Source organism: Medicago sativa, chromosome 7, assembly GCF_051527215.1.
Source record: "Medicago sativa cultivar Bolivia chromosome 7, Bolivia_mono, whole genome shotgun sequence".
Taxonomy (NCBI): Eukaryota; Viridiplantae; Streptophyta; class Magnoliopsida; order Fabales; family Fabaceae; genus Medicago; species Medicago sativa.
In genome coordinates, this window is record NC_140755.1 from 93,955,259 (window position 1) to 94,099,437 (window position 144,179).

General features: G+C 32.5%; 12 protein-coding genes, 4 long non-coding RNA genes and 2 pseudogenes across 20 annotated transcripts; 8 read left to right on the forward strand and 10 right to left on the reverse strand.

The window, feature by feature from the left end:
- Positions 1-3,471: 3,471 nt before the first annotated feature.
- LOC146910492 (uncharacterized) lies at positions 3,472-7,860 on the reverse strand. Its single transcript, XM_085729441.1, has 6 exons — positions 7,856-7,860; positions 7,655-7,682; positions 7,412-7,610; positions 6,519-6,577; positions 3,994-4,072; positions 3,472-3,689 (listed from the first exon to the last, which is right to left on the reverse strand). The coding sequence occupies exons 1-6, from the start codon at positions 7,858-7,860 to the stop codon at positions 3,634-3,636; spliced, it is 426 nt and encodes a 141-aa protein (XP_085585567.1). The 3' UTR covers positions 3,472-3,633.
- A 7,115-nt stretch (positions 7,861-14,975) lies between these two features.
- Positions 14,976-18,943, reverse strand: LOC146910493 (uncharacterized). The gene is made up of 5 exons (XR_015017893.1): positions 18,204-18,943; positions 18,005-18,106; positions 15,758-15,905; positions 15,567-15,654; positions 14,976-15,422 (listed from the first exon to the last, which is right to left on the reverse strand). It is a non-coding gene; the product is annotated as an uncharacterized LOC146910493 (long non-coding RNA).
- Positions 18,944-20,755: 1,812 nt separating this feature from the next.
- P58IPK (DnaJ P58IPK-like protein) lies at positions 20,756-25,974 on the forward strand. Its single transcript, XM_085730864.1, has 9 exons — positions 20,756-20,989; positions 22,476-22,629; positions 23,124-23,325; positions 23,505-23,665; positions 23,757-23,850; positions 23,959-24,171; positions 24,379-24,459; positions 24,958-25,176; positions 25,410-25,974. Exons 1-9 carry the CDS (start codon positions 20,854-20,856, stop codon positions 25,605-25,607), a joined length of 1,458 nt encoding a protein of 485 aa, XP_085586990.1. The 5' UTR covers positions 20,756-20,853; the 3' UTR covers positions 25,608-25,974.
- Positions 25,975-27,066: 1,092 nt separating this feature from the next.
- Positions 27,067-28,227, reverse strand: FLA11 (FASCICLIN-like arabinogalactan-protein 11). Its single transcript, XM_085730865.1, has one exon. The coding sequence runs from the start codon at positions 28,027-28,029 to the stop codon at positions 27,259-27,261; it is 771 nt and encodes a 256-aa protein (XP_085586991.1). The 5' UTR covers positions 28,030-28,227; the 3' UTR covers positions 27,067-27,258.
- Positions 28,228-39,798: 11,571 nt separating this feature from the next.
- Positions 39,799-40,101, forward strand: LOC146910496 (uncharacterized). The gene has a single exon (XM_085729442.1). It carries the CDS (start codon positions 39,799-39,801, stop codon positions 40,099-40,101), a length of 303 nt encoding a protein of 100 aa, XP_085585568.1.
- Positions 40,102-43,367: 3,266 nt separating this feature from the next.
- On the forward strand, positions 43,368-49,674 carry LOC146910497 (uncharacterized). Its single transcript, XM_085727816.1, has 12 exons — positions 43,368-43,476; positions 43,584-43,881; positions 44,454-44,768; positions 44,845-44,953; positions 45,050-45,143; positions 46,415-46,502; positions 46,609-46,692; positions 47,008-47,104; positions 47,216-47,303; positions 47,510-47,615; positions 47,695-47,787; positions 48,774-49,674. Exons 2-12 carry the CDS (start codon positions 43,681-43,683, stop codon positions 49,185-49,187), a joined length of 1,689 nt encoding a protein of 562 aa, XP_085583942.1. The 5' UTR covers positions 43,368-43,476; positions 43,584-43,680; the 3' UTR covers positions 49,188-49,674.
- Positions 49,675-60,751: 11,077 nt separating this feature from the next.
- Positions 60,752-62,829, forward strand: LOC146910498 (uncharacterized). The gene has a single exon (XM_085727817.1). It carries the CDS (start codon positions 61,198-61,200, stop codon positions 62,593-62,595), a length of 1,398 nt encoding a protein of 465 aa, XP_085583943.1. The 5' UTR covers positions 60,752-61,197; the 3' UTR covers positions 62,596-62,829.
- Positions 62,830-65,954: 3,125 nt separating this feature from the next.
- Positions 65,955-71,519, reverse strand: LOC146910499 (putative E3 ubiquitin-protein ligase LOG2). The gene is made up of 3 exons (XM_085727818.1): positions 70,843-71,519; positions 66,601-67,096; positions 65,955-66,334 (listed from the first exon to the last, which is right to left on the reverse strand). Exons 1-3 carry the CDS (start codon positions 71,271-71,273, stop codon positions 66,224-66,226), a joined length of 1,038 nt encoding a protein of 345 aa, XP_085583944.1. The 5' UTR covers positions 71,274-71,519; the 3' UTR covers positions 65,955-66,223.
- Positions 71,520-79,348: 7,829 nt separating this feature from the next.
- LOC146910500 (V-type proton ATPase subunit G1-like) lies at positions 79,349-92,956 on the reverse strand. The gene is made up of 5 exons (XM_085727825.1): positions 92,887-92,956; positions 81,412-81,477; positions 80,385-80,473; positions 79,916-80,016; positions 79,349-79,817 (listed from the first exon to the last, which is right to left on the reverse strand). Exons 3-5 carry the CDS (start codon positions 80,470-80,472, stop codon positions 79,674-79,676), a joined length of 333 nt encoding a protein of 110 aa, XP_085583951.1. The 5' UTR covers position 80,473; positions 81,412-81,477; positions 92,887-92,956; the 3' UTR covers positions 79,349-79,673.
- On the forward strand, positions 84,119-91,619 carry LOC146910501 (NADPH-dependent diflavin oxidoreductase 1-like). 4 transcript variants are annotated; one of them, XM_085727819.1, is made up of 12 exons: positions 84,119-84,395; positions 84,510-84,587; positions 85,131-85,235; positions 85,512-85,603; positions 85,945-86,120; positions 86,693-86,793; positions 87,124-87,198; positions 87,436-87,546; positions 88,817-88,939; positions 89,689-89,808; positions 90,132-90,348; positions 90,756-91,619. In XM_085727819.1, the coding sequence occupies exons 6-12, from the start codon at positions 86,701-86,703 to the stop codon at positions 91,283-91,285; spliced, it is 1,269 nt and encodes a 422-aa protein (XP_085583945.1). In that variant the 5' UTR covers positions 84,119-84,395; positions 84,510-84,587; positions 85,131-85,235; positions 85,512-85,603; positions 85,945-86,120; positions 86,693-86,700; the 3' UTR covers positions 91,286-91,619. The 4 variants fall into 4 exon arrangements, with proteins under 4 accessions (XP_085583945.1, XP_085583946.1, XP_085583949.1 ...); XM_085727820.1 differs by having other exon boundaries at positions 86,714-86,793; XM_085727823.1 differs by lacking the exon at positions 86,693-86,793.
- An 864-nt stretch (positions 92,957-93,820) lies between the features above and the next one.
- Positions 93,821-95,430, reverse strand: LOC146910502 (aquaporin PIP2-1-like). The gene is made up of 4 exons (XM_085727824.1): positions 95,077-95,430; positions 94,556-94,851; positions 94,245-94,385; positions 93,821-94,070 (listed from the first exon to the last, which is right to left on the reverse strand). The coding sequence occupies exons 1-4, from the start codon at positions 95,381-95,383 to the stop codon at positions 93,951-93,953; spliced, it is 864 nt and encodes a 287-aa protein (XP_085583950.1). The 5' UTR covers positions 95,384-95,430; the 3' UTR covers positions 93,821-93,950.
- A 6,041-nt stretch (positions 95,431-101,471) lies between these two features.
- Positions 101,472-104,647, reverse strand: LOC146910503 (uncharacterized). Its single transcript, XM_085727826.1, has 2 exons — positions 104,380-104,647; positions 101,472-103,974 (listed from the first exon to the last, which is right to left on the reverse strand). Exon 2 carries the CDS (start codon positions 103,963-103,965, stop codon positions 101,578-101,580), a length of 2,388 nt encoding a protein of 795 aa, XP_085583952.1. The 5' UTR covers positions 103,966-103,974; positions 104,380-104,647; the 3' UTR covers positions 101,472-101,577.
- Positions 104,648-104,966: 319 nt separating this feature from the next.
- On the forward strand, positions 104,967-110,047 carry LOC146910504 (uncharacterized). 2 transcript variants are annotated; one of them, XR_015019875.1, is made up of 3 exons: positions 104,967-105,078; positions 109,420-109,478; positions 109,704-110,047. It is a non-coding gene; the product is annotated as an uncharacterized LOC146910504 (long non-coding RNA). The 2 variants fall into 2 exon arrangements; XR_015019876.1 differs by lacking the exon at positions 104,967-105,078 and adding an exon at positions 108,852-109,098.
- Positions 105,901-108,680, reverse strand: LOC146910505 (F-box/kelch-repeat protein At3g06240-like; annotated as a pseudogene).
- A 5,988-nt stretch (positions 110,048-116,035) lies between the features above and the next one.
- LOC146910506 (uncharacterized) lies at positions 116,036-119,084 on the reverse strand. The gene is made up of 4 exons (XR_015019835.1): positions 118,707-119,084; positions 117,420-117,531; positions 116,943-117,082; positions 116,036-116,322 (listed from the first exon to the last, which is right to left on the reverse strand). It is a non-coding gene; the product is annotated as an uncharacterized LOC146910506 (long non-coding RNA).
- Positions 119,085-122,781: 3,697 nt separating this feature from the next.
- LOC146910507 (F-box/kelch-repeat protein At3g06240-like) lies at positions 122,782-124,329 on the reverse strand (annotated as a pseudogene).
- Positions 124,330-128,914: 4,585 nt separating this feature from the next.
- LOC146910508 (uncharacterized) lies at positions 128,915-133,535 on the forward strand. The gene is made up of 2 exons (XR_015019618.1): positions 128,915-129,306; positions 130,352-133,535. It is a non-coding gene; the product is annotated as an uncharacterized LOC146910508 (long non-coding RNA).
- An 8,004-nt stretch (positions 133,536-141,539) lies between these two features.
- Positions 141,540-142,435, forward strand: LOC146910509 (protein S40-4-like). Its single transcript, XM_085725168.1, has one exon. It carries the CDS (start codon positions 141,744-141,746, stop codon positions 142,242-142,244), a length of 501 nt encoding a protein of 166 aa, XP_085581294.1. The 5' UTR covers positions 141,540-141,743; the 3' UTR covers positions 142,245-142,435.
- The last annotated feature ends 1,744 nt before the right edge of the window (positions 142,436-144,179 follow it).

A 144,179-nucleotide genomic window follows, 5' to 3' on the forward strand; every position in this document is an offset into this window, starting at 1 on the left:
AATTTATTAATTTTTAGTCTCTATTTGTATTTATTTTGGAAGACTATAAGTACCCAGTTTTTGTAAACAATTTTTAAAATAAGGACTATTCTTATAAATTATGATATTATGGAGGACTAAAATTACCATTAAAATTTAACAAGGTCTAAACTTCAAAACTCATAATTTTTTAGAGACTAAAAATATATTTAATCCTTAATAATATTTGTTGATTAAAAAAAATCAAAAGAAAGCAATTAACCGTTTCCATGCATGCTTAAAACAATGTTTAATACATGTGACATTTTTTGTTCAAATATAAAACATTTTTGCTTGTAAAATTTAATGAAAATAATTTTTTATTGGTAAATTTGAAACGAAGGATTTAGTGGTTTTACTCTAGTCATTCAATTCGATGTGTATATATGAGCTTTTGCTATCATTACAAGGAGAAATACTTGGTTAGGCACAGGACCAAATATTACATGTTAGGCACACACACATAAAATTGAAAAAATTAAAAAGAAAAGGAGTGAAGTGATGTTAATTGATGTGACTGTTTTATTTATCTTTAATTTTTTTTTATGGAGAATGTTAACCAGTGCCCTAAAGGCAATGATTAATCAACCAAAATAAGTAAGTTTTTAATAAAAAAGTGGTGTAATTATTACTTGGTCAATTGTAACAACTTACATTTCCAAGACAAAATTTCTACTTATGAACTTCTTAACCATTGCCTTTAGGACACTGGTTAACAATACCCTTTTTTTATTTATGTGTGTGCGCCTAAATTTTGTGCCTAATTGCTTGTGTCTATGCAAGACTATCTCTCATTACAAGACAGTAAGTTTGACCTTCCAATAGAGTATCTAGTGAAAAAGGCTCTATAGCCTTTATGCTTTGAAAATGATATGAATAGGAGAGCTTGTGCATAACCAATGGCTAATGAGTCCTTAGCTAGGTCTCCCACTGGCAGTGTGTCCTTAAACATGTACCAAGAAAAGGCAAAGCATTTTTAATTTGCTTATCAAGATTACGAAACGAGATTGTATTCAAATTTTTCCCTTAAAATAAAATAAAACTGTATACCACTTTTTTTTGGCAGTTGTCCCAACCAACTTTTTGAGACACGAGTCCGGAGTAGTAGCAATTTCTGGGGAGTTTGAACTCCTTCTTTCAATATTGCTGTCTAATGTTATGTACTCCTCCTTGTTTTTTTTTTGGACAAGAGTTATGTTCTCTTATACAATCGTTGGCTAATCATCCACAATTATCTCTAATTATTTCTAAATAATATACGCATTAATACATATGATATTATAATATTCTATTACACCTTATAGTAGAAACTGATGGTTGACAGATTGTTTAAATATCTCAAACTCATCAAAGAGTTGTAACATAAATCCCTTTGTGGATATGTCAGCAACTTGATAAGAGAGTGAGCGTGTATCACATGTAGTTGACCAAGAGCAACTTTTTCACACATGAACATCTAGCCCGATATGTGTCTTTATAAGAGACGAGTTTGTCGAGGTAGGAGGGATACATATGGAGGCCGAACTCAATGTTACTTACCATGAATGTAACGAAATATCTGTTTCAATGCAAACATGTGTTGTGTGTTTTGGGTCATGCATAAACAAACACATTTGTTGAACTACATAAGAGATATCTGGTATCGTAAATGTCAAGAATCGTAATGCTTCGGCAAGGCTATTGTATTTGTTAGGTAATAATTTGGGTTTCCTGAAGAACCACTAATTGCCTTTGTACACGTCAACTGGTGTAGGTGATGCCTTGCAAGTGGACATACGTGCTTGTTAAATAATTATTTCTTCTACAATTTTGAGGAAGAAAAATACCTCCTAAATGTCTTGTAAATTGTAACAAATATACCCAAAAAATAACTTATAGAACTTAGATCTTTCATGAAAAATTCGAGATGAGCTTAGACATAATATTATAAGGTGAATTGAGAGAACCTAATTCTTTTGACATAATATAAGCCAGTGGTATTTTTCCTAGGTGAAACAAACACCTCTAAAATAGATCCCTTAGTGTTTACAACAAAACTGATAATGAGTTTGGTGTGAATTTGAACTAACTCAATAGAGTATGAATATGATTATGATGAATAAACATGATTAGTTGGGTTTGTTATATAGTTTAAAATTCTTAAACATCTATACTCTATTTTATTTTAATCAAAATTAAATTTTCATAAAAAATGCAATTCGTAATTACAAGCGTTAGCACAGAAAGAAAAAAAAAAGAAAAAAAAGGAATTTCGACTAGTATATTATAAGGTGAATTGGTCGTGGATTGTTTTTGTTTATTTTGGTTAACTATTATGATACAGAAGAAAACTACTTAGAAATGGTCTTCACTATATACATTTAACATGACAAAAGGGATACGATCCCTCTCTCTAAACCAGCTTAGAAATTAACAACAAGTAGGTGATTTAGTGATTAGACTTGTTTATAATAAGCCAGTGGTGTACTTCATAGACGTGGAAAATTCTCAAAATAATGCCAAAACATACACCAGACTGCTACCTATTTTGAGTTTTTAACATATAACTTTTTTAGGGTCATGCTAGTGCTCTTAAAAGTTAAGGATTCTAATATATAATTTCTACTATCTTTGGTATTTGAACATGAGAAATGATAGTTGAACATCCATTTTTTCAACAACTTTTGTGACAATTCTCTCTCATACTCTCATTGTACTTTTATTCTCTCTCTTCCTTTTTCTCTCACTATTGTTATTGTCCAATAGAAAGAGAGGAAAAATATTGTCACCAAAAGTTGTTGGAAATTGGTTGTCAAAATATCATTCCTCTTTCTTTTAAAAAAAAAAAATATCATTCCTCTTTGAACATATGCTCTAAGAACACATGCTAGTATTTACCTTTTTTTTTTTAGGAAAATGTTAACTAGTGCCCCGGGGCACTGGTTAAGGAAACCAAATATAGTATAAGGACATTGGAACTTGTGTAGTCAAAGTTAAAAAAGTGTAAAGAATTATGTTTTCAATGCAAATATTTCCTTTTTTATTTCCTTAACTAGTGCCCCCGGGGCACTAGTTAACAAGACCCTTTTTTTAGGCAAATGTTAACTTGTGCCCTCACGGGCACATGTTAAGAAACTCCTTATAGAAATATACTTGTCAAAAGTCGTGCATTTGACTTCTTAAAAGTTAAAATATTATGATTACCAATGCAAAGTTGCTTTTTTTGGGTTCCTTAACATGTGCCCTTAGGACACAAGTTAACATGACCCTTTTTTTTATAGTGCGAAATTACAATCAAATTTTAATACAAAATGACCTATCATGTTGTCTCATCTTTTAGGCACGCCACCATATGAAAGATCAGCCACCATCATGAATACAAAATGAATCATAGAGACATCAGACATGAGATGAATGATCAAACCACTGACTTTTCAAGTTCTTAGCTTTACTTTTGTGTTTTCATTTTACCACTTTTATCAGTAAGCATTGTGATATTATTGATACTGAAAGAATTATGCTGATGTTATTTATACTAATGTATAGACATGTCCACAAGGAATCTATTTTCAATAGATTTAACATTAAAATATTACAATGTAAAATCCAGTCAAATTTTGTACAAGACCGCAGTAACTATAGCAGAAAAAGTGCAGCAACAGCCCCAAGCACAAGATTGCAGCAGCCAAATTCTACACCAGAAGCAAAAGCAGCCGCCGATTAAGATGCCGAAGCTTCTGTTAACATTATGATAAGAAAGTAACGCAGTAACCCGATGAAAAAAGCCGAAACAGACAGCAAAAGAGACAGGATCACAGCTGATCTGAACAGAGGCTAAAACATCCAAAAGCACAACAAAGCGAGGCACATCAAAGCAAGCAACCAAAATAAACTCCTTATTCAAACAGAAGCATACTCCAATGAACAGATGTTTTTTTAGTTCTCAGATCAGATGTAAAATAAATAACATATAAGGAACTAAAACCAACTACAAACCTGCTACATCTTTTTCTTCAATCAGCTGTTGAATTTCATTTATAAGTGAACAATACTGGTAATAGTGGAGAATCTGAAACTGAAAAGGCAACAAAATATAGACATAATGATGACTTTATATTTTTTTTAACACATTAAGAAAACTTGGGTAATTATAATTCTTAACCTGTAGTCTTAGATGAATAATTCTACTCTGTTTATAGCTTCTAGTTCTGTTTCAGCATTTTTTTTTTTTTTGAATCGGCAAATATTATTACGCTAGATTAGCACAAGATGCACCAAATCCGCAAAAGGAGGAAAAAGAGTACACAAAGGCCCTATAACAAGCAGCCCCCCAACACCAATAAACTCAACAAAAAACCTCCTAAAAATCCTACTGCCAAACCCAAAGAAGGCAAGCAAAAACAACAACAAAATAGCAGAGGAACAGCTGCACCAAAAAAATGGCACAGAAAACTGGCTCCCAACCAACGCGCCTACCTCCTAAAACCAGCAGCTCACCCCCAAACCAGCAGGTACCTACTGTTTCAGCATGTCTACTATGGTATAACATAAGCATGGGTATTGATAAATTAAGTGTCTGATATCATGTAATTAAAATGATCAATAGAAAATAAGCTGCAATAACAGTGAAATATAGAAGACACAAGATTTAATGTTGTGGTTGAAGGAGATGAAATTTATAGAAATGGTTTATTCTTTCAAAAGTTCATAAGTTTGTTAACTTATTTTATTTCTTCTCTTCTTGCGTAAGGAATTCAAATGACATAGTAAGGGTTCAATTCAGTCAAATAAATGATACATTTGCATGAGGTTATCACATAGTAACTTAAGTTCATTACACTGCACAATGATTTAGTGTTCATGCATTCTAATTGATAATTGAAACACATGCCAACTATACAAGCCACAAATTGACACACACACACAAGATCCTCTGGACTCAAATGCCCTTCAATCTTCATAAACCAAAGCAATTAAAATTTCAAACCAGTAACAGAACAAGTACCCAACAGATAGATTAGAGAATAACAAAAGAGAGGTATTTTGAAATACCTCATATATGTTTGAAGTTGGTGCCTAAAGAGCAGTTTCCTTCATGTTTCTTTTCTTTCACTTTCTTCTCTTCACCCATGCCCAAGTCTCGAACCGAGTTCCTCAAGGCTGAAGAGTTACCCTTACAACCAAGTGACCTCTCGGGAGACAGGCAACATGAAGCCTAAGACAATTGTATTTAACCACTGCAGCCTTGGACTTTTTCCTACTCTTGTACTGTCTGTCTTATATTGGACTGTTATGTTACTTAATATGTTATGGGCTGGGATTAAAAAATCCATACTGCTTTTTCTTTCTAGCTCTAGATGGAAACTAATCTCAACTCCTATACTTTTTGTGAATTTTTTCCCACGTGTCAAGGAAAACCAATTTGCATCAATGAAAGAAAAAAAAAAAAAGGAAGAAAGAGTAACAAAATAGTTTGAAGAAAAAAAAGTTGTTTAAAATTGTCTATATATGAGAAAAATAGGGGTGGGAATTGGTTAGATTAGACTTTGATAGGTCTGAGCCTGATGTACGAATTTTTTTGCAAGCTTGAGTCTGACTTATGACCTTTCATAGGTCTACTTTTTTGGCCTGGTCTGACCTATTTAAAAGTTAGTCTGGCCTGAAAGCTTATTCACAGGTCTACTTCAAATTAAAGTCATTTAATAGTGTATTTTATCTAATTTTAGATATGCCAAATTGGCCTTGAAGCCTATTTCCCTGTAAGGCTTTAAAACCTATTTCACTATAAAGCCTTAAAGCCTATTTAAAAAGTCCATTATTTGAGTTTTTTTTCTTGATTTTTATGTTTAATATAAATAAAAAAATAAGTTTTAATAATAATATGCATAAATAGGCCGCCTATCAGGCTTATTCACAGGTCTACTTCTTGATTTTTATGTTTAATATGCATAAATGGAATGGTCTGATGGGTTTCTCAATGTTTTCCCAAATCTTCTTGTTCCATCTCTTCCATATCATCCACACAAGCATAGCAAAGTACCAACACTTTTGTTCACTCAAAGAAATCAACAGCTTACAAAAGATAGATCTGAACAAGGCACCAGGCCGCGGCATTCTTGTTATTGCATTCCACAAACCAACTTCACGCCAAGCTTTCACCGCGTGTGTGCACTCCAAAAACCAAGTGTCTTTCATCCTCATCTCCTACACAATATGGGGCATACACTTGGGTAATCCACATTCTTTTGAAAAGATACATTCACGTAGAAATATTTGCGTTTTTCACCCATCTCTACTTAACAGTCGTCTATTGGATGAATGCAGAACATTCTTCTCATAATCTTTTCAAAAAGCCTAATTATTGTTCCATTCTAACATAATCTTTGTAACCTAACACATCAAAGCAAGCAACAAAAATAAACTCCTTATCAAAACAGAAACATACTCCGATGAGCAGATCTTTTTTTTAAGTTCTCAGGTGTAAAATAAATAACATATAGGGACTTAAACCAACTACAGACCTCAGAACATGACATCTCATCAAGGGATGCTGCATCTTTTTCTTCAACCAGCTGCTGGACTTTGTTTATAAGTGAACAATAGACCATAATTAGTGCTTTACACAATAGACCATAATTTATATTAAGATCAACTTATAATGATTGATTGTCGTCAATCCACAATTCATTAATTCAATAATTAATCCAACATCCTACACTCAGCCAACTCAACAACAAGCTTGGACTCTGTCTCCTATGTGTTGTAAAAACATGTGGGTGAACCTGAGAAATGTCCAAGGAGCACGCTAAGTCACCCATAATTCACTCGCAAATAAACAAAGTATCATTAATAAAACCTAGAACTCAATCCAATATAGATAGTAGTCATCAAGGAACTGATTTCAATATTCAGAATCCTCATCATGAAATATTTTCCTGTTAACACATTGTTTAGTAAATTATTTGTGTCAATCAATTTAGGGGTATCATTAGAGAGGTAATATACATCTAGTGTTGTCAAATGAAAACAAACTTGAACTAGCAAATTTGTTTGCTGTGCCAGAATTGCTAACCGCTCTAACTTATGGTTGAAATAAAAACCTGGCAGCGGCGCACTCTTGCTTAGTCCCATGCATAATCAAAACTTACAACTTCGTCTATCAAACATCGTTAAATATTTAAATCGCATTTGCTGTTATTCAAAAACCAATGCAGTGTTCACATTAAAATCGCTAAAACGTTTTGAATTACAGTCATGAACATTGAGTATATCCTTAAAAATCGTTGTTCTACTATTTATGAAAAACAATTGTAACTTCCTAAAGCGAAAATATAGAGGAATCAATTTCCATTGACAATTCAATAACTATAAACACTAGTCAGATGGATTAAAACAATTCCAAGTGAGGACTTACCAGGGTCTAGTATATGCAAAACCTTGAGCATATTTTTCCCATCTGCACCTCCAAGCACAAACAGTTTATCACCAACAGTCCCTTGGAGTAGGAGGGTTGGCCCCAAGTTTGATTCACTGCAGTAAACAAGAATGAGCAATTGGGCCCAATAGCCAGAGGCAACAACAGATTCATATGAAAAAACAACATAAAATACAGTCTATAAAGTTAAAACACCATTCAATAATCACATAATTAAGTTACCAAAATTCCCATTCCAACATTCCTAATCCTGACAAAACAGGAAAAGAAAGGCAAGCTCATATAAAGGGTATAAACAAGAATCTCATAACCCCATTGAAAAAATGAAATTGTAAACAGAAGAAGAAAGCAAAACGAGAGGGAGAAGAGTAGCAGGAACAAAAAAGATCAGAGAGTTAACAAAAGAGAGGTATTTTGAAATACCTCATGTTTTTCTTCTTTCCCTCTTCTTCTCTTCTCCGGTGCCGGGTCTCGAACCGAGTTCCTCGAGGTTGATGAGAATAATTTCTCTCAACCAAGTGACTTCTCGGGAGACAGGCGATATGTAACGCAAGACAATTGTACTTAACTGCTACAGCCTTGTTGTGTTGGTTGTTATGGACTGGGATTAAAAGGTCCACATTGATTTTTTCTTTACAAAATAAAATATTGATGTTAATAATACTAGTAATATTTTTTTCCTTCAAAAAAAATACTGGTAATGTTTTAATAATTTTATTTATAAATGTATTGTTATATTTTGTTTAGTTTTAAAATAAAAGAAGTGTTATGCACACTCTCTCTAACATTCACTATTTTATTAGATGAAACTTGTATGTGTTCCATACTTTAAAAATTTCACATAAAGCGTGAAACACACATAATGTTTCATCCAATAAGAGGGTAAATGTAACAGTTAGCGTTAGAAATAGAGTGTTCTTAGCATCATTCTTAATATAATATTTATTAACTCAAGAATTTGGTTTAGTGGAAAAAAAGACAGACATTGAATTTAGAGGTCCTAAGTTTGAGCTCCTCTATTGTTTGAGGTAAATGTAAATATTTTTGTAAGTATTCTTTTAATCTAGGCTTAATTCGATATTTGGTCCCCTAACTAAATTGTTGTTTTCATTTTGGCCCCATAAGTTCTAAAATCAACGTTTTGGTCCCTTTGCTTTTGCTCCGTTAGTCAAAAAGGTCCTGACGGTTAACTTTAACCTCAAATGCATATAGTGGATCACATTGTATGTCGTCCATTGTAGACCTTATTAATTAATTGTTTGATATTTTATTTTAAAAGGAAGCCGTGGAATAATGCAGGTTTATTATATCTTATTGTGCATCACCAACATCTCAATGTTTTCCCAAATCTTCTTGTTCCATCTCTTCCATATCATCCACACAAGCATAGCAAAGTACTAACACTTTTGTTCACTCAAAGAAATCAACAGCTTACAAAAGATAGATCTGAACAAGGCACCGGGCCGCGGCATTCTTGTTATTGCATTCCACAAACCAACTTCACGCCAAGCTTTCACCGCGTGTGTGCACTCCAAAAACCAAGTGTCTTTCATCCTCATCTCCTACACAATATGGGGCATACACTTGGGTAATCCACATTCTTTTTGAAAAGATACATTCACGTAGAAATATTTGCGTTTTTCACCCATCTCTACTTAACAGTCGTCTCTTGGATGAATGCAGAACATTCTTCTCATAATCTTTTTAAAATGCCTTATTATTGTTCCATTCTAACCTAATCTCCCATAAGTTCTCATCTTTATCTTTATCATTAGGCGTTTTATTTATCTCAAGATGCAGATTACTACCGCTACGTCTTTTTATTCCCCTTCCTATTAAAGAACCGCTCCACTGCAGAACACCAACACAATGAATTGGGGAATGCTGATTTATGGTAACAACAGACTGCCGTATTAATAAAAAAACCAAGCAAGTGTACCATATGAACAGGTCAAATAGTTACTGTATGTCGTGTGTCCAATTTAATCATGAAAATAGCAGGCAAAGAAATACAAGACATGAACAACTGACCTTCAACTCCATCAATCATATCCGGAAATTTATCATCGATTACAGGCCTATCAATATTGAAAGTACATTTGAAAAAGAAATCTGCTCTCTTTAACTCTGTTGCAGATGGTTTGGCAATTCTCTTATCGTCTGATGTGCAAACAATACTACATTTTCCAATAATTGATTCCTGAAAACAAAATTTGAATGAATGAAAATAGTACTTTCGTGCGCAATGACAAATTCACTTCTCAACTATATTAAATTTACACACTACGAAACTACCATTCAGAAGAAGAAGAAGCATTAGCTATTCTGTAGATGAAATTAGAAATTATTTGTTCATTCAAAAGTTTCATAAGCTTGTTAACTTATTTTATTTCTCTTGCTGCGTAAGTAATTCAAATGAAATAGTAAGGGTTCAATCAAATAAACGACACATTTCCGTGAGGTTATCACATAGTAACTCAAAATTAATACACTGCACAAATCTATAGCTAACAATAGTTTTAGACTCCATTATAAAGCTAAAACAGGAGGTTATCAATATTAAATATGTTGTTATATCCCCCCCCCCCACACACACACACACGCACACAAAGTGCTTTAGTATTCACGCCTTCGAATTGAAACACATCGCAACTATACCAGCAAAAATTGACACACCGATCCTCTAAGTTCAAACACACTTCAAGTTTGAGGCTAGATTATCCACACTTACATATATGTTCCAACAATAAATAATCTCGAAATAAAACATAAATTTTATAGTGTTGTCAAATCGCGGTTATAGCTGTGCAATAGCATAGCAGAATTTGACCTAACCATTATCGTTCTACAATACACTATCTAGTACAAATTTTTTGTTTAACAGCAACACTATAGCACTATACCACAGCGAAATTGGAATAAACAGCTATTTGTTGTGATCCACAATAGACAACACTATACACCATTGGTTACATCACAGCACTAATTTTCAGAACAAACGATAAATTTCAATTTTACTCGCCCAATAGCCTAGGCTATAACACAACCATTAATCAGTGAACCAAACCCAGCAGGATTGCCTTTTCATAAAGTATAAGGGACAGAACAAGTACAATATAAACAGAGGAGAACTAGTAATGCAGCAAACTACAGGTGTCTACTGTTAAAGAACTTAAGAAATTAAAATAATGTCTTCATGGCCCAAAACCTGCTACTCCCTCCGTCCCAGTTTAAGTGACCTACTTTGGTTTTTCACACAGATTAAGAAAAGTGTATAAATGAAAGAGAGAGAAAATATTTGTACCAAATTACCCTTATAAAAGCAATGATTTGTTTCTCTTGTTTCAATAACCTCAACGAGACAAAACCTGCTGTTGCATTTAATTGAAGTCCAATTGCCTAGATAAATATACCATCATTAATGCTATGCATGTGTACAATACGTATTGTCTTGGGCCATTTTTCCCTTAGCCAAATTTGTTATTGCGCCATTTAGCCAAATTTTCATTTTCAAAATAATTTTCCCACCAATTTAATTCTATAAAACCATGAGTTGTAATGGTAACAATACATATCCTATATGCAAAACAAATTCAAAAAAATGTCTCCAAGAGAAATAGATTTAAATGAAAATATTGGCTCTAGTGAAAGCAACCAAGAAAGACAACAATATTACATACCAGATCTGAATGTTAGTATTGAAGAATTAGGTGTTGGTTTTAATCAAAGTCCATCAAAAAATTCTTTACCTTTTGACTTAAACGATGAGCCATTCATTGAAGATGATACACAGATAGAAGAAATATTGCAACAATCAAATTCAAACACCAGTAAGTATATATATATATAGATGAATTCTTGTATTTATGTATGTGTTTGTTATATATAGACACACTTACCGTTTATTTATTATACTCCAGTTGCACCATATTGTAACATATTTTTATTTTTTTAATGTGTAAAATTCAGCTGATTCATTTCCACAAAATTCATCACATTCAATTCCTTGTGACTTCAACAATGAGGTAGATGAGATATCGTCTGCATCAAATTCACGTTTGGGTATGTACAAATAAAATTCCTGTAAATGTACACTCAACATTTTTATTTTTATTTTTAATAGCTGCACCGTAACAAATTTTTTATTATATATTTTATCACTACTAGTAATGTTTATATATAATTCAGATAATTCATTTACACAAAATTCCTCATCACATTCAATTACTTGTGATTTCTACGATGAGCAAGAAGAGATATTGCCTGCATCAGATTCACATTTGGGTATGTATAAATATATAATTAATTACTAGTAGCATGATTAATTATATAATTTATATGATTAATTAATTTATATGGTATTCATAATTTATATGGTATTCAAAATCATCTTCAACACTATCAATGACTAGTTTAGTAGACATGGTTCTGTAATTAGTTTTTCCTTTTTTTTACAAGTACTCCATAAGCAGGAAATGAGTTACCTTTATTTATTCTATTTTAAACGTCTCTTCATATTTTACAGGTGAAACTTACTCATGTACAGTACTAGTACCTTGTTGTAGTTTCATGTGCCTTTACATTAAATGCTTTACGGCTCCTGTTGGGTGCCCCTAGGAAAAGTTTGCATGGGGAGCAACAAATCTAAATTTTTCTTTCCATGTAATGATTGAGTTAAAAGCATTTATAAGGGTTAAAATTGGAAAAATAGTGTTGAAAAGTAAAATGGGTCAGTTATTTTGGGACACTTTTTTTTAGGAAATGGGTCACTTAAACCGGGACGGAGGGAGTATGTGATATGGATTAATTTTGTTTACAGCTTCTATTTTGGTGTGTACCATTTTACCAGTGATGTCAATTGCCAAACAAATATCTGTTGCAATTATTTCATTGTTTCAAATTATTACCAACATTAAAAGCAAATAAAAATAAATCTGTATTTTGGAAACATAACAAGAAACCCAATCTAATGAAGAAGAGAATTAGTGGTAGGAATCAAAAAGGAATAAAAAGAGAGGTATTTTGAAATACCTCATATTATTATATCTTCTTTCTCTCTCTCTCGCCAAGTCTCGAACCGAGTTCCTCCAGATTGCAGGGGAAACCTTGCAACCAAGTGACTTCTCAGGAGACAGGCGATAACAAATCCTACACAATTGTATTTAACTATTTGGACTGTAATTGTGATGGTGATGGGATATGCTCTGGCTCACACAGTACTCGACTTGCATTTTATTTATGGCTAAAATATGACATTGGTCCATGCAAATATGCCCTGTTTTGGTTTTAGTCCCTGCAAATTTTTTTTATAGTTTTTGGTCCCTGCAAATATGCTCAGTTTTGGTTTTAGTCCCTGCAATTTTTTTTTATAGTTTTTGGTCCCTGCAGATATGCCCAGTTTTGGTTTTAGTCCCTGCAAAATTGTTTTTTTTTTTGAAATGGTCCCTGTCCCCACGTGGATGCCAGGGACCATTTCCAAAAAAAAAAAAATTTGCAGGGACCATTTCCAAAAAAAAAACAATTTTGCAAGGACCAAAAACTATAAAAAAAATTGCAGGGACTAAAACCAAAACTGGGCATATTTGCAGGGACCAAAACCTATAAAAAAAATTTGCAGGGACTAAAACCAAAACTAGGCATATTTGCAGGGACCAATGCCATATTTTAGCCTTTATTTATTTACAGAATAAATTGACTTGAATGGTATTTACTCCATCCATTTTAAAATGAGTGTCGTTTTAGGTATTTACATACTGTACATTTAAGAAATGCAATGATTAAAAGAAAGAGAATGGTTATTTTACCAAATTATCCTTATTAACTATTGATTAGTTTTAAAAGTAATACTTTGGAAGTAGCATGCAAAGTATTAATTAGATGGTACAAATGAAAAGGAAAAGTTATTATTGCATTGAAAACTGAAAGTGACATTCATTTTGAAACAAATTTTTCTGGCTAAAGCGACACTCATTTTGAAACGGAATGAGTAATTGTTAGCTTATATTATAATACTACTACTGATTAGAGGATATTTTGATTTTTTTTTTTTTTAAAAAGTGTTTCATTTTTTAATAAATTTTTTTAAACAAAAATTCAAATAAAAAATTGGTTCAAACTTCAAACAACTTCTCATAAAAAGTTATTTTTAAGTATTTCATCATTTTCCCCTAAAAAAAAAGTATTCCATCATTTTACTATGATTATTTTGGATAAAATTTTAAAAAAATGCTTAAAATGATAAGCTATATTGAATAATTTGTCATAAAAACCATTTTTAAAAAATATCTTTTGAACCTGGACCTTTGCATATATTATACACTGTCCCTATAAACTGAGTTAAGATTACGAGGACATTATGCTAAATCTCTAACGATGAATATCCAAATCTTTTTTTTTTTTGAAGAATGAATATCCAAATTTATGAATATCAAAATTACTCTTTTGATTTATGAAAATTGAGTTCGAAATAGCTCATTCTGTTTTTTAAGTTATCATAAAAATCACTTCTAAAAATAAAAAGGAATTTTTTTTTAATTTGTAGCTAACTTACTCTTTATTGAAGTTGAGACAACGATAGGAGTTTAATGTAGGCTTAATAGCAGTTTTAACCCCCTAATTTTCCCAAAGTTGCGATTTTGGCCCTTCTAAGAAGAAAAAAAAACTACAAAACCGCCCCCTAAGTTTTGCACCTGTGGCAGTTTTGGCCCCCAAGGCCAATTTTGACTCGGTCTACGCTGACGTGGCACCCTAAGTGAGGTGGTACGTGTTATTTTTTTATTTTATTTTTGCCTTGGGGGGCCAAAACTGCTACAGTTGCAAAATTTAGGGGGCGGTTTTGTAATTTTCTCTTAGGGGACCAAAATCGCAACTTCGTGAAAGTTAGGGGGCGAAAACTCCTATTAAGCCTTTAATCTATCAATGAAAAGATGGATCATATATCCAAAAGTTTAAAGTTCAAGCTCTACTAAATATTATTGGAGGGATTTGAATATAAATTTTTTATAAGTGTTATCAGAGTTCCAAAATCTTTTATATTTTAGATCGAGACCCTATCAAACCACCCTAAGACTTTTCCCCAAAAAAGAAATAGAAACTAGGACAAAAGGAAAAAAAAAATAGTGATAATACTTTAAAACATACTTTAAAATCCCCTTCAAAAAAATACTTTAAAACATCAATAACACCTTTATGCTATGGTGTAAATAAGTGGCTGATATCGTGTAATTAAAAACCTAAAGAAAATAAGTTGTTATAATAGTGAAATATAAAAGAGGCTGCTTGTTGGTGTTCTCGGTCGTGGTTGCTGGAGATGAAATGAATAGAAATTATTTATTCATTCAAAAGTTCATAAGCTTGTGAAATATAGTACCTTTTCTAAGTAATTCAAAGGAAATATAGTAGTACGAATAGAGGAATTCTATGGAATCCCCTTCCATTTTCAAAATTTATTGTTTGGACAAGAAATTCAATTCATTTATTAAATTTTCTTTCTCATTATTTATTTTATTTTTAAAATTAATTCATTTGAATAAAATATAAATAATGTCGATAAATGTTACACTACTCAACCTTAAATGGTCATACAAAATATAAACTATATACATAAATCGATGAAGTGAAATAATACTCGTGATATAGAAGACTCAAGAAAATCTTTCTTCTCACTCAATGGAAGAGCTTTATCAATATCAATAGTCATCTTCATTTCATTTAACACTTATTGCACCACTTCTTGAGCATTTTGTTCCATTATTTGTTTAGTAACATGTACAAAGTTTTTCAATCACTCACCCTCTTCCCTCATAGAGTTTGATTATCGTTCTTTGTCTCTACTCTACCCATAATAGCACGAGTAATTGTACTTTTTTCTTTGTTGCAAAACATGGTTCCTCTAAATCAATATGCACACTGAAACCTTCTTCCTTTACATTTACTTCTTTGCTCGTGACATTGTCCGCACTCATTGCATGTTCTGCTCCAATTTCATTGACTTCAAAACAAAAGAAAACAGCAATAATGAACAGAATGTCATTAGAATCAACAAAGTTAAAGAAAATTAGAAGACTGGAAGCTAGTACAAAAGACAACACAATGCCTAAAAAGTAAACAAGCAGCAAGGACACATGAGCAAAACCCGCATTTCTAACTTAATGGTACTTGGCAGCCTTGCTCTGCAAATACTTGGACAAAGCATCAATAACAGACCCAAAATCAGCCTTGACCTGCAGTAGAGGATAGGCAAATTGGGCAAGTCAAGTACTTGATAACCTTTGAATGGTAATTCATTTTGGACAGAGTAAACTTCAAGGCATGAGCAGTGCTCACCATCACTGTCCTATCAGTATGATTTAAGTTAATAACCATGGTATTTCTCAGCAAGTTAGCACACGCCACTTTAAGTCCAACTCAGTAAGATAGCATACATCATTCTAAAACCATCGACCCTTTTTAGAAACATCACCAGTAGTTGTGCCTGCCAAAACACAGCATCAATCAAAATAGCCAAGAGCCTAATTGTGTTGGTTAATCCGAAGAGAGCCTATTCATATCTTCTATTACAATCTAACTACCCATGAGAAAAGAAATTATGTCACATGAAAATTAAATCAGTCAAATTGCAAAAAGTTGCTTTTGAAGTATGAAGAACAAGACAATTGAGACTCCATAGAAGAGAGCCTACAAGTGAGGTTCCTCTTCTACATATGCAGCTCCTTATTCAACCTTCTCAACTCAACAACTTCAAGCACAAGATTCTGCATCAAACAATCCTTATTTTCCCCCTTCACCGCTTCCTCTTATCTTTCCAATCCACAGCTCCTACTCAATGCAGCCAATTGCTAAGAGAGGCTGGTTTTCTCTTCTAACAAAGCAACTTTCTTCACAAGCTCATCAACCTCATTCTTCCTATGTTGGATTAATTATTGAATTATGGATTGACGATAATCAATTATTATAAGTTAATCTTAATATAAATTATGGTCTATTGTGTTAAGCACATTATAGGTTAATCTTAATATAAATTATGGTCTATTGTGTTAAGCACTAATTAGTTGATGAATATGTGTGATTGGGCTATTGTTTCTAAATGGGCCGTGATAGGTTGGGCCGTTTAGCTAAGCCCAATGAGAGGTGTAATGTCCAATTTTTAAAGTTTTAATTATCGAACGTTAGCGGAAAATATCAAAAATGATTTTGGAAAAAAAATAGGCAAAAATTAAATATAAAAAAAATAAAATTCCACCCCATTAGCATAGTAACTATATCTTGGTATAAAGGTTATCTTAGAAGTATCCTCACTCTCTACCTCAATATTATACTTTCATCTAATCAATTATAAATAAGAATAGATAAATTAATCTAAACTTCTTATACCATTCACTTAACACAATTCACTTCTAGTTCAATGACATAACGTGTCAATCCTTCAATTCCATATGCAACTAAGACAATAACTATATCATAGGTGTGATTTACCTTGTCAATTTCATCAAATCATTTCAGCAATGTTATTTATATATATAACTCAAGTCATGATTTTGTAGACTCAACAATGTTACGGTAAAATTCTTCAACAAAGCTGGTGTGTTAGCATAGCTATCAAGACATAGTACATGCTAAAATTGTGCAATTCAATATGAAGAAATTAATGGATGTCAACTTTCAAACGCAATTAGTTTCAACTTTCAATCAAAAAGGAGTTTCCTAACTCAAGATATAGAGGTTCTATCGTGACTGATTCAGAGTAACTTGCAAAACATAACAATCCATTTCATAATGTCACGAAATAATGTACAAGTATAATAAAATTTCACAACTTTACAGAATCATAAAACTATAAGTTAGCTTTCAATTCCAATAGGTTTCACTCCAAAAATGAGTTTTATAGCTCAAGTTATAAAATCTTAATTCAACTAGGTCATAGTCATTTTGAAAGTAAATTGAAAGTCAGATTTAATTTTGGCTTAGTTCCACTACTTCAATTTACAGTATAAGACTTGTTAACATCAATTAAGCTTAAATAAAATGACATACAAAATCAACCATCATCTTACTAATCATCACTAAACATAACTAAAAATCAAATCGATACAATCAAACTTAAGCACTCATACATGCAACATGAATAATGTTGAAAGGTGATGATGAGGGGGTAGAGTACAATCTAGAGTTGAGAGAGATGAGGGGAAAATGTAAAAAAAAAATCTGATTTTTCTGTATGTCATACAGCTATATATAGGTGAGTGGGAAAATTCACTTCTTTTCCCTCATAAATTTTGGTGATTTCTCTTGTCTTTTTTTTTTTCTCTCTCTAAGTTTTAGCCTAATGTGCTTGGGCTAAATTTACTCTCTTGGTCCACTGTCTAATTTATCCTCTAATTACTTAGTAGGATTGACAATGATATTGGTACAAATTATTTAACTAAGGAATTTTGTGGGATGTTACAATTACAAGAGGTTCCTGCCCTCAGCCATTTAGTTATTTAAACATCATCCCATTAGACGGTTAAACATTCTGAACGGTATGGTGAAAGGCTAGAAAACCTAAATGGCGATGAGGGTAGTCATACATACCTCTGATACTTGTTGGCGGTTGTCCTCCATGAACCTAAACCTATAGGTACACAAATTTGTTTGCTACATGCCAGAATTGCTAACCACTCTAATTGTAACTTCCTAATGCGAGAATAAAGAGGAATCAATTTCCATTATCAGATGGATTAAAACAACGTGTTAGTCAGATAGACCAACACAATTCCAAGAGAAGACTTGCCTCTGTTGAGTGTATACAAAACCTTGAGCAGATTTTTCCCATCTGCACCTCCGAACACAAACAGTTTATCACCAACAGTCCCTTGGAATAGGAGGGTAGCCTTTAATTGCTGGTTGGCCCCAAGTTTGATTCACTACAAATGAGTCAGCAGCAAACAGGAATGAGTGATTGGGCCCAACAGCCAGAGGCAACAACAGAATATATGCATGCTTAAAATGAAAAAACAACATAAAATACAGTCTATAAAGTTAAAACACCGTTCAATAATCACATGATTAATTTACTAAAATTCCCATTCCAATATTCCTAATCCTAACAAAACAAGAAAAGAAAGGCAAGCTCTTGGGTACTAAAGAAATCGAGGCCCCCAATTGCATCTGTAGCTGCATTTTATGTCCATAAATTTCAATTGTGGTATTGGCACACACCACAAAAGTAGCTAGCAGGAAAGGTAATTTGGTACTAATACCATTGTACAGTAAACAAGAATCCCATAACCCCCGTTAAAAATATTAAATTGTAAACAGAAGAAGAAGCAAACCTAACAACGACAAGGAGAAGAGTAGCAGGAACAAAAAAAAAAAAAAAAAAGACTAGAGAATAAACAAAAGAGAGGTATTTTGAAATACCTCATGTTTTTCTTCTTTCCCTCTTCTTCTCTTCTCTCAGTGCCGGGTCTCGAACCGAGTTCCTCGAGGTTGAAAGAGAATCTCTCAGAACCAAGTGACTTCTCGGGAGACAGGCGATATGTAACGCAAGACAACTGTACTTAACTACTACAGCCTTGTTGTGTTGGTCTGTGTTATGGGCTGGGATTAAAAGGTCCACATTGATAATTATCTCAAAGATAATATTTGCATTATGAAAAATGTTTCTATGATAATGATTGAAATAAGAAAAAATATTGATGTTTTTTTGACAAAACAAAATATTAATGTTAATAATAATAATAATAGTAATAGTTTAATAATTATTTATAAATGTGTTATTGTATTTTGTTTAGTTTTAAAATAAGAGGAGTGTTATGCACGCTCTCTTTTTAACACTCTCTAATATTTACTATTTTATTGAATGAAATTCATGCGTGTTACATTTTGAAAATTTCATATAAAGCGTGAGACACACATAATGTTTCGTCCAATGAGAGGATAAGTGTTACGGTTAGCGTTGAAAAGAGAGTATTCTTAGCATTATTCTTAAAGAAATGTTAAAGAGTGTCATTGATACATTGGTTAAGAAGATACAAATAGAAATATTGCATTGAAAAATGATGAAAATTGATGAATTTGATTTTTTAAAAGTTAAAATATTGTTGAGTTCTATGAAAACCTACCACTTTTGACTTAAGGACACTTGTTAGCATAACCCTTATTCTTAATATAATATTTGTTAACTTCAAGAGTTTGGTTAATGAAAAAAAGCCAACATTGAATCAGGAAGTCCTGAATTCGAGCTCCTCTATTGTTCGAGGTAAATGTAAATATTTTTGTAAGTATTATTTGAGCCTAATGTTCTTCATTGTCTTGAATTGTGACACCGTTCACTCACCCTAAATTTAAAGTTCATCAAAAAGATATTGATTGACAAAAACTTAATACAAATATCAATTTTCTTAATTTTCATGACTTGCTTCGTCTATCCAACAATATAACTCGTTTGATTGAAAAAAATTACGCATCATAAAAAAATAATCTCATTTAATATGTCTTTTTACAATAGTAATGAAGTATTAATTTTAATTTTTCTATTACAATCTAAATATCTATTACTATTTTTTTTTCTAACATTTGTAATTTATTTTTCTCATACTATTGATGAATCATAATTCATAATTATTCCTTTTTGTATAAAATTTGTGTTTATTAACTAGTATTTTGTGTGACAATGCCACTTATATTTGAAATCGATGGAGTAGTCAATATTATTTTACCTCTCAGGTTCAATGTAATAAAATAGAAATTAACAAGTTCACCTAAAAATATATCATTGTTTCGTCGGTACAACTTAAATGGTAGGCACGTGAAATTGATACATTAAGACACGAGTTCGAACATGTGATTTTCCGCTTTTCAACATTTAGTGTTTGTGAGTTTGACGAATAATCTATTTAAATGAACAAAACTAAAAAGAATAAATTATAACTAAAATTAAAAATAAATAAATGTCTACTATAAAGACAGATTAATTTACTAAACATAAACAAAATTAAAATTATCTAAAAGAAGATGTACCTCATTTAGGATGATTCTAATTGAAAATGGGATACCCAAGTTTCGAACTGTGGACCTCACGGTGGAAGATGAAACTTCCTATTCTTGTAGTAAGACTATGTAGAGGTGGCAGATTGTGATTAGTGCATGATTTGCATCAAGCAAGACGTGGCTAATTCTGATTAGTGGGTATTATTCACACGTGGCAACAATCGAGAAAGAATGATCGTAAAATAAATTCCACGTGTGATATAATCATTGGTAGAAACTACGTGTGATGACATGTCAACGTGGAAAGCTACAACGTTTTTGTTTTCCCCTTTCCAAATGTTTCAATTTCTCAATTTTTTAAGAATCAAATAACAGTGTCTTCTTCTTCTTCTTATGCGAATGTGTTAACATCAAAATATAGAATTTTGAAATCATTGAGGAAAATCTCAATGCTTAATCTTATTGGTTTCTCGTTGTTAACTATGGATTCGGTGCCTTACAGGGGATTGTTTCAGACATTCTTCATACTCAATTATGTTTTGCTTTGCCAACTTGCCATTATTCAACCCTTTGTTTCTGCTTCAGGTATACCTTCATTTCTTTCCAACCATTTATTTTTTTTTTGTATTTTCTCTCAACCCCATTTTGATTTAATGTTTATTTTCGCCTTTCCCCTATTAAATTTCATATCTTTAATGCTTTGATCCAACTTTGTTTTGTGGGTCGATTTTATATTTTATTTTCATCACTCTCAGCCTTAGGTTTTTATTTGTGTTGTAAAATTATGTGTTTATTTTAAAGGAAATAAGTGCATTTGATATAGTAGAATGTTATTAACAAAAATTACACAATTTTACTTTGATATATTTGTGTAATGTCTATAGATTTTAAACTGTGCAGCATGTTGCATGAATTGGTTGGATTTATTGAGGATTTTATAGCTTTTATTTTTTGGGACTTATAGTTCTAGTGTAGTTTGAATTTGAACATTGGAAACTAGAGAGAGAGGGTTTAGTATGACCTGTTTGAATGGTATATAGAAAGAGTTAGGAACCCAAAAATAAACTCTGAATTTGTGAGTGAAAGAATGCTGTTAGACTGAATGACAATCAAAGAATAATGACAGAACTCTAGTTTCAAGGTTTTTCTCCCCTTTACAAATGAGCTAGTGCTTGTTTCTTCAATATTAACAGTTTACAACGAATCATCTTCTACTCCCTCCTACTATCTTAGCTAACAAACTAATCTATTATGCGATACTCCTGGGTCGTGACTCGTGACCACTTTACTAATTCTATAACTACTTTCATTCATGTGTCCTGCATGATTTCCTTGTGTGTCCTCCACAATGACATCATATGAGATTTTTTCCGATCTCCTGGAATGCATTAATGTTTTCCGTTGTTTTATGCTATGGTTTATTCTTTCTCTTTCTCCATTAGTCGATCTTGCATACGTCTTTTCCATTTATCATAAAATGAAAAGGGCAAGTGGCATCACATAATAGTGGGCTAATCCAAATACTGTATTTCGTTGATAGGCATTATGGTTTGAGTTCATCAGAGAGAGGATGGAGGGGTGAGTTAAATCTCTTTCCATATATCTTTTATTAGAAGTGAGAAATTAGAAACTAAGATTGTAATAGTATCGCTACAAAGTGAAATTTTGGTCTGTCATACGTCATCAAGTCACATGTCCAAGTTTGTTAATTGCACTATATTGTGGTATATAGTATAGTATATAAGGTCTTGTATTGGCGTTGAAGCTGGTCAAAATTCAGTTTGATCAGAGCTTCCCCTTAAAAACTTTTGGCAAAATTGCCTCTTAACAGCAAGTTTATTCAGTTCGTGGTAAATATAATCTAATTCAAACAGGTTGACAGTAGTTTGCGTCTTCATTTGTAACTTTTCATTTGAATTAAAGTTTCTGCACATAATCCCACTAAAAAATAATACTCCCAAGTCCTAACTTTATTACTTCTCTAGAAGTCCTGTGAATGTGATGATTCAGTGTTAAAGTGGAATTTGTTGCCTGACCAGTCTTTTTTGGTTCTGATCTGGTGGAAAACCAGGAAATGCAGCTGAGTTGTTTGAGAAAGCATCTCGAAGTATAAAAGGGAAACATTATACTGAGGCACTTAATGATCTAAATGCTGCAATAGAAGAAGATCCAAACCTTTCAGAAGCATACCTTTCCCAGGCTTCAGTTCTTCGCAAGTTATGCAGGTGTGGTTCATTTCCAAGTATTACCCCATCCCCGTGCTTTTTGAAAGTTTGGTAAATAATATAAAAATGCACGTATAATTTTTGTTTCCAATTTCTGTTTCATAAGGATAGAAGATATGTAAAAGATAATCTAAGATGTGAGACCAGAAGCAACATTTTGCCCCTTATCGTTATTGAAGTTAGCAAATAATGTGAACACTATACTTTTTTTCTGTCGAATGTCAAATGTTAGTAGTTAGTTGTTAGATTAGTTTTCCTCCTTCGTCCGGGTTTTGAACCCAGGACCTCCAACTCCTTATCCCTTAGTTCAAACCAGTTCAGCTACCCAACCCCCCATAAATCCTATACTTTAAGATATTAGTTTCAGAAAATGACCATTGCGCCACTCATCCCCCTCCTTCCCTCACACTTCTCATCTCCTCCCCCATCACCCCAAATCACTCAAACTCCTAATTGGATAGTGATATCATTCAGGTGCTTTTTGGCTAATGTAGATATGAGCAATCTGAGAGGAGCTACAAAAAGTTTCTGGAGTTAAAACCCGGACATTCAATTGCAGAAAAGGAGCTCTCTCAGCTATTGCAGGCTCAAAGTGCGCTCCAAACAGCTCAGTCCCTCTATGAGTCAGCCAACTTCACAAAATCTTTGGAATACATTGATAAAGTTGTTCTTGTTTTCTCTCCAGCATGCACTAAGGTAACAACTTTATGCTCTTCCACATCCATAAATTTACTTTCTATTCCTGTATTAGCAATTACACAAGTCTGAAAGTTAATGCCTAAGTATTGGGTTTGGGCTGTGTGAAGTCATGGGCTGTGTGAAGTCATTTTAGCAACTAGAATGACAACCAACTTTATATGCATTATTTTCTTCAGGCTAAGCTTCTTAAAGTGAGGTTGTTGATATCTGATAAAGAGTATGAGGGTGCCATTGCTGAGTCTGGTTTTCTTCTCAAGGAAGATGAAAACAATTTAGAGGCATTGTTGTTACGTGGTCGTGCATATTACTATTTAGCTGATCATGATGTTGCTACAAGGTTTGTCTTGTGGAAATGATGTTGGACTCTTTTAGCATTCTTCCAATTTTTTCTAATATTATCCTGCTTATATGTGGGCATATATATTCAGGCATTACCAGAAAGGTCTTCGCCTAGATCCTGAGCATAGTGAACTGAAAAAAGCATACTTTGGACTGAAAAATCTACTCAAAAAGAGTAAAAGTGTAAGCCCTGATATATTGTTCAAATTTCTTTTTGCATTCCTTCTCAAGTTTTTCATCATTCTTTCTTTTGGGTGTTGATGATTCGGTATTTCTTTGTTTTCCATAAAGGCTGAAGATAATGCGAGTAAGGGCAAGCTACGGGTGGCAGTGGAGGAATTCAAGGCTGCACTTGCTGTCGACCCTGACCATCTTGCACATAATGTACATCTTCATCTTGGCCTGTGTAAAGTGCTAGTCAGGCTTGGCAGAGGAAAAGACGCCTTGAACAGTTGTAGTGAAGCTCTTAAGATCGATGAGGAACTTATTGATGCTCTTGTTCAGGTTCACTATAATTTTGAACATCCTTGTGTCTTGTGTTTCATTTGTCTTTTACAAAATCACAAGTTTTTTTCTGGGCCCTCCTAGCAAAAAATTTCTTTTTTGATCCAAGTCTTGTTTGAGTAGGATGGAAAAATGTTATTGCACATAAAAAAAAAATTGAAGAAAGTTATTGCACATAATTACTTATCTTGGTGTTCCTTGTTGTAGAGGGGAGAAGCTAAACTCTTGACGGAAGACTGGGAGGGAGCTGTTGAAGATCTGAAATCAGCTGCTCAAAAATCTCCTCAGGTAATATATATTGAATTCATATAGCATGTTTCACACGGTATGATTAAATTTTAGAATATTGGAGTAATTGATTAATATGATGCAGTGATTTAACTTTTTTAATCGAGATGATTATACTCTTGACTCAAACCTTGTTATTTATTTCTTGCATTTGTGTGTTTATTAGAGGTTTGGATAATTCAGAATTGTCTGTTGTGGAGTTAGTTTAAAGAAGTGAAAAATACTTTGCCCCTTGAAGCTTTTCGAATTTGCGTTTTCTCCATGTTTCATTTCATGCTCCTGGTAGTTTTCTTTTTCTTTTCATAGTTTAAATCTGATCATTATATTAGAAAATACCTGCACGGTTAACATTGTCATTGACGAAGTTTTTGATTTGCAATATTTGCAATAAAACTTTAGGTTTTAACAGATTTTTTAACACATGTCATCATATGATTCACTAATATGATAATGTTAATATTTTGGCTCTGTTTGATTAGTAGTTGTCTATAACTGCAGGATATGAATATTCGTGAAGCATTAATGAGGGCTGAAAAAGCTTTAAAGATCAGCAAACGCAAGGATTATTACAAGATTTTGGAAATTTCAAAACATGCTTCCGCTGCTGAGATAAAACGCGCATACAAGAAACTTGCCTTACAATGGCACCCGGATAAGAATGTTGACAAAAGGGAAGAAGCAGAGGCTAAATTCCGAGAAATCGCTGCTGCATACGAGGTTTTAGTCTCAAATAAAATACCTTATTTCTTTTCCTTGTTCAGACTTTAATCAGAAAACATGCTTGTGTGATTTTTGCATATATTATATACCATGCTTTTTTGGCTAGTTTTGGATGCAAATAATTTGTTTTTTTTAATGGACGCTTAACTGCGGAGTTATAATAGGATTCATTTGGTCGCACCTAGATATGAATATTTTGTTGAATAACGGGTCGTTGCATTGTGTTTTAGGTTCTAAGTGATGAAGACAAACGCACAAGATACGACCAAGGGGAGGACCTTGAAGAATCAGGATTGGGTGGCGGCGGCGGTGGAGGTTTCAATCCATTCGGTGGTGGTGGACAGCAATTTCACTTTACTTTTGATGGTGGCTTCCCTGGTGGAGGCTTTCCCGGTGGCGGCGGCGGTGGTTACGAATTTCATTTTTGATTGGAAAAGTCTTAATCCTTAAATTTTTCTTAGGGAGAGCTATAGCCTTGATTTCCTCAAGGGACCACATCTATAATGTTGACTAATCACTTGCTAACGGTTGTTGAGGTAAATACTTAGGCCATCCCCAAGTTGCTTGCAAGACAAGACTTTGTACTTTACAGAAAATTTTGCTTTGTGATAAAAGTGATGGGGATAGGTGTTAGTTAAGGAGGCACATTTTGATGTAGCCCCATAAAGTTTTATGCGGTGGTTGATACTTTGTAAGGATGATTTTAAATTCCAGCAACCATTACACTATTTGTTTACATACTTTTAAGTTAATTGAATTGCTTCACACTTAATACCATGAAAATTTGAGTTACTACATTTTAGGTGCATCTGTCGCATGAATTTTTACTCTAGAAAATATAGGCAGTGGCTGGATCTGCCATTCTGCATGTGTATCTCTACTGTTATACTGAAAATTTGGTATTATTCACTCTCGATATTAATTAATTTTGCCCCTCGTAAATTTTTAGCTGCCATGCTTATAATAATAAGGATGCAGTAAAAAAAGATTTGAGTAGTTGGTGAAGTAAAAAAAATTAAATATTGATCACTCGTTATTTATTATGCATACGTGTGTATAATATCAACCGTTAAGTTTGATAAAAAAATATCAACATAAACTTGTCTGTCAATATATCTTACCCGCTTTACTTCTGAACTTTTTTTCTGTTCACTTTAAAGAAGCTGAATTTTGTATACAATAGTTAGATATGATTTGAAAATGAGTTGTATATTTTCAAGAGTCGTGTTCATATACTTTACCGGTTTATTTACAAATTTGAACATGTTAGTTTACATGTCATATCTAAAGCTAGTCATTAGTCTTTTCATTTGCATCCTTGCATTGCAATTTCTTTTCTAGTTATATGAGAAGGTTGCTTTTGTATATTAAAAAAAATGTTAGTTTATGCATAAAATTGAGTCTACACTTTTTTTTATTGAAGTCTGCACTTGTTTAACAATTTGCCTTATGATTTTTTGTTTTATTAATAAAGTACGCTTTCAGATCATGCTAAATTATTAAAAATATCTTATCGGGTCTTAAAAAAGTATACTCCTACTAATTAAACAAATGAAGTCCAAGTCTTCAAGTTTAAAACCCAAGTTAGAGTTGAAGTTCAGAACATAAAAAACTAACAGCTTACAATTACAGACATATTATCGCACTAAGCTCCAATGACAGCATCCTTTCTAATCCAATTCCAAAGTTGGAATTTTTTTTTTTTAACATGATTAGTTTTGATCTATAAAGTACACAAGTATTGTTGACAAGGATAATAATTTAAGAAAATAAAAGTGATTTAATGTAGTTGTATGTATCTTGTTGCACGAGTGTCGAACACCGACATGGATGCTTTGAGCATGAAAATTGAACATAATAGTTATATGAAAAACAATAAACAAATGGTTTCACTTCTAATTACAAATTCCAATTATAAAAAAATCATTTATATTACACTCAAAATTTTCTTCACATTGTAACAACAAGAGTACAAGAGATCACCATCATCATCATCAATCAACTCAAACTGGCTCAAGGAAGGAAAATAAAAAATAGGAAAAAATAAAAGAAAACAGGAAAATGCACATCCTATATGACTTACATCCACAAACAAGACACAACAACATTGGCAAAAACAGCAACAAACAATGTAGCACCATTAACTATGTAGCCATTCAAACCAACAGCACTCGAATCATCAGCCGGACTATCCGAAGACCCTTTCGGAGCATCAGAAGCCCGGACACTTTTCTCTGGCTTAGTCGGTGCAGGAGCCTCCGCAGGCGCAGCGGTCGGACCTTGTCCAAAAAGTGCCATAGGAAGAAGCACTTGATCAACCTGATACACTGCAAGCTGATTGTCACTATAAATAGTATTAGAAACTGTTGTATCAATCACACCAGTTGTTACATTAACTTGATTTCCAGAAGTAGTAACATTAAGAGGATACTCTCCATCATCACTGTTTCCAGCTTGTGTGTGTAGAGGGTTACTTGCAGTTTGAAACTGTGACATTGTGTAAAGTGTTGGTAGAATATGAAACTGTAGAAGTTGAAGTTGGTTTTGTGTGCTGATTGAGTTAAGTGTTCCTGATTTTAGACTTGAGAATGCATTATCTGTTGGTGCAAAGATTGTTAGGCCTTGATTTGAGTTGTTGAGTTGTGAATTGATTCGATCGGATACTTGTGTTGCTTTTAGTAGCTTGATGAATGTTGTGAATTGTCCTGCCTTTTCTAGGACTTTGGTTATGTTTAATGGTCCTGATGGTGCTGGTGATATAGCTGGTTGAGCTGAAATTCTTTGAAACAATGTCACAATGATGAATACGTTGAGAAAAAAGAGAGGAAAGAAATTGAATAGCTTAGCCATTGGTATGAAAAAACTAGAAGATTAGAAGAATGTGTTTTGTTTGAAGTGGAATGAAGGGTATGTGGTACACATATTATATAGCATCTTGTTATGAAAAACTTGGATTGATAATTAAATGTTTGGTGAAAGGTTGCAATTAGTATAAGGTGGAAAGAGGCTCTCAAACTATTGATTTTTCTTTCTAAAGGCAAGACATTACAGGGTGGGAGGTAGACTTTGTTTGAAATTCATTTTCTTTCTTTCTTTGAATTCTTGTAGGGACCATGGTAATAATTTTGACTTGATATTTGCCAAAGATTGTTGAGGTAAGGCATCTTGATCATATGCTTGTAATGTAAGAAACGTGCGTTACAGAAATTTTTGCTTTGTGTAGAAGTGATTGGGTGGGTGTTTAACTTAAGGAGGCTCGTTTTGATGTAGCCCAGCCATATTTATTTTTTGTTAACTACACAAGGTAACATTTTTTATCACTAAATATGAGTGTGAATTACATGCTTAAACAGGCACTCCAACAAATTAAATATGGAAAATGTTAACAAGTGCTCACGGGGCACTCTTTAAGCACTTTATATAGTAAGTTTTTAATGAAAAGTTGTGTATTGAATGCATTGGAAATTGTAATAGTTGACTTTTTAAAGAATAATTTCTAAATATGGGATGCTTAAAGAGTGCCCCGGGAGCACTCGTTAACAAGACCCATTAAATATTTATGCAATATTTAATTATTTGAGATGTAGTAATGAGATTATATATGTAACATTTTTTTTCGTAATCACTGATCTCTACACGTCAAACACGTGGATGTAATAACTAAAATCAAAGATTTTATAAGTTTGAAAATTCAAACTAATTTTTTTTTTTTTTATGTTTGGAGTCAAACCAAAACAAATAAATTTGATTTCGATTGGTTCAGGTATATGGTTACATACGTCATCTAAAGTCGATCATTCGAAACTCAAAATAAATCCTATATTTAGTGATTTTTTGTTGGAAAATTACAGTCAACTCTCCTAAGGTTTTGTTAAATGCCGCACACGCCGTCTCTAGTTTTTAAAAACCGTTTAACTCTCCTGAAATTCACAAACGGCTGAACTTCTTCCTCTTCCTATGAGTTTTTTTTTTCGTAGTTTCAATTTTTGTTAGACTTGGTCCTTATTTTAAAAAGACCGATCTTTACAATTTCTTATTTTAACAATTTATACGTGTAAAATATCGTCAAAAACATTTATACGTGTAAAATGGTTGGTGAAATATGGAAAGTGTTTAAATGAGGAGCAGTAGAGTATAATGGACCGAGAAAATCTTCCTTGCACACAACCCCAACACGTCATCCTTGGACACAACAAGTGAAAATTTGACACATGTCAAAAACTTCTAAAACCAGTTCTTGCAAAAACCGGCTTAAAAAGTCCCAAAGAAAATATTATAAAAATCCAAAAGGAAAAATAGTTTTGTTGCCATTTATTTTGAATCCTAATTACCAAGAAATATGTCTGGTTAAAGCACAAATTAAATGGTGTGATGAAACAGCTACTTATTATCTAAAAGAGAGTTTTGACTATCATCTCTTTTCAAGATACGTAGTTAAAGCTGAACAACTCAGAAACAGTCTTAAAAAACTAGCAAGATAATCCATGGACGGATTAATAAACCCATTTGGAAGAATAATACCACAACCATTCATATTAAAACCTAATTATAACAATATAATTAAAGTGAAGAATCAAATTAGATGGTTAAGAGAAACAGCATTCTGGTTTCTTATAGTAGAAAATAATTATTCTTTATACTGGGAATATGAAATTTTTGCAAATCTTTTAAGCATAGAGATACAGAAATTCCTACATGGCTAATAAAGGACTTGGAGAAAAAATACAAGATATTTATGAAAAAATAGTTGTTTTACAAGAACGACTAGAAAAAATAGTTTCTTTTATAGAAACTTCAACAGAGTACTGGATAGATAAAGAGTTTAAAGAAAAACTCGAAGAAAAATTATTTAATTTAGAAAATATCCAAAAAGGGTTAGATGAAAAACTCTGCTTAAAAATAGACGATCTAATTGATCTAATAAGCCTTTTATCTAAAAAAGATAAAAGTTTAACTTTAGAAGATCTTCAACTTCTTTTCAAGGAGGGGGAAGATGAGGTAAAAGAAGTAGGAAAACCCTCGCAAGAAATACAATTTTTCGCTCCTAATTATTAAAATGGACGAAACAGAGGAAGAGATAGCTAACCAGCTACAAGAATTACAAACCTTAATGGCTACACTAGACATTAATGAAAAAAATAAAAATATTGAAAATCCTGAAGATGGATATAAATTTGTCTATGATTTTAATTCAGAAAGTGCAGATTCAGAGAGTTCAGTAGAAAGTTTTGATGAAAATCCACAAGTAGAATTTGTTAAAACTGATAATGCAGAAACATCAGAACAAGGACGTAAAAGAGGACGCCGTGATGGTAAAGAAGAATTTATTGAACAACAGATAATACAAGAAAAAATAAATGAAAGAAAATACAAAAGTATACCACCAAAATATATTCCAATTGTAAACTCACAAAATGAAAATGATGTCCTTAATCTTGATTGTATCACAGATAGAGGGAAGGAATTAAGAGAATGGTATCGAAAACATAAAATAAATGTTCAAATAGATGTCCAACTAAAGGCCTTTGGCCCAAAAGATATTTTTAATTATCTTAAGACAAAGACATATGGAAATGCTATGAATTTCATACATGAATATCCAGATTCAGAATTACCATCCACGGGAAATGAAACTGTAGACTATATGTATGAGATCCTGAAGAAGGAATTCATAGGATATGAAAGTATCGATGCTAAGAAAGAATTACAAAACACATTGATTCACAAGATTTTTAATTTAAGAATTTGTGATATGTGTCAAATAGATCCATTTATATGTGAATTTGAAGAATATTACTATGGTATTAATCCAACAAAAAGGACAGAATATAATTTATTAAATTTATTTTATAATAAACTCCCAAGTGGACTAGGGATAAAAATGCAAGAAATGTTTGATGAAAAAACAAATAATGAAATGGGATTAGAAAATACCCTAGGAGCTAGGATAACTACACTAAAACAATGGATATCTGAACAATGCATGAATAAAATTGCTAAAAGAGACGCAAAAATAAACTATTGTTGTGATAAACTACAAGGAAAAGTAGGAAATTATGGTTGTAAAAAACCTAGAAAAAGGAAAAGAAAGTTCTTTAGAAAAATTGACCGATCAGAATATAGGAGAAAAAAGAAATTTCCTAAGAAATTTAATAAACAAAAATATTTTAGGAGAAAGAAAAAATATCCTAAGAAGACTTCATGCCCCAAAGGCAAAAAGACATGTACATGTTGGCTATGCCATGAAGAAGGACATTATGCAAATGAATGTCCCAAGAAGAAAGAATCTAAAAAAGAAACCTTAAAACTAATCTGGCATGTAGGCTTCGAACCAATAGAATCATATATAGATTCTGATGAGAGTAGTATTTTCGAATATACTACTGAAGAAGAATTTGAAGAATGAGTAGGAAAATCCTAAAAGAAGGAAATCCTAATTCAACATTTATTCAAGTTATCTTGAATAAAAAGAAAATCATGGGTTACATTGATACTGGTGCAACCCTATGTTTTGGAAGGAAATCCATATCCAAAGATTGGATTGGATTAAAAAAGCCAAAAGAAATAATTATTGCTGATAAAACAAAACATAAGATATGGTTTGTTTTAAAAAATGTTTTCATTAAAATTGAAGATAAATATTTTTATGTAAGATCAATTTATGAACATGATTCTGGAATAGATTTGATAATAGGAAACAACTTTTTGAAGTTATATAGTCCTTTTATTCAAAAGCTTGATACTATAACATTAAAATGGTTTAATGTAAACAACCCAGAAGAAAGTGAATTTGTTACAACAAACATTATAACAAAAAATGAAATTTTAAGGGCAATAAAAGAAAATCTCAATGTACTTAGATGTATGTGGGATAAAAGAAAATTTTACTTAACCACTGAACAAAATCTAGGATACCATTTAGATCAAGTTTGTTCTGAAAATCCATTAGATTCTATAGTAAATAAAATACAGGATTTAGTTGTTATAAAACTTAAAGATCCTAAAAAGGAAGTTAAAGTATTATACAAAATTCCTTACTCAGGAGAAGATAAGGAAGAATTTAAAAAAGAAATAGCAGAATTATTAGAAAAAGGTCTAATAAGTGCTTCTATTAGTCCACATTCAGCACCAGCTTTTTATGTTAGAAAACACAATGAGATAAAAAGAGGAAAAGCTCGAATGGTGATTAATTATAAAAAACTTAATGAGATGACTATAAGTGATTCTTATAAGTTACCAAGAAAAGATTACATTTTTGAAAAAATAAGAGGATGTAATTGGTTTTCATCTTTAGATGCAAAATCCGGATATTGGCAGTTAAGGTTATCAGAAGAAACAAAACCATTAACAGCTTTTAGTTGTCCAGAAGGACATTTTGAATGGAAAGTTTTACCATTTGGTTTAAAACAAGCACCATCAATATATCAAAGATTTATGGACAATACTCTTAAAGGTCTTGATCATATTTGCTTTGTATATATCGATGATATATTAATTTTTACTAAAGGAAGTAAAGAACAACATGTTAAAGATGTTATGACTGTTTTAAATAGAATAAAAGATAGAGGAATTGTTCTATCCAGAAAAAAGTCAATACTTTTGAAACAAGAAATCGAATTCCTTGGTCTCATCATAAGAGAAGGAGGAAAACTCGATTTATCACCACATGTTCAAGAAAAGATTTTACTTTTTCCTGATCAATTAGTGGATAGAAAACAAATCCAAAGATTTTTGGGATGTTTAAATTATATTGCTAATGAAGGATTTCTTCAAGACTTAGCAAATGATAGAAAATTTTTACAGAAGAAGATATCTGAAAAAGTGCCCTGGTCATGGACGCAAAAAGATACTGAGGCTGTAAAATCTTTAAAAGAAAAATTAAAAGTTTTACCTCAACTATACAACCCAACAGAAAATGATTTTTTGGTTGTAAATGTTGATGCAAATCAGTTTACTTGGGCTGGAGTTATGAGGGCTCTTCCTAATGGTAAACAAAAATTGGGATTAAATCTCAATGGATATGTTGAGGATGAAACCCCACAACAATCCTATACCACTGTGGACGCAACCCCACAGTTAAAATCAGATATCCCTAATGGGCGATCAGATAAAACATCAGTTTCAACTGATTCAAAACTTGATTATTCAAGTAATAACATCCGAATTAAGGATAAAGATCTTGTTTTATGCAAGTATGTTTCAGGTTCTTTTAAAGATGCTGAAACAAGATATCATATCAATGAAAAAGAAACTCTTTCTTGTTTAAACGTTTTAGAAAAATGGAGAATGGATTTAATTCCATCAAGATTTTTATTACGAACTGATTCAACTTATGCTAGCGGATTTTGGCGCTACAATTTAAAAGTTGATCATAAACAAGGAAGGCTTGTTAGGTGGCAAATGCGCATCCAACAATTCTATCCTTATATTCAACTAATAAAATCAGAAAACAATTGTTTTGCAGATACACTGACAAGAGAATGGAGCAAGCTCTAAAAGTTCTCTACAATAGCTTAAAGCAAAAGGATGAACAGATTGAAATCCATAGCCAAAAGCTAAAACAGCTCTCTTCAGAGAGGGGGGAGATGATTAAAATGATCGAAAGTCTAACCAAGATCATAAATGTTGAAACTCCAACAACAGTAGAAGAACCAACAAAAAAGACTTTGAATGAACAACAAAGTTTTTCATCAACATCTTCAACAGGTTCTATGCCAGAGGAAGATATAAAAAAGTCATGGGCTGACAAAGTCGAACAAGAAAATGAAGAGTCAAAAAATGGTTCAGACCAACCAAGCGATGTTGTCGATCCACAACCAGATAAGAATGTGTATGTCATCTTTGATGGTCCGATGAAAGGCATCTACAACAATTGGGCAATTGCAAGCCTTCACATTAATGGCAAAAATGTCAGACACAAAGCTTATCCAACAATGGAAAAAGCAAAAGAAGCTTACAAAGCCTCATATAAAGAAATGACCATTGCCAAAGAAATTGGCCAACCATCAAAAATGGAGTCAAAGAAAAAGATCTCAGTAGGATCCATAATAAACCTCCAGAAGGAAAAAAATAAGCCAAAAACCCTTGATGATTTCATGGGAAAATGGAGATGGCTAGCCAACTTCAAAGAAGAGTTAGCTCTTGAATGTTTTTACCCAGTCAATACTACACATGGGGTAAAAGCTAATACAGTTCCTGGAATATCCAAGGAATTACTTAAAGAATTCTATGATTATGGAATGCTTAAAACCGTATATCTTGAAGAAGGAGAAGGTCGCAGGTTCCAAGAATTGGCTGATCTTCCAAAAGAAATTGGTGATACAGCAAAAAGGTTTAATGACTTCCTTGCTAAGGGAAGAGAAATATATCTCCAGTTCGAACAAACCTATCCATGGTTTTTTGAAGAAAATAATTTTATGGCTGTAAAACCAAGAACAGTTGTCAAAATAGGAATTTCAAATAAAACTTATTTACCTCCAAATTCAGAAAATATTGGATGGACAGTAGATTCGTTCATTTACCAAATGAAACGTTTTTACGATAATCTTATTAGATATGGTTCTACCATTATTAATTATAAGGTTCTCTACACCACAAAAACCTGTCTTATGGTCTGCGATTCGAAGAAGAAGGTTTCAGAGGAACACCTTAAACAGACACTTCATTATGAAGAACTATTCTCAAGGTTTGAGAATTCTCTTTACCAAATTCCAGATGAAGTGCAACAGGAGTGTTGCCAATATTTTTCAAAATACAAAGGGCACTCATGTAAATGGTGTGCAAAAAAGGGAGTGTCGGCAGAAGAAAACAAGATACCGACAACCACAGATAAAGCAAAAGAAAAAGCCTAGACACGCGTCATGTAGATGACCGTAGGAAAAAAGATGTAATAATGGAACCTTATCATCTGAGTCAGATGGGGTCCATTTTAGTTGAAAATCTTATCACCTTATGTGATAATGCTTTTACTTTTTCTTTGCGTGTTTTGTTTGTTTTTCTTTTGAGCTGAAAGGAAAGTGACATGTGACCTACTCTGTAAGTCCTTTCCTCCTATAAATAAGAGCCTCGATGCTCACTTGTAAATCACAACTAAAATCAATGAAGTAAGTACCTTTAGTTTGTGGGAAAGAACTTTGCAGGATTTGAGGTTGTCATAAATAAATTTTAAGTTTTTAATATCAAAAATCGAAAGATTATTTCAAGTTCCATCAATAATCGAAAGATTATTTCAAATTCCAAAGGATCGAAAGATCAGAATCATCAAAAATCCAAGACGAAGTCAGGTATGATTTTAAATAATTTAAATATTTTATAATTCTTATATTTCATAATGGAATTTAGCATGAAAAAAGAAGGTTCATCTGGTTTTATAGCAGATGTATTAATAGATCACATAGAAAAGGTAGATTTTACCTTAAAGCCTGAAGAAAATTTCAAACAAAAAAGTATTTTTTCCCTGATAAAAGAAAAATTATCCAGAGAAAACATACTAAAATATGGAATGATGGTAGGAGAAGTTGCCATACCAATGGAATCAACAGACGGATCTGTTGTAATATCCTTAATTGATAATGAACAAATTAATAATAGATTAAAACATCTATCGTTAGAAAAAAGACAGAAGATAGGATATATTCATATATCAACTATCCAAATAATCATAAAAAGTACTTTTATGAAAGGAATAGATGCAGAACTAGAACTTCTTATCGAAGATGCTAGGATGAATGAAAAACATTCACTAATAACCCAAGGTGAGGGAAATTTAAAGTGTGGAAAATTAAAATTTGACATAAATCTACAGATAGGTTTAAGTTTAAATGATATAGATCTAGACAGATCTCTAGTAATTCATTATAAACTTAAAGACCAAACCCTCATGAAACCAGGAAATCATCCTTTTAGTGTAAGTTATAAAATGAATTATGCATTAAGTAATTCCCATTACAGTATAGAATTTAGTGGAAAAGAGAAAATACAAATAGATGAACTATTTGCCCCACTAATAAAATTAGAATCACCAATTCTAAAACCATTAAAAAGGTCAAAATCTATTATGACTATAGAAAGAACTCCTCTTCTAAAGCAAGATGAAAGTACTAGTGAACCAAAGTTCCTACCAGCAAGAACTTCATTAGATAGTAATGAAAAAAGAAAGCTTAATAAAACTTTATCAGAAATAAAGACTGAATTGTTAGGCATCAATAGAAAATTATAATGCCAGGAATAACAATAAAAAATGAGTTAAGTTTATTCAGAAAAAAACTAGATAACCTAGTTAATAAAATAGAAGAAAATTTTTTAAGAATAGAAATGAAAAATGCAATTTGGGGAATTCATGATCTAATGATTTTACAAATCTCATATATAGATGAAATGATAAAAGAATTAGAAGAAACAGAAAATATTTCTGTTACACAAAAAGAAAGGGCCACAACCCTGTTATGGCCATCTCAAAAACTAACTGAATTTGAACAATCTTTAGAAAAAATTATATAATGCCTGGTTTAGGCCTTATAACAGAAGTAAAACTCTTTAAAGAAAGATTAGAGAACATAGTCTATGATATAGAATTCTATCATAGAAGAATTGTCTTAAGGCAAATACTTTTTCATTCCAAAGAACTCGTACAATATCATATAGAATATATTGAAGACTTTCTAAGAGAAATAGAAGATTTAGAAAATCTTACAAACACACAAAAAGAAAGAGCTAAAACACTCTTAAAACCATTTCAAGGTTTAATTAAAATCGAACAAATGTTAAATCAAGTTCGAGAAAATTCCGCTGGCAACCCTGCGCGCGACAACCTGGTATCAGAGCCAGTATTACAATCCTAAGGGATGAAGATAAAAATGAAAATAAAAATATTGTATTTTCAAAAAAGACAAAAACTTATCAAAGTTGCTTTTTTGCTTAACCAACTTAGTAGAATCTTATATGAAATCAGTTAATCTTTTAACCGATTTAAAAACTCATAGACATGAGTTGTCAAAATTCTATTGGCTGTGCCCAAGAGACAGGTGTTAGGCCTGTGCCTATGCAAGTGTTTCTCTAATGGACCTAGAAGTGCCATTTTCCATTTTCTCAACACAAGACCAACTTGGCGTTTCCTTTATTGCGTTGTGCGGTACAACAAGCGAGCATATTACTCTTGTCATCAAGTGAACAAGACTAATGATTATTTTCCTTAAACAAAAAAGACTAATGATTTTTTTTTTAGAGAAAAAAAGACTAATGATTATTTATCTAATACTCCGAGAAAAAATTATTTATTCTTTTTTTTTTGAAAGAAAGATTTATTATTTTTATTGCCACCGAGGGAAAGACGGTCACTCACGTTTCCGTTTTTTCCGCTCTTTTTATTGCACAAAAATGTGTAGATTATCAACGATATTTTATATAAATTTTGCGTAGAAATTAAAAAAGATATTTTATATAAATTTTTTGATATAGATTAAATAAATTACATATCAGTAAACACAATTAAAACTCGCTCGTTCTTGAATTTTTTTAGTACCTTCATTACACACAATAACTACTATATCAAATCATAATTTATTTATTACATACATAAAATTAAATCCTATGCTAAAAGTTCACAAATTCTTCTATTTCAGCTTTAGAATTGTTGAATTTATTTTATTTTTAACATATTCTTCCAATTTGAATGATTGGATATTTTTTTTATAAAAAAAAAGAAGATAAAAATTACATTTGAACTTAACTATTAAAATAATTCTTATAGATTGTGAGGTTGGAAAAAATGTGTAATATGCATGGATTTCATGCCATGTTAATAGCTAAAAGTATACAAGATAAGGAGACACTATAAATAAAACTATTTGCTTCTCTATTTCATTTGATTGCCATCATTTTAGAATACACAATTATAACTTCAAGGTCGATGTAATTAAAGAAAAAAATACAATTTATTCAATGCATGCACAAAAACTTATTGATGACTTGTGGAATATTACAAAATAAGGAATATTATACAATTATTTTGTTAGCACAATAACCCATTAGTATTAACCAATAATATTTACACAATAGCCTTTACGACACTTAATATTACTTCTGCTGGATTGTGGAGGTGGACAATCTTTATCTCTAACACAAGGAGGATCTATATGGTAATAAACATTATCATATATTGTCAGGACAATAAGTATAGAAAGAAATAGAATCTGAACATAAACAAACTTTGGTATTTTAGCCATGTTTTTCCCCCTCTTCATATAAATGATAGGATATGATTTGATCTATTTATAATGTATAAATTTCATGTTAATATCATTATTAAATCTCTATATTAATTTAAGAATTTATGAAGTTTTAAAAACCGTTCATAAAATTAGAATCAATATTAAATATCTATATTAGTGTGTTGTATTTGTCCCTTTGCACTTAGATAGGGGTTAATATCATTGATTAGTTAACTAACTAATCAATGCTTTTTTAACCTTTCATGATAGTACAGGGTAAAAAAAAAACTTTTTTTTTATCAATTGTAAGGTTTGTTTTTTTTTGTTGAAGGAATTGTAAGGTTTGTTATAACCACATACATTCAAAGAACAATATCCATGTATTATATTTTGAAGATAATGATAACAAATTTGGAAAGTGGACCAAACCTAACAAATATAAAGTATTAAGTTATCATCTCCACAAGAATGTCGACAACAAAGAATCTCACTATAAAAGAGATTAAAGGGGTTGTATTTTTTAATTGTGTGCTCAATGCAAGCAGTGGTTTGAAGAAAAGTAAAATAGTTCAATTCATAGGTTAGATGACGATTAAGATTCTTTTAATCCCCCTGTCTTCTTTGTCGGATTAATGCAACAGTTAATACCAACTATGATTAAAGCGCTTTATAAACGATTACAACAAACATAAAGAGACAAATTTATATCAATTACAATTACAATTACAATTATGATTAAGATGCTTATCATAATTACAATTACAATTACAATTTTCACTCAACACCTCTTTAGATAACCTCTTTAGATAACCTGTCTTCACTACATAGATGAGTCTACATATCAATTACAATTTTAGATAACCTGTCTACATATCAATTATGATTAAGGCGCTTTATAAACGATGTGTCGATTAAAAAATTGTAATTGTAATTGTGATTAAACCAATTATGATTAAGATGCTTATCTAAAGATGTGCTGAGTGAATTTTGTTGTGATGAATCATGAATCTATAATCATACTTATAAAACCATAATTTGTCATATTAAAATAAATGATCAATTCTCAATTTTAGTTCTTGTTCGGAACAAAGCAAGGTAAGTCGGTAAAACCTATATATCAATACTAGAGGTCCAAAAGAATTACAACAGTCGTAACAATCAGAATAAATAAGAACTTAAATCATAACAAAATAAAAAAAATATCATTAATAAATGCCAACAAATTAACAAAAGGTTCATCTTAAAACCCTTGTCAAATTGAGAAACTTATTTGATGCACAGGAGAGATACAAGCTTTCTACTCAAGCGATGTTCGGCACACAAATTTTCTGAGATGGAAATCACCTTGATTTTCACCAATGGTCTGAAGCAACAAAATTGAATGTTCATAAACACATTTGCATGAGGTACCATGAAGAACAAAACAGCCGTAAAAATCCAAGAGCTTATTGATTACATGTCCTTAAATGAGTATCGCTCTCAAAGCACGAATAAGGTTGTTCATAAGAAACAAAGAGTTCTAAGTTTAGAAACGAATGACATCTTACTAGCAAGCAACAAACTTCTCAACGTCCATTTGGAAGCAATAACTAAGAAGTTGGAAGCACATGAGGTGGCCAAGTTACTATCTAATGGTGTGATTTGTGACTATTGTGAGCAAGCTCATGAATGTGGTGCATGCCTTCAAACAAGTCCGAAGTTTTTCAAGGAGTAAGTGAAGTACACAGGTATTTTTTAACATGCAACAAAGGAATCCCTAATCCAACAATTTCAATTCTGATTGTTCAAATTGTCAAAACTTTTCACGAGGAAGAAGTAATAAACTTCCAACCACCACAAGCAACCAACCAAAAACAACCCAAGAAAAATATTGAGGAAGTCTTAACCGACTACATGAAGACTACTCAAAATCACATTGAAGCCATCTCAAAGAATCGTGAGGAATCTCGAAGAAACACCAAAGCTTCAATCAAGACCTAGTCATACTGCCTCAGAACCCGCTCCGAAAAGTGACGGCAGATCCTGTCTTTGCCGACCATGATCTATCCGGAGTACCAGCATATGTCTCGAAAAGGCGTCAGGTCTCGTCGAGTTTTGTACAACCGCCATATGACATTAACAATTTCCATCAAATTAATGAGGCCTTTGTAGTGTCCATCATCAGCATTAGCTCCTAAGATGTTCCCATTTACCCACAAGCGGGTCAACACACTTGTACTCTAGCTCAGGATTCCTTTGAATGATCTTCTTGAAGTGCGCCAAAACTCATCCCAACAAACATAAAGAGACAAATTTATATCAGCACAAGTATCATACAAACAAATATACATTTCTGATCCACTAAAAAAATAAGGAAAAAATATATTACCACAAACAAGGTCATGTAACCACCAATGGCTTTAATAGTTGAGTCGGAGGTAAGAGAAAGTTGCTAATACAGGAAAGCAAGTGTCATCCCGCCCCATGACTAGTCGCCCAACCTGTCCAAGTCCTGAAGCGCAAGCAGTCATATCAGATTAATGCTTCTACTGTTCTTGCCGACAAAAATGGTGTAGCCAAGAAAGAGCTACAAGAACGCCTTAATGCAGGCGGTCTTAACAACACTCTGCTCCTATGCCTCCTCCTCATATGCAGGGTCCTCCAACTGATTACACTTGTTCACCAGTCTTTCATAACACCTATTCATGTTAGTGTAACTAACATACGGACCCCCACTTATTTTTCACCTCTTTTATCACATCGTCCTCCATAAAACCCAGCTCATCTTCCAGCAGCTTTAAGCCCCGCTCATAAGATAACTCCTTATCCTCAATGAGCCTCTCAGTGATGGGGATGTCTAGAAGACACGCCACATCATCTAGTATGACGGTCATCTCCCTAACGGGCAGATGGAATCTGCTAGTCTCCTTGTGTCATCTCTCTGACAAGGCACAAATAAGCCCGTGACAGATGTTGTCGTACCCAGTCTTAAGGAGGGGGGCAAGACCGAATGCAGTCACCGGCATCCAAAACCATTCCTTATCTTCTCCCCGCGCTATTAAGATATTATGACTAAGCTTCTTGCCGTGCGATACACCGGCCACCTTATACAACTTTTGAAACTGAAATACAAAAAAAAAAAAACCGTTAAAAAAATAATAATTAAAATAAGCATTAAATATTCTAACATAAATTTAAATTCATAAATGAGGCGCGTAATTTAAATTCTTACACGTCAATTTAAATGAGCGCGCTTAATTTAAATTCTTACGTGTCAATTTAAATTAGTGCGCTTAAATTAAAAGAGCGCGGGTAATTTAAATGAGCGCTCAAAATTTTAATTCTCGCGCGTAATATTAATTGATGCGTAATTTAAGTCAATTTAAATTGTTTTAACATAAATTGTTGAATCATAAAAAGTAACATATCATTAAAATAAAATTAAACAATTATACTTACTTCAACATCGACCCATAGCCTGCATGTCACGTGTTTACCGAATTTTGGTAGAAGCGACAAATCATAAGGCCCCCTCAGGAAAACCTTGTGGTCCGGGCTGAAACTCCATCCCCTGCTCCTACTGAGCCTCACCCTCCTGCTGGTGAGTCTGCTCATACTGAGAATGCTCATACTGAGGCTGATACTCCTTATGTTGATGCTGCGTCGGGTCCACTATCTGGGACGCACCCGCCTGTGACGATGATCCCTCTGTATCATCGCCCTTACCAATCCTCGTGCCCCCTGTCTCCGTCTACCATCCTGAGGAGGGCGTTGTGCGACATTTTCTCTCTGTGCACTACCGGTAGCAGACTCCCTCCCTCCCCTAACTCTGTCAAGCCTATGAGACATATCTACACAACATTTCAAAAAGCAACAAATCAATGAATTTTTTCATAGGGACATTGTGTCATTTCTAACTATTCAACAACAACACTTAAATTTCGGCAGTGTCATTTCAATCCGTAAACTACCATATTGCAGTAAAACTAACTATAATCAACATTAACACACCAATTTCTAACTAATTTCATCATTAACAATCCAAAAAACAAAAATTTTCATTGAGACATTTTATCAAACACCTAGAGTTCAACACAATTTCTAACAATTCATAACTCTAACCTAACTCTAACCCCCCACATTTCAATCAAACCTACTCTAATCAACTTCTAAACAACAATTTATAACTTAATTCATAAAAAAAATAACATGCAAACGAAATTTATATAAACCTAAAATTGAAAATTTCTCCAAAAATACCAAAATTTAAACCCAAAAGGGGCATTGCAAATACTTACTTGATTTTGTGGGAGAAATTGAGTTTGAATGACGCAAGAATGACGAAAATCACACTCGAAGGGGAAAAAATCGCACTTGGTGATATTTTGAGAAGTTTGGAAAGTGAATGGTTGTGTTTCTAAGTTGTTGTTCTATTACAACATGCAACACGAGTTAAATCACGTTGAATTTATAACCTGCGTGAGTTAGCTCACGCTGAAGTCCCTCAGCGCGACTTAAGTCACGTAGACGTAGTTTCGTCTATTCAGTTGGGAATGAGTGTTTTTTGATGAGAATATAACAATTTTCACAATTAATGCTTGTCTTAGACCATTTTTTCCCCTAGTTAGGGGTACACTCCTAAATGTAGGCTGACCAGAGTCCACCTACTGTTTATGTGGGCCTTTGACGTCCAACTCTATGGGCTTAAATATTTAACTGCACAAAAATGGTTTTTTGACATCAATTGTTTTCTAGAAATACATGAAAATGATCAAAAATACCCAAATAATAGTTAATTACTGTTGACTTATAACTAGGAATCCTACAACAATTAACTACCCTTGAATTTTTGGTTATTTCCATACGTTTCTAGGAAACAATATACGTCAAAAACAACTCTCTCACACCTCCACAGGCACACACAACAAAGCACACTGAAAGCGAAATCTTAGAACAACACTTTACACAACATTTAATCATTTTCTGTTCCTACTTTTTCTTGTTTCTCATCTTCTTAAGTTGAGTTTTACACGACCAAAAAAAACCCGATAATGATGAGATAGAAACTAATTTTCAATTTCAATCTGGACCGTCTATTTCGTTGACTTAGGTAATTAGAATTTATTGTCACACCAAAACCATATAACTATATATTTACATCTGAATTTAATTATAATTTTGTTGTTTTTTCCTATTTGATTTTGATTTGATCTACAGTGTGGAAAAGAAAAAGAAACGAAAGCGAAAGCGAAGCCATTGTTTCAGGTTTTGAAACCCTAACGAAGTTGATAACTGTGATGATCGTTAATCAACGATGATAAATACAACAACAAACGGTAACATGACGGCGGCGTCATCTTCATCGGGTTCTACAACAACTACACAGTCACAACAACAACAACAACAAGGTCTCAAAACCTATTTCAAAACCCCTGAAGGAAGATATAAACTTCAATTCGATAAAACTCATCCTTCTGGTCTTCTTCAATTCAATCATGGCAAAACCGTTTCTATGGTTTGTTTCTTTCAATTCAATTCTATTTCATTCATTTTTAGGGTTTTCATTTTTTTTATTATTGTTTACTTCAATTGTTTCTGATTTTCACTCTAATTGCACTTTCCGCATTAACTTCTGTGTGTAATTTTATTGTGCTATATGTTTGGTTTTGCGTTGACAAAAAATGATTTTGAGTGAATTGGTTTTGTAAAATTGATGTTTGGTAAAAATGAATTGAAGGTAAAGTGGTTTATGTTTGGATACATTCATGTAAAAGTGATTTGAATAGTAAATTTGAGTGTTAAAATCATTTCTACTATCAAAAGCTTCAAATTTTAGCTTCAAGTAGAATGGCAAAATCAATTCTGCTCGAGAGCAACCAAACATGTTAGAATCAACCTTGGCCCCTCTATAAGTGAAACCAAACATACACTTTGTAATAAATTTATAACTTTTTTGCAGGATTGGTTTTGGCATAATTTGTATTACTTTCCATGACAAATTCTAGAGTTTTATTTTATTTTAAAATATATTAGGAATCGTGGAGTTAATGGAATTAAATTAATATAGAAGTTTCGTTGGGTGAGCAGGTAACCCTAGCACATCTTAAGGAGAAGCCGGCGCCTTCAACTCCGACTGCATCGTCTTCGAGTTTTAGTGCGAGCAGTGGAGTACGGTCAGCCGCAGCTAGATTGTTAGGAGGAAGTAATGGAAACCGGGCGCTTAGTTTTGTTGGTGGAAATGGTAGTAGCAAAAGCAATGGTGGAGCCAGTAGGATTGGTTCGATTGGTTCCTCGAGTTTGAGTAGTTCCGTGGCTAATCCAAATTTTGATGGGAAAGGATCTTACTTGGTGTTCAATGCTGGGGATGCGATTTTGATAAGTGATTTGAATTCTCAAGATAAGGTATTCTTGTTAGGTTTTGATGTGTTCTGAGTATTTTGGGTTCGCCGCTTCATCCAAGGTTTCTTGTTGTTTGCAGGACCCCATAAAGTCTATCCACTTCAGTAATTCGAATCCCGTGTGCCACGCATTTGATCAGGATGCTAAGGACGGGCATGATTTACTCATAGGGTTGTTCTCTGGCGATGGTAAACGAACGTTGACTGACATTTAAATTTGAATTATCATTTCAGTAGGGGAATTTAAGATTTACGAATTTATTGTTCCTGTGTGTATTATTGCAGTTTACTCAGTGTCACTGAGACAGCAATTACAGGATGTTGGTAAAAAGATTGTTGGGGCCCACCATTACAACAAAGATGGAATTCTCAATAACAGGCAAGATTTTATGATCTCATCTCATGTGATGTTTCAACTATGAGTGACTTGTGTTAGGTTTCTCAAAATTGCTGCATGACCTAAATGTGTATAAATAAATTGACATGTACACGTACTGCTGCCAAAAGGGGATTCATTCTCTAATGTGGATTGAATGACTATTGCATACTAGCCTTTTTCTTCTTTAGATTCCTGTTTATTAATTGAGTTTATCGTGTCAATCTATGATAGTAGGTTATAAGGAAAACATATGCTGTTATGGATATGCTGAGATGGTTGGACTTTAATAACTTTTATAACCTGAATGTCACTCCATAATCAAAATCAATTGGTTATTCATTTTTTTTTTTCATAGTAGCTGTTAAGAATTAATTGCGTATATGCTGATTATAAGTTATCTATGATAGTTTTCAACAAATGAGCCCGTTTCAAGAGTAAAACAGTTGCTTGTGATGGTAGTGGACACTTTTCTATTATTAACTTTTTCTTCCAAAACTTCTACGTTTCCTAAGAGTTCTAGTATCCTGAAGGCTACAATGGATGTTATATCACTTTGTCTAAACCTGTTGAGATCCGTACCTTGTCGGTAATCTCTCTGTTATATGAATGAAGGTTTGAATATACCCATGATTTGGCTATCCGTGTCATTTAATGTAGAGGGAACTATGTTGGCCTTGTAGATATATACATACAACTTCTTGATGTTTAAACTGAAACCTGTAGTGCTTGATTAACCTTCAAAATCTTGTATTAATGGTTTTGGTATTCAATATTTTTTCATAGTCAGCCCTGCTCTTTTAGATTTTATTTAAGAAGAACTTTCAATATGAATGCTGATTGTCATTAACATTTTTGTTAAAATGGTTATGCTTGCCGAGAATTTATTATTCTTAAATCTCGTGATTTATTATGGATAGGGGTGTCGATCAAATCCAGAAGCTTGTTAGTTGTTAGATTAGATAAAAGCTAGGAATCAAGCCAAACATTAGCAGTTGATGTTTCTAGTCAATGAAAAATTTAATTAAATTGTTATACAAAAATACATCTGGTTTTATCTGGGTAAAGTATGTGAATGTTGATGTCATTGACTTCTATGGTTATAATTCATGGGATTAATTAGTGGAGAAGTTAGACGCCGTTTCTCTAAATTGTTACGTTTTATTAATTTCTCTAGGTTCCCTGTAGAACTTTAATGTATTGCAATGTTATTATGTCAAAAACACTAATTGTAATCTATCTTGATCGATGCATTTTGATTTTGATTTAAACAGTCGTTGTACATGTATTTCTTGGGTGCCTGGAGGTGATGGTGCTTTTGTTGTTGCTCATGCTGATGGGAATTTGTACGTATATGAAAAGGCAAGACTCAGTTATCAAGAGAGAAGCTAGCTTTATGGTTAACTTATTTTGATCTTTTTTATGGTATTTAGCAGCTAAACTATTTACCTTTTCTTTCCTATTTCAGAATAAAGATGGTGCCGGCGAGTCTTCATTCCCAATCCTTAAAGATCAAACTCAGTTTTCTGTTGCTCATGCACGGTACAGTAAGGTAATGAGTTTGATGCTCATTTGGTTTCTTGACAAAATGATGATATGCTACTTCTATCTATGTTTTGTGGTCCTATCTTTTATAATCTTGTTGTAGTTAAATTCATACTTATTAGTAATGATTGTCTAGTTCTTGAATTTTGCACCTTTCTCGCTGGTCATTTGATTGTTTGCTCCAATAACACATTTAAGTCGTATATATATTTTTGGATTAAAATAAATAACCTGTAGTGTTTGTACTTCTGGAGAGTTATTTCGTATTATATTATATATACTCTATCATATTGTTTTTTTCTAAAAAAATTGACTTTTGCAGAGTAATCCAATAGCCAGATGGCATATATGCCAGGGTTCGATTAACAGTATTTCTTTCTCAGCAGATGGTGCATACTTAGCAACTGTTGGACGAGATGGTACGTCTTTTACATATTGCCATTCTCATTGTATGTTATTTCTACCTATTTCTTTTTCTTTGCAAAAATGTTAAAACAGAATCTTGGATTTATTTTACTTAATGCATCCAGGTTACTTGCGAGTGTTCGATTATACAAAAGAACACCTTGTATGCGGTGGGAAAAGTTATTATGGTGGTTTATTATGTTGTGCTTGGAGGTGAGATATGTTTGGTTTTAGTCAATTTATTAGAGATTGGCATATTTGGATTTGCTTCCCACTTTCTCACTCTAGAACTTGTAAAACAATGATGCTTAGCTAAGTTATTGTACACTAGCTTGTTATTATCTTCTTTTTTACCTTTTAAAATATTTCATTTAAACTTTTGAGAAAACAACACCATCACAAAAACTCTGCTTTGGCAGCATGGACGGAAAGTATATTTTGACGGGAGGAGAAGATGATTTAGTTCAAGTTTGGAGCATGGAAGATCGCAAAGTAGTTGCATGGGGTGAGGGACATAACTCATGGGTAAGTTGCTTGGTAATTTTGAGTTGGCAAATTATCCTACCATAGTGTTGATTTAGTTTATGTCAAATGCTGTGATCAGGTCAGTGGAGTGGCTTTTGATTCATATTGGTCATCACCAAATTCAAATGACAATGGAGAGACAATTACGTATCGATTTGGTTCAGTTGGTCAGGTACTCGGACAAATGTTTTCACTATATTTTTCATGTGTCTGTGTAGATCCGGCTCTCTGCTTAAAACCTTATAAATGATTTACATCCTATTGGCCTTTGTTATGGTTGACAGATGGAAATAAAACTGCTGTATCTGCTTGCTTAGAATTTGACTGATTAGTTGATAGTTTTAATTTTGAATGTGTTGATAGAGTGGTACAGTGGGAAATATTCAGATTCAGTCATGTTTTTCAAATGTTGGGTCTTTGACTGGTTTTTTATGAAACAGACATATCAATAACATGCCTAGTAAGGCACCATGGAAACTGAAATAAAAATTATTTGATTAGGAAGACTTGAATAGATGTTTTACCAGACACAGTATCTTAGTTTGATGGTTTAGCAGCTTTCATATGATGATGTTAGGAAATTTTAATTCCTTATGGTACGTTGGAATTGAGGACTTGGAAGACTTTGGGCAGGGGAGGGGGTAATGTTCGTTTTCGGTTTAGAGAGTTTTATATACAATACTGTTTTCAAAATTATAAGTTATTTAATTAGAAGGTTTATGCTTGAAGTAAAAATGTATTCCTCTTTCTTTTCCCCAAAACCCTTTGTTCAAACACACTCTTAGAGTATGTACTCCACCAAATTTATAAAAAAATAGTGTTTTACCAAAATAAGAGAATGCTTTCATGCATGGTAGTATTATTTATGAAACTTGATGTAGGTAAGACAGTTGAATCCCTTTCGTTCCCAACCAATTTGGAGAGGGAAAAGGCTTTACTGTCTGTAGCTTCATTTATAATATTGTTTGCTGTGATGTTGAAAGGAAGTATGATTATAATCAGTTGCCAGTGACTGTTATTGTTTGGGGATCTGGCGAATCGTCAGATTTTTTTTAAACAGCATTGTTCTACAGAATATCCCAACTTTTTTTGTAGTATAGTATATAGATATGTGCCAAACTTACTTTATGAATGGAACTAAGATGTTTTGTTGGTCAGGATACACAATTGCTTCTATGGGAACTGGAAATGGACGAGATTGTAGTGCCCTTGAGGCGAGGTCCCCCTGGTGGATCCCCAACTTTTGGATCCCCAACTTTTAGTGCTGGAAGCCAGTCATCGCATTGGGACAATGCAGTCCCATTGGGTACCTTACAGCCTGCTCCAAGTATGCGGGATGTTCCGAAAATCTCTCCGCTGGTAGCTCACCGTGTGCATACCGAGCCACTTTCTAGCTTGATATTTACCCAAGAATCTGTACTCACAGCCTGCCGGGAGGGGCACATCAAAATCTGGACGAGACCTGGCGTGGCTGAGAGCCAGCCAAGCAACTCCGAAACCTTGTTAGCAACTAGTCTCAAGGATAAGCCTTCACTTTCTAGCAAGATCAGCAATTCTATCTACAAACAATAACCAAATCTTAATCTAAAGGGAGTTTTAAGCATTTTTTTTTTATTTTATTTATGGTTTGTTGATCTTTTACCCGGCTGGTTTAGTTTTAACATCTTGATTTAAGTAAAGATGAACCAGCTGGTTTATTGTATATTCAGTTATTAACGGATGAGCATGCCATTGATAGAACTGTATGAGGATGGAGGGAGAGTTCGCTCCAACTGCCTCCTGTAATTACAGAACGGCTGTTACTAGGATATCTGATTAGTGATTACAGGAATAATGTGAAATTGGTCCTTGGAGATCGGTACTTTTGAAGTGCATACATACAAGCCATTATTTATTGTTCTTGTATACTAAGCAACTTGTATTGCATAAATCTGGGGAGGGAGCTGTGTCCTTGTATACTGTTAATGCATGTCCTAAAATGTGATAATATCTTGTGGTATCAGAATTGCAACAACAAAGAAAATGTAAAATATAATTTTTATCACCAATGTTGGACAAATTCGATCTCTCTATACAATCATTATTTGTTTTTAGTGCTTGCATTTATAATGTGTTTATAGTTATTAGCAGTCTTTTATCACGGGTGAAGTACACACGGTTTGATATTTTGGAGACTGAAAGTTAGAATTTTTTTAAGGAGATTAGAAACTATTTTTGCCAGTATTATAGAAATCCAAGGTGCTGTTACTGTCATTGGTGATGTTAGCAGGACTTTGGAAAGGGTGGGCAATATTCAAGAACACTACTTCCACTATCAAAATAGTCTGTTGCTGTCGTTGGTTAGTGGCCACATGTAATTATCCAACTCTTTCAAAAGTGAAAAAAGTCCAGGGGATATAGGCATCTTTATTTGCCCAAATTTGACTAGTATCTAAATACTAGTTGGTTTGCTCTCACTATCAAGTTAGCTTATTTGGTATGAATGTATATATCACTTTCATTTTCCAGAAAACCATTATGTATCTGATTCAAATTAGAAAATATAAGACAAGGGGACTCGTAGTTTTTTCATTTTAAGTAATATGTTACGACTATATAGAAATTCACTGATTTAAGCATCAACTCACGATATCATTATCTTATGAATGCTAGCTATATAATACGATGAAACGACATATCTATGTTAAGTGATAGGTCCGTTATTTCACTTCAGTTGCTTAGCTAGTGTCAACAACGGATATGGTTTGAGATTGGTAAGAGCTCATGTAACACCATGCATATCAAGTGTTGAGAGAACACGTTCATGTGATCATGTCGTCTTAAAAAACTCAAGTCTCTCAAAGAGTTGGATCTTTGAGATGTCTGGGGTAGGTGAACCATTGTTCTCGTAAGCAATAGCGTTGTTGGCCAGAATTTAATTTTTGAGACTGTTTGTTTGCACTTTGCATTATGGCGACAATCAAACAACGAACACCAAAGCAATCACATACAATTAATTACCGGGAAAGTCTATTATGGCCACAAACATAAATAAGTAGTGTCTGGGCGCACACACATCAAAAGATTTTTTCTAATAGTAAAAAGGAAATTGTTAATAAAATAATTTAGTATTTTGAAAAAAAAGGTATTTTATATGTGTGCGACCAAACACTATTTATTTATTTATGTTTGTGCTCATGTAAGAATACCTCTAGACTTTTCTTGGATGGACACAAAGATTTAGACTTTTAATTTAACCACACATACATAAAAAGAAAAAAATAGAAAAAATAATAATCATTAATTTTCAAATGATTATAACATGTGTACTTTTTTTGTGTATGTGACTAAATGGAGTGTCTAAATTCTTGTGTCCATCTAAGAATTATTCGTGATATATGTACTTGTGGTATTAATTACATATTTTGATTAGAAAAAATAAGTAATATTACACTCAAAATTAAAATTATCATTTATTTTGAAGAAAAATATCTTTATTCGAATGTGTAATTTATTTAGTTTGTAGCATGTGAACCACTCTCTAGTCTCATAATACCGGTTGGAAAACAATTGTCTTAAAAAATGTAAATTTCTAAAAATTCATCTCTTAAGATTAAGGTGAATAAATCGGAAATCAGAAATTCAAATATTGTCTCTCCATATAAAATACAATGTCTCTATCAGAGTTAAGTTCACGTGAATATTTCATTTTTTAATGTAATTGTACTTATTTTTTGTTCAATTGTATTATTTAATTAATATTACTTGTCAACTCTTTTCTATTTTGTATTTATGATGATAAAAATACATCAACGATAATTGTAAATCAATAATTAATAAAGATAATTTAATAAAATAACAATTCAGTCTTTTCATTTATGATTTCTAATATTGTACTATGTAAATGTAATGGTCAGTGCGAGGGAGGGTGATCATTGAACGGAATAACTAAACTACACTACATGCAAAGGTGCTGTTCCTGAAAATCTCAACCATTGTTTCAATTTGAGAATCTAAACAATTTAAACTCCAACGTTTATATAACAATTCATTGAAGAGATTAATTTTTATGCAACCACACTTTCAGTGAAAACCTCTTAATTAAGGAAACCTTTTAATTAAAGAATCATGAAGTAGAGAGTCCTTAGATACAACTTATTTGAGTTGGTCTGATAATGTTGGTTTGATATCTTGAGGTGTACCTCTCATGTTTCAAGTTCCATTCATTATAGTGACAATTTGAATGAGCTAATTTAACTTTAAAAAAAATTGTAAAAAATTGTATTTACGGTTACTATATCTTAAAAATCAATTTTATTTTCATCTATAATTGGGCTGGTAAATCAATTTGTTTTTAAATATACAGTTTTTTTGTTTCATTCACGATTTTGACTTTTTTAATTCCATAATTTAGTTCCTCAAAGTTGTAAAGTGACCGACTTTTTTCACATATACATTTTGATGCTAAAATTTGATGATAAAAACAAGTGAGATTCATGTGAAAGTTTAGTTTATGACACGACACATATATATTATATAGATAGATTCTCACAAGTGAGATTATCAAAAAGAACTTAAATTTGATGTAAAACATTTTCTTAATAAACAAGAGATCAAATAATAAATTATTCGAGATAACTCAAACATGATTTCTAAATATAATAAATTTTGGTCAAATTTTTCTTAATTTGTAGCCGAATTCTAAACTATCAGGCTCCTTTCTCATATGATCATTCATTTTCATGGCATCAAACTTAAGGGGTGTTTGTTTCATAGAGTACTTTTTATTCTTAAGCATATATTTTATTTCTGGGACTAAGGGTGGAAATCTTGTACTTTCATGAGAATAAGAGATAACCAACCTCTTTCAAAAAAAAAAAAAAAAAGAGATAACCAACCATTTTTTCTACCGCCACATCATTTTTAACACATTTTTTTTATATTTTTAAATTAATCTATTTAGAATTATTACTGGAAACTAAAACACTTACCATTACCAAACACATTGATGGGAATAAAATTCCTTGTAAATAATGCTCCAAGAAATATTCCCAAAAGTGTGTTATTAAAGCTTGAAACAATGGTCGTAAATCAACTCTAATGGGAGTAGAAAAATGGTCGTAAATTTTGGAATTGAGAGATCAAATTTGTAGATTTAAAAATAGAGGAAGAAAATCATAAATGAGAAAAAAATATAAGATGTATTTAAGCCTTAATTTTTTTTAACAGTGTATGATACAAAATGTGTGTCTTATTTATAGGCTAATGGAGTCCAAAAAGAAGACTTCCAAATTGTAGTTGAAGTCAACTATGAAAAATTATTGTACTGTCGTTATATCATGGGTGGGGGCAATCTTCATATGACAATTCAATGAAAGCATGAAAGCATTTCTTATGACTGTTAAATGACAAAGTGCAAATATTGTGTTTATGTAAACTAAAATCTTTATCACCCTACCTTTGCCGATGCCATATTGAATAATTGAACATAATGTAGTACTAGTAGATCAATGAACCCGTACAAATGCAACGCACCGACGGACTGAACCAATGGAAGAGTCGCAGGTACAGACATATGTTATCTTGAATTTTATGATAAACATAGTGCATTTATTTTTTATTTTTTTATGAAAAAAATACATTTATGTTTCTCAAGGAAAATGAGAAAAAAAATACTTCATCTATTCAATTATGAATGATATATATTTGTGAATAAAAATTATCTCAAAATACCAACGATAGATTCATTTAAGCAGTAAGAGATTTAGATCTCCTAATCAAATAGTAAAAGGTTTAGTTTTCGATTCATACGTATGAAGAAGAAAAATCGATTTAGAATGAAGAACTGATCTTGTATATCGCATATGTTTACCGACGAACTTTAGTCATTGTTAAACGGTGGTGGAAATTTCGTATCAATAATATAATAGTCATAACAAAAATCATCTCAAAATAAATGTTATTTTTAATTATTAACATATTATTAATTTTTAATCGCATACTCAGCATGCATGCATATTCTTTAAATTAGCATAATAGCATCTCATTTACATTTAAGATAATAATGTTGAATGAATATTTTTTTTTTTTTGGTTACAATGAATGAATGAATTTGTAATAAGGTTAATTTTATTAATAATTGTACGATGTTAATTTTTCTATTTTTTCATAATAATCAGAAATTCATCTTTAAAATGAATAAGTGATAAGCTCTAGTTCTTAGAAGAAAGAAACTACGGTAATCCATAATTCAGCTGTGAATGAAGTAACGTGTAGCAAAAATTTGTTCTACCTATAAATCGAGATCATAGTATCTAACACTTGTGTCACATTAAAGTAACACTATTTTTTTGAGAAAATAGTATAATGACTATAAATTCGTTCTTTAAGATGGATAAGTGAAAAACTCGTATTTCAAACCTTAACATTTGCATATTGCAATGTCCTCTATCAAATATCAATACTATTTTATCACTTTTTATTACAGCCGTATCTTTGTAAAGTTTCATGCATTTTCAGTCTAAGAAAATTATGCACTAAATAAATATACCATGGACAATAATATATCAGAAAACTTTGTAAAATATATTCCCACTACTGGTATATAGTCCTTAACTTATTTATTAATTGTATAATACTTCATCCATCTAAAATTTTTTCTTTAAGCTAATACACAATTTTTTTTTGTAAATTTAAAACATACACCTTATTAAAATAAGCAGTGATATTTGTACAACCATTCGTGACAATTTTTATGATAACCTTATTTTTCTTTTTTCTCATTAGTAAAAAATAATAAACAGAGAAAAAGGAAGAGAAAAATTAAGGTCATAATGTGAGTATGAGAGAGTTATAAAAGAATTGTCACAAAATGATGATATAAATATCGTTTATCTATCAAAAAGTAGTGATATTTTTACAACCATTTATGACAACTATTAATTATACTTCATCCGTATCTAATTATAAAACATTTACAAACAATTTTTTTTGTCCTTAGTAGAAGATCATATATAATTTCTTTAGCAAATCAATACTGTAACACCTAAGGCTGACGAGGGGAGTGGTCGCCGGTGCACAAGGCACGACAATGAGCGGCTCCCGACAGCTTCTAGAAGAACCGAATCACATCGGAATGAGAGGGATCCTGAGGCCGTGTAAGTATGAGACTACACGGTTGAAGAAAGACTTATAAGAATTGTTTGGTACTACCTATATCAACAAGATACATCTTTTTTTTGGCAGCTCATTCCATAAGAACTCCACAGTTAAGCGTGCTTGACTTGGAGTAGTCTTTGGGATACATCTTTTTTTTGGCAGCCCATTCCATAAGAACTCCACAGTTAAGCGTGCTTGACTTGGAGTAGTCTTTGGATGGGTGACCTACCGGGAAGTTTCCCGGTAAGTGTGCAAGTGAGGACAAAACACGCTGAAAAGACTCGTGTTGGTTTGTAGGTTTAGTCGGCAATGCTTAAAGTCGTCTGGGATGTTACAGACGTACATCACATATGAATTTAAGACCCGTTTGGTGCGCAGGATAACTAGACTAGATATGATACAATTATCATATCCTGATGAAATCTATTGTTTGGTGCACCAATAGGAAAGAATAAATTAAACTTATTTCTTATCCTATCCTACCCAACCTTTGTTATTCTTATCCTTGGTTTTTGGTGGGTTAGCAACCTGATAGCACAAAACTATCATACACGCTCTACATTTCTTCCAACATCCTTGTTCGACTCCCGCAGCTTGCTATCTACAATTGTTTCCAACTATTTTTTTCTAATATTTTTTCCTGCATTTTGTGATTCGATTTTTTTCCAAAGCCCAATCATTTGTCTTGCATCAGCTACTTGCTATTTATTTATTTATTCTTTTATGTAATTACATATGTTTTTTTTAAGAAACATATGTTTATTATAATGTGATAGAATATTTTAATTTTTAGTAGTACAGGTTTTTTTTGCAACTATATGAAATTATTTAATTACTCATTATTTTTTATTGTCAATGAAAAATATGAAAAAAAATCTTCTTCGTATAAGAATATGATTTTGTTTTACAAAGATAACTTTGTAATTTAAATAGAATATATCTTTTATCATGTCAATAGCAAGTGTGCACCAACGCAGGATAGGATAAAATAATGCTATCATCTTTTTATCAAGTGTGTACCAAACGCATGACAGGATAAATGTTTATCATGTCACTATCATATCTTATCCTTATCCAGCTTCTTATCATATCATGTCTCTATCATATCATGCGCACCAAACGGACTCTTAATGTTTATGTTTTACCTTTAATGGAACAATAATGCTAGTTATCCCGAATTTAAATTTCACGAGTTATCCCGACTGTGTTATCCACAGAGCCATTTTTGTTGACTTTCATTTTTGTTACCCCACTACCCCGTTTTTGGTGGGCCAGCATGAATTGTGATTGGTTCGGGACAAATTCTGGACAAAAAGTTTCGGGACAAATAGCATTGCTGTTAATGGAATAGCATAAATTTAATTTTTTTTTGTTAGATATTGTTTTGTTAAAAGATAAATACTTGACAGAACATCATAAGACAAAATATTACATGATAAATTTTTAAGGTATTGAACAAATTTTTGTCTTTAACAATGTATGATAAAAAAATGTTATTTTGATATTTTAAACAAGTTCATATTAGAGACCAAAAAGGTTGTGTTGCAATTCAACGAAGGATAAATTTTTTATTGTTTGTCTAGTTCATTGCCCCTCAATTTGTCCATTTTCATGAATATTTTTAAAATCAAACACAATATAATTAGATTTATCTTGTTCAATCCCTTATATTTTTAACAAATCAAATACATCCTTAAATTTGATCTTTATATTAAGTAATGGGAAATGTTAACGAGTGTCCCCGGGGCACTCTTTAAGCATCTTTAAAAGTACTCCCTCCGTCCCATATTACTTGACCTATTTAGAATATTTGCATTATTTATGTATCATGCTTTGACTCTATTTTTCAACTAATATATAAAAACAAAATATAGCATATAAGATGTTGTTATATTCGTCTCGATTAATATTTTCAAAATATCAAATTTTTGTAATTTTTTCTACTAGATTATTAAAGAAATTTAAGTTTAAAATTGTCCATTGGCATACGTGATAGAGTCAACCAGGTCAAGTAATATGGGACGGAGGGAGTAAGTTTTTATGAAATTCAGTGTAATCAATGCATTGGAATTTGTGACATTTGACTTTTTTAAAAAATAATTTCTAAATTTGGGATGCTTAAAGAGTACCCGAGGACACTCGTTAACAAGATCATTGAGTTATTATGTTGAAACTTAGAAGTAAGACAGTAACTTTCTTAAGTTTACTTTGTATATTTTACATGCATTACACGACATATTTTTGTCAAAAAATTACATGACATATTGTCGCATCAATGAATAAAGTATGATTTTTTTTTCAATGAATAAAGTATGATATATCATATATTTTTAACCCATTAAATAATACAATAACTTAGGGTAGCACTTAAATAACATAGTACTCCCCCGTCCCGGAATATCTGACCCATTTATTAAAAAAGAGTGTCTCAAAATAACTGAGTTATTTCAATTTTCAATACAACTTTCATCATTCCTGTTGCGAATTCGATGAAAAACTCACACCAATAACAACTTGATGTGTGGAGCAAGGGATAATTAAGCAACCAAAATCAAAGTGTATGGAACAATTATAAACACAAGCCAAAAGTAGAAAACAACAGCGAGAGAAAAGAAAGAGAGAACACAAAGAATTTGTTGACCCAGTTCGGTCCAAATTGACCTAGTCTGGGGGAGAGAGCAGCCCTCCGTTCCACTATATGATGAGTAACGTTACAAAAGAGATTTCAATGGGTTACAAGAATAAGTCTCCCGCCTAATTCTACCCAAATCCCAGCCTCTTCCCGTAACCAAGAGACTCAATCCTAATAGTGTTTCCCAAGGTGAATCAACCTTCAAACCCTAGTTTGTTGCCAAGAGACAAACTCTATACAAACCCTAGTTTGATTTCTAAACCCTTGTTTCAGCCCCCTCTATCTCTCAAAATAGTCTGATACAAGGCCTATATTTATAGTAAAAGAAACTCCCATAAAATTGTAACAAATCTGGCCCAAAAATACGTTTCTGAAAAATAACAGCACGCGAAATCGGCCACCGATTTTCCAAATCGGCCACCGATTTTTCCCGAACAGAAAGCCTCCCAAAAGGCAGCCAAAATCGGCCACCGATTTTCCAAATCGGCCACCGATTTGTACTTTCAGCAAACATCAATTTTGGCCTCCAAACTCCAATTTTGAGTCACTTTCACAACAATCTCCACCTTGACTCCAAATTAGTGATGATGCCCATTTAACATCAACACCTTGCTGCTCTTTCCCTTGCTTCCCACTACACCAAGTAGCTCCACAAGTTTGCACCCTAATCTCTTCAATCATCGGAATGCCTTCCGCCCCTTTGAAGATCCTTGTGTCCAAACTACTCAAGGAATTTTAGGTAGTTCCACAAGTACACACCTTAACCTCTTCAGCCATCGGAATGTCTTCCGCCTTCTCGAAGATCCTTGTATCCAAACTACACTAGGAATTTCAGGTAGTTCTACAAGACTACACCATACCTCTTCAATACGAGACATCTCCCGCTTCCTTGAAGATCACCTTGCATCCAATCACCCTTGGACTTTTAGGGTAATTCCACAAGCCGTGCTATACATTCTTCAACCTCCGGAATGCCTTCCGTCTTCATGAAGAAAACCCTTGCTCACCACTAGAGCATAGCACCCAAGGTCCTCCATAGTCGTACCACTCCCGGTGTGTTCAACTCCACCTAAAGCTGAGCTTCCAACCTCTCAACTAGCAAATGAGTACATCCCACTATGTCTTCCTTGAACCTCCACCTCAACCGGTAGATCATGAGTATTCTTACCACCGCCTCTCCAGGCTGATGTTGAGTGTTTAACGTCTCTCCAGACGATCACCGCTCTACCAGGCATCACCCCCAAGGTGAGAAACATCACCTTCATCCTCTAAACAGCACACCATCAAAGCACCTGCATCCTCATAACCCTCAGAGACAATTTGTACGGAATTACCAATCTCCGGACAATCCTTCTTGAAGTGACCCATCTTGTTACACTTAAAGCATTTAAACTTTGTCTTGTTACTACTCTTTCCCCGGTTACCTCTACCTCCACCATTCCCTCTTGAAACACTTAGGCCTTCCCCGTTTTCATCAACTCTCAAGTCCTTCGACTTAGTCAACTCCTTGGTTCTCAAAGCCGCTTGAACTTCTTCCAAGGTAACAGTGCCTTCTTTTCCATAGAGCATGGTATCTTTAAACGATTCAAAAGATCTAGGTAGAGCACACAACAAGAGTATAGCTTTATCTTCATCCTCAAGATTCACCTCAATATTCTCCAAGTCATCAAGGATTTTGTTGAACTCTGTAAGTTGCTCCATGATGGCCTTTGACTCCACCATCTTGAATGAGTAGAGTTGTTGCTTTAGGAATTGCCGATGAGCCAAAGACTTTGTCATATACAAAGATTCCAACTTTGCCCACATCGATGCCGTGGTTGGTTCCTTTGCTACTTCTCTCAAAACTTTATCTCCGAGGCACAAGACAATGGCACTCCTGGCCTTGTCCACCATCTCGGTCTTCTCCGCTCGTGTCATGGTGACCGGTAACGAACCTTCACCCTTCAAAGCTTTCTCACACTTTTGTTGTATCAACACCGCTTCCATCTTTACCTTCCATAACCCAAAATCGTTATCTCCGGTAAACTTCTCAATATCCCACTTCGAACCCATGGTACTAGATTATCCTTTGACCTTGCCCCACGGTGGGCGCCAATTGTTGCGAATTCGATGAAAAACTCACACCAATAACAACTTGATGTGTGGAGCAAGGGATAATTAAGCAACCAAAATCAAAGTGTATGGAACAATTATAAACACAAGCCAAAAGTAGAAAACAACAGCGAGAGAAAAGGAAGAGAGAACACAAAGAATTTGTTGACCCAGTTCGGTCCAAATTGACCTAGTCTGGGGGAGAGAGCAGCCCTCCGTTCCACTATATGATGAGTAACGTTACAAAAGAGATTTCAATGGGTTACAAGAATAAGTCTCCCGCCTAATTCTACCCAAATCCCAGCCTCTTCCCGTAACCAAGAGACTCAATCCTAATAGTGTTTCCCAAGGTGAATCAACCTTCAAACCCTAGTTTGTTGCCAAGAGACAAACTCTATACAAACCCTAGTTTGATTTCTAAACCCTTGTTTCAGCCCCCTCTATCTCTCAAAATAGTCTGATACAAGGCCTATATTTATAGTAAAAGAAACTCCCATAAAATTGTAACAAATCTGGCCCAAAAATACGTTTCTGAAAAATAACAGCACGCGAAATCGGCCACCGATTTTCCAAATCGGCCACCGATTTTTCCCGAACAGAAAGCCTCCCAAAAGGCAGCCAAAATCGGCCACCGATTTTCCAAATCGGCCACCGATTTGTACTTTCAGCAAACATCAATTTTGGCCTCCAAACTCCAATTTTGAGTCACTTTCACAACAATTCCCAATACAATATAACTCTAATTAATACTACTTTCATCATTTCCAATTCAATATATTTCACTTTCCCCTTTATTTATACATTTTTCTTAATCTGTGTGAAAAACCAAACTGACTCAGATATACCAGGACAGAGGGAGTATAAGATAACATTGATCAATCACAATATTATGAATGACTTTTTTTTATCTCTCTATTACAATATCACCAAATATTATATCACATAAGTGCTACCAGCAACTTATGTGTAAAATTAGCCATAAAAAACACATGCATATTGTTTTTTTTTACAAGACATGTGTAAAATTATTCACGGTAATTTTATTTTATCTATTCGTAAACGTGGAATCAAAATAAAAAATCTGTAATTACTCGAATCTATTTTCTATGACACGACATAATCTCAAAGTGAATCTTATCGTTGGTAATTTTATAAAGTGGAAAAGTGGCAGAAGGTTCAATTCAATGCCACGCAACTTTGAGATCCCACCTTAGCTGGCTACTATCCCTCCCTCCCAACACCATCAATATATCTCTCTTTCTTCAACACTCGCTTCACATGCTTCACTTGCTTCTCCTTCAACCTTTTTCCTTTCAGATCTAAACACTTTTTCAAACCAATAACCTCTTCATTTTCGCAACAAATCAAACCTAGAATTTGAAGTTTGAAGCATGAAATGAAGTAGTTCCTATCTTGCAAAGTGTTCACAATGATGGGTTTCAACCCATCATCATCCAAAATGGGTACCAAAAACTTGCATGAAACATCACAGAAGAAAAGAGTTCCAACAAGAGTCTGGTTAAGCTTCCAAATATCAATGGCTGTCCTCGTGGGTGGAAATCATACTTCATCAAGGTTTTGTACTCGCTAAATTCTTCTCTCATTCTCTCTCTGGATTTTCAATCTCTATCTCTCTCTCCCTCTCTCTAAATTTCTCAAAAATCTTGTCTTTTTGACTAATTCAAACAACCCTTCTGTTCTAAGCTCTTGAAAAAAAAATTCATGGATACGAAGATCCTGAATTTCCAGATCCTTAATGGGTCAACGATTCGACGTTTGTTCTTTCGATCAATCGTGCTTACAGCTACCATTTCAATGATTGCGCTTCTTCGCGCTTTATCAAACTATGATTTGGAAACTTTTGCATCAAATTTGAACTGTTTTGCAGATTTCGAAAACAACGTCACTTCAAACCCCACTTCCTATTTCTTTCAGAATCGAATCTGGGGTTCGATCAATTGCGAAAAAGACGTTAACTTGACAGTGAATGTGGTCACTGAGTTAATGGGTAAGCAGTTTTTGAACTGTGAAGCGAATACCCTCTGTGTTGGTGAAGGTTCTTCAATGGCTGTTAAAGCAATGAAACAGTTGGGTTTTTCAACTGTTATTGGTGTTTATACCAACCGTTTTTTCTCCCTCAAGATGAAGAATATCGTTTATGAGCTAGATTATCAAGATTCTTCATTTGATTTCGTATTGTCTAGGGATCTTGATAAGGTTTCTGTCCCTGCTTTGCTTGTTCTTGAGGTTGAGCGTGTTCTTAAGCCTAATGGAATTGGTGCACTTCTTGTTGGTGCTAAAAGTTCACATCACAATGATTTGATTAGATCAGCTACACCAGTTTCATCATTGTTGAGATCTTCTAGTGTCGTTCATGTTGATTCTGTTGATGATGAACTTAACCTTGTTGTTTTCAAGAAAAGATCTGAAAATGCAACAACTTTTTTCAATCATAATCAGTATAGTTTGCCTGCTGATTGTCCTAGTTTGACATTAACCAAACCTCTCGTAGATCTGATGGAACCACTTGTGAGTGAAAAACCGATGCCGATGCCGGTTTCATATTTGCCTAAGTTTGTAGATGTTTCTACTAGGAAGAGGTTGGTTTATATTGATATTGGGGTAGGAGAGCTTTTGAATGCAAATGTTAGTGATTGGTTCATACCTTCATATCCTATTGATCAGAAAGCTTTCAATGTGTATTTTGTTCACTACAACACTTCTATAATGTTGTCTTATGTGAAGAGACCTGGTATCACGTTTGTTTATCATCCTGGATTAGCCGGTAAAGTCGCTGCTGAGGCTGATAATGTCGGAGACGGAGAGCTGGATCCTTTTGTTGGGGAGGAAGAGTTTGATTTCCTTGCCTGGTTCAAAGAAACTGTGCAATATGCTGATTTTGTTGTACTCAAGATGAATGCAGGAGAAGTTGAACTCAAGTTCTTATCTGATGTATTTGACAGTGGAGCTATATGCTTTGTTGATGAATTGTTTCTAAGATGTCCTGAGAAAGAAGATGGTGATAAAACCAATGCCTTGACAAACAAGGAAAATTGCATGGAGATTTACACAAGTCTCAGAAACAGTGGTGTGTATGTGCATCAATTGTGGGGAGACTAAATTGCATACAAGACCAAACCTTAGGTGTTTAGCCTTTGGTGATTATGGTGTGAAAATAAATTATGTGTGCTTATTAGAACTTTTATGTGTTTGATGTATTTGGATTATAGTCCAATTATCTTGTGTGTTGTTGTATGTTAAGGTTATGTAGGATGCTATGAACATCCCAGTGCTTTATGGTTGGGTGCTTAAGACTAAATAAACAACCATTGTTATTGTGGTTTGCTAGTAAAATATGTGTGGATTGTTTGTGATGCTTTTTTTCCTATATTTGAGGAAGTTTAGCTTTTTTTAATTGGTGATTTGTTTGAGTTGATGACATTTTAAAATTGGCTTGACCATGACAGACAAATAGAAACCCATAAAAAAAAGAATTATCCAATTTTTGATTGGATCTATAATCATTGCCGTACTTGAATCATCAAATTGTTGCCACGCCACTAAAATTAACAAAAGTAATAGTAGTAGTTCATTGTATCCTGAACAGACAAATCTTTATGTGCATCCCCACAGTTGATTTTTATAATATTAAAAGATCTTAATGTTCATAAATGGAGTGTTGACAGTAAAACAATGTTTGAAAGCCTATTTATTAGTATAAGGAAATACAACTAGCTAGCAAAGGGGTAGCACTTCGGTGCCATTAATGGCACCGTGCCATTAAATCTGGGCCATTAATGGCACCAAGATAGATGTGTTGTGTGGCCCAGATGCAATGACAATGTGTTTGTGTGGCCCAGATTTAATGGCACGGTGCCATTAATGGCACCAAAGTGCTACCCCTAGCAAAGGCACGAAATGTGTTTTTTATACTATAAGGCAAATGTTAACATGTGCCCTTGAGGGCACATGTTAAGGAACTTATTAAAGAAATATAAGTATAAAAAGCCGTGCATTCAACTTCTTAAAAGTCAAAATGTTATATTTTCCAATGCAAAGTTACTTCTTTTAGGTTTCTTAACATGTGCTCTAAGGGCACAAGTTAACACGACCCTTTATATAAATAAAAGAGAAATGTTAACTAGTGTCTCCGGGGCACTAATTAAGGACTTTAAATGACAACTTTTTATGAAAGTTTGTGTAATAAAGTGTATTGAAAATTGAAAACTTCACATTTTTAAAGAGTAATTATTAAATGTAGAATGTTTAAAAAGTACCTCGGAGACACTTGTTAACAAGACCTTACATAAAAACCGAACCTTAATTATAAACATGATTGATTTCAATGATAATTTTTTTTTTTTTAAAGATGATTTCAATGATAATTATAAATCTAGATTTATGGCATTCATTCAATTCATCTTTTCACATCACGGACTTAGTAGTTAAGAGTCATAATCAACAATTCAACATCAAAGAGATCTGTCGTTTTATGGCAACGTGCACATCCGTTCAATTAATCTTTTCACGTGCTGTTAATACTAATAATAGTTGAGAAATGCCAACTATCCTCTAAAAACACTCTTTACAAATTTTAAATAATACTCCACCTGGTTTCCATTATAAGTGACTTTCTATTTTTTGGATTCATTTTGTTGTAATTGACTCAAAATTGATGTTAAAGTTCGTTGTCAAAAATCGTCCCGCGATTTGGAGAAATAGTGACGTGATTTTATTTTAGAAATTTGGATGTTTTGTTTCGCAAAAATTTGTGGCACGAAGGAGAGGCATCGTTGCACGATTTGAAGATAATGTTAGTATTGCACTGTGTTCTAAAGTAAAATCATGGCACGATGAGTGCGAATTGCGACACGATTCCTCGGGACATATGCTTTATATAAAACTTCATTCTTCGTGTTTTGAGTAGGGCTTAAAGAGAATGAAACTTAGGGAATCACATGAGGTAACTTGATGATCGAATGTCTTTGGCGAGAGGCTCTCTTGAGAGGTCATCTTAAATTGGAAAACATTTGTAAACACGGGTGAGTGAAATCATTGAGTCTCTTGTTTATGGGAGGAGATTGGGAAATAAGTATAAATTAAGTTTGTTCTTGGAGAGCTTGTTGAAGCTAATTTTTTGTAACCATTTAGTATCTCTTTGTAAAGAACTCATTGATAGTGAAGCGGAGAGATCTCTTTCCCCCAGAGTAGATCATTGTTGGATCGAATTGGGTAAACATTTTTTTGTGTGCTTGTTGCTCTCCTCTCTTTATCTTTTACTTGTGGTTTTGTGTTTTACTCTTAGTTCTTAGATTAGATCTAGGTATGATATTGGTATTGTTGCTTGAGGCTATTTGATATTGGTTACTATTTCCCTTTTGCTCACACATCTAAGTTTCGTTGGTGTGATTATTTGTTTGAATTCACATCACATTCAATAAATGATGTATGTAATCTACATTATAGACCACATACATCATTTATCGAATGAACCTGAAAATAAAAATTTGCTTATAAAAAAATTAAATCTTTTTTTCTTTGAAAAAAAAATCACATTCTTGTAAAATACCTGTAAAGAAAGAAACATTGATAATTCTTCTTAATATTCCTAATTATAATATCATTTTTCACTTTTCCTATATTCGTTATAAGATCATTATCAAAATTCCACATGCATTGATGATTTCTTTATAAAAACGACTATTTAATATACAATTGAAAAATGTAAATTATTTTTGCCTCTCTTATGATATCAAGATGATTCTCTGAAGAAGAGGTTGAAAATTGACAGAACTCGGGGAAAGAAAGATGACTAAAGCTCTTGCTAGGTATATCACATATTTTGGTAAGTTGACTACTGTCCCTCATGTATCTTTATCACCAATACATTACACAATTAACAAATCATTCATTTCATCACTTATCTTGATTATTGTTGCACTTGCCACGACGAATAACACAGGATGTTTTTAACCCAAGTTGGGTTAACCATAATGGTGTCTGTGGTTTCATTATGGTAACTGGTGAGGACAGCCACATGATAGCTGTAGCACTTGAAGTTTCGGTCAAACATAGATTTAAAAGGTATTTCACAGATGGTTGTACACATTTGCAAACGAAAACAATTTTGAAGAAGGGTGAAAAACTTATACTCCATGTTTTACAAAAGTTAAAATTATGCATCGCGGTAGCAGTATGTAGGACTACAATGTTGCATATTATATGTGGTGTGTATTAAGCAGTTCCATGTTCGATGTATTTGTTCAAAAGTTAACTAGCGACACATTTTGAGGTATCAAACCCTTGATAGGGTGTAACCATCTGAACTATCATAGACAATTTACTTTACACACCCGGTCTTACCCTGGAGATAGGGTGTAGTGTAGAGATTTGGAATTTTCCCCCGTCCAAACTATATGACTCTCGCATAATTGTTGAATATATTGGATATCATTTTATTTTTGGTCAAAAAGTTCATTAAAAAAAGTGATCCCAAGAGAAATTTGAAATAATCTTAAAAGTAACGATAAACAAGCTTGTTTGAGCGTGTACAATAAGCCTATAGCTGATTTTAGACCAAGTGTCATATAAATTCCACCCCCTTCTCTATTTTTTCCCCTCATTGAAAATACCAGAATAAATGAGGGAGAAACCATAAAAAATGAAAAGAAAGCAGGGGTGAGTATCAAAGTATAATTATTACAGTTGGACTGTACAGGAAGTTTATGGAATTAACAGTATACTTTGTTCACTCCTCAGTCCCTACCTTTATCTCCAAAAGCCTTTCAACTGGTTGTCTGCAAATCGGGCATCTATTTGTCTGGAATCTTAATACCTTTGCACATCCACTACACATGCACTGCAAAAAGAGTAGAAATTCAGCCAAAGTATGTCACGGACTCGGACCAAATAAGTAATTTTCAGCAGTTAAATTTGGCAAAACTATCATGAGTTTGTTTAGAACCTAAAACTGAAATTGTTTCAAAAGAAGGTAAATGTTATTTTTATAAATAAGATATTTGCCAAGATTGGTCATAATATTGATTGATATTGATGACTACCATCAGTATCATTCAATCAACTAATCAACGAAAAATTTCATTCAAAAAAGGATGCTGAATATACCATATGTCGGCAGGGGTGAACAATTGTGTCGCGAGGTTCTGACAAGCAGATCACACACTCTTTTCCTTGTTCATTGTCATCCACATCACTCTCCACTGAATTTCCAATACCATATATCTCCTGCAGCTCATACCGCATTCCATTCACCGACAAGATCTGCTTAACAACTTTTACCCGGAATTCTCCTTTTTCCTTCTCAAACACCGCTTGAGTTATCTGAGAGTTTGGTTTACTAGATGTCTCAGTTTCATCTGATCCATCATGATTACCGGATGATGCATCTGCCTTCACTGCTAGAGGGTAAACATCCATGTCACCCACCTTTACTAAATCTGACTCCTCAAACATTGAAAAGTTAATACCAGTTCCAGCTTGCTGTCTAAACTTCTGTCCAAGACCTTGCTGGAATTGTACAGTCACAGGTGCAAGATGGGTTACCTTGGTCGGTGTGAGGATGCAGCCTTCATCTTCTTTTGCAAAGAAAAATATGGTGATGCTGTCAAAAAGATACAAGTAAATAGAACCTTCAGAACAACTAAAGTAAAGATATCCACATCCATAATCATCATTATGATTTTATGACAATCACTCACACATGGCAATTAGCATTAAAAAAATCATAAGCACTAAAATATCAAACATGTGACTAAACTGACATGCATTTATCTGCTTCCAGCTTACATAATACTCCTTGATATGGGAGAGCAAAGAGCAATAAGTCCTTGTAACTAAAGCTGTCACTTTATCCCCAAGTAAACACTCACTTGTGTATTATAAACTTATAATTTTGCTCTTAAGTTTACTTAATCGGTAATGTATATTAGGATAAGATCCGACTCACGGTTTAGAAATTAGGTCTTTCAGTTCCTGATTTGAACATCGATTTGATAACCACAAGACTCAATACAACATCATTATCCTCCTTCGCATATAGGTTCATGCCGGGACTTTAGAAGCATTTGTGGATTCAAGTGCTACAACTGCGAGGCTAATGTTTTGTGCCCTACACAGACTTATCATTCCATTGTTGAATCTTGGGATTTTTTGAAGCACTTATATTTGGCATGTATGGAGACGATAACTATCATCTTGTAGACTTATTCTACCAGGATTGTAAAACTTGAGAGTCTACATAATTGCACGGAGAGTCTGTACGTGTAGACTAGACTTGTAGACTCAACTCAATATTAAAAAAAAAAGTAATATAGTAACAGCATGTTTTGAACAAAATTGTCAAGATTATAGACAAAATATGACGAGGTATTCCCACATTTGACAGAAAACATGTTTTTTAATATAATTCAGCCAACCAGAACTTGTGGATGACTTTCATGATGTTACTTCTCGTAACATCAAGCATGCTGCTGTACATAATTCTATGTTGTTAATCTCATATAGCGGCGTGGATTGCTGAACCCCAAAACTGCTATAGAGTATAGCAGATAGCTGCTTTTGCAAGACTAAGAAACAAAGTACAAACTAAAATAAATCTCAACAAGATACATCAATACACAAAAATAGCAAAATACGGAAAATTAAAGGAGCATTCATACTTAATAATTACTCCCTCCGTCCCTATATCTAAACACCCATTTGATTTTATTTTTGTCCCTAAATGTAAACTCCTTTTCAAATTACTAGATGCATTTATTACTTTTTTCCTAAACATACCCCTAATTAATACTACTAATTTGTCTTGAAATATGAATAGTCAAATTTATTACACATACAAACAAAGGACAATTTGGTAATATTAATACACAAAACAGACACGTTAATTACACTGACAACTTTTCTTAAGAAATGTGAAAAAAGCAAAGGGGGGTTACATTAAGGGACGGAGGGAGTATAATGAACTTTTTGGTGGGCTAGTTTGACTTCATAAAAAAAAAAAAATATAATGAACTTCGGTCAATGTTTAAAAAAAGAATAACAATAAAGAGAACAAGAATAACAGAGTAAAGAAAACCAACAAAACAGAGCAGCATCCTTCGTGCATAGAAAGAAAGGAAAGCAACAGAACAGAGAAGGACACTTCACGCCAAAGGAAAAAAATGAACGTCGTAGCAACAAACAGCAGAAGGAAGCGTCTCACAGGACCAAGAAGGATGTGTCGCGGTCAAGGAGAAGAAAGTTTTTTTTTTCCTCCTAAAACGTGTTTGCAAAGAATTAATAATAAATTGGCCAATTAATTTTTTTATAAGACCAATATACCCCAGACAGCATTTAAAATAGGGTTAATTCAGGGATTTCAGTTGGAAACCCTAATAGCGCCTGCGAAACTATCGAACAGGGCATGATTTCGCTGCTATGTGCGGCCATGATAGCCACAACTCTTTAATGTGCATCGCTGGACGAACGCGTCACCCGCGATTGTCCGCCATAGCAGCGCGATTGACAACATAGACATTGTTACACTAAAAAGATCTATAGCTGGTATATATACATAATATAATAGGATTAAACAAACATTCCAACTACCTTGATAAAGTAAGCAGCAAAATATTTCAAAGTTCTAAACAAGTATGTTAACCGTTTTCTATGTTAGAGAGCTTCAAAGTGGAAATTGTACTTTTATAATGAAGGAGGATATTGGCATATGAAAAAAAATCAAGATCTAACCAATTATAAATGCTCACAATGTTCGGCAATTAAGATACATATATATATGAAAGGAAACAAAACAAGGTAGAACCTTTTCGGCCCAACTCACACGCAATCTCACTAGTCACTCCCCCTTTAATCAAGAAAAATAAACTATCCCCTTCTTTCTCCAATCAGCCGCCATCTCCCCCATCCCTTCCTAATTCGCCTTTCACTGCAACTCACCAACCAACTTAATACAAACGCTACTTTCTATAAGCACACAAACTTGCCTTTTTCTCTCCCTTTAGCTACCCTCTCCACTTCTTACTCTCCACCTCTTCCTCTTTAGTAGTCACCTTTCACTTAGACTTTTTAGTGTGCTTTTACGTCTAATTACACCTTTCCATTCAATTAGCTTACTTGGCCATATGCACGTCAGTATGAGCGATTCAATTTTGAATTAGTCCGTATTATAAGTTCAACAGAGTTTACAATACGACTCTAATAGTGATTCAACTCAATTTCCTTACTTTGAAACATAAACACGAACAAAGTTTATCTTATGACTCTACAACTGAGTTTAACAACCATGCATTCAAATCATCCTCAACCATGTGATTCTGTGCAAATCTATGAGGCGATGTGAATTCAGAGTTTACATAGACATGGTTTGGAAGTCAGTTAACTTGATTTTGATACCTAAAGTCGTAAACTCTAGCTATTCAATGAGTTGAAATGATGAAATATAAAAGTTACTATTTTTTTTCCTACTACTTAGCCATATTTTTAGTAATCAGGATGAATAAAATTAGCACGATAGTCTTTCCAATGGTTCTATTTGCCAAAATAGAGACTACAATTAAGGAGGATTTTCCAACAATATCTTTTGTCATTCAAATTGTCGTAATTGGGCCACTTCGTCTAGAGATACGGCATTTGTAGTGCTTATAAAGCTATATGACTACGTGTATGTTTGCTTCCGCGCCAAGTAGCTAGCTCAGTGTGCGATAAACATAAAACTACAAGATGTAGCTTCATCCTTGACATGTGTCAACGCCGGTGCAGTTCCAAAAACTTGCTTAGACAGTCCTCACATTACGAACTGATTTTATAGGGTTTAGTGGGCCCTAACCCTAATTTCTATGAGATATTAAGGGTAGAAAAGGAAGTTAATTCAAAATCAAAGATTGTGCTAGTTATGGTAAACCACCTCCGAATACCGCGAACAACATAAAACCCTAAAACAGACTGCCAAACTATTTTGGAGGTAACCACTTTCTCCTTTTAACATGCCTCCCCATCCATTCTTAAACAAAACATACAATTGAAGACAAATAACGATATCTTCAACTCTTATTTTGACACCATTAATAAATTCTTCAAGAAACATTTGGCATGCGAACAAAACGAAACTAAACATAACCGATTATTCTGTCCTACCATACCAAGTTCATCAAGTTCAACCTGTAAACTTTATTATAAAACAACACAGTTTTTAAGCGAATGTCCATACAAGAAAAACTGTGTCTTTCGAACACATAGCTAAACACAACAATATACAAAGAGGGTATCATAAAAAACTCAAAACACTAAATACCCAAAACATTAAAATAACACATTCATCATATTGATTCATGAAACAAGAAGAAAACTAACCTCCCAGATACGGCAGCATCAAAGGTAAACGAAACAAGGAAAAAACCAGGATTTTCCTCATCAGGTGAAATTACAATGGTCTCCTTCTTAATATTAACATCATTTCTAATAGTAACAGCTTTCTGATGCTCAACAAAAGGTGCAGGTTGATTCACCACGGGTCCACAAGGGTAGTACCGAGAAACCCAAGCAGGATCCATATGAGGATGATGATGAGGCATAGGTATTGGTGGTGGATAATAACCAGGGTAATGATATTGAGGATAATGCATGGGTGGGTTAGGGTACGGTGCGGCACCAGGGTAAACGAATTGATGAGGTGCGATTTCGGGTTGTGGTGTTACCGGAGGTGGTGGTGGTGGGTGAGTCCGTCGGGAAGCGGTGGCGTGTCGACGACGGTTGTGTCCGCCGGTGCTTGAGATATTACCCATTGATAGATAGATGGAAAACCCTAATTTTGAAATGATGATCGTTGCTGCATAGGTTATGGTTTTGTGGAAAGAGCAGAAAAGGAATAATAATAATAATAATGAAATTGAATCGGGTAATTTGAATTAATTAATGTAAAGAGAGAATAATTTATTAAAATAGAAAGGAAGAAAGGAATAATAATGGAATATAGAAATAGGGTTTTTTCTGTTGGGATGATGATGGTGGGTATAATGGAGGTTGCGTATATTTCAACTGAGGAGAAACGCCATTGATGAATTAAGCACTTTTTCCTTTATTTTTTAATTAATTAATTAATTAATTAATTGAATATTATTATGTTGTTGAGTGTTTTACAGTTATGATTTCCAACAAGGCACTACTTTACGCGCCACTTATATGTATAAATATAATGTTGCAATAAAAAGAGATGCTTATACTATCAGTCATATCAATTTGCGTCCGTCCGATCTAGGACTGCCCAACTAAATTAGGTATTAGAATAATGTTTCAGATTTTTGTATTTTTTTAATAATAAGATTTTAAATTATTCCCTCAAAAAAAAAAAAGATTTTAAATTATTATAAACAACATTTGGTAATCTATGTAGCAAGGGAATTGAGCCTTTGTGTATGGAGAAATTTCAATTGAGATGAAAGAATCTACTTTATATGTCTCAAATTTTTCGATGAAGATTAATTATGGTTAAATGCGGTGGAAATTTCATACATATAATATGGTAACAAAATACAATAGATTTTAATATTATTAAGAGCCTTTCTTTGTTAAAAAAAAAAAAGAAAAGAAAAGAAAATATTATTGAAAATTTCACATTAGATATGACATAAATAAATGTTTATAAGTGAGAGTTGTCTTCACCTTATAATACATTTTGGAAGGTTAAGTCAAATCCTACCAAAATTCTAAGATGGTATTCAGAGCTTATTGATGGATCCACTATCCTTCGATGTGATATTTTTCCAGCAAAGTGTATTTCAACTCCAATTTGTCCCCTTCTCTGCTACCTCCACCTATTCCAACACTTGTTTCGACTTTTTCCAACCACATACGCCATTGTTGTCACCACAATCACCATCTCTGGCGACCTTTTCAACGAGTGACCGCCACCATCAACTTCGCATCTCCATAACGTGCCATCGCTCGCGGGGATCTCATGTTTTATAAATTAGGACAATCATCACCTTTATAAGCTGATTTTGTAACTTTGAATTAAATCCAACCCAAATTTTACGAAATATTATAATTACTCTAAGGCTTTGTTTGCGAGTTTTGAGGGGAAGGAAAGGAAAGACTTAGGAGGGGAAGGGAAGGAAAGGGAGGGAAGGGAAGGAAGGAGGGAACACCTTCCCCTTGTTTGGGAGTTAAAAAACCAACAAGGAAAGGAAATGGAGGGCTTATGTTATAATTTTACTATTTTACCCTTTTTTCTCTTAAAAACAATACATTGTGTTATACTTTGTAATTTATCTTGAAATTTATTCAAAGCAACTTATCTCATAAAAAGTAAATTATTACGATCTATTTTTTAAAAAACAGCTTATTTATAAAAAAAAAAAGCTTATTACGATCTCTTTTTTAAAAAACAGCTTATTCAAAACAACTTATTTATACAATACAACTTATTATGATATCTTTTTCAAAAAACAACTTATTCAAAACAACTTATTTGTCCAAAACAACTTATTACGATCTCTTTTCAAAAAAACAACTTATTCAAAACAACTTATTACGACCTCTTTTTCAAAATCAGCTTATTCAAAACAGCTTATTCATCCAAAACAGCTTATTACAACCACTTTTTCAAAAACAGCTTATTGAAAACAGATTATTTATCCAAAACACCTTATTACAATCTCTTTTTAAAAAAAACTTATTCAAAACAGCTTATTTATACAAAACAGCTTAATACGATCTCTTTTTCAAAAACAACTTATTCAAAATAGCTTATTTATACAAAACAGCTTAATACGACCTCTTTTTCAAAAACAGCTTATTGAAAACAACTTATTCATCCAATAAGCTGCTTTGCATAAATAAGTTGTTTTTGAAAAAGAGAATGTAATAAGCTGTTTTGGATGAATAAGTTGTTTTTATAAGCTGTTTTTGAAAAAGAGGTCGTCATAAGCTGTTTTGGATGAATAAGCTGTTTTGAACAAGCTGATTTTGAAAAAGAGATCGTTAAAAGTTGATTTGCATAAATAAGCGGTTTTGAATAAGCTGTTTTTTGAAAAGAGATCGTATTAAGCTAATTTGCATAAATAAGTTGTTTTGAATAAATTGTTTTTGAAAAAGAGATTGTAATAAGCTGTTTTGGATGAATAAGCTGTTTTCAATAAGTTGATTTTGAAAAAGAGGTCGTTAAAAGCTGATTTGCATAAATAAGTTGTTTTGAATAAACTGTTTTTGAAAAAGACGTGGTAATAAGCTGTTTTGAATAAGCTGTTTTTTGAAAAGAGATCGTAATAAGTTGTTTTGGATAAATAAGCTGTTTTGAATAAGTTGTTTTTGAAAAAGAGATGTAATAAGCTGTTTTGGATGAATAATTTGTTTTCAATAAGTTGTTTTTGCAAAAGAGGTCGTAATAAGTTGTTTTTGATGAATAAGCTGTTCTGAATAAGCTGATTTTAAAAAAGAGGTCGTTAAAAGCTGATTTGCATAAATAAGTTGTTTTGAATAAGTTGTTTTTTGAAAAGAGGTTGTAATTAGCTGTTTTTGATGAATAAGCTGTTTTTTTTAAAAGAGGTCGTAATAAGTTGTTTTGGATAAATAAGGTGTTTTGAATAAGTTGTTTTTGAAAAAGAGATTGTAATAAGCTGTTTTGGATGAATAAGCTGTTTTGAATAAGTTGTTTTTGAAAAAGAGGTCGTAATAAACTGTTTTTGATGAATAAGCTGATTTTGAAAAAGAGGTCGTTAAAAGCTGATTTGCATAAATAAGCTGTTTTTTGAAAAGAGTTTGTAATAAGCTGTTTTGGATAAATAAATTGTTTTGAATAAGCTGTTTTTGAAAAAGACGTGGTAATAAGCTGTTTTGCATAAATAAGCTGTTTTGAATAAGCTGTTTTTAGAAAAGTGGTCGTAATAAGCTATTTTGGATAAATAAGTTGTTTTGAATAAGTTGTTTGTGAAAAAGAGATTGTAATAAGCTGTTTTGGATGAATAAGCTGTTTTCAATAAGTTGTTTTTGAAAAAGAGGTCGTAATAAGCTGTTTTTGATGAATAAGATGTTTTGAATAAGCTTATTTTGAAAAAGAGGTCGTTAAAAGCTGATTTGCATAAATAAGCTGTTTTGAATAAGCTGTTTTTTGAAAAGAGGTCGTAATAAGCTATTTTGGATAAATAAGCTGTTTTGAATAAGTTGTTTTTGAAAAAGAGATTGTAATAAGCTGTTTTGGATGAATAAGCTGTTTTCAATAAGTTGTTTTTGAAAAAGAGGTCGTAATAAGCTGTTTTTTGATGAATAAGCTGATTTTGAAAAAGAGGTCGTTAAAAGCTGATTTGCATAAATTAGCTGTTTTGAATAAGCTGATTTTGAAAAAGAGGTCGTTAAAAGCTGATTTGCATAAATAAGCTGTTTTGAATAAGTTGTTTTTTGAAAAGAGGTTGTAATAAGCTGTTTTTGATGAATAAGCTATTTTGAATAAGCTGTTTTTTTGAAAAGAGGTCGTAATAAGTTGTTTTGGATAAATAAGTTGTTTTGAATAAGTTGTTTTTGAAAAAGAGATTGTAATAAGCTGTTTTGGATAAATAAGCTGTTTTCAATAAGTTGTTTTTGAAAAAGAGGTTGTATAAAGCTGTTTTTGATGAATAAGCTGATTTTGAAAAAGAGGTCGTTAAAAGCTGATTTGCATAAATAAGCTGTTTTGAATAAGCTGTTTTTTGAAAAGAGTTTGTAATAAGCTGTTTTGGATAAATAAATTGTTTTGAATAAGCTGTTTTTGAAAAAGACGTGGTAATTAGCTGTTTTGCATAAATAAGTTGTTTTGAATAAGCTGTCTTTTGAAAAGAGGTCGTAATAAGCTATTTTGGATAAATAAGCTGTTTTGAATAAGTTGTTTGTGAAAAAGAGATTGTAAAAAGCTGTTTTGGATGAATAAGCTGTTTTCAATAAGTTGTTTTTGAAAAAGAGGTCGTAATAAGCTGTTTTTGATGAATAAGCTGTTTTGAATAAGCTGATTTTGAAAGGGGTCGTTAAAAGCTGATTTGCGTAAATAAGCTGTTTTGAATAAGCTGTTTTTTGAAAAGAGGTCTTAATAAGCTATTTTGGATAAATAAGCTGTTTTGAATAAGTTGTTTTTGAAAAAGAGATTGTAATAAGCTGTTTTGGATGAATAAGCTGTTTTCAATAAGTTGTTTTTGAAAAAGAGGTCGTAATAAGCTGTTTTTGATGAATAAGCTGGTTTTGAAAAAGAGGTCGTTAAAAGCTGATTTGCATAAATAAGCTGTTTTGAATAAGCTGTTTTTTGAAAAGAGGTCGTAATAAGCTATTTTGGATAAATAAGCTGTTTTGGATGAATAAGCTGTTTTCAATAAGTTGTTTTTGAAAAAGAGGTCGTAATAAGCTGTTTTTGATGAATAAGCTGTTTTGAATAAGATGATTTTGAAAACGAGGTCGTTAAAAGCTAATTTGCATAAATAAGTTGTTTTTTGAAAAGATGTTGTAATAAGCTGTTTTTGATAAATAAACTGTTTAGAAAAAGTTGTTTTGAAAAGAGATCGTAATAATTAGGTTATATCTAAAATTGTCAATTTGAATTATTATGAGGGCAAAATTGTCAATTTGTATGCCTAACCCCCCCAAAACCCCCAATTTGGGGGAACTTTAAAATTGAACAATTGAAGCCCTTCTAAACCCCCCAAAACATTTCCCTTGTTTTTTAAAACTCACAAACAAGGGTTTACCTCTCCATAAGCCTTTCCTTCCCCTCCCTTCCCCTCTAAAACCCAACTCGCAAACAAAGTCTAAGGGGTTGGTCTAGCGATTGAGGTTCCAGGTTCGAGTGAGCTTCTCCCTTAAAGAGAGCAAACATAAATCGCCTTAATTTTAATATTTTAGCTCATATTTTTAAATATGTTAGTTTATTGCATTATTGCATCTAATATCTTCCAAGCACACCTTTGTATTTATCGAATATATATACAAATTTAACTTCACAATTTGTTTTGGAATAGAAGGAGAAGAAAATGAGGGGAATCTCTCACCTTTCTTCTTTTCTTATAATTATAATGTTGTTCCTCTTGATCTCCTGCATTTGTCGGACATTACTTTTTGAGGGTGTAGAAGTGCAGTGCAGAATCGATGGTCCCATTACATTGAACATAGATCAATCAACCAACATGGATATTTTTATAAGATGAATATGCTTTGATAATCATGTACCTTATTCGGAGTGTTCCAAATGTTTAAAAGATGAGAATAGAGATGTCATGTAAGAATTTTGTGTCAAACAACAATCTCGTATAAATCTCTATTGTTTGATAATCGAATATAAGAATCTTGTACCTGCAAAGACAATATTTTAAGTTCAAAATAACATGTAGCATTAATTAGAGAATGATCGCAATGAAATGTATTTCCATGTATATCATTCCATTTCTTCAACTTCCATGCATACATGCATATTAATCCATCGAATTGAAACATAAACCTTTCAAACCTGTACTAATCCAACTCCAAAACATGGTATGTAAACAAACAATAGGAAATTAAAACTGGATTTAGTAGACATAATAATAAACTCTATTTAGTAGAAGATATAAACCAAACCACTTCAGCTTTTTCTATTTCACAGCATGCATGACTCCGAGTACGCCATTCACTAAGTTCATCACTGTCGTGATGGACTCTACAAATGGCATACAGGGAGCCAGGCATACCAAGCATGATAGCAGACAAAAACCAAATTAAATGTAAACTTTACTTCACCCTATTTCACTCCATGCATGTAAGATGATGGTATAAGATGTAAATTGAGCTGACCAAATTAAGTTTGTGCTCTTCGACAATCAGTATATAAAGGGTTATAAACACTTTAAAGAAGGCAGGATGATAGTAGGGTTACATGGTTGAGAGGGTTAGAAGGATGAAAGGGGACAGAAAATGAAAGGCTTGTCCTCTATTCTGCTGGATGAGATGGCTCTAGGGATGTCTTAGTGTTCAAACTTCTTTCTCATTATAATAACATAAAGAGTGTGAGTCAGTCAGTTTTGTCATGAGAAACTGATTTGTCTACAAGTGTTTGGATTGGATCCCTTTAGATTCCTATTCCCACACCACTGAGTACACTTTGTGTCCCTTTTATTTTTTACACTTTGTGTTGTTTCCTTTTCGGAGTAAACAACCATTTTGTTCTTTGAATTCATTAAATGATGTCTCAATAGTCCAAGAATCTATTGAAATTATAAAAACCTACCTAACTAAATGTGCATTTCGTTAGTAAATTCGATCTTTAAATGAGCCTTTGTTAGTTAGTTTGGTCTTTGAATGTGTCTTTCGTTGATCAAATTGGTCCATAAAATTACAAAGACACATTCAAAGATGTTTTTGTGATTTCGATATGTTCATGTACTATTGTGAAAACGCCTCTTACCCATGATGATGATGTAAGAATGTATACATAACACAGTATTAGGTATGAACAAGGCATGTCCTTACAAGAAGCACTTAGCTAGGTGCTGTTTGTCTTTTGTATTATTCAATTTTATTCCCCCTCTTTTTAGTTTGAATAGCTTCTGCAGGCACTTTTTACAATTGTTACAAAGATTAAAAACAGTTTAAGCAAGGAAGCAGCGAGCATAAATATCTCTCATTTTCTTTACCCCGAGAGAACCGGAAAACAATTAGCAATGTCATCTTATTAACTAGTTTGTTATTCTGGCTAATTAATCTCCAAAGACTCGTTATTTGGTAAGAGGTTATTTGCTGTGTGGGCATGAACTGACACATTCATTTTACTAAAATAAAAATAAAGGCACGTGCATAAGCAATGTAGCAAAAGCAGAGATGGAGTTCCCTTGCTGTAAGACAGGAATCTCTCAAGTAGAACCAGAAAGTTGCAATTAAAGCTGCAGATTCTTCAAAATAAGAATCTTGTGGAGAATGGTCGTTTAGCTTTCAAATATCTAAGTGTATGTTCGGATATGCGTCTAAAGGCTTCAAATGCGCGGAAACATGAAGCTATAATTTGGAGAGTCTAGCTTTTGCGTTGAAAAATGCATTGGGAAACGTGAGAAAACGCGAGTCTCTTGGTGGAAACGGTAAACCAAACACATAAGCCTAAAAAATAAAGATTTCAAATATTTAAAAAACATAATGCTTATGAATTAATATGATTGGAGCTAGTACTATACTATGCTACTTGTTTTGCATGATTGGAGGGGACTTCAAATATTCCTTTATTTACTTTACTCCGAGTCTCTGACATATTTGGCAACGTCTGTGTGTTTGGAATAGCCTTGTTATCCTTCCTTTTGTAGATTCTATTCTCCTGCTCTTCTTGTTGCTTTCTTCTTATATAGCAGGTTTAGTTTAGTGCACATGCATTCTGCTCCTCGGGTAACTCAATATGTAACACCACCGTCTAAAAAGAATTTTAAACACTTTTTTGTTTCCTTTTATCAAAGAATCCTTACATGAATAGCTGTGAAATTGACTATTGTGACTAAAGCTGATGTACATAGAGTTCTTACATGAATATGGCATGTTATTAATGGAAACGGACAACTTCCCATCTCAGTAAACTCCCACGAACTAGAAAAACAATACTAGAATAGTATGTAAAATTTTGATCCTCCCATTTCATTTACTTGGCAGTTGGGTGCCAATATTTGAGATGTAAGTTGTTACTGTGATGTCTCTATATGCCAATCTTTGCATTATAAAGTTTGAAGAAACTAACAAATTCACATTTAGCATAAAATGATATCGAATTTTTACGAAATAAACAATCAATTTCATTCCTTCACATTTTCTGTTGTATCTAAACATTTTCCAAACAAAGCTTCTACCTCTTGCCCACGTTTACATCTAGAAACAGAATACCTTCGAAAAACCAAGATTTGGTAGGATAATATGACGGTGTTTATAAAAGAATAAACCATTCATTCCGGCATTATTCAATACAACTGAAATAATGATCTATGAATGGGCATAATTATTCAATACACTCCTCTTTTGAAACGGCGATACATATGAGCATGTCTGTGAATGATAAACAACTTATTTTAATGAATTTTGAATAATGTTGGATATATGGCAGCAAAATACCAAGCATCATAACCTAAACAAGAATCTTATCTGCACCAGAATCTAGAGTGATCAATAAACACAGCAATATTCAGCATAGCTTGAGAGCTCGCAACACCAATATATCACCAAGAAGTCTAGTTCTTCACGGTTGTTACATACTTGAGAAGTGTGCTGACAACATCCCCCGAAATTCTACTAGCCTCGGTCTTCAGCTGATGGATCTTTGTATCAGTCTCTTGCTCAAGTCGCTTGACATTAGCACCAGAATCTCCACTGCTCTGTATTCATTGAAGAATGCACACAAGCTTATAATGAGATAGAACGGTAGTCTAACAGCAACATTGCCATTTATTACTGCAGTCGATAATTAACATACCGCTGATACTTTGTTTTGAAAATGATTTTCCAAATGAGCTCGATGTTTAGTGATCTCCTTTTCAGCCTCTTCTTTGGCTTGTTTCAACCTAGCATATTTTTCTAACAGTAGAGATGCAGAATACTGATTAGTGAACAGATATAGCGATTCAGCATAATTACATAACTGGTTGGAGTTACAATAAAAAAAAAAAAAACAGTATAATTAAAAAGTGGGAGGGATGGGGAAGGAAGACAGGTTTATCATGGTAATGAAATTTGTTCTATGATATATACGAGGAGCGAGGACACAAGAAAACCCATTCCCATCATAAGACCAATAGCCCAGTTTCATGTGAAAGTTAAAAGATAAACACAAGAAGGATAAAGAAAAGATAAACAATCTGCTAACATAAAATGGCATTATAAGAAGTTTTAATGAAAACATATAACAACACAGAGAAATAAAAAATGAAGATTGGCTAGAATACCATTTTTTGCAGCATTCACAATCCGCTGTGCTTCTTGTTCAGCAGCCAATAATTGTTGAATTCCACCTTGACTGTTGTTGGATGCCATTCTGTGATAAAAATAAGTTTGTAACTATTAACAGTCAATGAAACTACCAGAAAGTAATCATAATCAAAGTCCTTCAACAACAGAGATGAATTCTTTTGCAAACAAGTCGCAATGGTTCTCAATTGGAAATAACAAGATAGTAACACCAAGACATTAGAGTCAGCAAATTAGACAAATAATCCATTGGGAAATAATCCTCTTCTATCACCAAAACAAGGAAGAGAAAAATCTTAACAATTTTTTTGCAGGATAGCACACAGCTTGGAATGGACAAGAACGCAAATTGCAATAACACATTTCTAACAGTATGTTTGTTAATTGTCACACCACAATTTCATACACCAGTGTATTGTATTTTCCCACAGTTCTCCTTTGGTGGAATGCGGAGTGATCAAATTTTTATTTTTTATTTTTTGAAAAGGCTAAAGATATCAAATTTTTATATAATTCCACACCAAATCACCAAATTAATCATCAAACTGTAGGGGTAGACTAATCTGGTCTTGAATTTAACAAAATTCCAAACCTATCTATAAAATTGATAATTCTCAGTAACATTTGTCCGTTGTATTGGTTGATTTAGTTCCTAAATTGTTCCAGATCAACTAAGGTGATTGAATAATTTCAATTTCACCATCATGCTGTAATAGTTTAATCACGTGATCCTTCCATCAATTCCATCAAATTTAATACAAGTAGTGAAAAATTTTGTTAGCAATACCAACAATGTTAATATTATGCATACAAGAATTTCAAACAGATCAGCAGCAGAATATTCAATGGCTACTCCAGTGCCACTACCACACAAATACAATCGCAAAAGGTAAATTCATAAGAACAATGATCAAAAGCTAAATGCAAATTGAGGTAAGCGCTTAAAATTCGAAGAAAATGGTTGCATTGCTATTGAAATCGCAGATCGGAAGAAATAAACGATACCTTTCGAGTTTTAAATTCGGAGGAAACCAGAGAATGACTGTGTGTGTCTGAGAGAGAGAGAAAGCCCTGAAGAAAAAGAAAAAAATGAGTATCGCTTTAGGCTTTGGCACACAGATTAAGAAATGGAATGAAATAATCATTGGATATAATACTTTTACTAAATTGCCCTTACTTTATAAGAAAATGACAAAATTAAAATTGCATTGAAAATTGTGTGAGAGAAAAGTTAGAAGAAAAAAAATTAAAATTGTATTGTAAATGTAAAGCGATATTCATTTTGAAACAATTTTTTTTGCTAAAGTGACACTCATTTTGAAACGGAGGGAGAATTGTTTTTGTAAACCATTATTGACAAAAAATAAAAATGATCTATGCCTTTTTTTTTGTTAGAAAAAAAATAATCTATATTGTTTTATTTAATTGAATAAGTACACAACTCGCAATTTTATATGAGGAGACCCAGATAATAAAGGCATTTATTTTGCAGGATGGAAAAAGATTGACACTCTTAGACATTTTGGTGGCCTGAGTATTAGATCCGCCGGAGAGTCTAACATTTTTCTCTTGGGAAAGCTTGTTTGGGACATGGTTCAATCTCCCAACAAATTATGCGTTCATCTTCTATCTCACAAGTATCCAGCGGATCAACATTTTCTTCATGCCAGTGTCCACAACATTGGTCATCAACCATTCCTGCAAAAAAATGTCCTACAAGAGGGGTATTCTTAGCATGCTGGCAACGATTCTTCATCTTTTTGGTTTAGCCATTTGAGCAAGTTAGGCTTTCTTGGGACCTAGGTACCTTTCATTGATATTCATGATCCCCACCTCACCGTTAAAGATGTTCTGAACAACAACGAGTCTCACACACAAACCCTATATACTCATCTTTCCCTAGAAGCTTATGATATCATCAACAAAAACTCATATATGTTTCAATGACTCTATAGAAGATGTGTTTATCTGGTCCCATAATAAGAATGGGGTTTACCCAAGCAAGATTGGGTATAATTGGCTTATCTCCATCAAAGATCTGGTTGCCCACACCAACTCTCCATACCTTTGGTCTTGGATTTAGAACCTGAACCTCCTGGAGAAATACAAGTTCCTCGTTTGAATAGCTTGCCATAATGTTGTTCCTACCTTGCCTATACTTAATCACATGAAAATCACTCATTCTGCTATTTGTATGTGGTGTGGCCTCCATGAAGAAACATTTTCTCCACTGTGTTTGTGATTGCAAGCACTCCTTCGATATTTGGCGTCACCTTGGGGTTCCCAATCCGGATTTATTCTCTGTAATATGTGCGTATGACTGGTTAAAGCAAGGTACCATGAGTTCTCAATCTAATATATTTTGAGTCGGTGTTTGGTGGGCTTGGAGACACCGTAATTTGATGTGTCTGAACAATGAAACTTGGTCCCTAAATCATCTTTCTTTCAACATTCAAAACTCCGTAAAAGTCATCAAGGTTAGCCTCTCCTCCAACGCTTCTGTTGCTACACTAGATCGTTTTATGAGGTGGAATTGTTTGAACCATCCTTGTCATGTTCTCAATGTTTACGGGAGCTGTCTTGGTACACCTCAATGAACTATGTTTGGTGGTCTATTGAGAAATAGTGCATGCTTATATGTTTTCAGTTTCTCTGGTTTTCAAATGATATTTTGCTAGCCGAGCTAACTACAATCTATCACGCTTTAATCATGGTCCGAGATATGGGCATTGAAGAATTTGTATGCTATTCTGACCCTCTTCACATCATAAACCTTATTAACAACACCCTCATGGATTTCCACGTTTATGCTGCTCTCATTCAAGACATAAAAGACCTGATAAACCACAATAATGTTTCCATTCATCACACGCTTTGCGAGGGCAACCAGTGTGCTGATTTTCTGGCTAAGCTTGAAGCTTATTAAAACTATTGCCTTGACAATTCATGCGTCCCCGCCACATGGCATTCACATCCTGCCCATGAATGATGCGTCATGAACTCTCTTCTTTAGGGAGTAATTGCCAGGCTGTTGTTCCTTTCTTTGTTTTTTTCGTTGTGTTTTTGTTTTTGCTTGAATTAGCTTTTGTTACAAAAAAAGACATGGACTTTCAACGCAATTCTTTTATTAGTTAAATTTATGAATCCGGTTAAATTTATGAGACTCATAATTTGAGCGAATCCGTGAAAATTTAATAAATACAACAAAAAAATATGTGTTAAAAAATGTATATAAATGTATCATGTTAATCATCGTGAACTTAGTTCAGCTAATAGATAGAGACAAATATACCAAGATATTCGGAGTAACACTCACTTAAACATCTTAAACAATGTTCTAACCGGTTAGTGTAAAAAGAGAAAAGATATTTGAACAACCACTTTTAAACAACTTTTGTTACAACTTTCTCTCTCATACACTCATTATACTTTTATTCTCTCTTTCTCTCTCTCTTTCTCTTTTTCTCTCTATTGTTATTGTCCAATAAGAAGAGAGGAAAAAAAAAGTTTTTACTAAAGTTGTTTGATTTTGGTTGTTCAAATATCACTCATCGTGTAAAAAAGACCCGATCATCTAACCCTTCCTTTTTTTTAAAAAAAAATCTAACCTTGTTCCTTGGTTAGATTCACCACACGATCAAGATTACGCCACGTGGCTCTCCCTCAAGTAAAATAAGCAACATAAAAACGCAAAACTCAGTAGGACAGACTCACGCCCATCACCTTCCTCACGGGCTCCGGCGCGGCGGTTCGGCCACCTATGCCACGGCGTAGGACAGATTCTGTTCTGGTACTCCATTACTGTGATAAGCTCTTGTATGAAGAGAATGAACGAGATACAACAACAACAACAACAACACCATCATAAGCTTCTGATACTATACGCAACTCAAACCGGCAATGCATTGGATGCTGCTGAACGTCTTGCTCGTGAAGCCGAACGAAGAGCTTGCCCGATCAATCTTCTTTCTATTCATCAATATAATCCTGTATGTTTCCTTCACTTTATAGCATTTTTCAATCTTGGGTTTTCTTCAAAATCCTTTTTTGATATTAAAGTTTTAATTTTTGTTGCCATAATGAGTTGCTTTGTTTGTTTACAGAGCTTGTTACCACAGGAAGAATATGTGGTTTTTGTGGTTTCTACTACAGGTCAGGGTGATACCCCTGATTCCATGAAGGTAGCTACCATCTTCCTTAAAAGCCTCTTATATATTTTATTTAGGGGAAGTGTGTTAGTATGCAACATTGAGACATATACGAACAACAGATACAGGACTGGTGATAATTTGCGAAAAGGAACTAATTGAATATAATCACAGGCCGCCGGACACGCTTTCAGTTAGAAGTGTCCTTGCTACAAAGTTTGTTATAGCTTATTGTAAAAATTCACTGTTTTTGTTCTCTTTGAAATAATCACTTTTACAGTCTTTTAGAGTTTTTCAACCATTTATTACAGAAATGAGAATATGAAAATAATATAAAGACTGCTTAAAAAAGGAAGTTGTCTTGAATATGTTTTTTCTTAAAAGCGATTTTTATTACGGTAAACATATACATGATAGTTTAGACTTTTCTTCAAAATCTGAAGAAAAAAATCTCTAAATTAAATGTGAAAATCTTCTTTTTTTAATCTGTAATAAACGGATCCTTGTTTACTTCTTTGGTTGTTTTTCCTTGCAATATTTGAGGTTGGTTTTAATCTATAGTTTTGCTGTTTCCAGGTCTTTTGGAGGTTTCTTCTGCAGAGAAGCCTAAGCAGACATTGGCTGAAAGGGGTACATTACGCCGTTTTCGGTTTGGGCGATTCCAGTTATCAGAAGTACAATGTAATGTTTATTGAATTGTGACTTGTGTTTGAAAAGTCGTGTATGTGTTTCATTTTGTCTGATTAAGTATTGCAACACTTTTCAGTTTTACATAGTTTACTGATTTTGTACCTCCTGATGCTGAATCACCGTGAGCAAAATAGGCACTGAATGATATTTTGGTGATGACTAAGCAACTAAAAAAATTAGATGGATACAAATTTTATTGTATTGAACATATGCTTATTTTCTTTAATTTCATATTTTGAATTAAATCTTACTTGTGAACTGTTGCAGTTTGTTGCAAAGAAGCTGGACAAAAGATTAATGGACCTTGGAGGAAAAGCTATTCTAGAAAGAGGCTTGGGAGATGATCAGCACCCTTCAGGGTATGATTAGACTATTCGGCTTGATTTAGTAGAAACATGTAACTTTTGTGCTTGCGGAATATGACAAGGTTTGATGTGTGTGAATACGTCTATTCTGTTCTTTGATAAATCGTACATCCTTGGATAATATGAATCTACCCTACCCATATTTATACCTGGTTACTACTTGCTATGGAGAACTAGGTTATACACAATAAGCACCTTACTCTTTGCAGTTAATAATTTTCAAATATTGCTATTCATTAATTTATTTTTAATCAAACTTTATTACTTTCTTCTTCTTTGATATTGGATTATAGAGAATTTATTTAAGGGAGATGGTATGGTATAATTATTTGCAGCTATGAAGGTACTCTTGATCCTTGGCTGTCTTCTCTATGGAGAATGTTAAACATGATCAAGCCAGAACTCTTACCTAGTGGTCCAGATGTTTTGATTCAAGATACAGTGTTGATTGACCAACCTAAAGTCCAAATCACATATCAAAATATTGAAAATATGGCGCCTCATTCCTCAGGTATCCCAAACTCAGTAATTTCTTGGTTGGCTTGCAATGTTCCATTAGTAATTATTGTGACCTCAAACATTCTATTTATGTATGTTTCTTTTGTTATCTACAATCTACCACTTGTATGAATATAATAATATGATGCATATTATTTGCAACTTTGTATACCAAGTATTAGCTTGTAGAATTTGCAACTTTGTATACCAAGTATTAGCTTGTAGAAAATTGGTTGAACCTTTGTTTTCATTACTTCACCACCACAGACATTTTCTAAAGTCTATGGCAAGTTAATGGCCGTGCGATGTTTGTTTGGATTACTTATTGTACATTCTTGTAAGTTATTGATGATTAAACTCCAAAGCTTGATTCTTGTCATATTTGGTCAAAAACACCTTACACTACGGTGACATAGTCTCTAATTGTTTTCTTTTTTAGCGTGTAAATTTTTTGCTAGTGTTTTCAATGCATGACAGACCGCAGTTGAATTTTGCTTGTAAATTGTCATGGTTTTATTTTGAGTTGCACATGTTTACCCTCATTGTTGATTATAAAAGTTTAGTTGCTCTTTTATGTTTGACTAGATTAACACATGATTCCCACAGACACTGACAGTGTTCGTTCAATGCATCCTGGAAAATCATCTTCCGATAGAAGTGGACATCCTGACTGCTTTCTTAAGATGGTACTAAATAATACACTTCATCTTGGGGAGTTTGTAAACTATATTTAGAATATGCTCATTCTATTTGTATGCGTTGCGCATGCACTGGCCAACCTGTGTAGCAATAAATCAAATTCACCGGGTCTTTCAAAGTAAAGAATAAGACATTTGATGTGTAGTTTTGTATTGTTTTCGGTCCATTAAGAGTAACATATGAAATATTATTATTATTATTTATTTATGTATCAATAATATAGGAAAGTATGTAGGGATGTGGATGATTGTGCTTGCCATAATTTGGTTCTATGTTTTTTGTTGCATGCCTTAATTTATTTGATTCTGAACATGCAGGTGAAGAATCTTCCTTTGACGAAACCAAACTTTGGAAAAGATGTTCGTCATTTTGAATTTGAATTTGTTTCACATGTAAGTGGTCCTATGTCTTTAACCTTGTTATACCTGTACATATGTTTAAAGATTTTTGAAAGATACGAAAGGCCTATGTTGAAATTCATATGTATTATTCGATAGAGCTCTTTTATATATATAGAATGTCAATTTACTGTGATTTGATTTCTATTTTATATACATCACGTGTCAAAATAGCAATGAAGTTATTCATCTTCCTTCTTTGAATTGATGTATGAATTTTGGGTTCCTCAGGCAATTGAGTATGACACCGGTGATGTTCTTGAAATTCTCCCTGGTCAAGATTCAGCTGCAGTTGATGCTTTCATACGACGATGTAATTTGGATCCTGATTCACTCATCACTGTAAGTCTTTTAAGATTAGTTAATGTTAGATTATATATTAAAAATATCTTGATCTTAACATATATTGAAAAGAGGAGACTAGTTTTGGGGAAAGAATTTAACTGGGAGAGAACATAGCGGTTATCATGTGAGAGTTAACGGGTCTAATATGTCAAATTTAATCTAGGTATTGTATTTTGATAGGAGAACAGTCATAACAGTGTGTGGAAATGTGTATAAGTTTTGTCCAAAATTTTATCGTACAACTGTAAGACCGGAAATGTTGTATAGGATCAAGTGGTGGATGGTAAAGAACCAACATGAGAGTAAAATAAGCGTAGCGGAGATAAGGATGTTGTGTTGATTGTGTGGTAAAAGTAGACATGGTAGAATTAGAAATGACAATATTAGAGAGTTAGGGTAGCACCTAACGAAGAAAAAAATGGTAGAAATTCTACTTAGTTGGTTTGAGCATGTAGAGAGAAGACCTGCAAATTCTACAGTAAGTAGAGTAGATTAGATGGAGAGTAGTCATATATCACTGGAGACAGAGGAAGACCTGGAAAAGCTATATGAAAAACTGTTAAGAAGAATCTAGAGATTAATGAGTTGGATAGAGAGATGATATATGATAGAACATTACGGAAGCGTTTGATCCATGTAGCCAACCCCACCTAGTGGGATAAGGCTTGATTGTTGCTGTCGTTCTTTAACGTAGCACATCTTAGATTATCCTAGTTTTCATGTTTGTTTATGTTTCATGATTTGTTCCCTTATTTCATTATGATTAGGAGTCTAGTGATTAAGTGATTATCATGATTAGTTTCGGTATTTGGTTAGTATTACAAGTCTAATATTAGAATAAATAAGGGGCAGTTCACATCAAATCAATATAATTCTATTATCTCGAGTATTCCTTTTCCTCTTTCTACCTTAAGGACCAAACCCTATAACTTCAACAGTTAATATTATTGTGGTTCTTTGACCCTTTTCGGCATTGAGTTAACACCATACTGCCTTATTCCACAGATAAATGCATTCTTGAAACCTTGTTTGAACAATTTACTTTCCAAAAAAACTTGTCGCAAAGTGATTGTGAAATAGAAGAAACAAGGGAACCCCTTGTGTAATTCTGATTTATTCTTGAACATTTAGTTGCCATAATTTTGTGTTTGAACTTGAGTTTAAGAGGACATGCCTTCAACACCATTACCATTTTTTACCAGTTTCATATTTTTGTTTGATGGAAGCAATTGTAATCTTTTGTAATAAGAAACCCCCTATATTTCAGGTTTGTCCTAAAGGAATGGATGATTGCAATGGACATGGCTCTAGAATGCCTGTAAAATTAAGAACTTTTGTGGAATTGACTATGGATGTAGCTTCAGCTTCCCCTCGGCGGTATTTCTTTGAGGCAAGATGCTGTATGTTTAACTTTCCTTTTATTCTGTCATTTTAGATATACTTACATACCGAGTAAATTATCATTTCGGTCCTTGAATGTGAGTCGCTGTCACTATAGTCACTGAACTAAATGTATCAAAATTACAAAAATACCTTAATGCCTCTTTTGTTAGTCAGTTTGGTCGTCATATGTGTCTTCTGTTGTTTAGTTTAGTCCTCGGATATGTTTTTCATTTGTCAGTTTGGTTCATGAAATTACTAACAGAATATACACTCATGAATGTTTTTGTAATTTCGATATATTTAGGGACTATATTGACACTGTCTTACACTTATAGAGACCAAAATGACTGTTTCCTCTTACATAATTGAATTCAATATTCTCTATTTCTTGTATTTTGTGTTCTACCCTTTTTTCATTTGAAGATTTCACTTTGGATTTCATGAGTTAATAAATAAAATGCTTGAGCTGGTAGTATTTGTGATAATGCTGGCAAACATCTTTCTAGAACAACTACGATGATAATGGACCTATTAGGTTTGGAGTGGCTTTTATTTATTGCTCACTTTTACATAGAAATTGGATGTACTGTTCACTTATACAGATGTTGGTGTTAATTTATGAAAAACCCATTATACCTCATTCGAGAAAACTGGACTCCTTTTTGTGGTTTTGCATGAATAAAAAGTTCTTAAACATCCGTTTAGTTTTCCTTTAACTTCCTCATTAAAAGCTAACTTAGCAACGATGTGTCTCAGGTTATGAGCTTTTTTGCAACAGCTGAACATGAGAGGGAAAGACTTGAGTATTTTGCTTCACCTGAAGGAAGAGATGATCTGTACCAATACAACCAGAAAGAGAGGAGAACTGTTCTTGAGGTGAGGTTAATAAATTATTCATTATTTTGTTGAGTCAATTCATTGTTACTGTTATGCATTGAAGCCTTTATCTCACTGGGTTTGGACTCTTTCCTTACTAATATGTTAAGCAACTTCATACTTTGTAGAAAATATTTATGATATATTTCGAAGTTGTAATTAGGCTACACACACTAATCTGTTTAAATAGATTATTCTATGTTTTTTTTCTTTCTCTTTCTTGTTTGTTTAGATAGTCATTAATTACATGCTTTCATTTTCTTCTTTGTATCATTAAATCAATTTTATGCATATATGTGTTCTGTTTTTTTGGGGTAAAAAAGGTACTAGAGGATTTTCCTTCTGTACAAATGCCACTTGAGTGGCTAATCCAATTGGTTCCTATGCTGAAAACAAGAGCATTCTCCATATCTTCTTCTCAATCAGCTCACCAAAATCAAGTACACTTGACTGTGAATGTGGTGTCCTGGACAACACCTTACAAGAGGAAAAAGAAAGGACTATGCTCCTCATGGCTAGCTGCATTAGATCCCCGCGATGGTATGTACAAAAAGTTAGCCACTTATTGCAGTTTATTTTAGGGTCTGTTCATCACATATTATTATTAAAAAAAAGTCATTTTGACATTCAATTAATTTAGAGAATTTTAAGAAAAGAAGATCCTATTTTGTTTGTCTACTGTAATGGAAATCACACTTTTTTTTTTTTTTTTTTTTATAAAAATCATCTATAAAAAAATTATTCAAGAGAAGCTACTAAAAAACAATTATTTCTCAAGAGAAGATTTTTTTCTTTTTCAGATTCTCATTTTTCTATCAAGTTGTAACAAATAGATGAAAACTTTCAAAAGTGATTATTTTTTTTTATAAAGCGCTTTTAAGAACAGAGCCGTAACTGGCAGACCCTTATATTTTAAGTAACTTGTTTATGTGTTTTGTTTTGCACAGCCGTCGATATTCCTGTCTGGTTACAAAAAGGCTCCCTTCCTACACCATCACCTTCACTTCCCGTCATACTTATTGGACCGGGAACAGGATGTGCACCTTTTCGCGGATTTATAGAGGAAAGGGCATTGCAAAGTAAAACTATTTCTATTGCTCCAATTATGTTCTTCTTTGGCTGTTGGAATGAAGATGAGGACTTTTTATACAAAGACTTCTGGTTGAATCATTCACAGAACAATGGCGTGCTTTCAGAATCTAAAGGTGGAGGTTTCTATGTTGCTTTCTCTAGAGACCAGCCAGAAAAGGTTTATGTTCAGCATAAGATGAGGGAACACAGTGGAAGGGTTTGGAACTTATTAGCTGAGGGAGCTTCTGTTTATATAGCAGGTTCATCAACCAAAATGCCTACAGATGTAACATCAGCTTTTGAGGAAATTGTATCTAAAGAAAATGATGTTTCAAAGGAAGATGCCGTTAGGTGGATTATGGCATTAGAAAAGTGTGGTAAATATCATATTGAAGCATGGTCTTGAGAGATTTACTTGGGGGTCAAGTAAGCCGGTTTTACGATGCAGCTGGCTATAGACTGTTAAATTAAAAATATAGAAATTTTCTCACTTAATCTAACTGTCTAGGAGTTCCAGTAATACAGTTTTTATTAAAGTCTAGTATGATGGAATGTATCAAATTGGTACAAATTTTGTGGTTCCAAAATTGGACATTTGATAGGGAAATGTTAGCCAGTACTTATTGGAAATTATTTAGATTATTATTACCTGTGGTTTAAGAAAGTGAGCTTTATTATTCTATTTATTCATTGTAAATACTTGGTTCCTTGGTTTATGAAGAATGTTGGAATCTGTGTGATTTTTTTTTCTAGAAGAATCCATGGGATTCTTTTATTCAATACAAATTTTCTATTTATATAGATTGAAGCATGGTCTTAAGAGTTTTACTTAGTCAGGGAGCTCCAATAATAGACTTTTTTTAACTGAAACAAAAAAAGAAAAACTACCATCTTTTCAACATTATTATGTACATGTTCCTGTTTGAACAAATGAGGTTTGTCTCCTGAGCAAAAAATGTTTACTTCAATTTGGGGGTTTGATATGTGCCGGAAAGTTTGTCTCTTTTAATTTGCATGAATTCGCTGTAACTTGATAAGTTTCAAAACTCTGGTGTCTCATCTCTTCTATTTTCCAGACTAAAGGAGGAAACGATTGATTTGTTGAAATGTTAGGGTACAAAAATTGGTTTGATACCCCTAAACTCTATAATCATTCTTTAGTTTCTAGTGTAATTTTTTTATTTAGCTTTTAATTTCAAATCTTTCTCGGTAATGGGGAATGCCCTTGCATTATTTAATATATTTGCTGGTAATAATCCTTATTTTATCATATCATATGAATGAAATTTTTCTTACCCTAAAAAATAAAGTTTAAAAAACATTTTTTCTGTCTAAAAATTTATTTATATTTGATCCTCTCCTAAAAACTACTCTAGCTCCGTCTTTGAAGTGAAAGAGTACTAATGAGGAGATTCATAACTCAAATCAACCCGCTTAAATTTGCATGAAATAAAAAAACAAAAGCACTAGTCACTCATTCATCTCAAGAGGTGAATTTTCAATCACTAGGTAAAAAAAGTTGCACGAAATAAAAAAACATAGCCATTTATTCACCTCACGAGGTTAATTTCTATCCATTAGGTCAACGGCGAAGCTAGCAAAATTTTCTTGAGGTGGCCACATATAAAGCGAAATAAATATTTTTTAAAATTAATAGTAAATTTTACCAATAAGCAAAAAATTAAATCACAGCAACTATTACTTATATAAAATGTACTTCATAAAATACACTTAAAGCAACAAGAATGGAATACAAAAGGTTATAATTTACTAATTACTTACACCCTCCGGTCACGATTATAAGCAAAAAAAAAACAATATTGTAGGTTCATTCATTTAATGATGTATGTGGTCTTTATTATAGACCACATACATCATTAAATGAATGAATCCAAAATGTTGATTTTTGCTTATAATAGTGACCGAAGGGTGTATGTTTTTTAGCTATAATAAAACTTGGGGTAGCTAACTATGTATTATTAGGCGTAGCTAAGTATGCAAATATACCTGCTTATTCAATGATTTTTTTCTCTTTGGGGTAGCTATAGCCACCCCTTGAGTATGAAAGCATCCGCCCCTGCACTAGGTAAAAACAATTACATGAATTAAGAAAACAAATGCACCATGATATCCTGCCAAAGAAGCAGAGTACAGCCAGAGAGGAGCAGATAGGAAATTAAAGACCCGGTTCATACATATTTGCTCTGTTCCTTCATTCCTCCATAAATGTCCATTTTTAACAAAAAAATGTGTTTCTGTTTATCTGTCATGTTAAAATTTTAAAATTATAATAACTAAATGAACTTGTCAAAAAAAAAAAACACTAAATGAATTTTTTGTCAATACATTCTTACCTTTTTCATTTTTTAATGTACAACGGAGACAATGAAGTTTTGAACCTAACATTCTCTTACCTACATATTCTTACCTTAGCTAGTAAACCAATAAAACATAAAGATATATTCAAAATTACCTTATAAACTAAAGCTGTCACACAAAAAATAGAGTAATTTGCAAGGAAGTAGTATGCAATTTTGTTGGCTGTCATGACATTTAATCTCATTAGTGCATAAAAGAGAATATGCGTGATTATTTCAAATTCAAATTCTTATATACGGACTCTGGTCCCCTATGATACTCGTTCATATTAAATGCGTGCATAATAGTAACAAAGATAGACATCATCCTCAAGAGGATACCCTAAACTCCATAAGGATCACAATGGGACCACCTTCAATTCCAACAGAAAAATTAATCAAAGCATGCATGGACCACCTAGTTGTACAGTGACAACATTAGATAAATCCATTAAATGCAACATAACTAAAACCAGACACAACACAACGGTCTTGCTATTAAAGACTACACGTCAATTCAATTCTCAACAACATCCATCCTTATTCAAATTTACCAAGAAATGAAATCAAATTTAACACAAAAATTAAAGTACATAAATCAATTAATTAAACCATAATTAAACAATGTCGATACATAATAATGATGATGATATGTCTAACCATACAATTAATTATTCAAGCCTATGCAACTTGGCCGCTTTGCAGGAAATTCCGTTACAGGTTTGAAGAGCTCCTGAAAGAACCCAAAGCCTTCGCAGCTTGTGCTCTCAACACAAACTGGTGGTAGATTGCAGCAATGGCAGCACCAATAAAGGGTCCAACCCAGAAGATCCACTACAACATTCAATATTACTCATAAGAGTCATATAAAATATGTCTAATTAAAAAAAATTGTAACAAATATACAGCTAGTGATGATTTTGTATGTCGAAATTTGGTCTTTAATATTAGTATTATGTTTTAATAATGTAAAGATCGTATAGATAGAAAATAGAAAGAGATGCATACTTGGTCATCCCATGCTTTCTCATTGTTGTAAATCACAGCAGCTCCAAAGCTTCTAGCAGGGTTAATACCAGTTCCAGTGATAGGAATAGTAGCAAGGTGAACCATAAACACTGCAAACCCAATTGGAAGTGGTGCCAAAACCTATACACAAATGTAAATTATTTCACACAAAAAAAAAAAAAAAAAAAACAAACCAAACAATAAAAATATACAACATTAAACTTTAAAGTACCCTTTGCTTTTCTTATACTAAAAAAGAATTAGAAAAGAAGGAAAGTACAAAAATAAGAATTAAGGAGTACATAACGTACTGGAACATGAGAGTCTCTAGCACTTCTTTTTGGATCTGTGGCAGAGAAAACGGTGTAAACAAGAACAAAGGTTCCAATAATTTCAGCACCTAACCCAGTGCCTTTACTATAACCAGCACTTAACATGTTAGCACCACCTTTGTACCTATTGTAGTAACCTTTCTGAAAAGCCTTAACCAGTCCAACACCACATATTGCTCCTAAACACTGAGCTACCATGTATAATACAGCTCTAATCAATGATACCTTCCTTGCCAGAAATAGCCCAAACGTCACCGCCGGATTTATGTGTCCTCCTGCCACCCATCACATAATTAATTAATTAACTTTTTATTTAAAAATAAAAATAAAATTGTAACACAATCAAAGTTTCATCTCAAATATTAGATATAAATGTTAGTTACGCTAGTTGTTAGTTGTTTTTCTCGTTAGTAGAAGAAGAAATGAGTGTAACTAACGAACTAGTATAACTAACATCTATATCTAGTTTATAAAATAATTTTTGACGAGACTTTACTTACCAGATATGCCGGCAGTGCAGTAAACGAGGACGAAGATCATGCCACCGAAGGCCCAAGCGATGCCGAGGATACCGACACCGTCACAGTTGGTGCCATTATGAGCTGGATCAGTTTGAGCGTTGTAGCCAATGACGGTTAAAACGGTGACATAGAGGAAGAGGAGAGTGGCGACGAACTCGGCGATGAGGGCTCTGTAGAAGGACCACAGGCCAAGTTCGGCAGTGTCAAAGAGTGGAGCTGGTGGTGGGTCATGGTAGTCCTTGGTTGGTACACCACCTTGAGGTTCGGCTTCAATGTCTTTTGCCATGTTGACACAGAGAGTGGAGTTTGAGAGTGTTGTTATGTTCAAAGGATAATAACGTTGAGAGAATGAAGCATGTGTTTTTTTATACAACAATACATGTGAGCTGTTGCGTTGCGTATAAAACAGGGAATTAAACTGTTAAGTTAAAGTTAAATTTCTCTGTGTGAACTAAAGTTAACTTAATAGCTCAATCGACAAAAATATCGAAATTGTTAGGTCAGATGTTATGATCTGGTTTCGAATCTTGGTACCCTTATTTTGTGCATGCGAGTTTATTATGGCTTTGACATCTCATCTATTTACAAAAAAAAGTTAACTTAATTAGTAAGAAGTTGAATCATCCGCATTAGTTCAATTTTCGCTACAATGTAATGATCTTTTTAGTACATGCTATGGAAGTATCTCTATTAATTTAATAATCTTAAGGAAAAATACACTTTGCGATTCTAAACTAATACCATCAAACCAATCAAGTGGATTCACACAAATTAATGTTAGTTTTATATGATATCTATTTTTTTTAATTTTTTTTGTTTTTAGTAAATTAGTGAACTAAAACTATGTTACGTAAGAATTTGAAAATTGATGCCTTTTTGCCCCTTTTTGGAGTGCTTTTAGGCTTACCCTAAGGTTATGGCTTTGTTTTACTCTTGAGTCTTGATTCTTTCTCTACTCTAGCCACCGCTTTGTCTCTTGTTTTGGTCCCACTCACGTGCTAATCCTTCTCATTTCCATCGTGTCATGCGTCTACAGAAGATTCCCAAAATACATTCTTTGTATATTTTGCCACATACTTCTAAACTGACAGCTTTTAGAAACAAAATTGATTGAATATTCGAGAAGCTAATTGCATGAAATGGGTAATGGGATATAGACACTACTATACAATTGGGAAAATATAGCGCCTCATAAATAATGTTTTTAACACTAAAGCGCTATAAATTAAAACACGGATATATTATTTTTACCAGCGCCTTTTACAGTAGCGCTTCAAAAGTACTATCTAAAGCAAAAAAAAAAAAAAGCGTTATATAAGCCCAATTTTGTAGTAAAAAGAATACAAACTTAAATGCTGAAGAATTACGGTCGAGTACAGTTTTAACCAATTGCAATAATTGTTTGAACTATAATCCTTTTGTAAAAATGATACTCTTATTATGTCTTAATATATGAATAGAAGGGGATACATACATAAATCAGTTAATTAGATTATGCAACTTCATATTACTTGATAAATTTTTCAATGCTAAACTCAAGTTGTCATTTTTCGATAACTAATTGCAGTGACAAATTTAAGGGACAAATTTTTGCCTTAGGTTTAACTAATTGCAGTATTATCTCAACTTTGAACTATAGTTCCTTTTTAAAAAGAAAAAAAATGATATTGTTCCAATGAAGGAACGAAACAATTCAAAGTCATTGACGTTCCTTTCTAAAAAGAAAGAAAAAAAAAAATGATATTGTTCCAACAAATAAAGGAACGAAACAATTCAAAGTCATTGACCCATTATGGACAATATTTAGGGTGGCAAAACGATCTAATCCGTTAGACCGATCCGTTTAAACCGTTTAACCGAACTGTGCTAAGGTTTTGAGTCTATTCTTTGTAGTTGGTCCATTTCATTTAACTCGTTGAAAAAGCGGGTCGTGACGGAGCACGACAGGCTGTCCCGCAAGCTTATTAAGCTTTTATCCTTCAATAATATTAGAAAATATTTATTTAATTTTTATTGTTCTAATAAATAATAACTGACCAAATTTTTTACTTAAAAAAATGACCAAGTTTTTAAGTTTTATCCTAAAAACAATTAGGCAATTCTTTAAGGCACAAAATAATTGGACAATTCTTTATTAGACGATTGTTTTTCTCTGGGATTATGATGAAAATAAAAAGTTTATGAGAAAATAAAAATGACTTTTTTTATTTTATTTTTAATAATGGTAGCATATATTTTATATAACATTTTGTGACAAAAAAGGATTTTGAAGAAAAAAAGTTGTTAGACAAGCCAATCTGCTAGTCCTCCTTTTGGTGGGGCGGGGGTGTGTGTTTGTACCCACCACCTCAAATTGGTCTGCCTCGTCCCACCCTGTTTTCGGTAGGCTTATGGCGGGCCAGACCTAAATGGAGTGGGCTAACTCGCATTGCCATTCCTAACCATATGGACACATCCTATATGCAAGTCAAGTTAGATCTAGAGATTAAATCATGCCCGCATGGCGGAGATCACAACTCCTGATATGTTTGCATCTCTCATCCAAGACAGTTGTCCAATAAGAATTTTCACTCCATAAATCTTGATCCTCCTCGTATAATTGTTAAAATATGACTCAAATCCATGTACATTATTTCTAACCCTAAAAATCTCACACTCATGACAATTTGTTGATTTGATTGATAGAGTGCTTGCAGTACCACATTATTCGTGGAGCAGTCGTCGTCCTAAGCCATTCAATTGTCTCTCAAACCATCAATCTAGGTTTGGTTCAAATAATTATGTCTTGATATATAATTATGTATTGAAAACGTAAAAAAAGTATAAATATTTGTTCATATTTATAAGTCTCGATATAACCTCCTTCTCTCTCTCTCTCTCTCTCTCTCTCTCTCTCTCCCCTTTCCTTTTATCTATCATATATAACCTTCCTTTATGAGGGAGATAAGAAAGAGATATTTGCTCATATCGTCTGCCTCTTTGTTATAGAGTTCTCTCAACCATCTCTTGTCTCTCTCCTTTCTTTCTTTGTTATTAGCAAAAGATGAGAGAAATGAGATAGATTGAAAAGGTAGGATGTGGCAGAGAAAGAGAAAGAGAGAGAGAGAGAGAGAGAGAGAGAGAGAGAGAGAGAGAATATGAGAGAGGGAGAGAGAATATTATGTATCTTTCTTGTCTATTTTCCTCTCAGAGGGGGATGAGACATGATAGAGAGGAGAGAATTATGGGTAGAGAGAAGAGAGAAGATATGTATGAGAGAGAGCTATAAGCAATATACTCTCTCTACTCTCAAAAATATCTTCTCTATATTCTCTCATTTATCTGTAGCATCTCTTATTCCTATCTCCTTCCCCTCTATCTCCTATCATATCATCTCCCCCTCTCCCTCTCTCCTTCATTCATATATTGATTCTTAAACATTAATATATAGACAGTTAGACACACACACTATATTGTACGTCCTTGAACTACCTGAGGATTTTCAAATAGTCCTTAAATTATAAAAGTTTTAATCAAGTCTCCAAAATAACATATTTTATGATTAGGTCCTTCCATTACTTGTGACTAACGAATGTGTAATAAAATGACCTAATTACAAAAAATATATTAGTTCAAGGATTTTATTAATATTTTTTTTAGTTTAACGACCTATTTAATTTTTTTGAAGACTTACAAAATAATTAAACGCATATTCAATCAAGTCTTAATTTTAAGTATCCACTCCCTTTCCAAATCTCTCAACTTTTGAACGGATGCTAAAATGTTAGAGTATAAGCGATTTGTTTCCCTCTCCTCTAAAAAAATTAAATAAACCACTGCAATTTAAAATATAAATTCTCCCTTCCCCTCCTTCTATTTTTGTCCAACCAAACAAATTATAATATAACAATACTATTTTCGAATAGAATATAGTTAGCAACACACTGTTTTATTCATATTTTTCAATTATACCCTTATCTTCATTGAGTTATGCAGCTACTCCGAAAAAAATATTGTATTCCTTAAGTAAAATTAATTGTAAATATACCTTTTTTTTTAGTAGATTAGTGGCCGAAATCACACATTTTAAATTTAGAGAAGTGAAGAGTTTGAAGTTTGAACTCCAATCCCTACATATTATTATCCTTACAACTATTAACTGAACTATGTTTACATAAATATAAACATTCTTTTTTCTTTGAATGAATTGGAGGAAGTGAAAGATAAGGATATAACACGGATTAAATTAAAAAATTAGTTTTTTTATAAACAAAATGATTTTATTACTTTTAGTGTAAGAGATAATCAATCCCATTACAAAGAGTCAATCAATTATATTGAAAATAAAAGTTCTTCCCTAAACCAAGACTATATATACAATTTAAATAATCCTATATATTTAGTATCATTCTATTGATATAAAAGTCATTCCACTCCAATTGTATTTTTAGTATAAATCGGGTATCCTCTATGCATATAATTTGCGAAAAATACTCTCCCTAAAAATTTAAGACTATTGCATGGCCAAGACCGCACTCCAATTATATGCATCATGCATTTATGCTAACTAACAAATTAGTAACTCATATTTGATAACCACAAAAATTCTAAAAGCCACCGAATGGAACTGGGAAGTAGCAAAGATGGACTCCAAGGATATATGTGAATCTTTTGGAGGAGTCCCGAAGAAAATGGCTCTATATACCGTTATGATCCTACGGCTCAGACAAGAATGACAAAATGTGCGTATGGTCACGATCTTCTATGTTAATAACTGTAGAGGAACAATATCTGCATGGGAAAATGAAGGATATGGTGCCGGGAGGGAATACCAATGCGCGGCTGAGACGACACGTGTCAATGTTTCTAGAGTAAAATATGGAGAAGCAAAGCAGCTGGTGGATGGAGAAAGTGTAGTATATGTCACATGAAAACGTGGTCCTGGTTATGGTGGCTCTCATGGACATGCCCCATATTGAGGATGACGTGAAGGAAGAAAAAAGGGACCAAAGATATGCATGGATAATGAATGAACATGAGTATGGATGATGATGATAGAAAAACGCACAAAGTAAACAACAAATCTCCAGTCCTGCACAGCCTGCACTATCCAGCTCACTTACATCTCATTTGCGCCCCCACCATCTAACATAAATATGCATGGATATCTAACAAAAATACACACGATCCATGATCTTGAGTCTTGATATGTTTGTGTTTTTTTTTTCTTTCAGATTTGTGAAGTGTCATTTCTTATAGGCAAAGTAAAATGTTTTATTTTATTTTATTTTGAATTTGAATGAAAAATGTTAATATGTTAAGGAAAATACCAGCATAAGACCTTAATACGGTTTTTAAAAAGCTTAAAATATAATTTTTATTTTAGATTTTGTGTATTCAACACATTGAATCTTTAAAAAGAAAACTTTTTTATAAATTAAACCTGTAAGTTATTTCCTTTATATCCTTAATATATGTTAACTGTTATGTTAGTTTTTCTTTTTGTCTTGACTTACTCTAGACCTTCACCTCTTTAACCTTTATCTCAAACCACTTGAGCTATCCATGACCATGAAAAGTAAAATGTTAAAAGAAGGGGGAATGGATTGAATCCGCAATTATGTGTTTTGTGTCAAGTGCTAGCTATTCGTACTTTGACTATTGTAATCACATATTCATATCAATTTTTAGTGTAATTCATTATAAGTTAATTAGTTGTTATACAAATTGATAATGTGATAAGAAATTGGGGGCATCTGTTTTTTCTTTTAAATCTTTTAATTTGTTAGAATAAAGGGTGTTTCTGAAAAAGTGTGAATAAACTACTTCATCGTTAAATTTACGACCATCAATCAACTTCGTCCCTACACTTTTCAAAATATCAAATGAATTTCTCCATCAAGTCCAAATGTTAGATACGTTAGCAAAGTAACAGTAAACACAATAAACACTGATATGACCCGTCCACGTCATCTCCCATGTATGCACACCATTTTGATAGTTTCTCTACCCTCTCACACAACACCTTCTTCCACAAACTAATTCATGTTTATTCTTCCCCAATTTTAATACCCAAATAAACGTCACCTACTGGCATTCTTCCCTCAAACAAACACCCTGTTTGAGTAAGAGGAAACTCTACCTTACCCTTCTCTTTACACCCTTTCTCTGGGGTGTGTGTAATGATAAGAATTTAGCACAGGTAAAAGAATGAATCTCAAACACTTTTCACTAGTATAAATGACTAGTACAAAGGAACAAATGATTCGAGGAATGTCAAAGGGAGGAAGTAGAGGCTTTCATCAAATTCTGCACGCCGTGTCAATGATTTGCTCTGCCTCTTATAGCAAGCATGTTCAGGGACGGACCCAGGAATTTTTAGGAGTGTAGGCCAATAGAGAGACATCACCAAAATATATTCAACAAAAAACAAGTACAAAAAAGGAGGGGGACTAGGCCAAGACCTCGCCAAGAAGAAACAAACCAAAGCTTACATATAGATCATAATTTTCCTCTACGGTTGTTCATATTTTGGAAACGTTGAATAATTTTCTCATTTTCAATGCCAACTAAAATATCACCCTCAATATAAGTAACCAAACAATTATTTAACCATTCGTCTCCCATGCGATTTCGCATCCGATTCTTGATAATACTCATAGCAGAGAAAGCTCTTTCAGCACTGGCGGTTGCAACAGGTAATATCAAAGACAACTTTAAAAGCAAATATACCAATGGATACACAATATGTTTTCCGGTCTCCACCAGCTTTAAAGAAAGATCACCAATCCCCTCTAATTCTAAAAAATCACTATCAGAGCATACATCTACAAAATAGGTATCAAGCTCATCATCTAGTGCCAATAATTCCACTGGAGAAAATTCTAACGGGTAAAATTGAGCTAAACGATTCAACCTCTCCTTATCAAATGCTGAAAAGGAATCTCTCGGGCTTAAACAAGCTATACAAAGTAGCAATTCTGTACTCACTTCCGTAAAACGATTATTCAACTCTTGAAGTTGGCGATCAATCACTTCATAGAACACTTGAACTTGAAAGCGATGTAAATTAGAGACTTTTGGCAAGTTGCGCTTTGACTTTTTGTATGTTATATAGGCATCATCCATATTTAGAATGACAACATCATGTTGTTCACAAAATAATGAAACCTCATTGAGCAAAGAATCCCAACCATCATCCCTTATAGCTTGTAACCTCTGTTTGGACATTTTGACTAATTTCATTGCATTTACAATATCTTGATCACTTCTTTGTAATGCTTGAGATAAGTGATGAGTAATCCCTAAAACTTTTTTCATCAAGTGCAAGATGAAAATAAATTCAAAAGATTGCATATACTTCATTAAAAGCACTGCATCTCCTTGTTGCTCTAAACTTGGTCCATCATCCTCAATCATGTCGAGCACATCAATTATGGAAGGGAATAGAGAAACTATACTAAGTAAGGTACCATAATGTGAGCTCCATCTAGTATCTCCCGCCTTCTTAATTGTAGATTCTTGATTCTTGCCACGTCCATTAGAGATGTCTCCTTGTTGCAATGCTTTTTCCACCCTTGCAATTTGACTTTTACGAAGAAAATCTTGACGCTTAGATGATCCTCCAACAACATTAGACAAACTAGCAACGAAATTAAAAAATGATGCAATTTCAGTATGCTTTTTCCATAATGTCACAAGAGCTAATTGAAGTTGATGGGCGAAACAATGAATGTAGAATGCAGAACAATTCTCTTTCAATATCAAGCTTTTGAGGCCATTATATTTACCTTTCATGTTGCTTGCTCCATCATAGCCTTGTCCACGAACTCTGGACAAACTTAGCCCATGTTTTCCTAATAATGATTCCAAAGAAGATTTCAATAATAGAGTACTTGTATTGGTAACACGAACAATACCAAGAAAACGCTCAATAACTTGCCCTTTCTTATTGACATAACGTAAAACCACAACCATTTGCTCCTTAACTGAGACATCCCGAGATTCATCAATCAAAATAGCAAACAAATCATCTCCGAGATCATCAAGTATAGCTTTAGTGGTTTCCTTAGCAGCAGCTTCAACAATATCTTTTTGAATTTTAGGAGCTGTTAACTTTAAATTTCCACGAGCTTTCTTCCAAACTTTATAAATAATTTCATTGTGGTTAACAAGAAAATCCAAAAGTTCAAGAAAATTACCCTTGTTGCTTGATGACAACGCCTCATCATTACCACGGAAAGCTAAACCTTGGCGTAATAAAAACCGAATGCAATCAAGTACGGCAGTCAAATGAATTCGGTATTCCTCTCTAACTTGATGGGACTGTTTGCACAAGACACCTTCAATATGTTGCTTTTCTTTCATTAGAGCTTGACAATTTAACCATGCTTGATTATGAAAGCTATTTGAACTTCCCACATGAACTCTAAACCTGTCACTATTTTTCCAGTTTGTAAAACCTTGTGTTATAAAGGCATCACCACTTCCTTTATGTTCTTCAACATCTGATCTCATAAGATAACAATATAAGCAATATGTTGCATCCTCCATTTGACTATATTCCAACCAATTGCCAAATTTTGAATACCAATCCGGATTAAACTTACGAAAGTGCTCCCCACATTTTCTTAGTGGAAAATTCATCTCTTTTGGTTGACAAGGACCCTTTTGCAAATAATATCTCCTAATTTCTTCTCTATCACTTGGATGATAATCTGCCATTTTTGGCCTTAAACCAGGATCACTAGGAAGCATTTCCAAATCAAATTCCAAAAACTTTTTTTCCAAGGATGGACCCAATTTTATACTTCTACATTCATCAAGTGCTCGATGAGTGGACGATTCCTCCGAAGGGGAAGGTGGCTTCCTTTTGTAAAACGTTTCCATTGCTAACTACTGCAAATAGAAACAAGAAACTCAAATAAGCAAAAGCACTACCAAAACTTTTGTATATAAAATATTTATCCTTATATTAACTAATAATCCATTGTTTTAAAGCAATAAAGTTTGCTCCTGTAACTAAAATTACACGCACAGCACATGACATGAACTAATACAAAAACCCCTATTTAACAACCAATACATTACATTTAACATAAACATTATAACCTAAAATTTCACAATAACTTACTTTAGTGATTAATAGAGGTTATAAAGATTCTATTCAACAACCCAGAAAGACCAATCAAAAGAGGGATTAACAAAACCTAGAAACAAAGGTTGAGCAAAAGGGATTTCCAATTTCAATTTCAAAATTCAATTCAATAATCTAAAAAGAGATAAAATGAGAAGAGTTTGTACCTATGTCTTTGAAACCATGTGGATTATGTTGTGTTCAAGGAGATCGATGCAGTAGCTAGCAAGAGATGCAGTAGCAAGCAAGAGATAAAATGAGGGTTTTTTCTTCTCTCTGTCGTGTGCTTTTGTTTCAATTTGGGATTTGGAAATTGTAAGTGTGGGCCACTATTCTTGTTGACTACACTTCCATTGAATTATTAGGAGAATATGGGGTATTTTAAAAAAAAAAAAAATTAAGTAGTGAGGGCCCAGGCCCACAGTATCATACATGTGGGTCCGTCCCTGCATGTTGAAGAATATTTTTAGCATTTGCAATCCTCGACTCCTTCATTTGTGGATCACATGTCATGTGTCCCTTGAATTCCTCAACTCGTTTATTGCCAATTGTGTGTGTATTCTTGTGTTATTTGAGATCATAACAGTATGGAGTAGCACTTTGGTGACATTAATGTCACCGTGACATTAAATCTGGGCCACACAACACACATTGTCATTGTATCTGGGCCACACAACACATCTATCTTGGCCTTTCTGTGGCCCAGATTTAATGTCACGGTGACATTAATGTCACCCAAGTATTTCCCAACAGTATGTTACCTAATGCACTCTTGTTGGCTCAAGACTTGGTAATTGACCTTCAAAGATACATACACATATTTCAAGGAAGGATTCACTCTTCTTACACCTCCTTCCCGGACAAAGGTAAACTACTATTCGCTTTTCACCTAGAACTTCCCTTATGATGTTTCATAACTAATGTGATTATACGTAATAGGTTTATAAAACTGGGCTACATTATTATTTTAAGAGCCAAATATGGGAAGTAACAATATTGGTGTTGTGGTAAATTCAGTTCGTCTTGCAACTCAAGAAAAATTGAAAATAAGCAAAAAAATGCTTGTTTACAAATAAATAGAACTACATGATTGCTTAGTCATTTAATTTTTTGATTTCTTTTACTGCAATTATTCAAATGGTCTCCGTGAAATATATGGATGAACACATCAATGTTTAACGTTAGTAGCCTATTCACCCTTTTGAAAAGTGTATAATTTTCGGGGAAGTATATATATAATTCGAGGGTATGGGCCATAGGGTAAAATGAACCATGCATGTCTCATCCCGTTCTCTTTGGATGTAAGTTTCCTCATAAATTGTCCTTTTTAGCTTTTGTATTGCCTTCTCACTTTAAAATAGCAAGAAATTTTATTGCACGTTCTACTTACTTCTCATGCGCCCTCTAAAAAATTCACCACTGTTTTGATTTTATAATCCAAAGCAATGATGGTTTTTAGTCTAAACTGTGTTAAACCGGTTTTGTATAGGTTGAACTCAATCTATTAAAATTTAAATGACATAATTTAAAAGGTTTAATAACAGTTTTAGCCCCCTAACTTTTTCAAAGTTGCAATTTTGGCCTCCTAAGAAGAAAAAAAACTACAAAACTCACATGGTGGTCTTATCCTCTCTCTTCCTTTTTCTCTCTTCATTGTTTTTGACCAATAAAAAGAGAGAAAAATAAGGTTATCACTAAAGTTGTCATGAAATGGATGTACAAATATCATTGCTCTTTAACAAAATATGACATGGAAAGTTTACAATCCATTTATTATAAAAATAAATAAATCATAACACGCATTTATTTAGTACTAGTTCCTAACGACCATAATCTTCAACCTCTTGGATAAAGCTTTACGCATAGGAAAACAGTTAACCATGCATTCCTCCAATTGGAAGAAGGCTTTCATTATAGATAACCATTTGACAACATTCATGCCTTCCTTTAACACCAACCTTTTCAATCATCTCGGTATTCAAATTAAACCTTTCCACTTCTTCGATTCCATTTAAGTAAAATATATCCCCATTCTTCCCAAATCCAATAGGTTCCACCACTTCTGGTAGGGGTCCAATGCTAAAAAGTCTCGTCCATGATTCTACCACACCAAATTCACCCAAAATTGATATGAAGAAACAAAGAGGATCTCCATACTCGATCATAGCAATGGTTTCTTTCAACACCACCAAGTGTTTATAAAATTAATCATAATTTTGGCTCAAGGGGAAGGGTGTTTTAACGAAGTCCTCGGCACTCAAGTTAAATGATACCAACACATGTACCCCAAAATAATCTTCGAAGCCCCACCAATGACACATTCCATGAAAGACACTGCATAACCGGTGTCTTGCCACCCTTGACGTCGTACATGATTTGGCATTTCAACTTGAAGATCCCTCCAATAATTACTTTTTAGGCTATAAACTTGCCATAAAGTCTGATCATTTGGACCGTGCTTCATAACATCGTTACATATGCAAAAATATCAAATCAACTTGTAGTCATCTGTCACATGGTAATAACCAAAACCATGAATGTTAACAAAAGTAGGTATAAGAGGGAGATCTTCAAAAACTAAGCCAGGAGGAAAGGCTTTGAGAACTGTATGTTCAAAAGAGCCACTAGGAAGGACTTTGAAATCCCCGGTATATGGATTCCACAATACTATTTTTTGCACAATCCAACTGGTGTGCCATTTCCATTGCCTTGATAGAGACAAAGTATGCCATTAACAACAGAATCAGCGATAAAAAAATCTTTGCGGATCTCTTCAAATGGTGGTGGCCAGTCTAACTTGACGCTATTCTCAAACGTCTCACCAGAAAGCAAAAATATATAATTATCATCATCATGGTCCTCGGAAAAAGCAGGAGTCTTCTTTAGGAGGAGATGTGAATTATGATATTCATCATATTTAGGTAATAATAAATTGTTCCTGAACATGCTCATAAATTGAGGTTTTTCAAATAAATTATCCCAAAATTTACATACACATGTAAATCTCTTGAGAGATTTCATAGGCAATTTGGATAGAATGTCAAAAGAAATATCATGATGTATATAATTGCTAAACTTTTTTTTAGTGAGTGCCATTGATATCGATAATTGCATACAAACAGATGCAGTGAAAACCAATGTTATGCTACAATAGAAGAGAAGGGAAATGCAAATCAAATTTTGAGAGCACAATTGTTGAGAAAAATGGACAGCGTCTTTTTTACGGTGTTTGTGATTTTTTTGGTGGTGAATTGAGAGGGAGTAACAAAGATATAAATGTGCAAAACTTTCTAGTGAGAGAAACTCCAACTTCTCTCTAAACTTTCTCTCCCCTTCGTTCATCGATGAGGGGTGGTTTTAGGTCATTTTTTGACCTAGAATCACCCCCTCTACATCTTTTTTCTCTTTTCTTTCGGGGTTTTCACATATAGCAAGTTTCTTCTTTTGTGTTTTTTGTGATTTCGTTGTCTAAGTGCGGCGTTGTGTTGTTCGTCGTCTTGTGCGGCGTTTGATTTTGCGTCTTGTCGCGGTGTTCGTTTAGTTCCTATTGAAAGATCGGCATCAGTCAATTATAAAATTCAACAAATAATTTGGGCGTCAACGTTGCAGATCCAGAAGCGTGTGAATTTCGGTGACTTAGGTTTTATCATATTTTTTGTAGGCATTTTGCCGTTTTATGCTATTAACTTGGGTGTTGTGAGTTTGTTCGCAGATTCACCCTTTACGTTTTTAGCGATGTTTGTATCTGATGACTCTATCAATTTGAATGAATGAATATCGTTTTGTTTTTGTAAAAAAAAAAAGATATAAATGTGCATTGATGTAAAAAAAACTGCCAGCTAAAATTGTTGAATATGGACAGCGTATCTATCTATATATCTTTGAATTTGAAACTTGAACTATTCTTATGCAAGAGTTTTGATGATGTGCCATGTCTAAATGAGCTCTAATTTTTCATTCTCTATTGATGCTTTACCACTCTCTTTTAACTATTATTACTCTAATAATTCATTCATTATTTAACCCCCACTAAATCAATTTAATGGTTAGTGAAATATGAATGGATAAATAAGAATAGATATCTTTCTTGATTCTTCACTAAAGTTGAACATAAATTAGCATTTGCAACTCAAAAAAGTTACAATATAGCGGTTTTTTACTCAAAATATTTGCACAATTTTTCTAATAAAATTTATTGCCATTGTCGTATCTTTATTCTTGAATGGATGATATCTTAGCTTCATGTTTACGCCTAAGCTCAAGAACCATAATTCAGTATACCTGCGATTAAACCTACAAAATGGCATTAATATGGTATAAACAATATGAAGGAAAAAATGTTTTGAAAAATAAATTTATTGTTAGAGAATACTCTATATAAGTTTGCAAAATCTCATGCACTTCTATACTTTTTAAAAAGCAACCCATGGGTAATAAAATAATATACACTGCAATTTTAACCACATAATTAATCCATTAATTACTTACAATTTTAAGTAATGTCTATTGTCATATTTTTTTTAAAGATATTGTCATATTATTTTAAAAAAATAACGTTAGCACATCAATCAACCTTTAAACTACAATTTGATTGATATTCTTTAACTTACATTCCTTAAATATGACTATTCAGTCACTCATTGTATTAATACAAAATTTTAATAATAAGTTAGTTATAATTTCATATTCATAGTCATGATCATTGTGTGTATAAATATGTGATAAGACTTTGAGATCTTTTCATCTTACCCTCCATCCAACAAAATGAGTGTCCACAGAAAGAAAATTATAAGAAAAAGGTGGAGTAGGAAGAAAGGGCTCAATGGTGAAGTTTTGGATCATCATCACTTTTTCCAATGGATTTTTGGAGGATACTCTTAAATTTTGTATGATAGCCTTTGTTTCTCTTTCTTACTCTTCTTATATTTCTTGACTATTTATTAGTTTTTGTGGTAGACAATAGTGACTCAAGTAACTCTATTATATAGATATAGATTTACCAAATGTTTCACTTTCTTTTTATCTTATTGATGATATAACATTTATTAGTATACATTTCTATCTTTTTCCTTATTTTATTTTATCTTTTAATATGAATAATTGTTTCGTGTAGATGAAGAAAAGAGGATAAAAGAGACTTTTATTTATGTTTTTGGTGCATCAATAGTATTCACATCAATTTAATATGAATAATGTTTTTCGTGTAGATGAGGAGAAAAGGATAAAAGAGATTTATATTCGAGAAACCTATAAAATTACAACTCATGTAAGTATATATCTTTAAATCTAATATTAGCACCAATTAAAGATCAACTTTAATTTCTATTATTTTAAAGTTTGTTTATATTAGTGCAGTGTTAATTGTTATAAATTGTTATACATTTATTTTCACATTTACATTTTCAATATTTTCTATCTATTTATCCATTTTATATTTATTTGATTTAAATTAATTTATTCAATTATTGAGTTTACTCATTTTAAATTATAGGCACTACCTTGAAGTTTCACTATGAATCAAAAGAAAATCAATGTCGGAGACATTCAATCAAAACAGAACAACCTGACGAGTTTATGAATATAGATATGTGTCTTATTTTTACTGTTATGTTATTTAAAAGATGTTAATGATCTACTTAGGTTTCATGAAAATGATAGAAACAAAATCAAAGTCGGACGTAAAGATTTTGAAGTTATCCTATAAAAAGAATATTGATGCAACTAAACTCAGAAGTTGTCCAAATAGATTATATTTGTACATGTATTATGGGCCTGAACACGGTTGGTTTAGTAGAGTTTATATACCGGCATCGAATGACTGTAGAACAATTTCATCTAATATAAAATACTACTTACACATGACAAAGTTGATTCGAAAAGCTCTTTGAACATTTAATCTAACTTACTTATTGTAAAAGTTTGAATGTTGATGTCATATATTTACTTTTACATTTTACTTATTCGGCCTAGATATATAGAAATATTTTTATTTTTTAAAAGAAGTTAAGATTCAACATGTCATCTTATTCTTACAATTATCCCACTCTTGCATTTTAAATTGTCTATCAAACACGGTGTCTTCTATATACATAAGAACGACGCATAATTTATGTCAAAAGAAGCTTTTAACTAACTCTCTTACTTGACAATGACTAAAGTTTAAAAATGTTTCAAAGGCCATTTTTATAAAATAATAAAAGATTCATTACACTTACCGAAATTGTTATTTCCAATAAATTTATATCCTATGAAATCCGTGCAACGCACGGGTTATATACCTAGTAAAAAACTAAAAGGAAATAAAAATCAATTTTTTTACAAAAACAAGTCTTGCACATTAAACGTGTGTATTTACTTTAACTACATGCTAACTTAATTCTTTTTGCAATACCAAAAGTAAAGAGGAATTTGTTTTTCCTGATTTAATGGAGATGATTGAGCTTATGATTAGTCTCACTCTCATATGTTTGTAATTTTGTCATTTTTTTTCTATCGGATCCTTTCACTTTGATGTGTTTAACTTGAAAGATTATGTTAACTTGTGTCATAAGGCACAAGTTAAGGAATTATAAAAAGAAATAATAAATAAATCTTGTATTAACAATATAAATTAGAGCAAATTACACTAACTTCCCTTGAGGTTTTCTTAAATAACACTAACATCCCCTCTAGTTTTCAATTAAACATTAACCTCCCTTATTTTGTTGTTAAATTGACAAGCACCTCCCTTTCACACTAACGGTGTTTAATCTCTCTGTTAAGTCCTTCTCTTCCGCTGACTTGAGTGGAGCAGGAAACTCTTGCACATCATCCTTACGACCAAACAACTAATTAATAGGAGTGCAGAAACCAAACAATCATCATACAATTCAATAATATTACTAATTATTTGACCTGGCCACCCATTGAAGCATATTTTGTTGATTTCCAATTATCTAGATAAACCCAATTGACCCCAAAAAGAATTACACTTCCGGAAAATAAAATTCATCCTAAACCCCCGTTTTAGAGCAACAAGTTCTGAAACAATTTGAAAGAACTAGCACAACCCCCCTTTTTATTAGTTGAAAAACTAAATATTTTTTTGCTGATGCACAAACAACCCATTTAAACTTAAAAGACAACACATCAAACAAATACTCCCTCCGTTTCAAAATGAGTGTCGTTTTAGGTGTTTACACACATATTAAGAAATGCAATGATTAAAAGAAAGAGAATAGTTATTTTACCAAATTATCCTTATTAACTATTGGTTAGTTTTAAAAGTAATACTTTGGAAGTAGTGTGCAGAGTTTAATTGGAGGGTACAATTGAAAAGAAAAAGTTATTATTGCATTGGAAACTGAAAGTGACATTCATTTTGAAACAATTTTTTTTTGCTAAAGTGACACTCATTTTGAAACGGATGAAGTATTAAAGATTGAATTTTTACCAATCGTGCATGCAAAATATAGCAGGAAAATTGTTTTAAAAAAAGGTTAAAAGAAGGTGTAGGAGAAGAATCACATAAAGAGAAACCAAGAACGAAACTAACAAAACTAGGACATTTTGAGTGAGAGGACGTATCTCTCACTCTGTTTTTTTTTTTTAATCTAACAGAAGTTTGATGGTGTTAGAATGAGGGGAGGTTGATGTATTTTGAAAACTAGAGGGGATGTTTGAGTTGTTTAAGAAAACCTCAGGGGAGGTCAATGTAATTTACTCTATAAATTATGAAACTTTTACAACGTTGGATACACAGGTTCTTAGAAAATACTTTTATTTTTACCTTTTTAACTTTTACTTCCTCCGCGGTCACATTTATAAGCAATTTTTGCTTTTTCAGATTCATTAAATAAGTGACGTATCTAGACTATATTATGTTTCAGATACATCACTTATTTAATGAATCTAAAAAAGTAAAATTTACTTATAAACGTAACCGGTGGGAGTATGTCTTAAGTAAGTAGGTTAACATTTCTCAAATGGGATTATATATTTCTGCCGTAGTTTCAAACGTGGAAGTTTAATCATTCTCACTAAACTTCATTCTCCCTAGTTAATTTTGGCTCTCTTTACTCAATCAAATGACCGAACTTTTTCTTCATAATTCGATTTTAGTCTTTGAATGTAGTAGGAATTGTTACTATAATTCCTATAAACATTGAACTTGTTAGTAATTTCATAGATTAAATTAAATAACGTAAAACATATTCGAAGATTATAATTTGACTATCTAAAAACATATTTGATGATCAAAATGACTAATAAAAAAACATTCATTAAATTTTTTTTAATTTCGATACATTCCTAGACCAACAACTTTTTACATACTCATGGACCAAGTAAGTGTTTATTCGTTACTAAAATCTTAGCTCAGAACAATAATATATGCAAGGTCTGGGGTTCGAACCCCGGACACCAAAAAAAAATCTTAAAATAACATTAACATAATAATTTAATCTTCTATTTGAAAAAATATTAAATAATTTTATTAGAAAGTGTATAATATTTTAAGCTCTTGAAATGTCACATTATAAAATAGAAAATCACTTGGCAAGTGGACTTCCGTTAGAATATACTTCCTCCGGTCCTTTTTACAAGAGACAAATGGGTCAACTAAAGTTGATGTATTTGGTCTACATTTTGAACCAAATACATCAACTTTAGTTGACTCATTTGTCTCTTGTAAAAAGGACCAGAGGAAGTATATGTTTGTCCCGTGAGATTAGCTCGATTGGTAAGGACATTGCATAATTTATGCAGGGGCCGGGGTTCGAACCCCAGACACCCCACTTCTCCACATTTAAATGTCTGAGCTCTAGCCACTAGGCTATTAGACAAAAAAAAAATGTTTTTTTAAGGGAACTTCGGTTAGAAATTTGTTGCTATTTTATTAGTTACTATAATTAACGATAACAATGAGAACTACTAAATATTTTGGTAAGTTTAATTATGTTGATATGAATGTTACATAATATAAGTATGAGTTGTCGTTTGAATCTCAAACATCACGTTTATTTATGTGAATTTCTAATCACGTTCCGAGATTTATTTTCAATGAATAAAGGTTTTAACACAGCTCTCTCCGTCGAGACAAGCTTTTCAAAAAGAATTAGGAGACAAGTCGACAACACAAGTTAATAGCTTTCTTAAAAAAAAAAAACACACAAGTTAATACTTAAATAGCTTTTATGGAACAGTTAAGAGCGTGTTTCTTATAGTTTTTTTTAAGGGAAAAAAAACACTTTTTAAAATAATAACTTTTAAGAATATTGCATCCGTTTGTTACAGTTTTTAAAAAAATCATAATCTAAAAAAAATTACTAATTTTTTTAGAGGATAAAGAAAATAAGGGTCTAAAGATTGAACTAATCTTCTTACAAAGAACCTCTTTTATATAGTTGTATCCAAACAAACTAAATTATTATTTATTTTTTAAAAAGTGATTTTTATTACGATAAACAAACAGAAAATAGATTCTGATTTTTCATAAAATCTCTAAAAAATAATCTTTAAGTTATTTTATGTCAAAATCACTTTTATTTTACTCCGTAACAAACGGGTCCTAAATCATTCGCTTTTGTAGTCCATAAACGGTGATTTTGCGCTGTCCTGCTCAACTGAAGACGGTGTACAATATGTCTCGAAGAAGCTCTGCTTAAAATAGCATTAAGGTTTATTAATTCTATAAGCATATATAAAATCAATTAATTAATTAAGACATACATATATGAAAGGAATTAATGATATTTGAACAACTATTTTGGTACAACTTTTGGAACAAACTTTATTGTTCTCTCTTCTTATTGGTCAAAGACAATAAAGAGAGAAAAAAAAAAAGAGAGAATAAGAATGTAATATGAGTATGAGAGAGAAAGTTGTTCAAAAATTATACCAAAATGATTGTACAAATATCATTTCTCTAATTTTTTATCTCAATTTTAGAGGACATTTGTACTAGTACTAGTTTTACATTCGTTTAACGCTGGGGAAGAAAATGAATAACAAATATACATATCATAATAACTAAATAACAATGGGGTTTTGCGAACAAATGCCCCTTAGACCATCCTCAATGGTGATGTTTTCACCAATTAAGACCCGGTACTTAATACGTACCTCCATTGGGGAAAAATCTTTTGGGATTCTTTTTTTTGTGGTGGCCGGGGTTCGAACCCCATATACCTTACATATATTATGCATTGTCCATACTAACTGAATTAAGTTCACGATGACTATTTTTTGGGAGTCTTCTAAGACTCATGGTCTCACTTAACACTCTCATTCTTAAGTGAACCTCATACTACTTTTTATTAAAATAATCATTGTATTGTTGGAATGTAAATGATGAAGAGTTAGTCGTGGAACCGATTTAGACCTTTTTTCACACTGAAGTGACTGAGTGCTTATTAGATATTGTTAATAAAAAATTATAAAAGAGTGATGCGTACACATGAGACCAGTTTAAGAAATAGAATAATTTATAAATTCTATGTAAAAAAATTACTTCTTAAATTTTCAATGTGTTGATTGCACCATTTTCAAGACAAAACTTAGGCATGACAACGGGGCGGGTCGGGGCGGGTTTAAGCATCACCGTCCCTGACCCCGCTTCCATGCACCCGCCTCCACCTCCTTCCCCAAACCATATTGGGGGTAAAAATTGAACACCCAACCCCACCCCCAATAGGGACGGGTCTCCCGGCTCTACTCCCACCCCCAACCGCGAAAACTATATTTTTTATAAAATATTTAAAAAATGCATATTATTTCATTTTTTCATAGCAAGAAAAAACAATAATTATATTAATAATTAAAGATTTAATAATTTCTTTTAAAAAGAGCAAAATAAATATAATAAACATGTTTCTAAAGAGTAATAATATATTAAAATAGGTTGATGCTTATGGAAATAAGATTATAAAATTTAATAAAGTAAATTTCAAAAAACGGGTGCGAAGTGGGGGTGGGCCCGTGGCGGGTATAAGCATCCACAACCCCCGTACTAAAAACCCAAATTTCCCCCACACCCGCACACAGTTAAATCGGCCTTTTCCCGTTAAATTTGAGACGGGGCAGTCTGGTCTGGGCGGGGTGGGTTTTGTTGCCATGTGTAGACAAAACTTCCTCTTTAAACATCTTAGCAAGTGCCCTAAGCATCCACAATGGAGACACTCATTTTTAGGTACTTAAATGGGTCCCACATATACACATCACTCATTTATAATTTTTTAATAGTAATACCTAATAAGAACTGAATTCCTCCAACCCTGTATCTCACATAAATTTCTTAAATGGGACACACTAATCAATTGTCAATAACTTTATATCATTACTTATCAATTTTTTAATATTAAAAAAGGTGTGGGTCCCACTTAAGAATGAAGTCTTAAGTGAGAACCCAAATCTTATAAGACCCTGAAAATTTTTCTCTCCAATAAGGATACCTAATAGGTACCAAGTCTTAAAAGGTTAAGAACTTCCCATTGAATATGCACTAGAAGAAAATTTGTATTTTGCGACTTTTAAAATGACAGATTGCGACTGTTAGAAGGGTCGCAAATGTACATTTACGACTGTTCCCCAATAGGCGCTGATGTTCGGGTCGCAACCATCTTTTGCGACAGTTAAGAGAACAGTCGCACCAGCTGTCGCAAAGGCTATTGTGACAGTTCCCAACAGTCGCAAAGTAGGCATTTTAATTTAATTTAAACCGGCTTGCGACCCCTCATAACAGACGCAAATGTAAAGTTTTTTTTAAAAAAATAAATAAATTGAATGGGGCAGTTTTTGTTGCCAATTTAAATATATATTAATAAATACTTAAAATACAGAAACATATAACTAAAAATATCAAAATCTCATTCATATTATTCTTTCAATAGTAACAATCAAAACAATAGATAAAGTACATAGTTTAAACATTGAAAAACCAATACACTAGTGGGTGGACATTCAAAACAATATTCCCAAATATTGTTGGCTGGAAAAGTTGAAGAGCCTCACTGCAATGGATATATCTGACTGCACAAAGGATCCCTGCACTGCTATCAATACCGCATCTACTGCTATCCTCAATAACAGACTGTGAAACTTTGGTGCAAGCAGAGGCATCACCAGATTGTGACCTGAAGAAAAATGAATGTCAAAAACTCTAGCGCATGGGGTGTTTCTATAAAATAAAAAGCTAACTAGACAGAAAAAATTGAAAATTCAACTAACTATGTAAGAAAGCTTAAAATACAAACGTTTCAATTACTTAAGCTAATAACAGAATAACCTATGCCAGAATACCGTTCAAAACTCGCCTAAGTATAATCACTATAATGGAAAAATATGAATGTGAAAAAAAAAGAATGAGACATAATGGCATATGTATATGCTTTCACTTTTCCAGCTACTAAATCAACCAATTCAGTACCATTAACAATTAGCATGAAAAAACTTTAATTACTAGATCAGGGTCGTGCTCCTTAGATCAAGACTTTTCCAGATATTGTAAAGTCTTCATGATGAAAAACTCTACAATTGTTCATACAAGTTCATTAATTAAATTTTTAAAGTTGCACACAAGATATATTAAATTTTTAAATTTGCACACAGGATAAAACGAACCTAGATTCTAAAACCTAAATTCATTACACATTGAGAATTCAAGAACAGAGAAGTAAGACCGTAAGATTCATGAACAGTCTAATTAAGCCAGTCTAATTAAGATTCATGAACAGTTTAATTAAGCCAATCTTACCTTGTGACAGATGCACTTAGCTCTTTCTTTGACAAGGTAATTGTTATCATTGAAAAGGTGGCCCTTTTCATATATATTTCTAACACCTAAATGTGTATACCCTTGTGATCTTCAACTTCTTGACAATAGATCAGAACATCCTACAACAGTTCAGCAAATACAAGTGGAATGTTTTCAATTGAGTATATACGCAGTTCAGCAAATTACAGTAGTTAATAATTCTTATGTGTTAGTAATTCTACTATATTAGCTCAAAAGTTTATAGTAAAGCCTTCACTTTAGGGAAAGTTTTAAAGGCAACATAATAACCACGACAATAAAAGTGAAGACTAAGAAGTAAGAATTTCTCAATTAATAGTTTTAGTCCTTTTACTAAGAAGAAAAATCAAAGTTTTAAGGTGTTATTGTTACATGTGTTTGGTTGGAAACAAAAGAAGAAAGCTATCAACTACATTAGATTTATTGTGTTCAACATACCTTCTTTTTTGGAATGTGGCAAACTCTCTCATAGTCATTGGTATTTAATTTCAAAGGCCTATGATCAGCAGAATAATTCACCATCTCTGGAGTAGAAAACATAAGATTCAACCTGGAAGGTTACATCACTTAGATAATGAGAAGACGAAGACGATAAAGAAGTAGAAGAATAGCAGCAGCATAGTTAGTAGTAATGACAATGGGGATCAAGGCATAATGGATGGAAAAGTTGTGACTGATATTCAGAGTAGCATATCTAGCAGTGAAAATTCGTTATCAGGCATATCGATATCGAAAATTCTAAAGAGTAATTTCCTTATTCTTTCTATACCAATAACAAAGATTCAAATGAATAAATTTTACCTTGAGAGAGTTGAATAGGAAAATTGAAGTGCTAACGATGGCGAAACCCAATAGCGAAACGAATTGCACAAAACTTAGAACTAAGAATGCATAATACAAAACAAGAAATTTACCAAAAAAGCATAAAAAAAATGAGCAATACTAAGATCATAAAAAATGGGCAATACTGTGATCATGGTACGTACAAGATAACAAAGAACATATCGTAAAAAATGAGCTATACTAAGATCACACTAACCATTCATTTTAACAAAGCTCAAATAGTTTTTTTGAAAAATAATATTGTGAAAGATCAATTCTATAGTTAATGTGTGCTAAATGATCTATAGAACCCAAACTTGTGATGACTTAATAGAGTTGAAAGATCAGTTAACAAAATCAAAAGGCAAATGATTCAGGTTGTAGCTTGCAGATTGACAAACATGCCATGATCAATTAACAGAACTAAGAAGTGAGAAACCCAACGGCGGAACCTATTTGCCATGATTCAATTAACAAAACACAATAAGCATATTAACAGAACCCATTTGCATAGAACCCCTCTTTCTCATAACTTAACCCATCTGCCATGATTCAGTTAACAGAAAGAAATTAATACAAAAAATCAAATTAGAACTTAGAAGAATCACAACACATATTCATGTACAGAGCAAGATTCATCAATGAACATGACAAGATTAAATGCACATCACAATTTTACACTTAAACATTGTTAAGCAAAGACCCAACAAGAAAAACCTAAACTTGAGCATTATTAAACATAAACCCAGCAATAATAACAAAAACTATTGCAATAATAAGCATCGATTCAGTAAGAAAAGTATGTACTTGAGCACTATTAAACAGAAACCCAGTATGAAAATCGCAGAAACCCAATAAGAAAAATGAAAAGTTGAAGATTATTGAGGTTCGAATGCTGCTAACCGTGGCTATGAGAAAGGTGGGTCATGAGGAATAGAAGAAAAGGAAAGTGGGAACCCATGAATGAAAGGTTTGCAGAGATGAGTAGAGTATTTGAGAATGGTGATCGGTTGAACGAGATTGAGGCTCAGCGGTGTGGTTGGAGGAGAAGCACGGAGGCGTGGCGGCTGGAGAACGGAGGGTGTGAGAGAGGGGATTGCGTTTTAGGGTTTCAAAGATTGAGGGTGAGAGGAAATGAAAGAGATTGAGGGAGAGATGAAGAATTTGCGATTGGGTGAAATTGTGAAGGTTTTCGGGTTTGAAATTTAAGAAGCGGGAAAGTGTGTCATATAACCCAAAACCTGAAGCGGTTACCTTAGGTTAGGGGTCGCAATAATTTCATAAAAACTAGATTGAAGACCCGTGCGCCGCACGGGTCCTACCGACTAAAATAGTCACCAACGTTAGTTCTGGATATTACATTCTCCTCGAGCACATATCTTCTTGGTTATGTTTACTTATAATCTTAATTTGTGGTTATGAAGTCCTGAAGCAATAATTGTGTTTAAGAATTCAGGGGTGTGAACATCATCAGTTGCATCACCGGGAAATCTCCGTGTAACAGGTGAATCATAACTTAAATAAACCTTTGCTTCGCCTGAAATCATTGTCTAACATGTATTCGTTGATTTTCTCAACAATAGAGTTTTTGTTGTTAATATAACTCTATTTTGAAAGTATAGCTCCATGGTGTTATAAATAAGGACAGAGGGGGTATTGTTTTTCACCCTCCAATAATTCACGTCTTTGGGAAATATTAATTAATTAAAATAGTGTCATAGTTTTGGATGTATGCTAACAGACTCTTATGCACCATGATGTTGTGGTCAGATCAGCATTGTATTACATTTGTGCTTAATTGGCCTTTGCTTGGCGACTCTTGTGTTAAGTAAAGAAAAATGAATATAGTCGTTCTTTAATTTACGTCAAGTTATTGGTCATTTTTTAAATGAAAATCTCTAGTCATTTTTAAATCATTTTTCGTCAATCTTTAATGCAAGTTTTGGTCAAAAATGTCTGTATTTCGGCATCTCAAACTCAATCCAATTACTCAGCTCTAACACATCTAAGAAAATAGTGTTGTCTGATATGGATACCATCTGCATCTGCAAGCAAAATTCAAGTTCTCACAATGATGTTGGTATACATTTTTCTTTGGCTCAAGATTAATTTGTTTTCTTTATTTTTATTTATTCCATTAGGTCATTTTATAAGAAACAAATAGTATACTTTTTGTCCTATAGGTAAGAAATAGAGTCTGTTTGATTCGTGACAGAATGAATACACCTGCCATGTACAATATATATTTCCTTCAAAAAAATGTAACAATATATATTACAAACTTTTAAGTTATATGATGTTTGGCAAGACTACACAAATAAAATAATATAAAATAACAATATATCCCATGGAGAATAGTACACCTTCACTCTGAAATTTTTCTACCTTAAGAAAAATTAAGAATCATTGACACACCCATACAATAATATTCTTAAAAAATAGAGAGGAATGAAGAGAAGATGGGATCTAATCCTATACCCAACTAAAAAATACAAAAAATAAAAACATTATATTAACAATTAAATAAACCCATAATCCTTCAAATTATTATTTTTTAAATAAACCCATAATAAGACTTCATTTTCAATACCTCATAAAAATAAAAAAGGACTCCATCTTCATGAAACATCCAATAGTGGCGATTTTGGTTTTGAAGAAATACGTGAAAAAACGTCCTCTGAATGGTATAAAGAAAGAAGGAATGTTAAAAACCCGAAAAACTCTTGCCACCATATCAGTCAAGCAAGCATGGGACATCAAGGTTTCCACTTTACGGCCAGCCATTATACAGTTTGAAGAGTTTGAAGAAAGTTTTAAAAAAGGAGAGTAAAGTACCAAAGGACCGAATCCTGCATGTGTATTTATATAGATTGAATAGGTTGGATGAATGAGTTAATATGCTTGGGAAATAGAGGAGTAATAAGAGTGGATGGTTGTTTTGGTTTTCTAAATGGAAGACCATTGACCCTTAATTAATGTTGCTCGTTGTTGAAGCAAGGGAAACTTTGAAAAACAAATGCATGGAAAACTAAAGGGTTACAAACATCACGGTAAACAAAAATGACCACCAAATTTGCCAACGAATTTCGAAAAAAGAACAAAAGGGAGGGAAACTTTTTAGGGTTAATTAGCTAGTAATTAATGCTGGATAATTAGAGGGAAAAATTAGGTTTAGTGATAAGCTAGACCTAATAAGCTTTAAGAGTAAGTGATCTACAGGGCTTGGGCTTAAGGGTCGCAGAAACCATAACATATAAGGATTAATGCAAATATAATATAAAATGTGAACGATAAGCATACAAAGAACCTCTAAAAAAACAAGAACCAAACAAAGAAAGTTTTTAGAGTTATGATATACTGAAATCTATTTTGTGACAACTTTTTTTTAATAATTTTAGTTTTAATCAATTTAAAAATACATAAAATTGTAAAACATGAAATGTGAACCTAATAAAATAAATGTTATTTTTTTATACATGAATCTAGTTCTAAACCACACTAGAACTTTCTTTGTACTACATCCAGGGGTGATTTCTTTCATATTAGAGGGGTAGCTATGGCTACTTCAAAGAAGAAAAAAAATTATTGAATGAGTATGTATATTTTTATATTAAGCTACCCTTAATAATATATATATTTGGCTGCTCCAAGTTTGATTTTAGATGGAATAATTTATTTTTCTTTCTGACTTTACTTACTTTTCAATCGAACTTTGGATCACTTGATCCCGTCTTCTAAGAACCGAATGGTGAACATTAAAAAATATACATATTCTTTGATTGAGAATGAAAATATGACGACAAAAAAAAAATCTATTACTATTAAGTCAGACAGACTTAACGACAATTGATTAACCCTTTATTATAACAAACCCATTATTAACACTTTGAATTTTTTTCTTTATAGCTAAAAAAAGTTATTAGTAAATTATAACCCTTTGTTTTCGGTTACCATGATTGGTGGCTGCACCATTTGTCTTGTATGGGTGTTAGGTTGTAATTTTCTTGTTATTTCGTCTTTTATTGTGGTGATCGTTGTTGAGGCACCGATGACTTGATATTGTAATTTATTTTGGGTAATTTTTTTGCACGTCCTGTGCGAGATGAATCACTTGTGGTAATCTATATTTCCATTTTACACTACCAAAAATTTCTATATTTCCATTTTGGCTTGTTAAAAAAGTGCATTTCATAAAATATATTTTATGTACGTAATAGTCATTGTAATTTTTTTTATGTGGCCACCTCATAAAAATTTTGCTAGCTTCGCCGCTGACTACACCACTTATTGAAACAATGCTTCTAGCACGTGGAAGTGACGAAGGAATCCAAGAAAATTCTTGGTACCTTGACACTTGTGCAAGCAATCATATGTGTGGAAAAAGGAGCATCATCATGGAGTTTGATGAATCATTAAGTGACAATGTCTCATTTGACGATGATTCCAAGGTTCTAGTGAAAGACGAAGACAATATTTTAATTCGCTTGAAAGTGTCTCATTTAATTTGGTATGCGGTGTATTTGATGGAGTGCAACGACATCCTTTTTAATGGAAAAATTGCTAATAGTTTGGAGGTGGTAGATCGTATCAAGCGGAAGTCATGGTCATGATTTTTTTGTGAGGATGGTAGAAATAATAATTTTGTTTTTTCATATTGGTGGTTAAGCCCACTTACTTGCCTTCAAAGTACTTGATCGAGACTTATTAGTCCGGTGGCTGGGGAGCTTTCTGTTTGCAATGTAAAAGAGACAGTATGGCAAGTAAAAAGACCTCAATTTAAAGTTCTCTGAAGATGCATTATGAAAGTATTCGTTTTTCCTTCAGGTTGTTATACGTTGCAGGGTGTTGATATATGTTTGACAGATGATCAACAAATTGTCTTCTTCATCTTGTATAATTAAGTTATACTAAATATAATTAAATTCAACCAGTGATTTTCACTTTTAAAATCATCTAAAGTTTCTCAAACATGAGTCAATTACTCGATGAACGATGGACATTTACCAAAATATGATATGAGAAGTTTACAATCCATTTATTATAAAAATAAGTAAATCACAACACTCATCACTCATCTATAATAGTTCCTAATAACCATAAATAATCTTCAACCAGATAAAGCTTTACGCATAGGTAAACAATTAACTATGTATTCCTCCAATTGGAAGAAGGCTTTCATTATAGATAACCATTTGACAACACTCATGCCTTCCTTTAACAGCAACCTTCTCAATCATGTCGGTATTCAAATTAAACCTTGCCACTTCTTCGTTTATATTTAAGTAAAATATTTCACCATTCTTCCCAACTCCAATTGGTTCCACCACTTCTGGTAGGGGTCCAATGCTAAAAAGCCTTGTCCATGATTCTCCCACACCAAATTCACCTAAAATTGATATGAAGAAACAAAGAGGATCTCTATTTTGATATGAAGAAACAAAGAGGATCTCTATACTCGATCGTAGCAATGGATTCTTTCATCACCACCAAGTGTTTAGCAAATTTAGTGTAATTATGGCTTAAGGGGAAAGGTGTTTTAACGAAGTCCTCGTCACTCAAGTTAAATGATACCAACACCTCTTCTCCATAATAATCTTCATAGCCCCACCAATGGCACATTCCATGAAAGTTCACCGAATAACCAGTGTCTTGCCACCCGTTAAACCGTGAATGATTTGGCATTTCAACTTGAAGATCCCTCCAATAATTACTTTTTAGGCTATAAACCTGCCATAAAGTCCCATCATTTGGACCATACTCCAGAACATCGTGACATATACAAATATATCGAAGCAACTTGTAGTCATCTGTCACAGGGTCATAACCAAAACCATGAATGTTAACAAAAGTAGGTATAAGAGGGAGATCTTCAAAAACTGAGCCAGGAGGAAAGGCTTTGAGAATTGTACGTTCAAAAGAGCCACTAGGAATGACTTTGAATTCCGTTGTATATGGATTCCACAATACCGTTTTTTGCACATTAATCCAAGTGGTGTTGCCTCTTCCATTGCCTTGATAGAGACAAAGTATGCCATTAACAACAGAACCAGCGATAAAAAGATCTTCGCGGTTCTCTTCAAATGGAGGTGGCCAATCTAACGTGACACTATTCTCAAACGTCTCACCAGAAAACAAAAATATATAATTATCATCATCATAATCCTCAGAAAAAGCAGGAGTCTTCTTTAGGAGGAGACGTGAATTACGATAATCATCATATTTAGGTAGTAATAAATTGTTCCTAAACATACTCATAAATTGAGGTTTTTCCAATAAATTAGCCCAAAATTTACATACACATGTAAATCTCTTGAGAGATTTCATGGGCAATTTGGATAGAATGTCAAAAGAAATATCATGAGGTATATAATTGCTAACCTTTTTTTTAGTGAGTGCCATTGATAATTGCATGGAAACAGATGCAGTGAAAACCAATATTATGCTACTACAATAGAAGAAAAGGGAAATGCAAATCAAATTTTGAGAGCACAACTGTTGAGAAAAATGGACAGCATCTTTTTGATGGTGTTTGTGATTTTTTTTGGTGGTGAATTGAGAGCGAGTAACAAAGATATAAATGTGCATTGATGTAAAAGAAACTGCCAGCTAAAATTGTTTAATATGGACGTATAAAGGAAATAAAAATCAAATTTTTACTTTAACAAATTTTGCACAATAAGCGTGTTCATTTACTTTAATTAAATGCTAACTTAATTCACTCTGCAATACCAAAAGTAAAGAGGAATTTGTTTTTTCTGATTTAATGGAGATGATTGGGCTAATGATTAGTCTCACTCTCATATGTTCGCAATTTTGTCATTTTTTTTTCTTTTGGGTTACGCTAACTAGTGCCTTTAGGGTTAAGGGCATTAGTTAAGAAGTCAAAAATAAAAATAAATTATGAATCTGATGTAAAAAAAAGTTTATTTTAAAAATTTTAAGGTGTTGAATAGTTTATCTCTAAGATAAACTTTCTCTTTTAAGTTTCTGTTGGATCCTTTCACTTTGATTTGTTTAAATTTGAATATATATATTAGTTAAAATTATTCTAAAAGTTTAATCATTTATGCTAGACTCTATTCTCACTATCCAATCAAATTAAACATTCTTTTCATAATTTGTTTAAGTTAAATATGGTTTTTCGTCGTTATAAATATGTAAACTTTAATGACTAGGTGTCTAACATAAATCTAGGGACAAGTGTTTTTTTTTTTTAAGGAGGGACAAGTGTTATTATATGTTTCTTCCGACTATATTGCAATATAATCAATTTTGGTCTTTGAATGTTTCACGATTTGTTACAATAACTAGGATATCGGAACCCGTGCGATGCACGACTAAGATTACATTTGATTAAATTATACAAAAGATTGTTAGCATTCGTGACGGGGGTGGTTCGGTGATCGGTATTTGGTTTTCTGACAACTTACGCCTTAAGGTCGGTAATGGTGTAAGTAGATTGTTTTGGTTGGATAGGTGGGTTAGTGATGTCCCTCTGTGTGATAAATTTTGATGCTTGTATGAATTATCTGAAAATAAATTTTCTATTGTGGCGCCAATGTTCAATTGGGGGTGGAAGGAGGGAGGGGAGGCTTGGAAGTGGCGTAGGAGGTTGTGGGCGTGGGAGGAGGAGATGGCAGTGGAGTGTAAGAATTTATTGTTAACTGTTATGTTACAGGTTGATACCGACGATAGGTAGAGGTGGATTCCTAATGCAGTCAATGGGTACTCAGTTAGTGAGGCCTATCGGTTGCTCACACCTGTGATGCCACAACATGTCCATGTACCTGCGGCTGTTCTTTGGAGGAAGGATGTTCCTTTGAAGGTTTCTGTGTTCGCTTGACACTTGTTTTGGAACAGATGGCCTTCTAAATCGAACTTGGTCTGTCAAGGCATAATTCCATCGGAGGCTCAACTTTGTGTTACTGATTGCGGTCTTCATGAATCAGCAGATCATTTATTTTTGTCTTGTGATTTTTTAGTAAAATTTGGCAGCTTGTTAGGAACTGGCTTGGTGTTAATTCAGCGGATCCATCTCATATTGTGGATCATTTTCATCAGTTTGGTTACTCTACAGGGTTTGCAAAATCTAGTAATATTTGTATTGAAAGCTGTGTAATCAATGCATTAAAAGATTAAAAAGTGTCTTTTTTGACTTTCACTTTCTTCTTTTAGCTTCCTTAACCAGTGCCCCGGGGGCACTCGTTAACATTTTCCTTTTAAAATATATATCAATGACACCATGGCCCGTGTATTATAATTACTTTAAGTTTTTTTATGAATGAGAACATCTCTCGTGTATAGTGACGACTCGTCACGTGTATAATAATTATTTTAAAATTTGTAATAGTGATAACATGACACATGCAATTTTTTTATCGTTGACAACTTCTCATGAGCATAATAATTATTTTAAAATTTAAATTAGTGACGACTTGTCCTCGGTATAATGATAATTTTTATATTTTTGACAGCAACAATTTTTTAAGTGTAAAATAATCATTTTAAAAATTTATTTGTGACAACCTGTCATGAGAATAATAATCATTGACAACAAGTTTCATGTATAATTATTATTTTTAACTTTTCAGCAGTAGAAACTTATTCATTTCTTATATTGTGTAGCCTTTTTAAAATTGTATAGAATTTTAGCAACAACAATTTTTCAAGTGTATAATTATCGACTTATAAAATTTTAGAATATGTTTGCCAACTTGACGTGTGTATAATACTCTTTTTAAAAATTATCAATGACAATATGTCTCGTGTATCCTTCAAAGAAATATGTCCCATGTATAATTCTTATTTTTAACTTTTTATGATTGATAACGTGTCCCATGTATAATAATACTTTTATAATATGTATAAGTGATGACTTGTCCAGGGTATAACAATTATTTTTAAATTTATATCAATGACAACATGGACAGTGTATTATAATTAAAGTTATTTATCAATGATAACATGTCACGTTTATTGTAACATGTCAAGTGCGTAATAATTATTTTAAAAGTTGTATTAATGATGACTGGTTCCGTATATAATAATAATTTTTAAGTTTTTAGAAGCATTAATTTTTCTAATTTTTAAGTTTTTAGCAACAATATTTTTTTAAGTACATAGTAACCATTTTAAAACTTTATCGGTGAGAAAATATCCCGTATATAATTATTTTAAAATGTATATCAATGACAACATGGCCCGTGTATTATAATTAATTTAAGTTTTTTTTATCAATGAGAACATCTCTCGTGTATAGTGACGAATCGTCCCGTGTATAATAATTATTTTAAAATATTTATTAGTGACGATTTGTCTTGTGTATAATGATAATTTTTATATTTTTGACAGCTTCAATTTTTCAAGTGTAAGATAATCATTTTAAAAATTTATTTGTGACAAGTTGACATGAGTGTAATAATCATTTTAAAACATTATCCCCAAAAACATATTCCGTGTATAATTATTATTTTTAACTTTTTAGCAGTAACAACTTATCTCTTTCGTATATTTTGCATATTTTTTTATATTGTATAGAATTTTAGCAACGACGATTTTTCAAGTGTATAATAATTATCGACTTATACAATTTTAGAATATGTTTGCCAACTTGTCGTGTGTATTAGCGATAACTTGTCCCAAGTATAATAATTATTTTAAAATTTATATCAATGACAACATGTCACATTTATAGTAACCTGTCAAGTGCATAATAATTATTTTAAAAGTTGTATTAGTGACAATCCGTCCCGTATATAATTATAATTTTTAAGTTTTTAGCGGCAATAATTTTTCTAATTTTAAATTTTTAGTAACACTAATTTTTAAAGTGTATGATAATCATTTTAAATTTTTTATCAATGACAACTTGTTGTGTGTGTAGTAATCATTTTAAAATTTTATCTTTGACAATATGTCGAGTGTATAATTATTTTAAAATTTATATCAATGACAACATGACCCTTGTATTATAATTACTTTAAGTTTTTATCATCAATGAGAACATGTCTTTTGTACAGTGACAACTCGTCCCGTGGATAATAATTATTTTAAAATTTATATTTTTATCAATGACAACATGACTCGTGTATTATAATTACTTTAAGTTTTTTTAGTAATAAGAACATCACTCGTGTATAGTGACGATTCGTCCCGTGTATAATAATTATTTTAAAATTTGTATTAGATGTATTTTTTTTAGCAATGACAACTTATAATGTGCATATTAATTATTTTAAAAGTTGTATTAGTGATGACTCGTCCCGTGTATAATAATAATTTTTAAATTCTTTCTTATGTTATGCAAACTTTTTTGTATTGCATAGATTTTTAGCAACAACAAGTTTTCAAGTGTGTAATAATTGTTGACCTATTCAATTTTAAAATATGTTTACCAACTTGTTACGTGTATAATAATCTTTTTAAAAGAGGACTTTCACGTTGAAGAATATGATTAAAGGACCCTTAAAAAATATGATTAAAGATAATAAAGAATAAATATCAATCTTCAAAAACAAAACTATAGCTGAAAAAAATAGGAGGATAATTTTTGAAGATTTTTTTTATTGACCTATACAATTATAAAATATGTTTACCAACTTGTTACCTGTATAATAATAATAATAATAATCATTTTAAAAGAGGACTTTCACATTGAAGAATATGATTAAAGGACCCTTAAAAAATATGATTAAAGATAATAAAGAATAAATATCAATCTTCAAAAACAAAACTATAGTTGAAAAAAATAGGAGGATAATTTTTGAAGATTTTTTTTGATGTTGTTTACACTAAATAATTTGATATTACACATATATAAATGACCAAAATACCTTTAACAGTAGTTAATTATTGTTGGTTTCAAAAAAGAAAGTTAAACAACAAACTTTAGTTAACTATAATTGGAAGTATTGAATGTCATTTCCATGTGTGATAGCAAATACTTTAGTCTAAAAAACAATTTTAAAAAATAAAATAAAAATAGGATAATTGTCATGGTTAGGCTCAAACTGTGTAAAAAATAGTCCAACACATTTCTAAAAAAAGCCCAATAGATAACTTTCCATAACAAACCCTAATATTCATTTCCCATTAACCAAAAACAGAAGAAATTCTTCTCTCCGCCGTTTCTTCTTGTCTCCCCCACAAACCACCAAAACCTCCTTCTCTCTTCACCTGCAACTAACTCCGACCACTGTACATATAAATAAAGCCACTATTCTTATCGGCTCATTTTCCTCTACAAAACCCACTTATTTATTTTTAGATCAAGGAAAGTATGAATTTTGAGTCCAACTTCTCTCTGATTTTTCAATTTTTCAGCCACCGTGAGCCTCCTCTGCTAAAATCAAAGTGATATTTTGCTTACTCTAAGCATCCACAACAAAACCCACCAAAAATTACGGCCGAGCAACTTTGTTTTGGGACATCAATAGCTTCAGTTTCTTCAACAAACATGCAACAACGATAACGTTCAAAAGATGAAATTTGATGCGATTCTCTTGTAAGATTTTTTTTTTTTTTTTAGATTAATGAATCTGTTTTAGGATTTTTTAGATCTAATACTACTGGTATTATTTTGGTAATCCTTTTACTGGATTTTGATAAGGAAGCTTTTTTATTGCAATTTCCCTGAAGACTCCGTCTGAAGTTCTTTGTTTTGTTTTTGGTTTGCAAAAATAGAACGCTTTCTTTACCACAAAAAGAAGGTTTTTTCTACCGGTGAATAATAATATTTTTCTTTGTAAATCTCAAAATGTTTTTTTTTTCTTTCTATACGATCACTGTTTTTTTTTATTAACAAAAATTACAACTCATTGTTTGTTTTTTCTTTTTTGAAAAGAATTCTCTTTTAATATTACTAAAATTTTGTTGTATGCTGGTCAATCAATGTACTTCTTTCTGGTATGGAATCTTCAATGGCTGTTTCATAAAACATAATACAGCTAACAAAATTCTATAATTCCCATTTTTGACCAACTTTGATCTCAGTCATGGCTGTTTCATCACTACTTATTTGATACATGCAACAACAAAATCACATTTATGAAAGGACAAAAAACAAAAAAAAAGGTTTGGATTTGTATATGCGGTTCTTGTGAGGAAACGAAATTGGTTATAAGTCAACAAAAATAATTATGTTTTGCTGGTAACTAATTTTTGGCAAATAATTTCTTTGTTGTTTTCAAAGATCTATTTTTTTTTGTTTAATCTCAAATCTAAATAAAATCAATAAAAGGAATGATTTACATGATAGAAAAAAAAAAAAAAATTAATTTCATGTGTAAACTGAGTTTAATAGTTTTTTCTATCATTTAAATGATTTATTAAGGTGGATAGAAAAAACAGATTTTTAACTTATTTTTGTTAAAACATTAATGAAAAAAATAATTCATTTTAATTTTGTTATTTATTATTATGTTTATTTTTGTTTCTCTCAAAAGAGTATGTATACCTCGTTTTCATTTGGTTTTATTTCTTGTATATTTTACTTCCCTAACGGGCAATTACGAATGCACTCTTACTCTGTTTGTTGGCTTATGATGCAGGGATGTCAGTGGCTCAATTGTTCCTTTCAGAATTCACAAAGAACTCTTTCTAGTATTGATCTGAAGGACTTCTAATCCCAAAGAACTCTTTGAATTATCGATCTGCAAGAAGAGAAAAATTCATCATCAAAACCATTTGGTGGGTTTGGAGAAAACAACTATTTGAAGATGCATACGACCGAAGGTAGTATAGTGTATGTGGGAAAGCTGAAGAACTAACAGACTTGGAGGAAATTCACAAAGATAAGGAAACGTTGCCTTATAGCAGCTACTATTATTTTTATTTTAGATTGTTTTTAATCTTTTGGCTAGCCTAAAAACAAATTGATTCATATATTTTTATGACCAACTCACTATAAATTGAAACGAACAGTGAATAAACAACCAAGTAGTCTGTTAAGATTATCATTTATTAAGCCAAACCCAAATAAACGTGCTCATATAAGAACTGTAAAAAGATCAAACCTTTTAGAGCAAAAGTTCTATAATTTTCTTTCTAAGTTCCTACGTGACCCCTTCATACTAAAGCCCTGAAATTTATTTTCTTCTATTTTTTTTTCTTCTATAAGTTCTATTATATTGCAGTGCTTCCCCCAATCATACTCATAAACTTATTTATTGTTGTTTAGCCTCTTAAAAGGAATGCTTACTTGAAAAAAATCAAATTAAATTTAAAACTTGTTAATTGCTTTATGCAAAATTAGGATGCTTTATGCAGATTTTTTTTAGCAAAGTACAGTCATGTATGAGAATAAACTACACTAAATCATGTCTTTCAATCTAAAACATTAAATGCCTTAATCAATCTATGAGTATGATTGAGTTATGCAACGCTGCAATATATAGTAGAAAGGAAACAAGGTGACTATTATTATTAGTAAGAAAAATCAATGATGTCAAATCTTGGTTTGTTACTGACTTTATACATAACCCATTAAGGCTAAAACTCTGTCAATTTAAAGTATCATATTTACTGAAAAACCTAAAGTTCTAATTTTTCTGCAACCCTTTTATTTAAAGGCTAAAGATCTTATAATTTACCATGAGTTAGATTTATTTTATGGCTTTATTTGATCTTTGTACCAATTTATGTATAAATCACAAATCCCCCTTTACTATTTTGAACATGTATGTTGTCTCATTATTAGAAGCCATAATACCATTTTTGTTGATACATTGGATTAGTGTTTTGTTTCAAATTTCATCTTTGATAGTCAAGGTCCTTACATCAAAAGTGATAACTTTTTTTGAATGAATATGTTTAAAGAAGGTGGGGTTTAGCATGGGTAAGTGGAGTTTGTTCCCACCGTGGGAAAGTTTTTTTTGAATCATTAGATTAAGGAGTAGCATAGATGATAAAATAGTCCTCCTACACTATATCTTCTCCCACTTTTTCTTCGACCTATCTTCCTCCTTTCACCACACCCACCTTATCACACCTCCAAAAAACTCTAATAGGAATCCATTGTTTAGGAGCTTCAGCTGCCATAATCGTTTGTCTGTATTCAATTAGTTCAAACAGACTAAATACATAAAGACAAGATAATCAACCCATACAAAAACCCATAACTCAACCTCACCAAGAAGAACATAAAAAAATTCTGGATCTGAAATTTCTTGAATGTATAAGTCTAATGTTGTCTTTGTGGTATTCTTTTTTCATTTTATTTTGAGAAATAAAAATATAAATTTGGTGATGATGAAGGTGGTGTTTATTTTTATATATTTGAGAATGAATGAAAAATTTCTTGAAAGGACATAATAGCCGTGATGTCATGGTTATTGTTACTGAAACAACCTTTTTCAGCATTAATGGTGGATTTTAGTTTTTTCATATCTAATTATTGAAAAATTGTTTTCATTTTGGAAAGTGTTATAATCCTAAGAAATGGATGGAGAGACCAATTTCATGTCACAATCCAAAATCCAAATTGAAAACACCTAAGTAAAACTTGGAACTTTGAGTTTTCCGGCAACGACCATGGTGGTGTGCGGTGGTGGTCAAAGTGGTTGTGGAATTTGTGATTTAGTGGTGGTGGTGTGGGTGTGTGGCGACGACATGAAAGAGAATGGATGAAAGATAGTGTACAAAATAATATAGTGCTGAGAGAGTAGGATAAGAATGTGTTTCTCATTTAATCTAATGGACATTATCAACTTTCCCATGGTGGGAAAAAACTCCACTGACCCATGCTAAATGCCACCTTGATGGTGGGATTTAGGTTTTACATTTTCCTAATAATGGGAAAAAAAACTCCACTGACCCATGCTAAATGGCTAAATGCCACCTTAAAGAATGCATGTAGGTTTTACATTTTCCTAATAAAGTCTTCTTTCCATACAATTTAGAGAAAATAAATCATTTGCTTTCATAACGAGGGCTGCCATTTGCAAAAATGAAGAGGGCGATATAAATTTAATGAATACCATCAAATGATAGGTTAAAAAGTAAATAGCATTTGTTTTTAGCTATAGTTATCTTTGTTCATAGTGTTGCAGTTTGGAGTAATTAGTTTGGAGTGATTAGCGTATATTCAACAACACTGTGGGAAGCCTAATCTTGGCAAAATTTAATTTTGGTTGTTTATGTTTGTGTCTTAAATCTTAATACTCTTTTTGTATGATTTAGTGAAAAAATAATAATCCAGCTCCATGTATGATTAAATGAAAACCATAAAATGATGTACAACATAAATTTGATGAATACCTTTGCATATGTGAAAATAAAAGAATGAAGAGGTTAAATTAGTGTGGTTGGCAGCAGTAATCAATTTCTTGCATTCCTTCATATCTGTTGTTTGTCTTTAATCACTCTCTCTTGTAATAGCTTTTCTAATAACCCCCTCCTTCATCACAATATTCTGCAGGGAAAGAAAACATAAGAGAACTCCAAAGAAACATGTTGAATATGCAGGGAAAGAGATCTGGCAAAACAATGAAAACAAAGTGGAAAGAAATGGAAGATGAATGGAATGCTATAGATATAGATATTAAGCTGCGTATATATTTTATTTATTTGTTTATTGGTGGAGCGTCTCTAGGATATAGTTTATAATATTTTTTTTGTGTTGCCTGTAGACATCATTACTTTTTCAGATATCAGCCCAATCAATTGTAGCTAAGCCACACGGAATACGAAGATACAATTCACATAGTCAATATAAGCCAAATCTGGCATTAAAAACGCTAATAGCTGTACTTACCCTACTCTCATAGATAATGATGGATAATTAAGCGGGCCAGTCCCTATTAAAAACTTAAAACGAGAAAATTAACTCTAAATTACCTAGAAATTGCCACATCAGCGAAACAGTTGCCTTGAAATAGCTCCATTTATATAAGGGTTTTGATTTCTAAAAGCATTCAAATTGCAAACACATTTTTTTTTTTTGACGTTTATTGCAAACACATTTTTTCACCTGGTTTTATCTCCTTGCCTCTTTGCTCCCCCTCCCCAACAATTTTTCTTAAAATGATACTCGTCACAACTTTGAAGAAACATTGTTAACATAGAAAGAATGGATCATAACATAACGAAACGACCATCCACAGGGTTATGTGGAATTTTCTATGATGATAGCACATTTTGTTGAACTACGAGATTAAACGAGTTACAAGGTCAAAAGTTTATGGTTCGAATCATGACAAGAGAGTAAATACAAACATAACAATTAACATACTAACACTTATCATTCAAAAAAACTTCTAATCCTTCAGTAAAAATGAAAAATATGAAGGGGACTTCGGACAACTTTGTCATAACCCCATCTCGATTCTAAACTCTTTTGGTAGACTACCATTATCTAAGACTGAAACCCATCTTTTTCACGATGGTTGGTAAGTAATTCTAATCAACTTTTCCCTAATCGGCTTTAAAGATAGAAGTCTTATTTTTTTCCTTCTCTTTACCTCATCTACTATATCATTAGGAATTAAAATTGTATCAAGTATTTGTCTATCTTTGATGAATGCTGATTGATTTTTTTGATATGACTTAGTTATTCAATCCCGTCAACCTGTTTGATAACAATTTCTCCAGGACTTTTATACATCCGATTAGGTATCTATACGATGAATGAGTTGTTGACCCATCTAACAATGCAACCATTGATGTGAAATTTAGTTATGAATTTGAGGACATCCACTTTAATATCCTCCCAAAATTCATCTAAGAATTCGAAGGAAATTACCCCATTACGCATGTGCATTTTTAAGACCTCGTTATCCTTGTTCCTATTTTTTTAAAAGTTTAAATTCATTAAAGATGGTTTCTCCCCAACTCTACCTCTAAAATGCTCTTCAAAGTGGTTCTTGACACCATTCAACACATCCTCCACCACTTTCGATGCAAACCTGCTACCTCCTCCAAACTTAAGATTTCATTGCTTCTTCTTCATCCAATGCAGCCATAGAAATATTTTGAAATACAAATTTGAGTGTTTGCATTCTCTAATTGCAACAATATTTCAAACTTAATAGCATTCCCTCTATTTCTTTTTATTTGTCGCATTTGTAGGAAATTTTTGTTGATTACTTATCATTTTTAAAGTTCAAAGCAATATTGATTATTGATTTATCAATAATACCCTTAGATATTTATTGCAGAGAGAAATAAATGAAGAGATAATAAATGATTAAAAATACTATTATTTTTCTGACCAAGGATATGTGAGTATGTAAAGTCTGATCATGAATTATTGCATTAAAGAATAAATTCAGGTTCTCCTCAATAATTCGTTTTTTATGGAACTCATTAACCACATGGTTAAATATGTTTTTGGTCCCTATAAATATACCAACTTTTCGTTTTAGTCCCTCTAAAATTTTCCTTCAACTTTTAGTCCCTATACAATTTTCAATCTTTACTTTTAGTCCCTATTTTTAAGTAAATTTTTGTATTTTTTAATGAAATTGTGCAGAAATTTATGGAATATTGTAAAAAGGGTTAATTATGTTTTTGGTCCCTACAAAATTGCGACCTTGTAACTTTAGTCCTTACTTAATTTTAATAGCATTTTTAATCCCTACAAAAAAAAAATTACTTATAATTTTAGTCCCTGCTAAAATAAATTTTGTTACTTATAATTTACTTATAATTATCCTTAAACTCTTAAATTTTTTAACGATTCTTTTTATACAAGTTTAGAACACTATGAAAGGTTCATTTACTAAAATCTATAATTTTTTAACATGAAATAAATTAAATATGAATTTTTTAAAACGACAAAAGTTTAAGATATAAGTAACAAAAATATGGACGTAGAAATCAAATTTTTGCGATATTTTTTTCGGAGGACCTTTTAATAACGTTCTTAACACGCCTGTAAAAAATTGTTGAAAAACTTAAGAGTTTAAGCATAAATTAAACAAATTTGGATTGAGTAAGGACTAATATTGAGTGCAGATTTTTTTTGTAAGGATTAAAAATGCTATTAAAATTAAATAAGGACTAAACTTACAAGGTCGCAATTTTGTAGGGACCAAAAACATAATTAACATGAAATAAATTAAATATGAATTTTTTAAAACGACAAAAGTTTAAGATATAAGTACTAAAAATATGGACGGAGAAATCAAATTTTTGCGATATTTTTTTCGGATGACCTTTTAATAACGTTCTTAACACGCCTGTAAAAAATTGTTGAAAAACTTAAGAGTTTAAGCATAAATTAAACAAATTTGGATTGAGTAAGGACTAGTATTGAGTGCAGAAATTTTGTTTTGTAAAAATCACTCCAAAAAAAATTAGAATTTTTTAACAAAACATGAATTAAATATGATTTTTTTACCCACAAAAATATAAAAATTCATATTTAATTCATGTTTTGGTAAAAAATTCTAAATTTTTTTGGGAGAGATCCTTATAAATATTATATATTTTTCTGCAAAATTTTATTTAAAAATATGAATTCTACATATGAGTTTACTTTGAACGAGGGACCAAAAGTAAAGATTGAAAATTTTATAGGGACTAAAAGTTGAAGGAAAATTTTAGAGGACTAAAATGAAAAGTTGATATATTTATAGGGATCAAAAATATATTTAACCTTTAACCACGTGATCCCAATTGTTTGGTTAAAGATCTTATTATATGAAAAAGAGAAATAATAATATTGAAAGTAAGTAAATTTATTGGTTATCTTAGCAGGTGTAAAACATCCAAAACAAATATAAAAAGACAGAGTGAGTAATATTTCTATCTTCAACTTTTCAACACGTGTCTTTAAGATACTCCCTCCGTCCCTATATGTAAGCACCCTTTGCCTCTAATAAAAGAGTGCTTACATATAGGGACATGAGGAGTATTTGATAGTAAACCCCATTTTTAATTTGTAAAAAGCATGGATCAGTCAATTAATTCATTTTCCAACAAACCAACAATTCATTTGCATGGTGAGCCATTATGAGCTTAACTTGGCCACCGATTTTATTTTCTTGATTAATTATATCGTACTTTGAGCACCTCATTCGCATGCATCAAAATTTTCACGCATTGTGGTCATGAATGGCCATTTCTTAACAATTGATTATTTTTGTTTATATAAGTGTATAGTATTTTTTTTTTAGCAGATTTATCAAACGTTATTACCATACAATTTTTTGTTTAAAAAGAATAAAGAATAATGTGTATACACGTGTGTGAAAACTTAAAAAGTGAGTGTTGGAAAGAGCGTTTCTAGTACTTCTCGAAAAGATATAGTATTATAAATTTTTTAAAGACCTAACTATGAAGGCAATACCAATAATATTCCCCCAAAAAGAAGGCAATAATGCAGAGGAAAATGTTTCATATGGGCACCCAAATTCATTATACACCTAGACAGCGACGGATCCAGAAATGTCGATTTGCGAGGCAAGATTTTATATGATAAATATTTATAGCAAATTTTTAGCAATACAAAAGTGATATAATAACAACATCATTATCATTGAGCAAAATACTCAAGATTATAAACGCTACTATCTTATTATATATTAGAAAAATTAAAGAGTCGTCAACATCTACAAATAAAATTGTTCTTTATGTGTCTTTATATTTAAAAAATATGGTAGAAAATAGAAATTATTCAAAATTTCATCTCAAATGCATTTACACATTTGATTTTATAAAATTCACGAGTGAAGCTCTATTTTATGGTATAAATTTATATTTAATGGGGGCAATCTATTATTTTAATAGGGGTCAATCATTAAAATATCAAAGATTTAACAAATAAAAGCGGAAGAGTAGTGGGGGCAGTTGCCCCTAAACCACTCTAACGCTGCACCTAGAGAGAATAATAGAAAGATCAAGGTATTAGACTCACTTGATATGTTAATGATATGACAAGAAGAGAGAAACATAAAGAAAATAAGGAATTAAATTAATGTTAAGAAGTTCTTGTGAGCTTATAAACTCAATTGATAAGGATAATGCATAATATATGTAAGGTATGAGGTTCGAACGAACCCGGACACCACAAAAATAAAATTAGTGTTAAGAAAGTTCAATGTTCAAATATAATCAAATCGCCTCAATCTTCTTTACATTATCCTTTTTTATACACTATCTTTCCTTGCTGATATCACGCAATAATATATCCTGTAGTAATAATCTACAAAGAATACATAATTAGGTTCATATAGCATAGTACAATTTCATTGCAACCAAATGTATTGAATTGGACTTGATCATTGTTATTTTTTAATTACTGTTACTATTACGTTGAATCTCCTTTTTCCGGGGCTAATTTATAAACCATATCTTTGAACATTTAAAATGAGACGTCTCGGCCACAGTATGTTCAATTGACATTTTCATCGTTAAACACTTTATCTTATCTCCTTTGCATACGAGCAAATTTACTGTAGCCACGTCTCATGCACCAAAGAGGATTCAATAGATCAAAATTTCCTTCTTTGTAAAGCTTAATAATGACCATGTCGCGACAAAACTTCCTCATGACGTGTCAAGATATGGACACACTGATTGGTAATGAAAGTGGACCCACAGCATTAGGCCATTAACTTTCATTCATAGACAGGTGGGTGAATGCGATAAAAAGTTTCTACTTTCAAGACTAGATTCATGCAGTAGTTTTTATTTGGTTTAAACGTGTAATTGGTCCCTGCACTTTTAATAGATTTTGGTATTGATCCCTGCACTTTTTTTTGTTTGGCATTGATCCCTGCACTTTGTAAAAATATTGACATTGGTCCCTGCACTTTTTTTTGTTTGGCATTGGTCCCTTCACTTTGTAAAAATATTGGTATTGGTCCCTGCACTTTGGAAAAATATTGGTATTGGTCCCAATCATTTCATGCCACGTGGCACCAATACCAATATTTTTTCAAAGTGCAGGGACCAATACCAATATTTTTACAAAGTGCAGGGACCAATGCCAAACAAAAAAAAGTGCAGGGACCAATGTCAATATTTTTACAAAGTGCAGGGACCAATGCCAAACAAAAAAAAGTGCAGGGACCAATGCCAAAATCTGTTGAAAGTGCAGGGACCAATTACACATTTAAACCTTTTTATTTTTACAATACAATGTATCATAGGCAATTTCTTTTAGGGGATCATAAGCAAATTTTTATGTTTATTTCTTTTAATTAAATGGATTTAATTATTCCAATTATTACATTCTAAACATTAACTAAATGGATGTCATGATAACCAACAATTGATTGATATAGTGGTAAAAAATTTCGACCCTTAGGTTGTGTTTGTCTCAAGTTATATTTGTAGATTCCTGGTAATAAAATCATAAAAATACATATGCCTATGTTTGTTACAAATATACTAAATTTTATTTTCGGGTATAAAAAAAATGTTCCTGGGAATAGAAAAGTTTTCCCAAAGAAAAGGGTGGGAATAAAGTTCTTATGAAGATGGGAATACAATTATGTGTAATTACCTATTATAATCCTTATGTTTAAGGTTCCTTGGAATATTATAAAGTTAACCAAACATATTTTTTCTAAATGCCTTGGAATAAAATTACCATCTTTATATTCTAAGGAATGTTATTCGTAGGAATAAATTTGGTAAACTTGAAACAAACACACCCTTTAAACAAGTATTATGAGTTCAATCAATAACTCTTCATATACATATATAACCTTTTTTTTTTCGTGGTAGACGGAGTTTGAACTTCGAACCTTGCATATATTATGTATCGTCTATACCAACTGAACTAAGCTCACGAGGACATATACATATATGACTTGACTATAAAAGAACGATGTTATTATCGATTTAAGAAAATTACTATTCTTTCTTCAAATAAATAAAGAAAATTATTATTCTTTTTGGACTGCTAAGAAAAAACAATAATACATACATCTCTCTAATTTTTCTACATTCATTTAACATTTTATTTTTTTTTCATATTTTTTTTTCTCTATCGCATCAATAACACATCGTATTATAACATCATTCTGTCTATCTTTTTCTATTTCTTTTATCAAGGTGTCAAAAGGATTTTGGTTATCCAAAATCTACTATGAAAAATGCATTACTCGATCAGCGAAGCGAGAGCATATGGTTGAAATTTCAACAACAAATTATTGCACTTTTCTCTTTTCTTAAAAAAACATTTTTTGTCGCCGAACAAAGATCCCATTGGTCCAAATGTCTCATCTAGAAACTCCATAATTCTGCCCTTATCTCCTTCTGTTTAGTCCAGATTAAACTAAAAGAGAAGAAAAAGACAAGAATAGAAGGAGGGGGAAAATAACTAAGGTGTGTTTGGATTGAGAATTTGGGAGGGGAAAGGAGAGGAAAGTTTACTTTCTGTTTTTAAATTACGGACTATATAAACATGTTTTTCTAAAATAAATTAAGTGTGATTGAAGTATTATATGATTGTTTATCACGTTAATATGTTAACTTTTTATAAAACATTCCATAGTGTCTGTAATTTAAAAATGAAAAGTAAACTCCCTCTTTCCAAACCCTCCATCCAAACACCCCCTTAAAATTTGCTTCTTTACCTTAATCACATGAGACATGAGTTTTTATGATGAACTTTTTTCAAAAGGAAATTAACTAATACACAAATGACTGAGTCAAAAAAAGAATAAATAAATTTATTAACTTCTAGATATAAAATGACAATATATTTGGATTAAGTAATAGAATAATATTATAATATTTTTATTTAGAACATTTAAAGAAGTTTTTGTTATAATGTTACGAGTGAACCGGTAATGATCAACAATAATAGCGAGAAGAATATAATTACATTTATTTAATATTTGTCACATTTTTTTTTTTGGAAACATATTTGTCACATTTTAAATATGATTACCTCTAATGGAGAGAATAACTTATAAATTTAGTATGCAACGATTTCATTTTATGGATAGCCATCCCATAGAGGATCACAAACCAAAATATTTATTCCCTCTATATAGTAAAATATAAACGAAAATTTGTAGTCTAATGAATTTGATCTAAAATTTGAATCAATTTCACTTGATTTTTAATCTTTTTTGTATACTTTTTAATAATCACAATTCATAACTTTTAAATTTTCAAAGTGATTTTTGTTGAGACAACCTCGTGTGGATAATGTGAAAATCTTGATGTGTGCGTGCATCACTCTCTGTTGTGATCTCATGTATCATGAGGGTTTTCCCCTCTACTTGATGTGTTGAGAAACTTTTGTGGGTGCATAAGTTATATCACACTTAAATATTTATCTCGTATGAATAATTTGAAAATCTTATTAAACACATGCGTTGAGTAAATAATGTCTATATTAAATATTATTTTAAATATATATTATTATTTAAATTAAATTTTAATGAAAGGAGTTAAACTCTCACAAATGGATCAATATTTAAATATTGACCGAGAACGATAACCATATTTTCATGTCTAACATGACTTAAATAAAATTACACATTCAATGTTCTTAATCTTTATGTTTTCATATCAACACACTTAAAAAACCTTAATTATAATTTAGTTTAGGCCTAAAAATACATTGAGCGGGTCATGTTTAAACAATTGGGTAAAGGATATCATATTTGATAGAAAAGCATCATCTCATCCATTTGAATTATGTTAGAAACTTTAAGATTGGATTGAATTAAGGTTGCGGTCCCATATTGATGTTCACGAGGTACGTACTACTACTATATATATTGAATGATCACTATTGGTGCATCACCATCGTTAACATAATTGACCAAATTAACAAGTGCCCCATGCTAAAGCACGTGAGGTCCATTACATTAAACCCCACTCAACCCATTCTAGTTCAATACTTATCATTATTTGTTTAATTGTAACGCGTAGTGTGAGACCACATTGTAGAAAACATAGTATAAAAAGAAAAACATAGATTTATTAGCTAGAGCAATTTCACAACTTTTTCACACCTCAAATCAAAGTCAATCAATGGCTTCTTCTAGGAAGAGTTTCCTTTCAAGAACAAGTTACATTTTTCCAACTACCTCAGAGACAGAAACAAATTTCAATCAAAAATCATCACAAGGAAAAGAATTAGAGTTTGATGAAGCTGATGTATGGAACATGTCATATTCAAATTCCAACACAAACATAGAGCCAAAAAAGGGTGTACCAGGTTTGAAGAGAGTTTCTAGAAAAATGGAATCTAATAATAAAGTTAATCCTTTAGCTTCATCTTCATTACCAATGAATATACCAGATTGGTCCAAGATTTTGAAGGATGAATACAAAAAGAAGAAAGAGAGTAGTGATGATGAAGATGAAGGTGATTATGATGGAGGGGTGGTTCAGTTACCTCCTCATGAATATCTTCTTAGAACTAGAGGAGCTTCTCTTTCTGTTCATGAAGGGAAAGGAAGGACTTTAAAAGGAAGAGACTTGCGTAGTGTAAGGAATGCTATTTGGAAGAAAGTTGGGTTTGAAGATTGATTTGTTTTGTTTATTATGATTTATGATCATTGCATAAGCAAATTAAAGTAATGAGACTCCTTTCATTTTGAGTGTCAAAGAGTTTTGTTAACATTTAAGATTTGGATCACTCATCATGTTTGTAATTGTAATTAACTGTATTAAACTTTTTAATGCATAATTATGTATGATCTTCTATGGTTTTATGGCCATGTTTCTTGTTGTTTTTGTTTTCCATCCCCTCATTATTTGCAAAGTTTTTTTTTTTTTCTTTCTTACATATAAAAAAATAATTAACAGCCGTTATTTAAGCTCTAACACTATAATTTGTATTTTTTTTTTTATATGAATGCGATTATCTATATTATTAAGGATCGTGACTATATCTACAATTGTATTTTTTGTTTTTTGGATTTCACTAGCTAATCTATAATGAATAGTTAATAATATGGAAAAGAAATAATAGTAACCACTACCCACCACAATTTATTTTGTTTGTGCAAATAATATCAAACATTAACTTGTTTGTGTCCAATTGATATTACCCACTTTCCTCTTTAAAGACGTAAACAAAGCTATATCATTTCACCATAAATAATGGAAGAAATACTAGAAAGTAAAAAATCAAACTAGTCATAATAATAACAATAACATTTTCTCACAAGCAATTGTGATTTAAAACCATGATTATATATTCTTGTTGGGTTTAGACTATGAGATTAGCTACATGGTATGTTGAAGAGCTGAAAAAAGCAAGGCATGATACGTAAGGAATGGGATGAGAATTTGATATTGATGGGTTGAAAATAGAATGGAGAAGGAGCAATGTTTATGTTGAAAACGATGTCGTGTGAGAAATGAAAGACGTAATAATTGGAGTCTGTGGGTAATATAGGTTGGTGGTTAAACTAAAGATAAACAAACCGGTTGGTGAGAAAATAAAACAATGGTATCCAGCAATAGTTCATCAAAGAGTAGCGTTATTTACACGTTATTTTTATTTTAATAATAAAGCTAAAAAAACATGAATTTTTTAAATAAAATACATATTCTAAATACCAGCATATTCTTTCTCTGATTATTTTTTCTGTATAAAGAAGTTTAAATAATAGCATATATATAACTCTTAATGATGCAAGTAGCTAATTGTCAAGGATAGGCTTAATTTTTGTTGTATAATATATCCATAAAATATACGGATCAATACCAGTACCACTATGGAAATTCTATTTAAAAAAATTATAAGAAAATTTGAGTTTGTTGAAGCTTCCTTTGACTATAAATAAAACAGGATAACCTTATCAGTGCCATTTGTTTCAACCATTATCTACATTACTTTTTTTTTCTTGACTTTTTTCTTATTGCTGTCATTTCTTGTAGTCTGATGGTTTCTTGCAGTCTGATAATATTTGAGTTTGGCGATAGAGGATGATGGTTCATCCGTGTCAACCTAGTTGGGATTTCATGATTCCCCTTGATGCTTGTCATTTCTCATAGTTAAGCAAGAAAAAAAATGATTTGTGTTATTATATCATTTCTTGTGTAATTTTTCCATATTTGCATTTTGATGATTACTCATTATGATCACATCTCAACTTCACCTTTTCCATGGGGAAGATAAATAAATAATATTTTGATTTAAAAATTATTGTGATAAAGTTGGGACACATGGGGAATAACAGAGGTCACGATTCCCCCAACTTTTTTTTAAAAACATATTGGGAGATTAATCACTTTAATCCCTGAATGCAGATAAATTGCAAAATTGTTCCTGAATGTAGACTTTGTTAGTCAATTTAGTCCCTGAATGCCGACTCCGATAGTCAATTTAGTTCCTTAATATAGACTCCGTTAGTCACTTTAGTCCCTGAAATTGACCAACAAAGTCTACATTCAGGGATTGTTTTGCAATTTCTCTGCATTCAGGGACTAAAGTGACTACTCCTTTCCCATTCA

What these genes read in the sequence shown, in the direction of transcription:
- LOC146910503 (XM_085727826.1), bottom strand. Translation starts at nt 103,965, where the DNA reads ATGGAAACGTTTTACAAAAGGAAGCCACCTTCCCCTTCGGAGGAATCG.
- LOC146910492 (XM_085729441.1), bottom strand. An exon ending in ATGTTGGAATGGGAATTTTG is followed by an intron (nt 7,611 to 7,654) that starts GTAACTTAATTA and finishes TTAACTTTATAG; the next exon opens with ACTGTATTTTATGTTGTTTT. An exon ending in ATGAGATGTCATGTTCTGAG is followed by an intron (nt 4,073 to 6,518) that starts GTCTGTAGTTGG and finishes TTGCCTTTTCAG; the next exon opens with TTTCAGATTCTCCACTATTA.
- LOC146910502 (XM_085727824.1), bottom strand. Translation starts at nt 95,383, where the DNA reads ATGGCAAAAGACATTGAAGCCGAACCTCAAGGTGGTGTACCAACCAAG. An exon ending in CTAGAGACTCTCATGTTCCA is followed by an intron (nt 94,386 to 94,555) that starts GTACGTTATGTA and finishes ATTTGTGTATAG; the next exon opens with GTTTTGGCACCACTTCCAAT. An exon ending in AGAAAGCATGGGATGACCAA is followed by an intron (nt 94,071 to 94,244) that starts GTATGCATCTCT and finishes TGAATGTTGTAG; the next exon opens with TGGATCTTCTGGGTTGGACC.
- FLA11 (XM_085730865.1), bottom strand. Translation starts at nt 28,029, where the DNA reads ATGGCTAAGCTATTCAATTTCTTTCCTCTCTTTTTTCTCAACGTATTC.
- P58IPK (XM_085730864.1), top strand. Translation starts at nt 20,854, where the DNA reads ATGCTTAATCTTATTGGTTTCTCGTTGTTAACTATGGATTCGGTGCCT. An exon ending in ACCCTTTGTTTCTGCTTCAG is followed by an intron (nt 20,990 to 22,475) that starts GTATACCTTCAT and finishes GTGGAAAACCAG; the next exon opens with GAAATGCAGCTGAGTTGTTT. An exon ending in GATCATGATGTTGCTACAAG is followed by an intron (nt 23,666 to 23,756) that starts GTTTGTCTTGTG and finishes ATATATATTCAG; the next exon opens with GCATTACCAGAAAGGTCTTC.
- LOC146910496 (XM_085729442.1), top strand. Translation starts at nt 39,799, where the DNA reads ATGAAGAACAAAACAGCCGTAAAAATCCAAGAGCTTATTGATTACATG.
- LOC146910498 (XM_085727817.1), top strand. Translation starts at nt 61,198, where the DNA reads ATGGATACGAAGATCCTGAATTTCCAGATCCTTAATGGGTCAACGATT.
- LOC146910509 (XM_085725168.1), top strand. Translation starts at nt 141,744, where the DNA reads ATGGCTTCTTCTAGGAAGAGTTTCCTTTCAAGAACAAGTTACATTTTT.
- LOC146910500 (XM_085727825.1), bottom strand. Translation starts at nt 80,472, where the DNA reads ATGGCATCCAACAACAGTCAAGGTGGAATTCAACAATTATTGGCTGCT. An exon ending in TGTGAATGCTGCAAAAAATG is followed by an intron (nt 80,017 to 80,384) that starts GTATTCTAGCCA and finishes CTCTACTGTTAG; the next exon opens with AAAAATATGCTAGGTTGAAA. An exon ending in TTCAAAACAAAGTATCAGCG is followed by an intron (nt 79,818 to 79,915) that starts GTATGTTAATTA and finishes CAATGAATACAG; the next exon opens with AGCAGTGGAGATTCTGGTGC.
- LOC146910497 (XM_085727816.1), top strand. Translation starts at nt 43,681, where the DNA reads ATGATAAATACAACAACAAACGGTAACATGACGGCGGCGTCATCTTCA. An exon ending in GATGGAATTCTCAATAACAG is followed by an intron (nt 45,144 to 46,414) that starts GCAAGATTTTAT and finishes TGATTTAAACAG; the next exon opens with TCGTTGTACATGTATTTCTT. An exon ending in ATTTGTACGTATATGAAAAG is followed by an intron (nt 46,503 to 46,608) that starts GCAAGACTCAGT and finishes TTCCTATTTCAG; the next exon opens with AATAAAGATGGTGCCGGCGA.
- LOC146910501 (XM_085727820.1), top strand. Translation starts at nt 84,225, where the DNA reads ATGAAGAGAATGAACGAGATACAACAACAACAACAACAACACCATCAT. An exon ending in ATCCTGATTCACTCATCACT is followed by an intron (nt 87,547 to 88,816) that starts GTAAGTCTTTTA and finishes CCTATATTTCAG; the next exon opens with GTTTGTCCTAAAGGAATGGA. An exon ending in CTCGGCGGTATTTCTTTGAG is followed by an intron (nt 88,940 to 89,688) that starts GCAAGATGCTGT and finishes GATGTGTCTCAG; the next exon opens with GTTATGAGCTTTTTTGCAAC.
- LOC146910499 (XM_085727818.1), bottom strand. Translation starts at nt 71,273, where the DNA reads ATGGGTAATATCTCAAGCACCGGCGGACACAACCGTCGTCGACACGCC. An exon ending in GATGCTGCCGTATCTGGGAG is followed by an intron (nt 67,097 to 70,842) that starts GTTAGTTTTCTT and finishes TCTTTTTGACAG; the next exon opens with CATCACCATATTTTTCTTTG. An exon ending in TTCACCCCTGCCGACATATG is followed by an intron (nt 66,335 to 66,600) that starts GTATATTCAGCA and finishes CTCTTTTTGCAG; the next exon opens with TGCATGTGTAGTGGATGTGC.